This window comes from Macaca mulatta, chromosome 14, assembly GCF_049350105.2.
Source record: "Macaca mulatta isolate MMU2019108-1 chromosome 14, T2T-MMU8v2.0, whole genome shotgun sequence".
Taxonomy (NCBI): domain Eukaryota; kingdom Metazoa; phylum Chordata; class Mammalia; order Primates; family Cercopithecidae; genus Macaca; species Macaca mulatta.
Genome location: NC_133419.1, coordinates 32,309,793 through 32,431,894, shown reverse-complemented (window position 1 = coordinate 32,431,894; position 122,102 = coordinate 32,309,793). Strand labels below are relative to the sequence as shown.

Here is a 122,102-nt window from a genome sequence, read left to right as displayed (position 1 = left end):
TACAGCAAGACTTCCAGCTTAAAAGAAGTAATACAAAGTATCATACACGTAAGTGAACATTGATTATTATTCAGTATTACTTAATGTTAAACATTTAGACTACCTTAAATTTTTTTGGATCTAAATGAGTTGACATAAATGTTAATATTTATACTCCTTAAAATTACTTTTATCAAGAGAATGAGAAGACTTCTCCCAGTCTTCTCATTTGTGATAAGATATTTGCAAAGACATGTATGATAAAATGTGTCCAAAAGTAAACAAAGACCTCTTACAACTCGACAACAAGAAAACAAGTGAGCCAATTTAAAAATGGGCAAAAGACTAAGACACTTCACTGAAGAAGAGATGCAAATGGCAAGAAAGCATATGAAATGATGTTTGACATGATAGGGGATTACAAATGAAAGCAACAGTGAGATGTCACTACACACCTATTAGTATGCCCCAAATCTAAAACACGAACACCACAAAACATCCTGTTGGGGAGGATGTGGAACAACAGGAACTCTTGTTCATTGCTGGTGGGAATGCAAAACGGTATAGCCACTTTGGAAGACAGTGGTAGTTTCTTACAAAATTAAACATATTCTCACCATATCATCCAGCAATCATGCTCCTTACTATTTACCCAATAGAGTTGGAAACTCATGCCCACACAAAAACCTGCACACAGGTGTTTGTAAGCAGTTTTGTTCATAATTGCCAAAACTTGGAAGCAACCAAGATGTTCTTAAGTAGGTGAATGGATAAATAAACTGTGGCACATCCAGACAATGGAACAAAAAAGACTTTTGAATTCTTTTTTAGAGACAAGGTCTCGCTCTGTTGCCCACGCTGGAGTGCAGTGCCGCAGTCATCGCTTACTGAAGCTCACTGCAGCCTCAAACTCCTGGGCTCACGTGATCTGCCCAGCTCAGCCTCTGGAGTCTCTGGGTTTACAGGCTCTAGGAGTATGACTCTTTTAGATTCCACATATAAGTAAGATCATACGGTATTTGTCTTTCTAGGCAATGCGAGTTAGCATGTATTGAACACTATACTAGTTTTCTATTGCTTCATAACAAAATACCACAAATTAGTAGCTTCAAACAACACACATCCCACAGTTTCTATCAGTCAGAGTCCAGGCACAGCTTAGCAGAGTCCTCTACTTAAGTTTTGACAGGGTCGGAATCAAGGTGTCGGCCAGGGTTGGAGTCAAGGTGTTTTCATCCGGAGGCTTTGCTATAGAAACCTCCACTGTGAAAGCTCTTTTGAGTTATTAGCAAAATTCATCCTGATGCATCTGTAAGACTGAAACCCTTTATGGGCAGGACACAGTAAGGCAACCATAGCTCCAAAAGCAGCCTGCGGTTCCTAGAAGCTACCTGTAGTTCCTTGCCACATCAGCTTCCTCCGCATGGCCCTCACTCTGTCAAGCCGGCAAAGAGACCTCTAGAATGTGCCTGCTGCAAAATGAAGCCTTATATAATATGACGTCTTCAAGAGTGACATCTCATCACCTTCTATTAGTTAGAAACAAGCCATGGGTTTTATTAACTCATCGGGAGAAGATTCTACAAAGGAGTAAATACCAGAAGTGAGCAAGCCCTGAGAATCACTTTAGGTTCTGTCCACCAAAGGCCCTATCATGTGCCTGTTTCTAGGCCTTCATGTGCCTTCCATATGGTCTTTTCTTTCATATAAGCATATTTAAAAAGTCTTTCAGGCCAGGCGTGGTGGCTCATGCCTGTAATCCCAGCACTTTGGGAGGCTGAAGTGGTTGAATGACCTGAGGTCAGGAGTTGGAGACCAACCTGGCCAACATGGTGAAATTCCATCTCTACTAAAAATACAAAAATTAGCCGGGCATGGTGGCTTAAGCCTGTGATCCCAGCTACTTGGGAGGCTGAGGTAGGAGAATCACTTGAACCTGAGAGGCAGAGGTTGCAGTGAGCCGAGATTGGGCCACCGCACTCCAGCCTGGGTGACAAAGCAAGATCTTGTCTCAAAAAATAAATAAATAAATAAATAGTCTTTCAACTGTAAAGTGATATAAATATCATATAACACCTAATGCTAATATCTTAATGTTTCTTGAAAACTTTGTGACCTCTCACTATTTACTCATTTCACCTGTTCATTTTTCTACAATTCTTAGCATTAAATAGTCATAAACTGATTAAAGTGCTTATATCAGAGACAATAAACTGAGAGCAGCTTGGGAAACTGGTCCTACTCCTTAGCTGACCAAGGCAGATTCACCTAGATGGAAAGGAGCTGAAGAAGATCTGATCAAACCCACAGTCCTAGCATATCCCTGAATGTCTTCTTTACCCCACATTTGATTTATAATATGGCTGTATATCGTGTTCTAGGTTAATAATCATTTCCTTTGGCATTTTGCAGATATTCCTCTAATATCTTCTAGCGTTTGATTGCAAAAGAATTCTAACAATATTCTGATTTCATGACTTTGCACATGGCCCTTTATCCCACTGGAACTTTTCAAATATTTTCATCCCTGGTGATCTCAAATTCATGATTCTGTCCAGGCATGGTGCCTCATGCTTCTAATTCCAACTCTTTAGGTAGGCTTGAGCCCATGAGTTTGAGACCAGCCTAGGCAACATAGTGAGATCCTGTCTCTACAAAAAAAATTTTTTTTAATTAGCTCGGTGGTACAAACTCCATACTACTCTGGAGGCTGAGGTGGGAGGATCGCTTGAGCCTGGGAGGTTGAGGCTGCAGTGAATCGTGATTGGGTGGCTACACTCCAGAATGAGCAAGAGAGCAAGACAGTGTCTCAAAAAAAAAAACAAAAAAAAAGAAAGAAAAGAAAAAGAAAGCTGGGTGCGATGGCTCATGCCTGTAATCCCAGCACTTTGGGAGGCCAAGGCAGGCGGATCTCTTGAGCTCGAAGTTCAAAATCAGCCTGGGAAACAAAGTGAAACAACATCTCTACCAAAAATACAAAAAAAATTAGCCAGGCGTGATGGTGCCTGCCTGTGGTCCCAGCTACTCGGGAGGCTGAGGCAGAAGGCTCAACTGAGCCTGGGAGGCAGAGGTTGCAGTAAGCCAAGATTGCACCATTACATTCAAGCCTGGATGACGGAGTGAGACCCTGACTCAAAAAAAAAATTATGATTCTGAGGCTTGGGATAAGTTTTCATTTATTGTTCATGGCACCCAATGCCTCCCTTTACTCTAGAGATCTGTGCCTTCCAATTCCAGGAAATATTCTTGTGTAGTTTTTTGCTAGTCTCCTTACCTTTGTTTTCTCTGCTTTTTCTGTGATTCATATTGGCTGAATATTGTACTTCCTGGACTGATCCACTATTTTCCATTTCCTTTCTATTCTACTTTCGGCATAACTGTAACTGAACCCAGCTTCAACTGCTTGCTGCTGAAAAGCCAGACACAAGAGACAAGGGTTGATGGGAGGAAACCACGTTCATTCAGAAAACCAGCAAAACTGACAAGATGGTGAACTAGTGTGCTAAAGCACCATCTTAAATTTTCAGGTTGGCTGGAAAGTTTTTATGGGAGGGGAATAAAGCAAAGAGGAGGAGGTTGGGATCAAAAGGTGAGCAAGGACTGCAGATACCTGGGCACCAGCGAGGGTCAGAGGATATTGGAAACTTCTTTGTCCTTGGTCAGTTCACAAGGCACTCCTGTAAATCTTTAACAAAACATAGTTAGTTGTTTTGACAGTTACCCTTTAATCCCAGACTTAGTTGTAAAAATTACATGATTATGTTTTTGCATATTATTTCAGTGCTCTAAAATTAGCTGGAATGGGGAAAGGCCACTTAAACAAAAATTGACTTAGTTATGTTAGTTCTTTGCTATTTCACTGTTAACAATTCTCCACTGTCAAAGGTTCATTCCACAATCTTGTGGAATTAGGGACAATGGGATGTTGTCTCTCATCTGGCTACTCCCTGTTGAACAGGGCTGATGTGGGGCAACTGTGAAATGAAACCATTTAACCTGGTAGCAAGCTGACGTTCAGGTCCTTGTTCCTTTCAGGTTTTTAGGAGGACCTGATCTCCCAGTTGAGAAGGATGTAGGGCCATGTTTGTGGGATAAGTGATCCTGCTAGAAGCAAACTCATGAATAGAATTCAGTATAGTGCCTAGAGTCTTAACATATTTGGCAATTGCTAAATTATTTATTTCGAGTTTGGTTCATTTTTTTCCAGTTTTTCCCATTGATCATGGTCTCCAAGATGACAATCTAAAGGTTAAAGGAAGGAGCACGTCAAAGTTTTCCCTGACATTTTCATAACCATCAGAGTCTTCTGTGAATCAGGGCATAGATAGGTATTAGCTATAGAATATGTGGCCCCCATATTCATAAGTTAATACACCTATTCCTCACTGTCAATTGTAGCCAGGGGTCCTGTGGGGATACGATGACAGGTTGGCAAAATATACATATTTAGCAGGTTACAGAAGGAACTATAAATATTTATGAAGGTGGTCCTGACACATACATATTGTACAAACATATATGTAACATATGACCCATGTTTTCCTTGGAGTGGAGACTTAACTCTTGCCTGGCATGGCCTTAGGTCTTATTTATACTTTGGTATCTTATTGCCACAAAGAGTTTGTTATGTTTTAATGTTAACTCTGGTCAGTTGCTGTGTCTAAACCACAAAAGGAAAGGGGTATAATAAGGTGTGTCTGACCTCCTGTCCTCTCATGGCTGGGAACTATGTTTTTTTTTTTTTAGTTTTTTTCTTGGGGGTTCACTTGGTCAAGGGGGATCCATTTGATTGGTGGGGTGCTTAGGACTTTATTTTTTAGTTTAAATTTCTGTTTTTTGATCAAGATATGCCAGAGGCAGCATCAATGGCTAAACTTTTATTTTGTCCCATGTTGTTGCCAGGATGGTGTGGCTACCTGTCCCAGGTCCATCATGTCCTTTGGTGGGATCCCTATGGCCAAGGGACTTAGAGTAAAAAACTTATAGCCAATTAATCATTCTAAACCAGGTGGGAATGGAGGTGAGTAGACACTTAACCCTTAACACCCTTTTAAGTAACATAAGAGCCAAAAACCAAAAACCAAAAGGCAAGGTTACAAAATTGACTTATCTAAAAGCTTTACATGTTGAAAGAATTAGCACTGTTTATTTGATTTTGAGGACATTTGTCAAAGAGGTAAAAATCCTCAAAATATTTGATAAAAACAGAATAGTTATTCATTTAACCAAGAATGACAGTCAAAATACTTTAAGAGCAATACAAAAGTGACATGAAGGTACAAATTTTAACCCTTTTATTTATTTTTATTTTTTTGAGATAGGGTCTCACTCTTGCCCAGGCTGGTATGCAGTGGCACAATCTCGGCTCACTGCAAATTCTGCCCCCAGTCTCAAGCCTCCCACCTCAGCCTCCCCTGAGTAGCTGGGACCACGGGCGTGCACCACCACACTCAGCTATTTTTTAATATTTTTTTGTAGAGACAGGGTTTCACCATGTTGCCCAGGCTAGTCTCAAACTCCTAAGCTCAAGCGATCTGCCTGCCTTGGCCTCCCAAAGTGTTGGAATTACAGGCATGAACCACTGTGATTGGCCTTATCTCTTTTAAAGCTCAAGTTTCCTAAGGAAGCAAAAAATTAATACAGACAATATAGGAATTATCTTTTTAATTTTATTTTTATTTTTTTGAGGCAGAGTCTTGCTCTGTTGCTCAGGCTGGAGTGCAGTGGCACTATCCCAGCTCACTGCAACCTCCACCTCCCAGGTTCAAAGGATTTTCCTGCCTCAGCCTCCCAAGTAGCTGAGACTATAGGTACGTGCTACCACACCTGGCTAATTTTTATATTATTAGTAGAGACGGGATTTTGCCATGTTGTCCAGGCTGGTCTCGAACTCCTGACCTCAAGTGATCTGCCCACACTGACCTCCCAAAGTGCTGGGATTACAGGCATAAGCCACTGTGCCAGGCCAGGAATTATCATAATAAAATGCAAAATCTTGTTTCTTAAGCCATTTGCCAGAAAGGCAAAGAAAAACCATCTGCAGTGTGATTGCTTCTCCTTATGAGAAGCTCATTTAGATAACCTAGAAATCAAACCTGAAGAATAAAGTACCTGAACTTAATCAGACACAGGAAGAGTGTTTTCAAAGTTATGAGTATAGCATAGCAAGGGAATACATGACTCTCAGTAATTGCATGAGAAGTTTCCTAATTACATTTAAAAATTTAGACATATCAAGAAAAGTCAAGAGTACAGAATCAAGTTATACTGGAGGAAAGCATTGCTGTTTTAGACCTTCAAGATACCACTTTTCAGCATTAGGCCACAACAACAGTTAGAACCAGAGGAAAAAAGTTACAGAAGCTGATGAAAAAGCAGAAGGAGAGATTTCTCATTTCAGGCCTTCTCAAGAGGAGAATAAGCTGAAAGCACTGACACACAACAAAAGCTGAACTTCTAAGATAAGAATCTGAGAAGTTTTCAAAAGAAATAGGTTTCAGAATTAAAAATCAAAATGTCTTATAATTTCACTAAGATCAGCCAGGCCTGGTGACTCTCGCCTGTAATCCCAGCACTTTGGGAGGCTGAGGCAGGTGCATCACCTGAGGTCAGGACTTCGAGACCAGCCTGGCCAACATAGTGAAACGCCGTCTCTACTAAAAATACAAAAAATTAGCTGGGCTTGGTAGCAGGTGCTTGTAATCCCAGCTACTCAGGAGGCTGAGGCAGGAGAATCGCTTGAACCTTGGAGGCAGAGGTTGCAGTGAGCCGAGATTGCGCCATTGCACTCCAGCCTGGGCAACAAGAGTAAAGCTCCGTCACAAAAAAAAAAAAAAAAAAAAAAAAAAAAAAAAAAAAAAAAAAAAAAATTCACTAAGATCAAATTAATACCATAAGAAAATCTAGTTTTAATATAGAGGACCAATATTACAAGGACTATTATGAATAATTCTTTTTAAATTGTAGTCAACTTAATTACATACAAAATTCCTCTTGTAAATCCCCCTTCACAAACCTTATCACAACTCATACACAACACCCATGACTTGCTTGGACACTCTGATTTGTCCTACATTTTTTTCTTTTTTAAATAATCATATTACTTTAAGACAAAAATGTGCCATACAGAATCCTTTTTTACATACAATCTTTTTTTCTTTATAATCTTTTCTACCAAAAAAAAAAATTTTTTTTTTTTTTTTGAGATAGAGTCTTACTCTGTCACCCAGGCTGGAGTGCAGTGACACAGTCTCGGCTCACTGAAACCTCCACCTCCCAGGTTCAAGTGATTCTCGTGCCTCATCTTCCTGAGTAGCTGGGAGTACAGCACCACCACACATGGCTAATTTTTGTATTTTCAGTAGAGACAGGGTTTCACCATTTTGGCCAGGCTTGTCTTGAACTTCTGGCCTCAATGATCTGCCTGCCTTGGTCTCCCAAAGTGCTGAGATTACAGGTGTGAGCCACCATGTCCAGCCAAAAACAAAATTTTTGTTAATTCATAACTTTTCTTATACTTTCCTCTCTTACTGGTTCCTTTCTACCTTCCTTCATAAATAACTTTTAAATAAGCTCTAAATTATATAGAATTTTTTCTCCATTAGAACATAACTTACAAAATTATGTATTAACTAGAATTTTTATTTTTAGTAACCTTAAATTTTAATGAAAATCTAGGAAGCCAGAAATCCTGAACTATTTATCAGATAATAGCATTTTATAGATGAAACTATGCCACAATTTTTAGAAACATGTTACCCTATACCACAAAACTTTCTTAGTTGGTAGTGAACCAGACATCCAATGAGCATTTGTTATTTAATTTAAAATAATTTTGAGACATTAAATTACATAAAAAGTTCACCTACAAGCACTTGTTACATTTACTTGTATCAATTTTTTCATTTTTAACAGTTTATCTAGATTATTTTATTTCTAAAAACTGAGCTATCACAAAAAGCTAGTCATTATTATTATTATTATTTTTTTTTTTTTTTTTGAGACGGAGTCTCGCTGTCTCGCCCAGGCTGGGGTGCAGTGGCGCAATCTTGGCTCACTGCAAGCTCCGCCTCCCAGGTTCACGCCATTCTCCTGCCTCAGCCTCCCGAGTTGCCGGGACTACAGGCGCCCGCCACCACGCCCAGCCAATTTTCTGTGTTTTTAGTAGAGACGGGGTTTCACCGTGTTAGCCAGGATGGTCTCGATTTCCTGATCTCGTGATCCGCCCGCCTCGGCCTCCCAAAGTGCTGGGATTACAGGCGTGAGCCACTGCGCCCAGCCAAAGCTACTCATTATTTAAAGTTATTTTCCTATTAACCATTTATAAAATCTGTGAACATCAAGTATTCACCTAGGTAAAAATCTTAAAGTGAAACACATGAGCAAGTTGCTAATAACTCAGAAGATTCAGATGTTTTCATTGAACCAACAATCCTAAAATAGTCTTATGTATCAAAACATGCACACACACACACACACAAATATTATTCTCATTTTGACTTGGTTTATACTCTTATAATCTTTGTGTCAAACCCTGACATCTTAATATATCTAGCAGAGACAAATACAAAACTGTTTGGTCAATAAACTCAGATAAAAGTGTATGTTGACAATTCTGAAGACATTTTTATCTTACCAATAATTTTAAAACCAGCTTATTTATTAAAAATTTACTTAAGTCATATGAACATGAAAAACACTTGGACTTACTTACTTAATTTATCAGTGCTCTTTTATTTATAATCCATTTTGGTACCATGTAGACACAACTTATATCATAATACATGTACAAGATACAAACACGCCTAAACATATATATACACACACGTATAAAGATCCTATAGCTTTTACCTTGGTAATCTAGCCATGAGATAGAAAGACAAACTAACCAGTTTACAAAAGATGGCTAGATCCAAATTATTTCTGACAAAATTGGAACCCGTTCACGTGGTTAAACTTTGTTTGCCTCAATTGGGCTGTAGGCCAAATTTTTGGGAAAAGTCATTTTCGTGGCAGTTTATTTTTTTTCATATTTTGTATTTATTATTTATTTTATCTTTTTTTGTATTTTTTATTTATTCTTTCTGGCAGTTTATTTTTAAAACCTCTCTTACCATTTTTTCCTTCAGCTTCAAATGAGTTTCCAATGTTTACATTTTAGCTAGAACTGGCTGAACTGTATAAGAAAAACAAAATTTCCAGGTATCCTTGAATTAGTGAGCTTTATCTCAATAGCAGTAACTTAATAACAGCAGATTCAAAGTAGCCAGGAAAACAGCCAGGCACAGTGGCTTATGCCTGTAATCCTAGCACTTTGGGAGGCTAAGGCAGGTAGATTGCTTGAGCTCAGGAATGTGAAGCCAGCCTGGGCAATAGGGTGAAACCGCTACAGAAAAAAAGCAAAAATTCGCCAGGCATGGTGGCACATGCCGGTAGTCCCAGCTACTCAGGAGGCCGAGGTAGGAAGATCGCTTGAGCCCAGGAGGTCAAGGGTGTAGTGAGCTGAGACGGTGACACTGCACTCCAGCCTGGGCACCAGAGAAAGACCCCATCTCAAAACAAACACACAAACAAACAAAAACCCAAAAACCCAAAGGAGACAGAAAAGAGAGAAATAGAGAAATTTAAAAGACTCTACTTAACTCTATAGTTGCAGGTTAACCATTTGAACTCAGAATTTTCTTGCCATAATTTGCCTATCAGTTTAAAATGTGCACAAAAATGAGCCATAATGTATAACCAGCTGGAGTCCCAGAAAAATCTAGCATGCCTTTGAACTTTTCTGTTTTTAAATAATTTTTAAAAAGAAGAGAGAAGATCCAAATAAACACAATTAGAAATGATGAAGGGGGCTGGGCATGGTGGCTCAGGCCTGTAATCCTAGCGCTTTGGGAAGCCGAGGCGGGTGGATCACAAGATCAGGAGTTCAAGACCAGCCTGTCCAAGATGGTGAAACCCCGTCTCTACTAAAAACACACACACAAAAAATAGCCAGGCCTGGTGGCGGGGACCTGTAATCCTGGCTACTCGGGAAGCTGAAGCAGAGAATTGCTTGAACCTGGGAGGCGGAGGTTTCAGTGAGCTGAGATCACGCCATTACACTCCAGCCTGGGCAACAGAGCAAGACTTGGTCTCAAAAAAAAAAAAAAAAAAAAAAAAAGGCTGGGCACGGTGGATCATGCCTGTAATCCCAGCACTTTGGGAGGCCGAGGTGGGTGGATCACCTGAGGTCAGGAGTTTGAGACCAGCCTGGCCAACATGGTGAAACCCCATCTCTACTAAAAATATAAAAACTAGCTGGGCATGGTGGTGGGCACCTGTAATCCCAGCTACTCAGGAGGCTGAGGCAGGAGAATTGCTTGGACCCAGGAGATGGAGGTTGCAGTGAGCCGACACGGTGCTACTGCACTCCAGCCTGGGCAACAGAGTGAGACTCCGTCTCAAATTAAAAAAAAAAAAAAAAAGAAAGAAAGAAATGATGAAGAAGATGTTACCATTGAGCCCACAGAAATTAAAATAATCATCAGAAACTACCATGAACACTTATGTGCACACAAACTAGAAAACCTAGAAGAGATGGATAAATTCCTGGATATATACACCCTCCCAAGACTGAAACAGGAAGAAATTGATCCCCCGAACAGACCAATAGCAAGCTCCTACATTGAATCAGGAATACCAACCAAAAAAAGCCCAGGACTAGACGGATTTGCAGCCAAATTCTACCAGATGTATAAAGAAGAGCTGGTACCACTCCTACTAAAACTATTCCAAAAAATTGAAAGGGAAGGACTCCTCCCCAACTCTTTCTATGTGGCCAGCATGATTCTGATACCAAAACCTGGCAGAGAAACACGTAAATAAGAAAATTTCAGGCCAATATCCTTGATGAACATAGATTCAAAAATCCTCAACAAAATTCTCGCAAGCCAAATCCAGCAGCACATCAAAAAGCTAATCTATCATGATCTAGTAGGCTTCATCCTCAGGATGCAAATTTGGTTCAACATACACCAATCAGTAAATGTGATTTAGCACATAAACAGAACTAAAGTAAAAAACCACATGATTATCTCAATAGATATAGAAAAGGCTTTTGATAACATTCAACATCCATCATGTTAAAAAACGCTCAATGAACTAGGTATTGAAGGAACATACCTCAAAATAATAAAAGCCATCTATGACAAACCCACAGCTGATATTATACCGAATGGGCAAAAGCTGGAAGTATTCCCCTTGAAGACAAGGATTCCTCTCTCTTACTACTTCTTTTTTTTTTTTTTTTTTTTTGAGACGGAGTCTCACTCTGTCTCCCAGGCTGGAGTGCAGTGGCCGGATCTCAGCTCACTGCAAGCTCCGCCTCCCGGGTTCGGGCCATTCTCCTGTCTCAGCCTCCTGAGTAGCTGGGACTACAGGCGCCCGCCACCTCGCCCGGCTAGTTTTTTGTATTTTTTAGTAGAGACGGGGTTTCACCGTGTTAGCCAGGATGGTCTCGATCTCCTGACCTAGTGATCCGCCCGTCTCGGCCTCCCAAAGTGCTGGGATTACAGGCTTGAGCCACCGCGCCTGGCCTCTCTTACTACTTCTATTCAACATAGTATTGAAAGTCCTAGCCAGAGCAATCAGGGAAGAGAAAGAAATAAAGGGCATCCTAGTAGGAAAAGAGGAAGTTAAACTACCCCTGTTTGCAGATAATGATTCTATAAGCAGAAAGCCCCATAGTCTCAGCCCTAAAGCTCCTTCAGCTGATAAACAAACAACTTCAGCAAAGTTTCAGGATACAAAATCAACATATAAAAATCACTGGCATTCCTATATACCAACAACAGCCAAGCTGAGAGCCAAATGAGGAAGGCAATCCCATTCACAATTGCCACAAAATGAATAAAATACATAGGAATACAGCTAGCCAAGGAGGTGAATGATCTGTACAATGAGAATTACAAAACATGGCTCAAAAGAAATCGAAGAAGACACAAACAAATGGAAAACATCCCATGCTCATGGATAGGAAGATTCAATATCATGAAAATGGCCATACTCCCCAAAGCAATTTACAGATTCAATGCTGTTCCTATCAAATTACCAATGACATTATTCACATAATTAGAAAAAACTATTTAAAAATTCAGGCCGGGCGCCGTGGCTCAAGCCTGTAATCCCAGCACTTTGGGAGGCCGAGACGGGCGGATCACGAGGTCAGGAGATCGAGAGACGATCCCGGCTAACACGGTGAAACCCCGTCTCTACTAAAAAATACAAAAAAAAATAGCCGGGCGAGGTGGTGGGCGCCTGTAGTCCCAGCTACTCGGGAGGCTGAGGCAGGAGAATGGCGTAAACCCGGGAGGCGGAGCTTGCAGTGAGCTGAGATCCGGCCACTGCACTCCAGCCTGGGTGACAGAGCAAGACTCCGTCTCAAAAAAAAAAAAAAAAAAAAAAATTCATACAGAACAAAAAAATCCTAAGCAAAAACAACAAAGCTGGAGGCATCACATTACTCAACTTCAACCTATACTACAGGGCTACAGTAAGCAAAACAGCATGGTACTGGTACAAAAACAGACACATAGACCCAGGGAACAGAATAGAGAGCTCAGAAGCAAGGCTGCACACTTATGACCATAAGGTCTTTGACAAAGCTGACAAAAACAAGAAATGGGAAAAGATTCTCTATTCAATAAATGGTGCTAGGATAACTGGTTAGCCATATGCTGAAGTTTGAAGCTGGACTCCTTCCTTACACCATACACAAAAGTCAACTCAAGATGGATTAAAGACTTAAATGTAAAACCCAAAACTATAAAAATCCTGGAAGGCAACCTAGGTGATACCATCCTGGACATAGGAATGGGAAAAGAGTTCATGACAAAGACACCAAAAGCAATCACAACAAAACCAAAAGTTGACAAATGGGATCTAATTAAATTTAAGAGCTTCTGCACAGCAAAAGAAACTATCAAAGGAGTAAACAGATGACCTACAGAATGGGAGAAAATATCTGCAAACTATGCATCTGACAAAGGTCTAATATCCAGCATCTATAAGGAACTTAAATCTATAATAGAAAAACAATCAGGCCGGGCACAGTGGCTCATGCTTGTAATCCCAGCACTTTGGAAGGCCAAGGCGGAGAGATCACGAGGTCAGGAGTTCGAGACCAGTCTGGCCAATATGGTGGAACGCTGTCTCTACTAAAAATACAAAAAGTAGCTGGGCACAGTGGCATGCACCTGTAGTCCCTGCTACTCGGGAGGCTGAGGTGGAAGAATAGCTTGAACCTGGAAGGCAGAGGTTGCAGTGAGATGAGATTATACCACTGCACTCCAGTCTGGGTGACAGAGCAAGACTTCATCTCAAAAAAAAAAAAAAAAAAAAAGAGAAAAACAATCCCATTAAAAGTGGGCAAAGGACATGAACAGATACTTTTCAAAAGACACATGTGGCCAACAAGCATATAAAAAAAAAAAAAACAGTATCACTGAACATTAGAGAAATGCAAATCAAAACCACAATGAGATACCATCTTGCACAGTCAAAATGGCTATTATTAAAAAGTCAAAAAATAACAGATGCTGGTGAGGTTGCAAAGGAAAGGGAACACTTATACACTGTTGGTAAAAATGTGAATTAGATCAACCATTGTGGAAAGCAGTATGGCGATTCCTCAAAGAACTAAAAACAGAACTACTATTCGACCCAGCAATCTCATTACTGGGTATATACACCCAGAGGAATATAAATCATTCTAACACAAAGACACATGCATGTGAATGTTCATTGCAGCACTATCCACAATAGTAAAGACATGGAATCAACCTAAATGCCCATCAATGATAGACTGGGTAAAGAAAATGTGGTACCTATACACCATGGAACACTATGCAGTCATGAAAAAGAACAAGATTGTGTCTTTTTCAGGAACATGGATAGAGCTGGAGGTTACTATCCTTAGCATACTAATGCAGGAACAGGAAACCAAATCCCACATGTTCTCACTTATAAGTGGAAGCTAAATAACTCATGAGCACAAAGAAGGGAACAACAGACACTAGGGTCTACTTGAGGGTGGAGGGTGGGAGGAGAGAGAAGCAGAAAAAATAACTATTGGGTACTAGGCTTAATACCTGGGTGATGAAATAATCTGTACAACAAACCCCCATGACACAAGTGTACCTATATAACAAGCCTTCACATGTACCTCTGAACCTAAAAGTGAAAAAAAGAGTAAAAAATAAAATAAAATAAAAATAAAATAAAATAATGTGAGTAGAAATAAAGAACTACTTGTGATAAAATAATCCATCAATTTATGGCTCAAAATTAAAGTTTGTTTTAATATAATTTTAAGGTAAGCTATGTCTCAAGACAAACTAACTGAAATTCTTTTTTTTTGTTTGTTTGTTTGTTTTGTTTTCCAGACGGAGTTTCACTGTTGTTGCCAAGGCTGGAGTGCAATGGCGCGTTCTCGGCTCACTGCAACTTCCGCCTTCTGGGTTCGAGCAATTCTCCTGCCTCAACCTCTGGAGTAGCTGGGATTACAGGTGCGAGCCACCACACCCGGCTAATTTTTGTATTTTTAGTAGAGACGGGATTTCACCATGTTGGCCAGGCTGGTCTCAAACTCCTGACCTTGGGTGATCTGCCTGCCTTGGCCTCTCAAAGTGCTGGGATTACAGGTGTGAGCCACTGTGCCAGGCCTGAAATTCTTTTTAAAAATAATAATTAAGGCCAGGCGCAGTGGCTTACGCCTGTAATCCCAGCACTTTGGGAGTCTGAGGCAGGCAGATCATGCGGTCAGGAGATTGAGACCAGCCTGACCAACATGGTGAAACCCCATCTCTACTAAAAATACGAAAATTTGCCAGGCGTGGTGGTGCGCACCTGTAATCCCAGCTACTCAGGAGGCTGAGGCAGGAGAATCGCTTGAACCCAGGAGGTGGAGGTTGCAGTGAGCTGAGATCGCCCCACTGCACTCCAGGCTGGGCAACAGAGCGAGAGTCCATCTCCAAAAATAAAAATAAAATAAAATTTAAAAATAATAATTAAGCCAGGCCCGGTGGCTCATGCTTGTAATCCTAGCACTTTGGGAGGCTGAGGCAGGTGGATCACCTGAGGTCAAGAGTTCAAGACCAGCCTGGCCAACATGGTGAAACACCATCTTTACCAAAAATACAAAAATTTGCTGGGTGTGATAGCTCCTGCCTGTAATCTCAGCTACTTGGGAAGCTGAGACAGGAGAATTGCTTGAACCCAGGAGATGGAGGTTGCAGTGAGCCAAGATCGTGCCACTGCACTCCAGCCTGGGTGACAGAGCAAGACTCCGTCTCAAAAATAAATAAATAAATAATAATAATAATAATAATGTAAAAACTAATAAACACATAGAAACCAAAACAAATGGAGCACTCCCAAACTCATTCCTGAAAAGGGACACTGGAGAATTGTCTTTAAGAATCTTATCTTACACCAAATGGTACACAGGCAACCCATGCTAGGTCCAAATGACACAAAAGCTCAAATAGCATAGACAAAGGATTTCCAGTGTGTGCCTGGTTTGACTTACCCAGTCTTGGGGCCCATCAACTCCCTTGGATACGACTTCTTGCACCACCAAAGTGTTACAGGCTGCTGATTCCATGAAGGGGACAGAAGAGAAGGTCCCAAAAACAAAAGATTTCTCAGTTGCTGCTAGGACACCCCTGGAATCCCAGCCACAGGGGCAGCTAGCCATGAGCAGCAACTGGCACTCATAAGCGGTTGTTGCTCTGCCCGATAACATGAACAGGTAACCCCTGGTGCACTGCTGCCGCCAATTGCTCCATCCATGGAAACCAGGCAGGCTAGACCACCAGAGTGCACACAGCCCCACGTTGGGTGCCAAATTTTGTAACTGAACCTATGTTTGGCTGCTTGCTGCTCAAAAACCAGACACGAGAAATGAGGGTTGGTGGGAGGAAAAGCCAGATTTATTTGGATAGCCAGCAAAACCAATAACATGGTGAACTCATGTTTAAGAAATCATTGTGTACTCAAGGTTGTGAGGATTTTTGTTTGTTTATTTGTTTTTTTGAGACGGAGTCTCACTCTGTCGCCCAGGCTGGAATGCCATGGCATGATCTCGGCTCACTACAACCTCCGCCTCCCGGGTTCAAGCAATTCTCCTGCCTTAGCCTCCCGAATAGCTGGGACTACAGGCACACGCCACCACTCCCGGCTATTTTTTTTTTTTTGTATTTTAGTAGAGACAGGGTTTCACTGTGTTGCCCAGGCTGTTCATGATCGCCTGAGCCCAGGCAATCTGCCAGCTTCAGCCTCCCAAAGTGCTGGGATTACAGATATTGGGACACCGCACCCAGCCAGAAGATTTTTTTTAATGTTTTCTTCTAGTCACTTTATAACTTCAGCTTTTACATGTAAGTCTAATTTTTATGTTTATCAGGTAGGTACTGAAGTGTATTTTCTTCCTTGCAACTATGTAGTTCTTTTAGAAACACATCTTTAGGCCAGGCGCAGTGGCTCAAGCCTGTAATCCCAGCACTTCGGGAGGCCAAGACGGGCGGATCACGAGGTCAGGAGATCGAGACCATCCTGGCTAACACGGTGAAACCCCACCTCTACTAAAAAATACAAAAAACTAGCCGGGCGAGGTGGCGGGCGCCTGTAGTCCCAGCTACTCGGGAGGCTGAGGCAGGAGAATGGACTGAACCCGGGAGGCAGAGCTTGCAGTGAGCTGACATCTGGCCACTGTACTCCAGCCCAGGCGACAGAGCAAGACTCCGTCTCAAAAAAAAAAAAAAAAAAAAAAAAAGAAACACATCTTTAAAAGGCTGTCCTTTCTCCACTGAATTATCGTGGTCCCTTTGCTGAAAATCAATTGATCACACGTATGGGGTTCTGTTTCACTCATCATTGTTTATCCTTATATCAGTATCACATTATCTTGATGACTGTAGCCTTGTCATAAGTCTTCAAAAGAAGTAGTCTAAGTTCTGAAACTTCATTCTTTCCCCAAAATTTTTTGGCTATTTAATACATTTAACATTTGCATACATTTTGGAATTAGCCAGTCAATTTCTAAATCAAAAGACTGCTGAAAATTTGACTAGAATTGCATTTAATTTATAGAAAATCTTACATGTGTTGAATTAAACAATCCATAGTATTTTCTTTTTTTTTAGACAAAGTCTTGCTCTGTCGCCCAAGCTGAGTGCAGTGGTGCGATCTCAGCTCACTGCGACCTCTGCTTCCCAGGTTCAAGTGATTCTCCTACCTCAGCCTCCTGAGCAGCTGGAATTACAAGTGCATGCCACCATGCCCAGATAATTTTTGTACTTTTTGTAGAGACAGGGTTTCACCATGTTGGCCAGGCTGGTCTCAAACTCCTGACCTCAAATGATCTGCCTGCCTCAGCCTCCCAAAATCCTGGGATTACAGGTGTGAGCCACTGTGCCCAGCCCATAGTATGTTTTCTCATGTATTAAAATCTTTTAAATTTGTCTCAGCAATGTTTATAGGTTTCAGTATATAGGTGTTATGTATATTTTGTTAAATTCATCCTTAAGTACTTAATGTCTTTTTATACTGTTCCAGATGACATCTTTAAAATTTAATTTTCCAACTTTCTTTCCAAGAGAATTCCAATTATGTTTCCAAGAGAACTGAAAACGTATGTTCACATAAAAACTTGCACACAAATGTTTATAGCAGCATTATGCATAATAACCAAAAAGTGGAAACACCCAAATGTTCATCAACCTATGAGTGAATAAACAAAAAGTAGTATATACATACAAGGGGATGTTATTCAGTTATAAAAAGGAATGAAGTGCTGACACATGCCACAACATTGGTGAACCTTGAAAGCATTTCAGTAAGTGAAAGAAGCCAGACACAAAAGCCCACATATATTGGGTGATTCCATTTTTATGAAATGTCAGAATAAGCAAATCCATAAAAACAGAAAGTAGATTAGTCATTGACAGGAACTGTGGGGAGGGGTAAATGACGAACAAGTGCCAATAGATAAGAGGTTTCTTTTTAGGATGATGTAAATGCTCTAGAATTAGATACTGGTGATGGTTACACAATTTTATGTACATATTAAAAACCACTGGATGGGCACGATGGCTCATGCCTGTAATCCCAGCACTTTGGGAGGCCGAGGTCAGGAGTTCGAGACCAGCCTGGCCAACATGGTGAAACCCCATCTCTACTAAAAATACGAAAAAACTAGCCCGGCGTGATGGGGCGTGCCTGTAGTCCCAGCTACTCGGGAGGCTGAGGCAGGAGAATTGCTTGAACCCAGGAGGCGGAGGTTGCAGTGAGCCTAGATTGTGCCACTGCACTCCAGCCTGGGCAATAGAAGGAGACTCCGTCTCAAAAAAAAAAAAACCAAAAAAACCCCACTGTATTGTATAATTTTAAATGGTGAGTTTTATGGTACAAGAATTATACCTCGATTTAAAAAAATTATTTTCCAATTGCTTATTGTTAGTATATAAAAATACAATTAATATTTGGTTATTGACGTTGTATCCTACGATCTTGCTAAATTCAACTTTTAATGCTATGGTTTGCATGTATTCCCCCAAAAGCATGTATTGAAAACTTAATCCCCGACGCAGCAGTGTTGGCAGCTAAGGCCTAATGACAGGCAATTAGGCCACGAGGGCTCCACCCTCATACATGGATTAGTGATGTTATCGTGGAAGTGAGTTCATTATTGTAGAAGTGGGTTCATTGTAAAAGGGTGAGTTCAGTGCCCTTTTCTCTTTCTTGCCCTCTTACCTTCTGCCATGAGATCACACAGCAAGAAGTCCCTTGCCAGCCTCTCAGTCTTGGACTTCCCAGCCACCAGAACCATGAGCCAAATAAACTTCTGTTCTTGGGCATCCTGTTACAGTAGCACAAAAGAACAAAAATAGAAAATTGGTACCGGAGAAGTGGGGTATTGTTATAACAAATACCTGAAAATGTGGAAGTGACTTTGAAAGTGGGTAATGGGTAGAGGCTGAAGAATTTGGAGAAGCCTAGGAAAAAAAAAAAAACTGTACAGAGCATTAAGGCTCAGAAGAAGAAAATAGCTGTTAGGAAAGTCTGAAATTGCTTAGAGATTACTTAAAGGGTCGTGACCAGAATGTTGGTGGAAATGTGGACCGTGAAGACTATTCTGATGAGTCTCAGATGAAAATGAGGAACAAGGTACTGGAAACTGGAAAAAGGGTCATCCTTATTAGAAAGTGGCAAAGAAGTTAGCTGAATTGTGTCTGTGCCCAAGGGCTTTATGGAAGACAGAACTTAAGAACCATGAACTAGGATATCTGGCTGAAGTAAAATCTAAGAAGTAAAGCATCATGAAGCTGCGTGGCTTCTCTTAACTATATGTGGTAAATTTAGAGAGGACACACATGATTTAAAGATGGTGATTATCACTTAAAAGGGAAGCAGAATAGAAAGACTTGGAAAATGTCCATTCTGGCCATGTAAAGAGTGAAAAGCCATGTTTAGGAGAGCAAACCAAAGGTGTGGCAAAGCAACTGTTTACTAAAGAGATTAGTAGGGCTGGAAATGAGTCAGGTGCTATCAATCAAGACAATGAGAGGATGAGGCTGCCCCTCCCATCACAAGCGAGAGCAGGGTATTGAGGGTGAGCTTTCCAGAGAAGCACCAGCAGGTGATCAGCATTTACTACCTGCATTCCCTCAAGTCTCTGCTCCCTGCACAGCACTCCTTGGCCACCCCAGCCCTGGCTCAAGTGTGGCCAGGTGCAGCATGTGCTGCTGCTCCAGAGGGCGCAAGCTCTAAATCTTGGCAGTATTCACATGGTGCCAACTCTGCAGATGCCAAAAGGGTGCAAGCTATGGGCCTTCACCTAGATTTCAAGGAATATCTCGGACAGCCTGGGGGCCCAGGCAGAAATGTGGTGTAGGGTCAGAGCCACAGCAGAGAGTATCCTGGAGGCACCAGAGTCCCCGTTAGGACATCGCATAGTGGAACTTGTTTGATTTCACAGGCTCAAGGCTGGAAGAAGTTTGCCTCAGAATGAATTGTGCCATGAGTCTCTCGCATATCTAATGTAGATGAGACACTGCACTTTGGACTTTTGAATTGGTGCAGGAATGATTTAAGACGTGGTGTTATTAGGATGAAATGAATATATTTTTCATGTGAGAAGGATGTGAATTTGAGGGGACAAGGATAGAATACTATGTTTTTAATGTATTCTCCAAAAAGCATATGTTGGAAACTTAATCCTCAATGTAACATTATTGAGAAGTGGAGCCTAATGAGAGGTGATTAGGCCATGAAGCTCCAACTCTATGAATGGATTAAGGCCATCATCACAGGAGCAACTTCATTATTTCAGGAATGGGTTTGTTATAAAAGGGCAGATTCAGGCTGGGCGCGGTGGCTCAAGCCTGTGATCCCAGCACTTTGGGAGACCGAGATGGGCAGATCACGAGGTCAGGAGATCGAGACCATCCTGGCTAACACGGTGAAACCCCGTCTCTACTAAAAAAAAAATACAAAAAACTAGCCGGGCGTAGTGGCGGGCGCCTGTAGTCCCAGCTACTCCGGAGGCTGAGGCAGGAGAATGGCATAAATCCGGGAGGCGGAGCTTGCAGTGAGCTGAGATCTGGCCACTGCACTCCAGCCTGGGCGAGACAGCGAGACTCCATCTCAAAAAAAAAAAAAAAAAAAAAGGGCAGATTCAAGTTTGAACCCCTTCTCTCTCTCTCTCTCTCTCTCTGTTGTCTTTTTGCCTTCTGCCCTGAGATGATGCAGCAAGAAGGCCTTTACAAGATGCCAGCCCCTCAATCTTGGACTTCCCAGTCTCCAGAACCATGACCCAAATAAATTTCTGTTTATTTTAAATTACTCAGCCTTAGATATTCTGTTATAGCAGCACAAAATGAACGAAGACAATCAGTTCTACCTTTCAAATGTAGATTCCTTCAGATTTTTATGACATTCACAAATAAAAAGGGTTTTACTGTTTAATTTTTGTCCTATATATACTTTATTTATTTTTCTCCCCTTATTGCTCTGGCTAGATCTCCAGTACAATGTTGAATAGAATGGTAAGACAGAGAGCGATTGATAGCTAATATAAATGTTGATATTTAGGGAATGTTAATAACGGATACAAGGGAGTTCTTTGTACTATTCTTTAACCTTCTTTATATCAAAATAAATAGTTAAAAAGAAAAAACGTAAGAAACTATGTGCCACACACTGCTCTAAGCATATTTTAAGTTATTTAATTCTTTCAACATCCCTCTGAGGCAGATATTTTTACCCACTTTTACAAAGAAGGAAACTGAGGCATAGAAAGGTTAAGTAGCTTTACCAGGATCACACAGTTTGTAGTTAGCAGAAGCAATATTTGAATCAAGGCAGCCTGGCTCCCGAGTCTTTGCCCTTATCCACTATGCTATTCTGTCTATCCAAAGAGCATATCTTTAGTTTTTATTTATTTTATGAGGACATTCACGGGAACTTTCATAATCTCAGCCCCTCTAACTTACTTTTTCCCATTAGGTTAAGTTCTTCAACTAGAATTTCTCTTGGCCTCAGGTTTTGCTTGTTTGTTTATTCATTTGTTGAGGAACTTAAATGTGATAGCCGGAGAAGAACCACGGAACTTTATTGACTTTGATAGATAAGGGTCTGAAAACGTGGCAGAGTGTTGTCACTCTAAATCAGATGGCACAGAAGGTGAAGATGCTCAGGTCAAGAGGATGTCTGGTGTAGGGCTTGAGGCAAAGGGACTTATATGTAACATTAGCACTATCTAGCACTAACTGTAGAGAAAAAATGGACCAATTATGGTTATGTTTTTTTGTTTTTCTGTTTTTTGGAGACAGGGTCTTATTTTGTTGCCCAGGCTGGAGTGCAGTGGTGTGATCTCAGCTCACTGCAACCTCTGCCTCTTGGGCTCATGTGATCCTCCCGCCTCAGCCTCCCAAGTAGCTGGGCTATGGGCAAGTGCCACCATGTTCGGCTAACTTTTATATTTATTTGGGGGTATTTTTGTAGAGATGGGGTTTTGCCATGTCACACACCCTGTTCTCAAACTCCTGGACTCAAGCAATCTGCCGGCCTCAGCCTCCCAAAGTGCTGGGATTACAGGAGTTAGCCACCAAGCCTGGTCCCCAATTATGATTCTAAGCTTCTCAAAAACGTAAGGCAAACGACACAAATGTGGGTGTTGCAACCTTATTTTCTTCTTTTTTTTCTTTTTTTTTTCTTTTTTTTTTTTTGAGACGGAGTCTCACGCTGTTGCCCAGGCTGGAGTGCAGTGGCGCGATCTCGGCTCACTGCAAGCTCCGCCTCCTGGGTTCAAGAGATTCTCCTGCCTCAGCCTCCTGAGTAGCTGGGACTACAGGCGCCCGCCACCGCGCCCGGCTAAGTTTTTGTATTTTTAGTAGAGTTGTGGTTTCTCCATGTTGGTCAGGCTGGTCTCAAACTCCTGACCTCAGGTGATCCGCCTGCCTCAGCTTCCCAAAGTGCTGGGATTACAGCGTGAGCCACCACGCCTGGCCACCATGCCCGGCCTAGCAACTCTCACATCTGTGTCCTCCTTTGCTCTCCCGCTAGGCTGTAGCTGCTTGTCTAGCACACTAGTTTTCAAACTGTTTGCCTAGGGGCTTCAGAGTTCTATCAGGTGCCTTGGGAGCTGTGGTTGAGGAGCAAGAGAGAGGACGCATACGCCTCAGGATTCCACTTTTGTTTTGTTTTGAGACGGAGTCTCGCTCTGTCGCCCAGGCTGGAGTGCAGTGGCGTGATCTCCATTCACTGCAAGCTCCGCCGCCTCCTGGGTTCACGCCATTCTCCTGCTTTAGCCTCCCTAGAAGCTGGGACTACAGGCGCCCGCCACCACTTTTGTATACTGAAGTAGCATGTAAGTTTTTGTTTAGAAGGATTGCAATGTTTAAAAAAAAAAGATGGTCCTGGTGCAGTGACTCACACCTGTAATCCTAGCACCTTGGGAGGCCAAGTTAGGCGCATCACTTGAGCCTGGGAGTTTGAGACCAGCATGGGTAACATAGGGAGGCTCTGTCTCTACAAAAATAAAACAATTCGCTGGGCGTGGTGGCACATGCTTGTGTCCCAGCTACTTGGGAGGCTGACGTGGGAAGATTGCGTGGGCCCAGGAGGTTGAGGCTGTAGTGAAGTGTGAGGGCACCACTGCACTCCAGACTGGGTGACAGAGTGAGACCCTGTCTCAAAAAAGGAAAGAACAAAAAAGACCAAGTTCACTTATTTCACCCTCTATGTTGATAGCTTCTTTAATATTGTCCTAGTTCTGACCTCTTGAATATTCTTTTAGGATGAAGCTTTGAGCACTTTTAGCAACATTACTTTGCCTTGTCTCTTTATTCAACTCACAGCTGACAGAAGAAGACCCAATAAGTAATTAGACTTGAGGGCAAGCCCCTTACGAAAGGACATCCATAAAAAGTTAAAATACAAAAACTAAGATTATATATCAAACAGTAATACAAGCAATGTTTCCCCAAAAGCAGATCCCAAGACAAGGATTTAGGTGCAGGTAGCTTATTTGGAAGGAAGCAAGGATGACAGAACAGGGAGAGAGACAGTGAAAATGGACAAGCCAGGGGTATATTATTAAAGTGGCTGCTGTAGGCAACAAGCACTCACTTCTATGAGCCTCCTAGAGGTGTAGGTTGCCTCCTAGAGAAGGGTGCAGAATGCCTCCTAGAACAGCCCACCTGGAAGCTGGGAGATTGCTGCAGTTACCCATTGACTTCCTCTATTAATTGAGGATTTATTTTGCTTTGTGGGGTGTGTTGGGAAGGAGATGCACTCAGTGGTGTTAAAGGAGAGCTCAGTGGTGTTAAAAAAAAAAAAAAAGCAGCAGGCTGGGTGCCCTGGCTCACACCTGTAATCCCAGCACATTAGAGGCTCTCTTGAGGCCAGAAAGTTTGAGACCAGCCTGGGGAAAAAAATGGGAGCCATCTTTACCAAATAATTAATTAACCTGGTGCGGGGTGGCATGCACCTATTCTGGAAACTGAGGTGGGAGGACTGAGGTTGCAGTGAGCTGTGATTGTGCCACTGCACTCCAGCCTGGTGACAAAGCAAGACACTGTTTCTTTTCTTTCCCTCTTTTTCTTTTCCTTCCTTCTTTCCTTCCCTCCCTTCCCTCCCACCCTTCCCTCCTCTCTCTCTCTCTCTCTCTCTTTCTTTCTTTCTTTCTCACTCTCTCGCCCAGGCTGGGGTGCTATGGCACAGTCTTGGCTCACTGCAACCTCCACCTCCTGGGTTCAAGTGATTCTCCTACCTCAGCCTCCCAAGTAGTTGGGACTCACAGGCATGCGCCACCATGCCCAGCTAATTTTTGTGGTTTTAGTAGAGATGGGGTTTTACCACGTTGGCCAGGCTGGTCTCAAACTCCCAACCTCAGGTGATCCACCCACCTCGGCTTCCCAAAGTGCTGGGATTACAGGCATGAGCCACTGCACCCGGCCGACACCCACCCTTCCTCTTTCTTCCTTTCTTCCTCTTTCTTTCCTTCTTTTTTTCCTTCCTTCCTTCCTTATTTCTGTTTATTTTTTTTATTGTTTTATTTTTTTGAGGCAGAGTCTCGCTCTGTTGCCCAGCCTGGAGTGCAGTGGTGTGCAGTCTCTGCTCACTGCAACCTCTGCCTCCTGGGTTCAAGCGATTCTCCTACCTCAGCCTCCCAAGTAGCTGGGATTACAGGCGTATGCCATGACACCTGGCTAATTTTTGTATTTTTAGTAGACATGGAGTTTCACCATGTTGGCCAGGCTGGTCTCAAACTCCTGACCTCATGTGATCTGCCCACCTTGGCCTCCCAAAATGCTGGGATTACAGGGGTGAGCCACTGTGCCCAGACCACTGTTTCTTAAAAAAAATTTAAAAATGGGCCAGGTGGTTCATGCCTGTAATCCCAGCACTTTGGGAGGCCAAGGTGGGCAGATCACGAGGTCAGGAGATTGAGACCAGCCTGGCCAACATGGTGAAACCCCATCTCTACTAAAATACAAAAAATTAGCTGGGCGTGGTGGCGTGCACCTGTAGTCCCAGCTACTAAGGAGGCTGAGGCAGAGGAATCGCTTGAATCTGGGAGGCGGAGGTTGCAGTGAGCTAAGATTGCGCCACTGCACTCCAGCCTGGTGACAGAGCGAGACTCTGTCTCAATAATAATAATAATAATAAAATAAATAAATAAATAAAGGCCAGGTACAGTGGCTCAGGCCTTTGGGAGGCTGAGGATGGCAAATTGCTTAAGGCCAGGAGTTCCAGACCAGCCTGGGCAAATAAACGAGACCCTGTCTCTACCAAAAATAATAATATTAAAATAAATTAGCCAAGTGTGGTGATGCACACCTGTAGTCCCATTTACTCCACATGCTGAGACAGGAGGATCACTTGAGCCCAGGAGTTCAAGGCTGCAGTGAGCTATGATCACTGCACTCCAACCTGGACAGCAGAGTGTGACCTTGTCTCTTAAAAAAAAAAAAAAAAAAAAAAAAAAAAAAAAAAAGGCTGGACACCATGGCTCATGCTTGTAATCCCAGAACTTTAGGAAGCAAAGGCAGGAGGATCACTTGAGCGCAGGAGTTAGAGAGCAGCCTGGGCAAGATAGGGAGATCCCTGTTTCTACAGAAAAAAAAAATAGCCAGGCATGGTGGCGTGTGCCTGGAGTAGTCACAGCTACTCAGGAGTCTGAGGTAGGAGGATCCTTCAAGCCCAGGAGGGTAAGGCTGCAGTGAGCTTTGACTGAGCTGCTGCACTCCAGCCTGGGCAACAGGTGATACACTGTCTCAAAAAAATAAAAAAAATGGAGAAAGGGAAAAAGAAAAAGAAAAGAAAAAGCAGAATATAGAAAGACACATGGCAGGATCTTGAGGAAAGATGCTGTGAGTGTGAAGTAGGTTTAGAACTGTCTCAGAATTGAGCCAGGGGATGTGATGTGGGCATTCAAGGGGTCTGTTACAACATGCCATGAGCAATGTTCCTCTGAGTTTTTAAAGTTGTGAGCAAGCAGCCATATTCCATGAGCGGGAGCAAAATGAGTATACATAAATAGACTGATGGTGCAATAACACTAAACAGGTGTAATGAATAGTCCAGTGTTCACTTTGTTAATTTCATAAATGTTCTGTGTGCGTGTATTTTGGTGGAGGGAGGACTATGAAGAGGCTGAATTTCAATTTTTCCACTGAACAGAGAAAGCACTCATGGAAGCAGAAAGTTGAAGACGTATTGGACAAGAGACTGTAAGCCCCTCAAGAATTTGTAGATATTTGGGAGAGGCTTTTGGACTTCCACAAAAGCTTGAGTCTACCTTTTTGAATCTTAAGAAACAGAAAAATCCCTGTGACAAAATTTAACCTGATATCAAGCAATGATATGTTTAGCTAGTGTATTAGTCTGTTTTCACAAAGCTATAAAGAACTACCTGAGATTGAGTAATTTATAAAGAAAAGAGGTGACTGGGTGCGGTGACTCATGCATGTAATCCTAGCATTTTCGGAGGCCGAGGTGGGCAGATCATGAGGTCGGGAGTTTGAGACCAGCCTGACCCTAGTGAAACCCTGTCTCTAATAAAAATACAAAAAATTAGCTGTGTGTGGTGGCACACACCTGTAATCCCAGCTACTCAGGAGGCTGAGGCAGGAGAATCGCTTGAACCCAGGAGGCAGAGGTGGCAGTGAGCCGAGATCGCGCCAGCCTGGGAGAGACTCCATCTAAAAAAAAAAAAAAGAGAGAGGTTAGGAGGCCTCAGGAAAGTTACAATCATGGCAGAAGGGGAATGGGAAGCAAGGCACGTCTCACATGGCAGCAGGAGAGAGAGAGAGAGCAAGTGGGGAAGTGCCACGCTTTTAAACCATCAGATCTCATGAGAACTCACTCACTATCATGAGAACAGCATGGGGGAAATCCACCCCCATGATTCAATCACCTCCCACTAAGTCCCTCCCCTGACACATGGGGAATAAAATTCCACACGAGATTTGGGTGGGGACCTATAGCCAAACTATATCAGTTAGTATACATATACTAAAATTAACATGCAGCCTGGTCAACATGGTGAAATCTAGTGTTTACTAAAAATACAAAAATTAGCCAGGTGTGGTAGTGCATACCTATAATCCCAGCTACTCAGGAGGCTGAGGCATGAGAATTGCTTGAACCTGGGAGGTGGAGGTTGCAGTGAGCCGAGATCATGCCACTGCACCAGCCTGGGCAACAGAGCAAGACTCTGTCTCAAAAAAAAAAATTAACTTACATGATACTTAAGTGAAGTCTAGATCTCTCCCAACAAACTTCCTTTATCACCACCATATCTGGGGCTTTGCAATAAAGGGAACAGAGAAGTACCTAAGGAAAGGGGGAGGATATAACCAGCTGTGCAGAAGGCAGAGTGTGCTTTGGTATCTTAGGCCAGGCTGTAGCAAAGAGAAGCTGAGGCTTGAGAATATATGCTCTACAACCCTTAGTTTGGGGCTCAGTCCTCTGGAGACAAACCCTCTGAAAAATATTTGCCTCAAGCTGTGTTTTCAAACAACTGGGACAACAGGTGTACAATGAGACTGTACTAGGTAATAAAATGTTTTTTTTTTAATTTTCTTTGTGTGTGTGTGTGTGTGTGTGTGTGTGTGTGTAGTATGTGTGTGTAAATCTATGAAGGGTCTATACTTGTCTTGTTGGCATACCAGTTCCAACCAGGCTGAAGATGTAGACTACAGTGGGACATTAGGAAGGGCAAGAGAATGTTTTCCATAGCGTTGATCAAATCACCCTCCTGCTTAAAATGTTCTCCTGGCTCCCTACTGTGAGAAAGTACACTCCCTATTGTGAGAAAGTATACTAAAGTACTTATATGTTTGGATGATGGTCCAAATCTGGGACTATTTGAACATCAAAATAAACAAATGTGGTAATGGATTATAATCCTATGGTTGGGAACCCCTAAGACCACCTTCAATTTCAATGATTTGCTACAAGAACTCAAAGAACTCAGACACATTGTTATACTCATGGTTATGATACATTACGGTAAAAGGATGCAAATTAAAATCAACAATAGGAAAAGGCACATAGTGCAGAGTCCAAGAGAGACCAGATGCAGGCTTCCAGTGTCCCCTTTTAGTGGAGCTGTGCAGACATTAATACTATGTGACAACACACGTGAAGTATTTTCAATCAGAAGCCCAACTAAGCCTTGGTGTCCAGGGTTTTTACTGGGGGTCATTTGCATAGTCATAGTAATTGCTTCTATGGCTGACCTGAACTCTCCAGTCCCTCCAGAGGTCAAGCTGATATTATGTGGCCCAAAGCGCCCACTATAAATTGCATTGTTAGCATGAATGATCTGGTGTGGCTCAAGGCCTTAACTAAACAAAAGTACTCTCTATTAAGAGCCTTGAAACTAGGCAAGGGCCAAACCTTTCTTTGCGATGTACAGGGTTTGAACAACCCACACCTGCTAAGTTAATCCTTTATAAATCTGCTGAATAAAATAAAAATCCATGAGTACACATTGATATGAATAAACAAGGAATGTTAAATTAAGCTTAGCCTAAAGCTGCTGCCTTACATATTTTAACGTCAGCCTAAAAGTTTCTCCGTACATGGTGAACTACAACCTAACAGGATGTGCAAATAGATTGTACCTATTCTTGTGCCAGTAACTGAGTTTTAGCCAACCAAGGGTGGCCAACTGTTCAAACCATGTTCAAATAAGGCAAACACTGAGCTGTAATCAATCAGCTGTTTGTATACTTGTATTAGTCTGTTCTCACACTGCTATAAAGAACTACCTGAGACTGGGTAATTTATCAAGAAAAGAGGTTTAATTGACTTGCAGGCTGTAAAGGAGGCAAAGCTGGAGAGGCCTTAGGAAACTTACAATCGTGGGAGAAGGCAAAGGGGAAACAAGCAATTCTTCACATGGCAGCATGAGAGAGAGAGAGCAAAGGGCGAAGTGCTACACACTTTTAAACAACCAGATCTCGGGAAAACTCACTCACAATCACGAGAACAACAAGGGGGAAACCCACCCCCATGATCCAATCACCTACCACCAGGTCCCTCTCCCAACACTGGGAATTACAATGCAACATGGGATTTGTGTGAGGACGTAGAGCCAAATGATATCAATACTCACTTCCATTTTCTGTATATCACCTTCCTTTTTCTGTCTGTCAATCTTCCACCACCACACAGCTGTGCTGGAGCCTCTCTGAACCTATTCTGGTCTGGGGCTGCCCAATCCAAGTCATTTTTTTTTTTTTTTTTGAGACGGAGTCTCGCTCTGTCGCCCCGGCTGGAGTTCAGTGGCCGGATCTCAGCTCACTGCAAGCTCTGCCTCCCGGGTTCATGCCATTCTCCTGCCTCAGCCTCCCGAGTAGCTGGGACTACAGGCGCCCGCCACCTCGCCCGGCTAGTTTTTCGTATTTTTTAGTAGAGACGGGGTTTCACCGTGTTAGCCAGGATGGTCTCGATCTCCTGACCTCGTGATCCGCCCGTCTCGGCCTCCCAAAGTGCTGGGATTACAGGCTTGAGCCACCGCGCCCGGCCATCCAAGTCATTTTTTGCTCAATTAAACTCTATTAAATTTAATTTGTCTGAGACTTTTCTTTTTAACACGGATAAGGAACAATCATTCTTGGAGAATGATAACTAATGATTGTAGAAGGAATGATGAAGTTAGAAAAATCACTACAGTTGGTCCTCTGTACGTGTATAGCAGAGCCTCCAGAGGAAGCGTGACCCTGCCAATGCCTTGATTTCAGACTTCTAGGCTTTGGAACTATGAGATAATGAATTTCTATTGTCATGTAGTTTGGGGTCATTTGTTGCAGCAGTCATAGGAAACTAATGATATGAACAGGAGACAGGGAGATTGGGAAATTCTGGGTAGAAGAGGGTGGTTCCCTGGCAAAGGCCCCAACTTCAAGCCTGGAGATCATGGCCTTAAATGGAGACAGGCATTCCTATTTTCATGCCCAAAACATTGCCTTTTGGCCCACCATGCCCCCTATCTTTTACCCATATAAACCTGGAACCTCAGGCTCCAGAAGCAGACGAGCAGACAAGCAGATGAGGAGACAAGGAGACAAGCAGATGAGCGGTGGCACGGCACAGCAGGGAAAGAGAGAAGAGGAGGAACGTCTGAATACCAAGAGGAGTTCGGCTGAGGGCAGTCAGAGAGGAGTTTGGCCACTGGAAGGCTAAACTCTAGGGGATCATCTTCTCACTCCATCCTCCCTTACAGCTCCCCATCCATCCCACTGACAGCTACCTCCGCTACTCAATAAAACCCCTCATTCGGCAGGGCGCGGTGGCTCAAGCCTGTAATCCCAGCACTTTGGGAGGTGGAGACGGGCGGATCACGAGGTCAGGAGATCAAGACCATCCTGGCTAACACGGTGAAACCCCGTCTCTACTAAAAAAAATACAAAAAACTAGCGCCTGTAGTCCCAGCTACTTGGGAGGCTGAGGCAGGAGAATGGCGTAAACCCAGGAGGCGGAGCTTGCAGTGAGCTGAGATCCGACCACTGCACTCCAGCCTGGGCGGCAGAGCGAGACTCCGTCTCAAAAAAAAACAAACCCCACATTCATCCTTCAAGCCTGTGTGTGACCTGATTCTTACGGGATGCTAGACAAGAGCTCAGGATACAGAAAGCTGTCACACTGGCCCTCTGCTCTTGCAAAAAGGCAGAGGGTCCGCTGAGCTGGCTAACACTCAAGCTGTCTGCAGACGGCAAGGCTAAAAGGGCACACGGTAACACACACCCCTTGTGCTCCTGTGCCTGCCTGTCCGTGTGCTCCGCCTCCCCTCAGGGGTTTGAGCAGTGGTGGCAACCAAATAGGCAAACCACACCCCTGTCACACATCCTGCCAGGGAGATTAGGGAACACTCTTGTTTCACTAATACATATGCTAAAAGCAGAGGTGAAAGAATGATGCCTTGGGAATTTTTGTTTTTGTTTTTTTTTAGATGAAGTCTCACTCTTATTGCCCAGGCTAGAGTGCAATGGCGTGATCTCAGCTCACTGCAACCTCCGCCTCCCGGGTTCAAGCAATTCTGCTGCTTCAGCCTCCTGAGTAGTTGGGATTACAGGTGCCTGCTACCATGCCCAGCTAATTTTTGTATTTTTAGTAGAGATGGGGTTTCACTATGTTGGCCAGGGTGGTCTCGAACTGCTGACCTCAGGTGATCCACCCGCCTTGGCCTCCCAAAGTGCTGGGGTTACAGGCGTAAACCACTGCACCGGCCTCAGGAATTTACACAATATTCGAGTATCCACAAAATACTTATTGATCACAAAGTAAAATGTAGTAACTCTTTAGAGAAGAAATCTGGCGGTAACTCCTTAACCAAGCTTATTTGGTTTGAAGTCAAACAGCTGCATCATTGTCTTCTTTTTTTTTTTTTTAAGACAGTCTCACTGTTGCCCGGGCAGGAGTGCAATGGCAAGATCACAGCTCACTGTAACCTCTGCCTCCCAGGCTCAGGTAATCCTTCTGCTGCAGCCTCCCAAGTAGCTGGTATACAGGCATGCATCAGCACACCCAGCTACTTTTGTATTTTTTGTAGAGACAGGGTTTCGCCAAGGTTACCTTGGCTGATCTCGAACTCACAGGCTCAATCAATCCGCCCACCTGGGCCTCCCCAAGTGCTGGGACTACACGCGTGAGCCACCAGGCCCTGCCTGCATCACCGTCTTATATTAGCTTGTACAATGTTGGGAAAGTTCCTTAATTTCACTAAGCTTCAATTTCCCGTAAGACAGGATTAATAATAATCCATACCCACATCTTAAGGATCTTATGAGGATTGTGACAATTCCACATCAAGCCCTTAGCACAGGACCTAAGACATACATGGTCAATATGTATCGGTTATTCTTATGAGAATCACTCTCATCTACAGAATAGGTTTAAATCTCCTGTAATCTATTTAGGGAGATAAAATATCCTCTCAGTGGAAGACTTCATGATAAGGCCACAGTCCTGTCTTTCCAGTTTATACTTAAATTGTACTCCTTTCCCAGATCTCCTGGTTTCTAATCATTCAACCTTGCTTATTGCAGGCCCTTGATCAATGAAACCATTCATCAGTGCCCCAAAGTCCCTCCATATCCATAGCTCAGAAAACTACCTCTGCACACATAATTGATGATCAAGTATGTTTCTTGAAGCTTTTTCAGGGACACCCCCTAGTGAGGCTGCAGCTTCCAGAGAAGCAGGATTAAACAGCAGCTTTCCTGATTCCGTTGCTGTCTCCGTAGAGGGGTATGGCAGTCAATAAACAGCAGAGTCAAAGATGACTGATAGGGTCAAGCCTCAGAGACAGAGGAAATTATAGTGGGACTTTGTTTCTTTTTAACTTTTTTTATTTGAATTTTTCTTTAGAGACAGAGTCTTGCTCTGTTGCCCAGGCTGGAGCATAGTGGCATGATCGTTTCTTATGATAACCTCAAAATTCTGGGTTCAAGTGATCCTCCCACCTCAGCCTTTGGAGTAGCTAGGACTACAGGTGCACCACCATGCCTGGCTAATTTTTACTTCATTTCTGATGTTTTAATTTAATTTATGATGTTGACCTAAGAGATGGAAACTAGGGCTGCTCTGGCAAAGACAGGGCTTACAGTTTCCCTCAATGACAGAAGAGAAGGGAAAAATTTTAAACCGTATCTTCTTTCCCTGTTCAAATCACTTCTCACACACATATTCCTTGTATTCTCAGTGAAACTGCAAACTTGACCTTCTTGGATCTTTCTTCTTGATGGTAGGTCTATTTGTAACATAGGAGTGCGTGGACTTAACTGACTACATTTCCAGTTAGGCAACCCCAAATTCTGCATTTCCCAACAAGCTAATGAACAAGGCCACCTCAGTGAAGACAGGGTTTCCTGGGTCTCGCCCCAACTGATTCCCTCCATCACCTTATAAAGCAAGTCACTCAATGCCAGCCCTTAGTTTCCTCAACTACAAAAAGAAGGCAATGAACTATGTACTCAATAGAACTACAGTCTTTTTCTTTTCTTTTTTTTGTTTTCTTTTTTTGAGACAGAATTTTGCTCTTGTCACCCAGGCTGGAGTGCACTGGCGCTATCTCAGCTCACTTTTTTATTTTTATTTTTATTTTTTTTGAGATGGAGTCTTGCTCTGTCGCCCAGGCTGGAGTGCAGTGGCCGGATCTCAGCTCACTGCAAGCTCCGCCTCCCGGGTTCATGCCATTCTCCTGCCTCAGCCTCCCAAGTAGCTCGGACTACAGGTGCTCGCCAACTCGCCCGGCTAGTTTTTTGTATTTTTTTAGTAGAGACGGGGTTTCACCGTGTTAGCCAGGATGGTCTCGATCTCCTGACCTCATGATCCGCCCGTCTCGGCCTCCCAAAGTGCTGGGATTACAGGCTTGAGCCACCGCGCCCGGCCTATCTCAGCTCACTTTAACCTCTGCCTCTTGGGTTCAAGAGATTCTCCTGCCTCAGCCTCCTGAGTAGCTGGGAATACAGGCACACGCCACCACCCCCAGCAAATTTTTGTGTATTTTAGCACAGACGGGGTTTCACCATGTTGGCCAGGCTAGTCTCAAACTCCTGACCTCAGATGATCCGCCTGCCTCAGCCTCCCAAAGTGCTGGGATTACAGGCATGAGTCACCATGCCCTGTGAAATACATATTGATTTTCTAATGGGATGGGAGTTAGGGTGGAAAATGTGGGGGGATTGTTCATGGGCATATTCTAAGGCATGACTAATTCTAAACAATAAACTCAGAAGGAAGTGGGAGATGGAGGTGAGGAAGAAGGAAAGAGCTTTTTTCGTTGTTTTTTTGAGACAGGGTCTTGCTATGGTGTCCAAGGCTGGTCTTGAGCTCCTGGCTTCAAGCAATCCTCCCACCTCAGCCTTCCAAAGTGCTGAAGATTCCTTCTTAAGTGTAGGATTTACTCCAATTCATCTTACAACCAAACTGCCTTTGATTTTCAAATCTTGTCCCGATTTTAGAATTGAGATAGAAATAGTGTCTTTTTTTTTGGGTGGGGGGAAGGAAAGGAATATGTAAATTACTAATTGGAACTTCTGAATGGGCATTTTTTAAGTAGCATGCATATTTATTCATTCAATAAATATGCATTTAGAGCCTAATATAGTGTCAAGCATAATACTAAATGCTGCAAATATTAGAGTAAATTTAATACAACCCCTGTCTTTATGGAACCTAAGACCTTTATGAGGAAGTAAGTAATTTATGAGGAAAAGAGGCAGACACCCAACTAATTGTAATGCAATAGGATAGTGTTAAACGTAATAGAAATTGGAATAAAGCACCAGAGGACAAATGAAAAGGAAGTAATTGATTTTGCCTAAGGCAGTTTGCATAATGTCATGATAGATGTAATACTTTATTTGGATCTTGAAGGATGAGTAGGATCCGGGCAAAGAATAAAATGAACATTTTTATTTAAAACGAGACCACGGCTGGAGGCTGGAGGCTGGAGGCTGAGGCAGGAGAATCGCTTTAATCTGGGAGGCAGAGGTTGCAGTGAGCCGAGATCACACCACTGCACTCATGCCTGAGCGACAGAGCGAGACTATCTCAACAAACAAACAAACAAACAAACAATCAAAAAAACGGGAGACCAACAATGCTCATTCTAGAGTTTGACACTACCTAGATCAGACTTGAAGCAGTTTGGTTATGAATCATTTGAGAGATCCCGAAACGTTCACAGAGCTGGAAGTGTATTTTCAGTAGGAAAGACATTCTTCAGATAGTATCATCAACTGCACAAATTTTTTAAAGATTTATTTACATATATCAAAGCATCACATTGTACCCCATAAATGTATGCAATTATTTGTCAATTAAAAATAGTATAATAAAAAATGTAATCATGTTATTTGTAGACATGTAACATTTGAAAATAAATATAATTGTACTGATTTAGAGTGAACTAAGGAAATTTCATTTAAATGGCAAAGGAACATATGGTGACAGAGTAATATTACTAAAAATACTCACTAGAATTTTTCCTTAATATCTTTCTCTGATTTATGTGACATAAACAAACTACATAATGGTGTGAGGGACTATAAAGGTTTTATTGCCACTTGTTTGGTATTGCCTGCCTAACTCACTCTGAGTGCCAGTTGTGGGTATCTCAAACTAAGTGCCATAAAACATTTATAGCATGCCACTCCATTTCCTATACTTTTCACAGAGACAGAACTTTAGCGCTCACAAAAGTACTTATAAATATAATAGCTAGTTGTGAAAACTTTTGAATTTAGATCCCACATTTCCAGTTTGCAGGAAGAAAAATAAATGTAATGAAGAATTACGGTACTTCTCTGCAGGAACTCAGATTAGTTGGCAAATTCCTTTTCCAAGAAAAACCACTTTTCAAAGATATCCTCGGTAAATGCATTTTGTAATTAACATAAAATTGGCAAAGTCGCTGTGCCTACACGTTTGAATTCATTTGTAAATAACGACTACTCACTTCCTTGCTTACCCACCCGGGGACCAGGCTCCAAGCATCACAGGTGCAGAAAGACTTGCAAAAAGGAATGAATAGGAACAAAAGGATGTAGGCGCCAGGAGGAAAACAGGATCTTCCAGAACAAAATTAATCTCGCAAGGCATAGCAGATCCAACACCAGATATTATAAAAGTTTAAACTTTTTCAATGGTCATCAGAGATAATTTATCAAGTTTATTAGGTCTTTCACTACGGCTGTCTGATTTGCTTAAACCTTTACGTTAGGCTTATCTTGAGGGATAGATTTCTGTGCTAAGCACATAATAGGTGTTAAACCAATATTGATTTTTAAAAGGAGGTGGTCATTAAATCGAAACTTTACTGTTATTTTAACCTTTAAATTTATGGCTCTAGGGCCAAACGATGATTTGTACGATTCCCTAGTTTCACTACTCATGTGTTATTACAAGAAATACAAGTCTGCTATGCAACAGAAGAACCGCAAATAGTCATTAAATTACCGCACACCAAACAGCTTGGAAATCAGATAGGAAATGTTTGGAGAGAGAGTCCTGCTTAAGTTCCAAATCTCAAACAAAACCCCTCAACATCAGAGTGCATAGTGAGTTTAAATTTATTGTAATTAAAGTCATCCAGATGGCAGTTGGATTAATCAATGAAGAGGTGGTTGTCTATCTTGGGATAGAAGATTCTGAAACCCAGAGTGAGAAAAATCCTCAAGGTGGGGGTGGGGACAGTTAATAAGAGCCCTTGGGAAAGGCCCTTTCAGCAAGGATTGGAAAATAATACGTTTGAATTTGAATCTTTTTGAATATAAATCTCCCCTAACAGCAGGAAAAGGCTCCTCTAGCTCAGCAAGCTTTGGGGAGGGAGTAAGCGGAACTGTAAAAGAGCCCGCTCAGCTGTTTCTGGATTGGGGCGCAGAGAAAGAAATCGCGATCAGAGAACTAAGTACTGGAGTCCCTCAAAATAACCCGAAGAGTCAAATAGTGAGCTCCAAGCAAAGCATTGACCCGGCTACCCCTGCGCAGCGCCCTACGCTGGGTTCCGCTCCACTTCCCCTCCCCCGCGCGGGGCGATAGCCAGGCGCGGTCTCTTCCCCCGCGGGACGCGGCGAGTGCGGACACCTCCCTTCGGGGCTGCGAAGGGCGGGAAGTCTGCGGTTCGCGGGCTCCGGCCGGCGGGCGCCTCTCGGAGTCCCTGAAGTCGGCCGGGCCTGCGCCTCCTCGGCCTCAGCTGTCCCTCGCGAAGCGTCCGGCAGCGGCGGAGGCCTCGCGGCCGCCCGCCCGCCCCGCGAGCGGCAAGCGCGGGGCTCAGAGGGGAGGCGGGGCGAGGCCGCGGGGCGGAGGGGGGCGGGAGGTGCATCCTGGGAAATCCACCAACATGGGGCGCAGCGGCCGCCGCCGCCGCCGCCGCCGTCGCCGCGAGTCCCGGCCGCGGGTGCCTCCGCTTCCCTGACGCCCAGCTGGGGTCTCGCCGCCCGCCGCGGCCCGGGTCTTTGCGCCCCAGACTCGACAGCGCGCCCTTCTCCCGCCTGCTCGCCGGGGCCATGTGAGGAGGCAGCTCCCTCCGCCGCCGCCGCCTCCTCTTCCTCCCCCGCCCCCTCTCCCTGCCCGCCCCCCTCACACGGAGCCCTGGAGGATCCCCCGCTGCTGCCCGCCCTCCCTACGCCACCCCCACGATGGACAGGAACTACGCGACCTCGGGCTTCACCGAGCCGCCGCCGCCGCCCGCGCCCCCCGCCGCCCCCGCCCCCGCCAGTGCCGCGGCGCAGCCCCCCGCCCCAGCCTGGGCCTACGAACCCCGAGCCGCCGCCGCCGCCGCCAGCAGCAGCTGCAGCAGCGGCAGCTGTAGCAGCGGCAGCAGCCCCAGCCTCAAGGCCAGGTAGGGAGGGTGGGCGGCGGGGTCGCGGTGGACCAGGAAAGGCCGGGGATGCGTTTGGGGCCTTCGCTCGGTTGCAGCGCCGCCCAGAGGTCTGGGCCGGGCGGGGAGCCCTCCGCTCGCCCTCGCCCAGCTCGGGGGAGGCGGCTGATGACTCCTACGGGGTGGTCGCGGATGGGTGGGGGCACCCGGTGCAGGATTCGTGCCTGGGGACGGCGGGTGAAGGGAGAGCTGGGCGGGAGTCGTGGGGCTCAGTCACCTCTCGGGTCCTGGGCTCTCACATGGTGAAGTTTGGGCTCGTGGCTGAACTCGGGATCTGGGAGACCCAAGATTGGCGCCGGGGGTCCGAAGGGGGCGCCGGAGAGTTTGGGGCAGTGGCGATCCATTGTATTGGAACCTGGGTGGCCGACAATGCAGTCTTGGGGACCCCGGCGTGTGAGGGTTGCGGAGGCGGGAGAGGAGGAGTCGCGGAGCCGCGTCCCGGAGACACTGGGGGACCCAGGAGGGCTGGGCTACGGGAGAACCCCCGGGGCGCAGGGCAGAAGAGGGGGCCCGGCAGGGCGCGAACGCGGCTCCAGGGCCGGGTGACATATGTTTGCGCTGGTGGCCAAGATTTAGGCGATTTCTCTTCCACTCGTTCAAAGTTGCTCTTTGGTTTCCTCCCCTTTTAACAACAGCAGGAAGTAAGGAATCTTTCTGTGCTTCGGGGTGACGGAGAGTTGGGAAGAAATGGGGCGAGGGTTGGGGTGGGGGTAGTGAAGGCCATAAAGGTTGAAGAACGAAAGCATGCTTCTCCATCTCGACCTCTAAAGTCCGGGTGCATTATGTAGCGCGAGGTTCAAGAGTTCATCTTTCCTGCAGCATGACCAAGGGAATCTAAAATGTTGACTCCTACTTGATATTTAAGCTCGCGGGAAATGTGTAGTATAGTAGTGCCACACTGTGAAACGGTCCCATTTGAATGATAACTGGAAGGCGTGGTCTGGTTTGGAGGATTGGTGAGCGGGGTGTTTTAAAGCCACCTCTCCCGAACAATACAGAATCTGGTAGGTGCAGCTTCTGATTACATGGACCAGGGAATCCTGGGTTGCTAATGACTTCATCCTCAGCTACCAACAGGAAGCTTCGTGGCTTTATGATCTCATCAGATTTCTTCATTATTTTTCACGACAGAAGTGAACTTTTGTTTTAAGTTTATACATTACCGTGTTCCAGGTTATCTTCTTTGTTTTTATGAAAGTTCCACGTTCATGATTGAGCATATAAGTGTGAAGAGTAGCTGGTCTTTGTCTTAGATTGTCCATTGGGATGATTGTGAAAGAATGAGAAAAATTTGCTTCAAGAATAGGGATATAAGCTTTCTCAGAAAATTTTAGGCCCTTTGTTTGAAAGACGTGGGAGTTAACAAAAATAATGTGATGTGCCAGTTTGGAGCTAAGTAATTAAATGCTGAAACCTTTCAGAAATAGCCATAATTTTGTGTTATATACAAGTAAGCCATTTTAAGGAGTTTTATGAAAGACGGTTGGCACTTCACCCGTTATTTCTTTTTGATGGTAATTTGACTATCCTTTTTCAAGTAGCTTTTTGCATTGACTAGGATAATTTACAAATTAAAATTACTTTCTCATCATTGAACAGCATGATAGGTATTTGTGCCACATTTTTTATGTTTTAAATGAAAAATATTTTATCAGGTAAATGAAACTGAAATACTACCTAGTTACTTCTGTTGGTAGAATACTTTTGAGGCAAGAAACTAAAATCTACTTGTCATATTTTCCAAATTTATTTATCAGAGTAACACGGAATGACTTCCCAAACACACTTGAAAACAGTGAGTAGATTCACTTGGCATACATAATGTAAAGGAGATTTATTTTCTGTTTACTGGAAGTTATTGAATCTTAAATGTTACCCCCCATGCCCTCTCCCCCTGCTTTTTTAAAAAATAAGGGGGGCGGGAATCAGCTAAAATACAGCATAGAAAATGCAGGTTTACCCCCCTCCCCCGCCAACCTGCTTTGTTAACATCTTGTATTGGGATCAGGCCATCTGTACAGAGTTACACACACTTCTGAATTATACCTCATTTTATTCCTCAAACTGTGCAAATATTCCTCTTTGATTTCAGTTATATCAACAATAGCAAATCTGAAATACGCCCTGTAAGTCTAAATATTCTACATTTCAGAAGCTTATTTATATTTTTATAGCATTTTAAAAAGCTTTTTCATAATGCACGTATCAGTTGAATGTTTTTGTTCCCCTTTGTGGCAGTTTCTTCTGAAGGTGCAAATGAGTACTAGTTGTGATGATGTAATATGGATGCTTATCCGTAAAGAATTAGCCTGTCTGACACCTTGTTTCCTGTAACCTATTCAGAAGCTGACAGATGGTAATGACATTCAGTTGTTGCCGACAGGGGTCTAACATCCTACTTTATGCCTTCTTGGTCTTGAAATACATCATTTTCATCAGTTTATGGGAAAGTACATGATAAAGAGCTTTTCATGAGTTTGAAACAATACTTTTTTTGAATACAACAGCTCTGTTAGTTATTAGGTAATTTTATGGTACTAACAGTTGAAAAATAGAGTGGGAAACTCGAGCATTTTACCTTAATTAGGGCTTACAGAGAGATTTGTGAATATTTCTCAGAGTACTTGCTAGGTACTTGGAAAGTGCAGGAATAAGGACTGGCCATATAAATCTTCATTTATTTGTGCTCTTTTCAGTTAGTTTTAGGAACTAAATGAACAAACGTGTCCTTTGCTGAACACCACGCAGTTGGAAATATCTTTTGGGGTGCAGTTTTGGATGTTGTAAATACCTTTGCGTGGCTTGGGAAGTAAGAAGGTCATCAGGAGTCTGCAGGTCCACTGCCCCATTCTGTACTTGATACTTTATCTTGTTCCCAACAGGAAGAGGCGGGCTGTTTTATGGTGATAATCGATGTGTTTGTATTTGAATATGCACCAGAAAGGGAATGGAAATATTTTGCATTTAAACAGTTTTATTTATTATTTATTTATTTATTTATTTATTTATTTATTTTTGCGATGGAATTTCACTCTTGTTGCCCAGGCTGGAGTGCATTGGCGTGATCTCAGCTCACTGCAGCCTCTGCCTCCTGGGTTCAAGCAATTCTTCTGCTTCAGCCTCCTGAGTAGCTGGGATTACAGGTGCCTGCCACCACGCCTGGCTAATTTTTGTATTTTTAGTAGAGTTGGGGTTTCACCACATTGGCTAGGATGGTAATTTTTGTATTTTTAGTGGAGATGGAGTTTCACTACCTTGGCCAGGCTGGTCTTGAACTCCTGACCTCAGGTATTTTGGCCCCCTAAAGTGCTGGGATTAGGTGTAAGCCACTGTGCCCGGCCTGTTTTTCACCTTTCTAACTTGAAATGATTTTTGGCACCGATTTTTAGAATTCCTAATGCAATTTTTTTTTAGTAGGATGTATAATGAGTATGATAAATACTCCTCTGAAAAACCAAAGTAATGATTAGCTCTTCTAAAACCTGTCAGTTTCTATATGATGGACATTTGTTTGATACATTTCAAATCTAGAGTTTTCCTCAAGGTTTTTGGAAAAAGGCCTTAAAGATCATAATTTGTAAGGAGTAAGAACAATCTCAAGTTAATGAAAGGTTATTTCAGACAAACTTCCACTGTTAGAGTTCAGAAAGTTTTTTCCCATGGAAACCATGTTGTAAGTAATAGTAGCTGTCATTTACCTCATGAGCAACTAATTTGTGCTAGCTGTTTTAAGTCACATATACATACACACATTCATTTATCAAAATTCATTATAAAAATCCTTTGAGGTAGGCATTCTTTTTACCATACTTTTATGGATGAGGAAACTGAGGGATAGAGACATGAAGTAATTTATACCTACAGCTACATAGCTAGTAAATAGTGGAGCTGTGATTGAAAACTGGGCATTGTGGATCTGGAGCCTGCGTGATGGCCAGTGTAACTACACTGCTTTATTGTAAGATGGTGGAATGCTGTAATCCACCTATATGTGAAAAGAGCTTCTGTGAGCTGTCCTGGAAACCTAAGCATCATTAATATCCTTATTTCAGTGTTCTTTGTCACTGTTGACCATTTCCTAGTTGAAATATATTCCTTTTCACTTCCATAGCACTGCACTTGCCTGGTTTTCCTCCTACTTTTCTGGCCCACTGCTTTTTCCTGTTCTTCACTGGTGTTTACTCCTCTTCTGTCTAATCTCTGCGTGTTACTGTTTCCTCAGGGCTTGGGATTGGTAAATTTCTTGTTCATTCCTTGCTTTCTCCTGAGGACTCACATCCATGTCCATGCTTTTAAATACTATCTCAGTGGAGATGCCCATGTTTGAGCAGACTCTTCTGAGGTCCTCAGACTCTTCTGAGAACCTGATCACATAACCAGCTACCTCTTTGACCTTTTACTTGAGCTTAATGATACGCTTTCCCAACCCATCACACCTCTGCTTCTCTAGTGAGGCCCATCTCAGTAAGTCATTAAGTCATACCTCTGTCCACCTAGTTGCCCAGGCCAGATGGTGGGAGTTGTGTGCTTAGTCACTAAAACCTACTGCTTTTGAATCTAATGTCTTGAAACTCTTTTGTATCCACTGCTCCAGCTGATCCAAGCCACCATTATTTTTCACTTGGACAACTGCTGTAGCTTCCTAATTTAGTCATCTTGGACCTTTTCTTTCCTCCCTTCAATTCATTCTTCTTAAACCATCCAGAGTGATTTTTAAAAACACACATCTACAAGTTTGCTCTTGGTCCTTTGCTTAAAGCCTTTCTATGGCTACTCCTACATATTAAGGTCACGTTTTTAAATATCCGTAATATGGTCAGGAGTGGTGTCTCACACCTGTAATCCCAGCACTTTGGGAGGCTGAGGTGGGAGTATTGCTTGAGCCCAGGTGTTTGAGACCAGCCTATGAGATGTGATGAAACCCTAGCTCTACAAAAAAATAAATAGAAAAAATTAGCCAAGCATGGTGGCTTGCGCCTGTGGTCCCAGCTACTCTGGAGGCTAAGGCGGGAGGATCGCTTGAGCCTGGGAGGTGGAAGTTGCAGTGAGCTGTGATGGTGCCACTGCACTTCAGCTTGAGCGACAGAGGGGGAACCTGTCTCTCTCTCTCTCTGTGTCTCACACACACACACACACACACACACACACACACACACACTGTATTGTGCTCTGTATGGCTCTGCATTTACTGACCTATTTTTTTTTAATTTATTTTCTTTTTTATTCTTGAGACACGGTCTAACTCTGCCGCCTAGGTTGGAGTAGAGTGGTATGAACACAGCTTACTGTAGCCTCGACCTCCTGGGCTCAAGTGATCCTCCCAAGTAGCTGGGACTACAGGCATGTGCCACCACACCTGGCCAATTTTAAAATTTTTTCTAGAGATGAGGTCTTGCTATGTTGACCAGGCTGGTCTGGAATTCCTGGCCTCAAGCAGTCTTCCTGCCTTAGCCTCCCAGGAGTGAGCCACCATGCTTAGCACTGGCCCATATTAAATTCTTTGAATCATCCTAAATTCCTTCTTACCTTAAAATTTTCATTCATCGTCTTTACCTTCACCTAGATAACTCTCACCCTATCCCCACCTCACACCCTGACTTCTTAAGGTATCTCATGTGAGAAACCTGCAGTATTTTCAACCCTCACTCCTTGTTGCTTTGTGCAATGGTGTATGTTTTCACAGAATATTTTATTTTACTTTCATATTCTTAGAAATATACCTATGTATTGTCTATGTAATATGTGTCTTCTTCAGAATGGAGGTTATTTGAGGAACCCTATCTGTTTTGCTGTTATATTTGTAGTACTTAGTATTTACTTTAATCCATGGTATATAGTTGGTGCTTAATACATGCTTATATCATGAAAGCCAGAACTCTGCTTCAGTGTGGGAATTAGAAGCCGCTTTCTTCCTGCTGCAGCCTCTACTGCCATTCCCCCTCTACCCTGTAATTGGGACCAAGATGAAGGGTAAGTTTGTGATTATCCTTGGTTAGCAGCGTGGGGATATGGGCTACTACTTGTTTCTTCCTTTCCTTGCTATGTTCTCTGGAACAATGAGTAGTAAAATATGTCTACCAAAACACAGCTTTCTTTCATTCATTAAACAAATATTTGAGTACCTACAATTGTTAAGGCAGTGTTGCCTGTATTTCCTTGAGTTACTATATTTCTGCAGTGAAAGCTTGAGAAATCAAGTGACAAGCATGCAATCACTCATTAAAATGTAGTGACTGTCTCTGAGTTTCTGTTTCTCAGCTAAGTTCTGCAGGGTGCCACAAAAATGAAGAAAACACTGTCTTGCCTCTTAAAGAACTTGTGATCTGGAGGGTGACAGGGCAATGCACTTGCTTCCTCTCCTTGGCTTCTAAATGTTGAAGTGCTCAGAAACTTGGAGTTCTGTCCTTTTTTCTTCTCTCTCCACTGACCCTAGGTGTAGTTGCCGTATATATGAGATGACTTTCAAATTTATATCTCTGGATTCATATCTAGCATCTGACATCTTTATTTGAATATTGAATAGGTGTTTCCAAAATGACACGTCCAAAACATGATTGTCACCCTGTCAACCTGGGCCTCCTCTAGCCTTCCCCACCTCAGTAATTATTATCACCATTTACTCCATTACTTATGTCCAGAAGGTTAGAGCCATCCATGATTCATTTCATTCCTTCCCATATCGAGTCCCTCAGCAAATCCTGTTGGTTCAGTCTCCATATCTTTAATTTCCTGCATGGATTATTGCAGTTGCCTCCTGTTGCTTTTCTTGCTTCCTTTTAGGCCTTCTATAATTTATTAAGTATGCAACAGCTAGAATTAACTTTTCAAAAGTATAAGTCAGGTAATGTCATTACCCTGCTTAGAACCTTCCAGTGTTAATCAGTAACATCCAATGACTTGGTCGGGTGTGGTGACTCATACCTGTAATCCCAGCACTTTGGGAGACTGAGGCAGGCAGATCACTTGAGGCCGGGAGTTTGAAACCAGCCTGGCCAACATGGTGAAACGCTGTCTCTACTAAAAATACAAAAATCAGCTGGGCATGATGGCAGGCGCCTGTAGTCCCAACTACTCGGGAGACTGAGGCAGGAGACTAGCTTGAACCCAGGTGGCGGAGATTGCAGTGAGCCAAGATGGCGCCTCTGCACTCCAGCCTGGGTGACAGAGCAAGACTCCTTCTTAAAAAAAAAAAAAAAGAAAAGAAAAAAGAAAGAAAAATCCAGTGACTTATCGTGGCCTACAAAGCCCTGCATGATCTAAGCCTCAGCTAATTTATCCAACTTCGTGTCATTCCCCTCCCACCACCATCCTTCAGCCATACTGGCTTTACTTCTGTTCCTGAAACATGCTAAGATTATTTCTGTCTTAGGACTTTTGCACTAGCTGTTCTCTTTAACTGAAGTTTTCTTTCCAGGTCTTTGCTTTGCTGCTTCTGCTTTTGCTGATAGTTAGGTCTTTTCCCACATGTTACCTTCTCAGAAAGGCTTTCTCTGACTGCCATGTCTAAAGTAACTGCACATCACTAACACATGATAATTTTACTTCCTCAGAGCATTCTCACTCTCTGGAGTAATTTTGTTGATTTATATGTATCATTTATTACCACCCTTTCCCGATACCACTAACCATCACTGATAGAATGCATGTTCCATGAGAACAGGAACTTCTTTGTCTTGTTCACATCTGTACAAGGCAGGTTAGTATAGTAGTTGATAACATAAGCTCTGGAGTCAGAATGTTTGAATTTATATTTTGACTCCGCCACTTGCAGTATGATCTTAGACAAGTTTCTTAACCTCTCTGTGCCTCAGTTTCCTTGTGTAAAATGACACTTTTCGAATTCTTGAAGATTAAATGGGAAAACTTAGAAAAGTATTTAGAGTGATGTCTAGCATATAGAATAGCATATAGATTATTAACTTTATTGTCAGCACTTAGAACAATGTCTAATGCATTGTGTCATTAAACATGCAATGAATGAATGAAATAACTATGCTATTAATACTTGTCAGACTATTCTTTTTCAAGAGGTACAAAAATACTTCAGGGACTTAGTGGGAAAATTATATTGAGTTCAGGGGGGATCATGGTAGCATTTGTCAGGTAGATTGCATACAAACTGATCTGAATTATTGCTAATGTTGCATAGTGGAATAAGGGATTAGTACAAAGAAGGAACTTCCAAGAACAAGTGTTCCAAGAGGGAGGAAATGGAATCTGCTGGCCAGTTATAGACTGGGCCTTGAACTGGCATAGCATCACTTCTGCAAGTGTGTTGGTCAAAGCAGTTCCTGGTCCATTACAGAATCGTCATGGGAGGGAAACTACACGAAGGTGTGATTCAAGGGGAGCTCAGCAGAGTAACACTGTGTCATAGAGCATTGGTACTAGATTGTAGAGGGCTTCTCATGACAGATCATGGAGTTTAGTCTCTCCACTCTAAAGGATAGGGAGTGGCCAGGTGTGGTGACTTGTGCCCATAATCCCGCACTTTGGGATGCCACGATGGGCTGATGGCTTGAGCTCAGGAGTTTGAGACCAGCCTGGGCAACATGGTGAAACCCCGTCTCTACAAAAATACAAAAATTAGCCTGGCGTGGTGGCATGCGCCTGTGGTCCCAGCTACTCAGGAGGCTGAGGTGGGAGGAGGAGCTACTCAGGAGGCTGAGGCTCAAGCCTGGGAGGTGGAGGCTACAGTCAGCCATGATCGTGCCACTGTTCTTCCGTGTGGGCAAAGGGAGTGAGACCTGTCTCAAAAAAACGACAAAAAAACCCACACAAAATCTCTGTTCTTGTGGAGTTTACATTCTTGGGTGAAGGAGGTGGGCAAGCAAATAATTGAGAAAATTTTCTCCTGGAGGAAGTGCACTTCCCTGTGATCTGAGGAAGCAGCAAGTGCAAATGTCCCGAGGCAAGAACAAGCCTGGCAGTTCCCTTCCCTGGCAGGATCTTACTGTAGCTCAGTGGTACTTCAGAACCACCTGGAGAGCTTGTTGAAACATAGGTTGCTGGGCCCAACTCCAGTTTCTGAATCCATAGGTCTTAGGTGGAGCTTAAGAATTTGCATTTCTAACAAGTTCGTAGGTAATTCTTATGCTGCTCATCCAGTGAGGAGATTTTGAGAACCACTGATCTGGATCTCGTCAGTGTTGGCTTCTTGACATTCTTATCTCTCCTTAAATATTGTCTCTTTACAAAGACCTTCCTTGACCAACAGATCTAAAGTCCCACCAGGTTTCCTTTGTTCTAACACTTCTGTTTTCCCTACAGTATGTGACCTTAGCTGACAAGACCAGAGAGCTGAGTTTAGGAGTCTGACTGGACATTTGTATAAAGACAATGGTGGAATCTCAGAGATAAGGTCTTTGGGGGTGAAGAATGAAAGTCTGAGAACTGAGCCTTTGCCGTTGTAGGTGATAGTGTCTATTACATGCCTACTATGTGCTGAGCACTGGCCTAATAATTTTATAGTGTTATTTCATTTAACTTCTCACAATAATTCTAGAATATAGGTACTATTGTTAGCCCATTTTATAGACAAGGAAACTCAAGCAAAGAGAGATTTATTAATTTGTCCAACATCACTGCTAGTAAGTGGCAGAGGCAAGATTTGAACCCAGGAGGTGTAACTTCAGAAACTGTGCTATTAATCATAAGCTTTCAGGGAAAAATCCTTTTGGGAAGTTGAGGGTATGGGATTAAATAGAATTGGCAAATGAAGTCAGAAAGAGGTTTAATGATAGAATACTTTGAAGAAGGATGTTGGGTCTTTGTGATTTAACATTGATGCTGGGAGGTTATATTTTCCATTTTTAAAAAAATTAGAATCATTTTCCCAGAGCGTACTTTTGCTAAAAGTTTTTGGAGAAAACGTGGGGACATGGGCTTATACCAAATTGAATAGTTGCCATAGGGATGGGTAGTTCAGAGATTTTAACTGACCTGAAGCACCTCTCATATTCTAGACACTGTTCTGGGGGCTTGGGATACATGTGAGAACAAAATCAAGTTCCTGAGGCGAATGGGGTGAGACAGTTGATTAAAAAATGAACATAACTGTACATTATCTAGTATGTTGGGAGGTGATACCAGAAAAAGAAAAGCAGAATAAGGAAGAATGGAATGTGGATGGGGGAGGCGTTTCTGATTTACAAACAAGGTGGACTGGGGAGGCTCATTGAAATGATATTTGAACAATGACTTGAAAGTGCTAACTTTTGAAATGAGAAGAAAAAATGTTACATTGGGAAACAGAGTGCTTCAGTAAGTTTTTTATTTGTTTGTTTGTGAGATACAGTCTTGCTGTGTCGCCCAGGCTGGAGTGCAGTGGCGCGATCTCAGTCCACTGCAACTGCAACCTCCACCCCTGGGATCAGGCAGTTCTCCTGCCTCAGCCTCCTGAGTAGTCGGGATTACAGATGCCCACCACCACACCCAGCTAATTTTTGTATTTTTAGTAGAGATGGTGTTTCACTGTGTTGGGCAGGCTGCTCTGGAACTCCTGACCTCAAGTGATCCACCCGCCTCGGCCTCCCAAAGTGCTGGGATTACGGGGATGAGCCACCATGCCCGGCCCCAATAAGTTTCTTTTGCCCCTAGTTGAAATGAGACTACAAGTTTTGTAAAAAAATTACCTGTTCCTTGGGTTAACTTGCTTACAGGAAATCTTATTTCTTTGTTTAATGTTTATCCCTGTTGCTGCTTCTGGTGGTTTAATTTCAGCCACATGCTAGGTGACTTTCTGTTACTAGGCTGCTACTAACACAGTTTCCTTACATTGACTCAGGCCAATCTAGCCGGGGCTTTCCAGTCTAGGCCTTTCTGCAGTCAAGGCAAGAGTAAGCATTTCTTTTTTTCTTTTTTTTTGGGGGGTGGGGGTGGGAAACAGAGTCTTGCTATGTCACCCAGGCTGGAGTGCAGTGGTGCGATCTCAGTTCACTGCAACCTCCAACTCCCAGGTTCAAGTGATTCTCTTGCCTTGGCCTCCTGTGTAGTTGGGATTACAGGCATGCACCACCACACTCAGCTAATTTTTGTGTTTTTAGTAGAGACGAGGTTTCACCATGCTGGCCAGGCTGGTCTCTAACTCCTGACCTCGTGATCCACCCACCTTGGCCTCCCAAAGTGCTGGGATTACAGGTGTGAGCCACCGCGCCCGGCCAGTAGTAAGCATTTCTTAATGTGCTAGCAGTGAATATGAGTATGTGTATGGATGTTGTATAATATGAAGAGGTAAATGAGAGGATGTGGGCCTGGTTTCAGTATATCCACTCGTTTTGCTTTTTTTTTTTTGCAGAACCATCTTCTCTTTTATCTTTGAATGAAACACACTGTTTTTTCACTGTTCCTTGAATGGTGTTAGGAATGCTCTTATCTACGGCCTTTGTGCTTTTTCCTGTGCCAGGACCACTTTTTCCTGAGATAATCTGCATAAGTTCCTCATGTTGATCAGTGGCCTCTCCTTAGTACCCTCAAAAGAATGGTATGCACTCCCATCACCGTCAACCCTGCTTAAGGTTTCTTCATAACGTTTATCAATCCTTGATATAAATACTTCTCTGTTCTTGTTTATTGTAGTCTCTGTCCTTTAGCTTGGGTGTTTTTTGACAGTAGAACTTCAGCTGTGTTTCCCCCCACTTGCCTGGCATATAATAACTGTTAAGTGAATATTGATTTAATAAAGAATATGTTTAATGGGGAATATTCTGCTTTTACTTGTCTAATATTTCAGAGTTTAAATTTGGCCTCTCTAAGTTAAAGACTCTTACCGTGTAGCTTCTCTATGTTGCTAGGCATGTAGGCATTTATGGGGTGTAACTAAACGTAAAATAATGAAATTTTCATATGGCCTAATGCCATCATTCTCATTACTGTGTGATCACTGATCCTGTTTAAGTAACTTGAGACCAGATTTGTCTGACCCAGTGAAGCAAACACAAATATGTGGATAAGCTAAAATACTTTTGCTTGGATCTGCTTAGATCAGATGGCTTAACATTTTAAAACATTTCTCATATTGAGCAAAACTGCAAGATGAACACTACTCTGGTAAAGCAGCTGGTACTATTTTCACTTAAACAGACATTAAACTACTTCAAGTCAGAGTTTGATTTGGCCAGAGCCACAAGGCACTGGTGGAATGAGGCCAGAGTACAAGTGTGAACCATTTGGAAGGATGGGAATTAAGTAGAACTGTGCCTATGCGGAAAACTCCAACTCCTCAAGAAACCCAAAACTTAGAGATGGTCTTTTGCTATTTGTTAATACCTTTGTATTACTTTTTTTTAAACAGCAGGTTTTTGACTCAAATCTGATCCTCTAACATGGTAATGATTAAAATTGTTTCTAAGACTCCTAAGTTGTGTTTTTTTTGGTTTGTTTGTTTTTTGTTGTTTTTTTTTTTGAGACGGAGTCTCGCCCTGTCGCCCAGGCTGGAATGCAGTGGTGCCATATCGGCTCACTGCAACCTCCGCCTCCCAGGTTCAAGCGATTCTCCGGCCCCAGCCTCCCAAGTAGCTGGGATTACAGGCGCACGCCACTACACCCAGCTAACTTTTGTATTTTCAGTAGAGACGGGGTTTCACTATGTTGGTTAGGCTGGTCTAGAACTCTTGACCTCGTGATCCGCCAGCCTCGGCCTCCCAAAGTGCGGGGATTACAGGTGTGAGCCACCGCGCCCAGCCCTAAGTTGTGTTTTAATAAGGCATAGGAGTTGAAGATTCCAAACTTGCTTTAAAAAGCTAATCTAGTATACCAGCTAATTAACCTTGATCTACTGGGCTGCCTTTTAAGAAGGTCATGTTAGCACCATCCTCATAGATATCAAGCATACTTCACAGTATGTCTACTATTTGCTCTTAATAGATATGCTTATTAGGGGAAATTTAAAAGATAGTAAACTTGTGTGTTATGACATTTGATTAATATGTTATAAAATCTTTTTTAGTGCATAACTTGTATTAAAATATATACGTCTCTAAAATTCATTATAATTTCTTTCTTTAACCTTTGTTGTGAATTCATAGTGCAGAACAAGAATTAGCCACCTTCAAGTTGATTTTCTCTACTATAAAAAAGACTATTTTTTAGTTTTTAGGGTTTTTTTTTTTTTAAGTTAAAAAAAATTGGGGCTGGGCACGGTGGCTCACCTGTAATCCCAGCACTTTGGGAGGTTGAGGTAGGTGGATCACCTGAGGTCAGGAGTTCAAGACCAGCCTGACTAATATGGTGAAACCCTGTCTCTACTAAAAATACAAAATTAGCCAGGTGTGGTGGCGCATGCCTGTAATCCCAGGTACTTGGGAGGCTGAGGCAGGAGAATCACTCGAACCTGGGAGGCAGAGGTTGCAGTGAGCCGAGATCGCACCACTGCACTCCAGCCAGGGCAACAAGAGCAAAACTCCGTTTTTTAAGAGACAGGGTCTTATCCTGTCATCTAGGCTAGAGTGCAGTGGCTCACTGCAACCTGAAGCTTCTGGGCTCAAGCGATCCTCCCACCTCAGCCTCCCAACTAGCTAGGACTACAGGTGTGTGCCACCATGCCTGGCTAAATTCGGGTTTGTTTTTGTTTTTGTTCATTGTAGAGATGGGGTCTTGCTATTTTCTCAGGGTAGTCTCAAACTTCTGGGCTTAAGTGACCCTCCTGCCTGACCCTTCCAAAGTGCTGGGATTATCAACATGAGCCACTGCACCTGGCCAACAACACTTTTATAGAAAATTTCAAACCAAACAAATTTAGAGAGAAAAGTATAATGAACCCCTGAGTATCCATTACCCACCTTCAACAATTTTAGCACATGGTGGGTCTTTCATGTATATCCCTACATACTTTCTCTCCCTACTCCCATGTATCATTTCAAAGCAAATTTCAGGCTATGTACCTCTTTCAACCGTAGTATGAAAGAGAACTCTGAAAGATAAATACTTAATTTTTTTTTTTTTTTTTTTGGAGACGGAGTGTTGCTGTGTCGCCCAGGCTGGAGTGCAATGGCACGATCTCGGCTCACTATAAGCTCCATCTCCTGGGTTCATGCCATTCTCCTGCCTCAGCCTCCTGAGTAGTTGGGACTACAGGCGCACACCACCATGCCTGGCTGATTTTTGTTGTATTTTTTAGTAGAGACAGAGTTTCACCATGTTAGCCAGGATGGTCTCGATCTCCTGACCTCATGATCCGCCCGCCTCGATCCCCCAAAGTGCTGGGATTACAGGCGTGAGCCACTGCGCCCAGCCAGAATTAAATTTTTTTTGACATAACTACAGTAGGTAGGATATTTTAAGGCAATCTGTACATATTTTATTGGTTTTAGTACTTGAAGTCAGTCTTCTAATATTATAGTACAATTGAAATAGTATAAGTAGTATAGTACAGTTACAACAGGATAAAATACTACCGGTTTTATTATTAAGTCTTTGGCTTACAAATTTGTGGAATTTTCTTAGGAAAACAGAAGCATCAAACTTTTTAAGCTTCTAGATGATTTCAGATTACTTTTCTAAAAGTTTGTAAGGAAAGAACAGCACATTGAGTATAAAATGAATAATGCAATTTTGGATTTTGGTTCACCTGAAAATATTCTTTTCTACCCTAAAATGTTATTAAATTCTTGTATTAAACCAAAGATGTGTAAACGTTTGTCTGTAAATCTAGTTCATATCCAGATGTGAATTGTGATAAATATATTTTTAGACAGATTTCCTTTATCTAATGCCAGAAATCATAGACTGTGTTAATAATAATACATAAAATCGTGATGTAGTGAAAAATTGGCTCTACAAGTTTCTCAAACAAGGGAGAAAATTTAATTTGGTAAATGAAAGACTAAGCCACAAACAAAAGGATACATTGAAAAAGCTGAAAAAAACATTTCATAGCACCCATACATTTGAATCATGGAAATATGAACTGTGTTACGTGTTGAGAAGTAACCAGCTATATGTTAGTTCATTTTTATTCATTCCTTTGTAGCCAAAATAAGAGACAACCATCCAGGCAAGGCTCATATAACCACTTTTGTCTATCTCTTAAATAAACATGCCTGGTATTTACAGGTAGTTAGTACATGCAAACACAAAATAATTTGCTTTGATGGATGTATTTCTTTTAAAAGAAAAGCATAGGCTGGGCATGGTGGCTCACGCCTGTAGTCCCAGCGCTTTGGGAGGCCAAGGCAGGCATGGATCTCTTGAGCCCAGGAGTTTGAGACCAGCTTGGGCAACATAGGGAGACCCTCGTCTCTACAAAAAATATATAATTAGCTGAGCATGGTGGCATGCACCTGGAGTCCCAGCTACTCAGGTAGCTGAGGCAGGAGAATCACTTGAGCCCAGGAAGTCAAGGCTCCAGTGAACTATGATCACCACTTTACTGCAGCCTGGGCAGCAAAATGAGACACTTTCTCAAAAGAAAAGAAAAGCATTACAAAAAAATATTGAAATATTGGAAATGGGGAAAACTTGGGACCTAAAAATCTTATCTTTGTTCAGAAGAAAGATTGATAATGCAAATGATGACAGAAATAGAAAAGGAAGATGATGAAATGCAATTTTGGAGTTGTCCAATCCAGGCCTTGGTGGCTGTTATCATGGATATAGCCAAGCATATGCCATATCACCATCACATTTCATTATTTCCCTGTGAAACAGCAGACAGAAATTCTTAGCTGCCTTGACTTTGCCAGTATTTTTCTTGCGCATGTGTTACAAATGCCAACATCTGTCTCTTTTTGTTGTGAATACTGTTTGGAACTGATATATAAGTTTTTTAACATACTCTGCCACCCCACTAGATAGGAAATTCCATACTACTAATTTGACCTTGCTTAGTGAAAACAAACATCTTCTGCTTAACCAAGTTGAGTGTATCATTTGTACAAAATAGGATTTTTGGTAAAGATCATTAATGATGTATATGGCCGAATAATATTTCACTGCATAGACACAGCATATTTTGTTTATCTGAACTCTTTTGATGGACATTTGGGTTGTTTCTACTTTTTGCTTATTGCAAATAATGCTGCTGTGGATATTTGCATGTAAGACTTTGTATGAACATGTTTCCTGGGTAGATATCTGGGAGTGGAACTGTTGCAAATTTATGTTTAACATTTTAAGGAATTGCCAAATTTCTCTCTCCTAAATTGGCTGTACCATTTTATATTCCCATCAGAAATATATGGGCCAGGCGCAGTGTCTCACGCCTGTAATCCCAGCACTTTGGGAGTCTGAGATGGGTGGATCACGTGAGGTCAGAAGTTCAAGACCAACCTGGCCAACAGAGCGAAACCTCATCTCTACAAAAAATATAAGAATTAGCTGGGCGTGGTGGTACACGCCTGTAGTCCCAGCTACTTGGGAGGCTGAGGCAGGGGAATCACTTGAACCCAGGAAGTGGAGGTTGAAGTGAGCTGAGATCGTGCCACTGCACTCCAGCCTGGGCGGCAGAGCAAGACTCCATCTCAAAAAATGAAAAGAAATACGTGGATGTTCCAATTTCCCCATGTCTGTGCCACACTTGTGATTGTCTTTTTTATTATTGCTCATTCATTTCTTGAAAAGTTTAGCATGTTTGACTCATCTGTCTCTTCTACCTCTATTTTCTCTAAAATTGGGTTCAAGGAAGGGAAGTATCTTTTATCAACAGCTTTATCGATTTGATGTTTTCACTGATTTTTTTTTAAACTAAAAGACGATGTGAGATTATTCAGCAGTTGGTAGCCAAGTTCATTGAACTCTAGGTCCTTTTTTTTGAGTCAGAGTTTTGTTCTTGTGGCCCAGGCTGGAGGGCAGTGGCACAGTCTTGGCTCACTGCAACCTCCGCCCCCCGGGTTCAAGCAGTTCTCCTGCCTCAGCATCCCAAGTAGCTGGGACTACAGACACACACCACCATGCCTGGCCAGTTTTTTTGTATTTTTAGTAGAGATGAGGTTGGTCAGGCTGGTCTTGAACTCCTGACCTCAGGTGATCCACCCACCTCGGCCTCCCAAAGTTCTGGGATTACAGGTGTGAGCCACTGCACCTGTCCTAACCTCTAGATCCTTTAACATTTATTTTAAAAGCAATTTCTCTTGAAACTTGGAGCTACTTGGGTAGTCATGTGTATATGGGGGGTGTGGTCATGACATTATAAGGTGTATTTTGATTTTAGGATTCCCTTGGTATTGATTTTAGTTTGGAAACTAAGGTAAGTTGTGTAGCGGGTAGCTATGTTTAAAAAATGTAATTTAGACACTCCCATGCTTAAAAATCCTTTGGTTTTCCATTGCAGTTGGAATGAAATCCAGACTGGTTGTGTCTACAAGGCTTTCCATGTCTGACCCTTAACTACTACCTTTCCACGGATCTCCTACTGCTCACCCACTTCCCTTAGTACACTCACAATATGCTGGTGTTCTTTCAGCTTCTCTGTGTTCCAGACTCTTCCCAATTCAGGCCTTTTCCTAACTGTTATTTCTCTTCCTTTGGTTTGGGGCAGGGCTTGCTTAAGATCCCTTCTTCAGGAGGCATTGCTGATCACTGTGTCCTTTCTCCCATAACGTCTGTATTTAGACTTTTTTCTTCTTTATTCATTTGATAGAGTTTATAATTGTTTTATTAGTTGGTTTCCTTTTATTTACCACCTTGCCTCACAACTAAACTGTAAGCTCTTCAAAGACTTATCCTGTCTTTTATTATATCCCCAGTGCCTTGCTTATTGCCTGGTACATAACATCTAGTATCTGTTGAATAAATTAATTTACCCTGCTCTGCCATATATTTGTTTTATTCTATTTTGTAAAATTGGCTGGACACTTGTATACTGTTTAATCCCCCATAGTTAACAACAGGTCATGATGGCAGGAACTTTGTCATTGTGTATACCTTTCACTCATGCCTTTTGCATGCATATACTCAGTAAAGACATATAGACTTAAGGTGAAATTTTCCCTTGAAAATAACATTGAGCATGTTGAAATGGATATGGTAGAAATGTTCTGCAGCTACACTGCCAATATAATGAGAAATTTTAAACAAAAACTTTAAGATCAAAGGTAAATAGAGTAAAACTCAGAATGGACATTTTAGATCTAGGCCATAAATTAGGATTTACAGGCACTTTCTTCTTCCTGTTCCCTGCCTTTTCCTACCTCCCTCATGCCACTGTTATAACTGCTTTCTTGTTCCAGTTGGCTTTTTCTGTTTTGGTCCTAGCCTTCTGGTCCACAGAACTTCGTAGTGCAAGGGGTTGTGGGAGGAGATAGTACAATGTAATAATTGTACAGGTAATGTATATGTAATATGTGTGTCATAGCTATGCTTGATTTATTATTATTGTCTCCTCAAACAGTTTCTCTAACTGTCTAACCTTATTGCAGCAGTTAGTCCTCCTTTCTTGAAACTTAAGTTCCTTTAATTTTTGGAGACATTCCTGGTTTTCCTCTCAAGTTTTTAGTTAAACTTTCTTATGGTTTCCTCTTCCTCTACCTGTCCCTTAAATCTGCATCTCAGGTAATTGAGTTTAAAAGGACCAAGTTATAACACGGACACAGGGAAGGGAACAACACACACCAGGGCCTGTTGCGGGGGGTGGGGAAAGAGGGGAGGGAACTTAGAGGATGGGTCAGTAGGTGCAGCAAACCACTATGGCATATGTATACCTATGTAACAAGCGTGTACGTTCTGCACATGTATCCCATTATTTTTTAGAAGAAATAAAAAAATTAAAAAGTACCAAGTTATGAATGATTACTCGTTGTCTTTAAATAAGATAGAATTGATCCCTATGATATGGTTTGGCTCTGTGTCCCCACCCAAATCTCATCTCAAATTATAATCCCCATGTGTCAAGGGAGGGACCCGGTAGGAGGTGACTGGCCTATGGGGGTGGGGTTCTCCCATACTGTTCTCATGGTAGTGAGAGAGTTCTCCTGGGATCTGATGGTTTAAAAGTGGCAGTTTCCACTGTACTTGCTCTTTCTCTGCTGCTGCCTTGTGAAGACATGCCTTGTTTCCCCTTCCCCTTCTGCCATGATTTTAAGTTTCCTGAGGCCTCTTCAGCTATGTTGAACTGTGAGTCAGTTAAACCTCTCCTTTACAAATTACCCAGTCTCAGGTCGTTCTTTATAGCAGTGTGAAAATGGACCAACACAGACAGTTGATACCGGGAGTAGGGCACTGCTATAAAGATAACCTGAAAATGTGGAAGTGACTTTGGAATTGGGTACCGGGTAGATGTTGGAACAGTTTGGAGGGCTCAGAAGAAGACAGGAAGATGTGGGAAAGTTTGGAACTTCCTAGAGACTTGTTGAATGGTTTTGACCAAAATGTTGATAGTGATATGGACAATGAAGTCCAGGCTGAGGTGGTCTCAGAGGGAGATGAGAAACTTACTGGGAACTGGAGCCAAGGTCACTATTGCTATACTTTAGCAAAGAGACTGGCAGCATTTTGCCCTGACCTAGAGATCTCTAGAACTTTGAACTTGAGAGCGATGATTTAGGGTATCTGGCGGAAGAAATTTCTAAGCAGCGAAACATTCAAGATGTGACCTGGCTGATCCTGAAGGTGTTCAGTCATTGCATTCACAAAGAGATTATCTGAAACTGGAACTTTTATTTAAAGGGAAGCAGAGCATAAAAGTTTGGAAAATTTGCAGCCTGACTGTGGCAGAAAAGAAAAACCCATTTTCTAAGGAGAAATTCAAGCAAGCTACACAAATTTGCATGAGTAGTGAGGAGCTGAATGTTAATAGCCAAGACAATGGAGGAAAATGTCTCCAGGCCTTTTCAGAGATCTTCACGGCAGCCCCTCCCATCACAAGCCTGGAGGCCTAGGAGGAAAAAATGGTTTTGTGGGACCAGTCTGCTGCCCTGTTCAGCCTCAGGACACAGCACCCTGTGTCCCAGTTGCTCCAGCGCCAACCATGGCTAAAAGAAACCAAGGTACGGCTCAGGCCATTGCTTCAGAGGGTGCAAGCCCAAGCACTGGCAGCTTCCATGTGTCGTTGGGCCTGCGAGTGTTCAGAAGACAAGAGTTGAGGTTTGGGAACCTCCAGCTAGATTTCAGAGGATGTATGGAAATGCCTGGATGTTCAGGCAGAAGTCTGCTGCAGGAGCAGAGCTCTCATAGAGAGAACCTGTGCCAAGGTTGTGCAGAAGGGAAATGTAAGGTTGGAGCCGTGACACAGAGTCCCTACTGGGACACTGCCTAGTGGAGCTGTGAGAAGAGGGTAACCGTCCTCTAGACCCCAGAAAGGTAGATCTTCTGAAAGCTTGCACCACATACTTGGGGAAGCCACAGGCACTTGATGCCAACCTGTGAAAGCTGCAGTGGCTGTACGCCACAGAGCCACAGGGGTGAAGCTGCCCAAGGCTGTAGGAGCCCACCCCTTGCATCATTGTGCCCTGGATGTGAGACATGGAGTCAAAGGAGATTTTGGAGCTTCACTATTTAATGACTGCCCTATTGGGTTTTGAACCTGCATAGGGGCCCTGGCCCCTTTGTTTTGGCTCATTTCTCCCATTTGGAATGGAAGCATTTACCTAATGCCTGTACCCCCATTGTGTCTTGGAAGTAACTAACTAGCTTTGATTTTACAGGCTCGTAGTCAGAAGGGACTTACCTTGTCTCAGATGAGACTTTAGTCTTGGACTTTTGCATTAATGCTGCAATGAGTTAAAACTTTGGGGGACTGTTGGGAAGGCGTGATTAGTTTTGAAATGTGAAAAGGGCATGAGATTTGGGAGGGGCCAGGGGCAGAATGGTATGGTTTGGATCTGTGTCCCACCCCCCAATCTCATCTCAAATTGTAATCCCCATGTGTCAAGGGAGACCTCATGGAAGGTGACTGGCTCGTGGGGTTTCCACCATGCTGTTCTCACGATAGTAAAGGAGTTCTCATGACATCTGACAATTTAAAAGTGGCAGTTTCCCTTGCGCTCACTCTCTCCTGCCACCTTGTGAAGACATGCCTGGCTTCCCCTTCACCTTCTGCCATGATTGTAAGTTTCCTGAGGCCTCTCCAGTCATGCTGAACTGTAAGTCGATTAAACCTCTTTTCTTTATAAATTACCTAGTTTCAGGTCATTCTTTATAGCAGTGTGAAAATGGACTAATACACCCTATATTAGTATTATTACTCATCTATTTCTGTGATATCTTAAGTGGAAGAGGAAAGAGTGGTACTTCAGTTGAGTTGCAAAGAATTTTGAGTTGCAGATAAATAACATCCTTGAGAAGCAGGAAATTAATATTATTGGTCATATGTGTAAAGCAGTGTCCCTATAATTTCTGTCCTTAGCCCACTTCTGATGTGACTCACTTTTGGACATTTTCATTCACTTCCATGACTTCAAAAAACACTCAATTTGTAATGATCCCCAATTTTTTATTTCCAGCTCAGATTTCTCTTCTGAGTCCGAAGTAGGAATATTCATTACCTCTCTTTCAATTATTTCTCACAGTATGTCTCTTTTTAACACCCCAAACTCAGTGCTTTCAAAATTGAAACCGTCTGTTTGTTCAGCCTTATGGGTGGCTCACTGTCATTCATGATTCCTCTTTCTTCCGTGCAAGTCTTCTCAATTGTGTTTTTTAAGAATTCCTAAGTATCTTAACTATTGCCACTGTTTTGCCCTCATAATTTCTGCAATAGGATCTTGGCCTTCTCTCTTTAAGGTTTGCTCTGTTCTGCACAGTATTTATCAGACTAAGATAGTGATTCTTTTGAACTTTTCAGAGTGAACTTATAGGGTCCTATGTCACATGTCAGAACTACTAATCAATAATTTCTGAAAGGGAGATCTGGATGTATATAGTTTGAAAAAACTAACCAGATGATGCTGATGAGCATGCCTGGTTACAAACCATTCTTTAGGCCAGGCAAGGTTTCCCATGCCTGTAATCCCAGCACGTTAGGAAGTGGAGCTGGAAGAATTGCTTGAGCCCAGGAGTTCAAGACCAGCCTGGGCAACACAGGGAGACCTTGTCTCTGTAAAAAGATGTTTAAAAAACTGGCAAGGCATGGTGTCACACGTCTTTGGTCCCAGCTACTCAGGAGGCTGATGTGGGAGAATTGCTTGAGCCTGGAAGGTCACACCTAGGATGAGTTATGATCACACCACTGCACTCCAGCCTGGACAACAGAGCAAGACCCTGTCTCAAAAAAGTATAAATTTAACTCTTACTAAAATTCTTGAGACGCTCTTGATTCCCTTGAAGATAAAATGTGAGATCCTTATTTTGGTATATAATATTCCATTGTTTGATTCCCGTCTACCTCATATCCCTATTCTCCAATACAACCATGCTGAATTACTACAGTTCTAATGTGCCATGTTAGGAATATTTCTAGGTCTTCGTATATGTGATTTTGTCTCCTTGAAACCTTCTTTTTCTTTCCTTGGATAATTTCTCCTCTTCCTTTGTTTTGTTTTGTTTTGAGATGAAGTCTCGCTTTATCCCCCAGGCTGGAGTGCAGTGGCTCCATCTCAGCTCACTGCAAGCTCCGCCTCCCGGGTTCACAGCATTCTCCTGCCTCAGCCTCCTGAGTAGCTGGGACTACAGGGGCCCGCCACCACGCCCAGCTAAGTTTTTGAATTTTTTTTAGTAGAGACGGGGTTTCACCATGTTAGCCAGGATGGTTTCAATCTCCTGACCTTGTGATCTGCCCACCTCAGCCTCCCAAAGCGCTGGGATTACAGGCGTGAGCCACTGCGCCCGGCCTCTCCTCTTCCTTTTAATACTCAGTTGTCATGTCCTAGAGGAAGTCTTCCCAGATTGTGTTATGTTTATTTACTTATGCTGTTTTATTTCTCTAGTCCCTAGCATAACACTTGGCAGTCAATAAATGTCATTTGTATAAATGCAGACCTCACCTTTAGATGCAATAATAATAGCATTGATTCAGCATTCATTATATGCCAGTTGCTGGACTGTGCTAGTTGCTGCTGACCATATATGCTTTATTGTTTATTCTCACAACAACCTGATGAAGGTAGGTGTTACTATTACCCATATTTTACTGTTGAGGAAACGGAGACTTGGTTAAATCTAACTAATTATCTGTGTGGCTAGCCTCTAAGTCACAGAATTTATATAGAACTGGATTTGAATCCTGTAGCTTTGTTTGCAGAGCTGTGCTTTTATACAGCTGTTACACAGTTGTTTCAAAGTTCCCTAGTTTATTTTTTAAAATTCATGATAAATAATTTCTTAATAAGAGCTGATTATTCTTAGGCTACATGTTTTTACTTTTAACTTATCAAACTGGATTAACTAAAACAAAATAAAGATTTAAAAATATTTGGCATTTAGGTATGAATGGGATAGGTATATGCTAGAGTTCCGTGCAGACTTAATTCAGTGGACTTAGTGTTTATTTCTGTTCAGATTTTATACCAAAGAATACTGTGTGCTAAATGAAGTAAAAATATTAATCTTAACTGAGAATATTAGAACTACAAAGAACATTAGGCTTTATAAGTAGGAAAACAAGTATTCTACAAGAGTATGTATTTTGCTCAAAGTCTTGTAGCATTTATTTGCAGAAGCAGGACTGGAATTTGGGGCTCCTAACTTCCAATCCAGAATATTTATCTTTCTCACCTGTGAAAAGCTGATATACCTAAAACTGTAACAATATTTTCAAAGCTTGAAGAGAATTCTATTTTTATTACATTCTAGGCATTAGTGACCAAATTATTTAACACAAAAAGGACAAAGTGATATGACTCCTTAAGGCAAAATCATTTATTCAGTGTTTAAGTAACTTATTACTTGTGTGCAAGTACTGGTTTGTTTTCTCAGATTTAACGTATTTTATGAAACATTTGCTAATTGATTTTTAAACCTGGAATGTGTTTTATTTCTTACGCATCAAGGAGTAGGTTTATGTGTTATTCATATCTGGATATGAACCATAAGAGCACATATTTAAAAGCATTTTATCTTACAGTCATATACTGTCTTCACTGCATGAGTGGACATTTTAGATGAATTTTTTTGCCTTGGCTATATCGGCTTTAGAAATTAATTTTCTTTGTTATAGTGAAGTTGACTAAAAAATGTTCACACTTAAACAGTATAGAAAGTGATAACCAGATAACTAATCTTTGCTGGTTTGTTTTAGTTTTTTGTTGTTGTTTTTGTTTTTGAGATAGTCTCACTCTGTTGCCCAAGCTGAAGTGCAGCAGCCCGATCACAGCTAACTGTAGCCTTGACCTGCTGAGCTCAAGCCATCCTCCCACCCTAGCCCCCTGAGTAGCTGGGACCACAGGTGCCACTATGCCCAGCTAATTATTTTTTGTAGAGATGGAGTCTCACTATGTTGCCCAGGCTGATCTTGAATTACTGGACTCAAACAGTCCTCCAGCCTTGGCCTCCCAAAGTGCTGGGATTATAGGTGTGAGCCACTGCACCTGGCCTGTTTTGGTTTTTTGAGGAAATTATAAATTTTTTAAAAATGTGACAGTGACTGAAAGAAGATGATACTTCCCTTTGCAAAATTCTAACCTTCCTTGTCCTCAATTTCATACCTTATTCATGAGTGTGTGGGGAGGAGATGGAAGATTTGTTTTATGCTAGGCTGGGAATATGAAGATTGAAACTTCGTTCATTTGGTTCATTCTTCTCTAGGCTTTAGCTGAGGTAATACTTGGAGTATGTAAGGTGATGGTAAAAGTTTACTATTCTCTCCCTACCATGACTACCCAGGGCTTGGGGATTAAGAAGGGCTATGCTGGGCCACCATAGGTCCTATCTTACATAAACGTACATATATTCAAAGAAGAGTCTATACTGGTCCAAACGTGGGAATTAGAAATCAAGACCATGTTTTGAGGCATGCTTTTTCCTTTTAGGATTACAAAAAAGAAATTCTGGCTTTTGTTTAAAAAATAAGCAATCTCAACAGACCAGTGACTATCAGGTTATTATTCCTGGGATTAATACCTTCTGAAATGGATTTTAAAACCATAAAGCATACAGATTTTTAAAAAACATTATTATGTGGGATATGGAGATGGGCCAACCGTAAGAGATTGAACACATGCATGACAGCAAGGCTTATCTAGAAACCACCTTCTTATTTGGTAGTGTTGCATAGTTCATGAAAAATTAAAAATGATCACTAAGGTTGGATGAATATAATTTTTTTTTTTGAGATGGAGTTTCACTCTTGTTGCCTAGGCTGGAGTGCAGTGGCATGATCTCTACCTCCCAGGTTCAAGCAGTTCTCCTGCCTCAGCCTCCTGAGTAGCTGGGATTACAGGCATGCGCCACCACACCTGGCTAATTTTGTATTTTCAGTAGAGACAGGGTTTCTCTATGTTGGTCAGGCTGGTCTCCAACTCCCGACCTCAGATGATCCACCCGCCTCAGCCTCCCACAATGCTGGGATTACAGGCATGAGCCACTGCACTCGGCCAGATGAATATAATTTTTATTGATATAATTTACATGGATAAGTGACCATTTTAAAGCATACAATGCCATAATTTTTAGAATATTCACAAGGTTGTACAGCCATCACTATTATCTAATTTCTAGAACATTTTCATTACCTAATAAAGAAACACATACCCAGTAGCAGCCTTTTCTAGTTTCCCCTCTCACCAGTCCTTAGCAAATACAGTAATCTGTCTCCATGAATTTGCTTATTTGGGACATTTCATATATAGCCATGCATCACTTGACAAAAGGGGTATGTTCAGAGAAATGTGTCGTTAGGCAGTTATATGACTGTGCAAACATCTTAGGGTATACTTACACAAACCTAGATGGTGTAGCCTACTACACACCTAGGCTATATGGTATAGTCTGTCAATCCTAGGCTACAAACCTGTACAGCATCTTACTGCACTGAATACTCTAGGCAGTTGTAATACAATGGTAAGTATTTGTGTATCTAAACACACCTAAACATAGAAAAGGCACAGTAAAAATAAGGTATTGTAAGTTGTACATATACTCTATTGATTGAAACATTGTTATGTTGGGCTTGACGCTTTTTTTTTTTTTTTGAGATGGAGTCTCAGAGTCTCGCTCTGTTGCCCAGGCTGGAGTACAGTGGCGTGATCTCTGCTCACTGCAACCTCCGCCTCCCGGGTTCAAGCAATTCTCCTGCCTCAGCCTCCTGAGGAGCTGGCACATGCCATCATGCCTGGCTAATTTTTGTATTTTTAGTAGAGACGAGGTTTTGCCATGCTGGCCAGGTTGGTCTCAAACTCTTGACCTCAGGTGATCTACCACCTTGGCCTCCCAAAGTGCTGGGATTACTGGTGTGAGCCACCATGCCTGGCCAGGCATAACTCTAAATGGAATTATATGTGGTCTTTTGTGTTTGGCTTCTTTCATTTAGCATAGTTCTTTCAGATTCCTCCAGGTTGTAGCCTGTATCGGTATTTCATGCCTCTTCGTGGGTGAAAAATATTCCAGTGTTTGATACATCACATTTTGTTTATTCATTTATTAGTTTTTGCACATTTGGATTGTTTCCACCTTTTGACTATTATGAATAATGTTGCTATGAACATTTATGTACAAGTTTTTGTGTGAACATGTTTCCATTCTCATGGGTATATACCTAGGAGTAGAGTTGCTGGGCCATGTGGTAATGATGTTTAACTGTTTGAGGGAGGCATGAGATTTTATTAATATTTTCTTAATTCAGTTAACTACTATTGCTTTATTCACAGCTAATTTTATGTCAAATGTAATCTTTATCCCATTGCACATAAGATACCAAAAAACCCTATTTTATGGCCAGGCGTGGCGGCTCATGTCTGTAATCCCAGCACTTTGGGAGGCTGAGGCGGACGAATCACTTGAGGTCAGGAGTTCAAGACCAGCCTAGCCAACATGGTGAAACCCCATCTCCACTAAAAATACAAAAATTAACTGAATGTGGTGGCACAGGCCTATAGTCCCACCTACTTGGGAGACTGAGGCAGGAGAAGCACTTGAACCCCAGAGGCGGAGGTTGCAGTGAGCTGAGATCGTGCCACTGCACTCCAGCCTGGGTGACAGTGTAAGACTCTGTCTCCAAAAAAAAAAAAAAAAAAAACCCACCATTTCTCTGTATTGTTCTTTGTGACTTATGATGTAGAGCTCTCTTGATTTGTGCTTCAATAATTAACATCATTAGATGGTAGCTCAAGTAGGTTTTGGCCTTATATGAAATCCTGATATAATGCCTAAAATTAATAATATTAAGTCTCAGATAATTCAGTTTTTAATTAGCATGGACTGACCTACTGGCTTAATCTTTCATTTCTGAGTCCCTAGTCCTTAGCAGAATGCCTGCCTAGTCAAGTAGGCACTCAGTAAAAGTTTGAGAGATGATTCAGCTCTAACTTGAAGGTGATTTCTCTTCCAAAACTGTACATGGGTTGTAATTATTTATGAGTACCTACTGTGTACCACATACTATTCTGGGTGCTTGGGATGTACCAGTGAATAAAGCAAAGGCTCTGTCCTGAAGGAGTTTACCTTTCAGTGCATGCTGGGCAAACTAGCATACTATATATAGTATGTTGAGTATTAATGCATGGAGAAAAATAAAGAGGGTTAGGGCATGTGGAGAGAGAGGACAGAGTAAGGATGTTGTTTTATATGAAGTAGTCAGGGAAATCTTGAGTGAGGTGAAATTTAAGCAGAGACCTAAGGGGAAATGAGGAGTGAGTTTGAGGGATGAGGCAAGAGACCTGTGTGGCTGGAGTAAAAAATAGGAGCTAAAATCAGAAGTGTAAGGGAGCAGCAACTAGATCATGTAGTGCCTTGAGAACTTTGTAAGAAGTTGTGGCTCTTACTTGTGAGGTGGGAAGCCGTTGGAAAGTTTTTCGTGATTTGATTTTACCTTTTTAAGAGAATGACTCAGGCTGAGGAGGAGGGGAAGGAGGGGCAAGAGCAGAGGCAAGGAAACCACTTAGGTGTAATAATTCCTTGCCTGTTCAAGAAGTGACTGGAGTTAGCAAAGATTTGTAAGGAACACCCTCTTCGTCCAGAAAACCCTGATATTTATAAATTAGATCAATAATTATTCTAACTCTTAGGAAGTTGTGTTTAGGTTTAGCATGGCTTACATTTTTTTAAATGTAGACTTCATTTTTGGAAACTGCTTTAGATTTACAGAAAAATCAGGAACATATTATAGAGTTCCCATACACGCCCCTCCCCCCCCAGTTTTCCCTATTATTGCCATCTTATATTGGTAGGGACATTTCTTACAATTAATGAACCAATATTAATACATTATTATTAACTGACACCTATAGTTTATTCAGATTTCCATAGATTTACTTAATGTCTTTTTCTGTCTCCTCTTACCTATAACAGTTTCTCCAGCTTAGTTTGTTGTTTTTGTTGTTGCAGGTTTTTTTTTTTTTTTTTTTGGAGACAGAGTCTTGCTCTTTCATCCAGGCTAGAGTTAAGTGGCATGATCACCTATGAACTCCTGGGCCAAAATGTGTAGCTGGGACTACAGGCAAGCACCACTATGCCTGGCAAATTTTTAAGTTTTTTAGAGACTAAGTATTGCTGTGTTGCTCAGTCTGCTATCAAGTACTCCTCCGGCCTCAACTTCTTTTTTTTTTTTTTTTTGAGACGGAGTCTCGCTATGTCGCCCAGGGTGGAGTGCAGTGGCCGGATCTCAGCTCACTGCAAGCTCCGCCTCCCGGGTTTTTACGCCATTCTCCTGCCTCAGCCTCCCGAGTAGCCGGGACTACAGGCGCCCACCACCTCGCCCGGCTAGTTTTTTGTATTTTTTAGTAGAGACGGGGTTTCACCGTGTTAGCCAGGATGGTCTCGATCTCCTGACCTCGTGATCCGCCCGTCTCGGCCTCCCAAAGTGCTGGGATTACAGGCTTGAGCCACCGCGCCCGGCCTCAACTTCTTTTTACTTTGCTTTTGATAACCATCACAGTTTTCAGAAGTACTGGGCAAGTATTTTGTAGGACACCCCTCTTTTGGAATTTGCCTAAGGTTTTTTCTTTTCGTGTTTAGACTGGTGTTACCGGTTTTGAGGAGGGAGACCACGGGGGCAAAGTGTCACTTTCATCACATCATGTCATTGGTACATACTATCAATGTGATTTATCACTAATGATATAGGCCTTTATCACCTGGTCGATTCTCATCAGGTTTCTACATTGTAAAGTTACTCTTTTTTTTTCCACCTTTCAGTACTATACTCTTTGGAAAGTCATCATTGTGTGCAGTCCACACCTGCGTGGGGAGTAATGGTCTCCCTCCTTTAGGATAGAAAATCTACATAAATTAATTGGGAATTCCTCAAGGGAAATTTGTCTCTTCCTCTCTATTTATTCAATCATTTAATTATCAGTATGGACCCATGGATATATATTTTATACTTTGGGTTACAATCCAGTACTATTTTGTTGCTCAAAATGTTCCTGCTTTGGTCATTGGGAACTCTTTCAATTAGCTTGTGTGTTCCTTTGACATAAATGTCTTTTTTTCTCCCTTCTTTTCTGCCCCCTTTCTTTTTAGCACTTTCTTACTTTCTGGTACTACAAGATGCTCCAGACTCATCTTGTATATTTCCTGCCCCAGTACTAGAATCAGCCATTTCTCCAAGGAGCCTCGATTCCTTTTTCTTGGAGAATGGTGTGAGAAACCCATCTGGGTACTGGGTATGTTCTTTGCTGCTGGAGTGTCATTGCTTCTGGGCTCTGTCCACCAGAGTAAGGAAATACACATGTAGCCTGTTTTAATATAGAGAATGATTGCTATGATCATTTTAAAAGCATATAAAATTGTAAGAGTATTTTGAAAATAACAGTTGGGCATTTGGGTTTTTGTATTAAGGGATTTCTACATTGCGCTTTGAGTAGCAAAAGAGTGAAGCTGGACTCCTACCTCACACCATATAAAATAATTAATTTGAAATGGATCAGTCATCCTAAATGTAAAAGCTAAAACTAAAAAGAGAAAACATGGGCATAAATCTTCATGACCTTGGATTGCAAGTTATTCCTTAGATATGCTATCAAAAGCATGAGTGACAAAGGAAAAAATAAATTGGACTTCAAAATAAAAACTTTTGTGCTGTACCTGATACCATCAGAAAGTGAAAAGATAACCAATGAATGGAAAACAATGTTTAAAATAATAAGATTTTTCAGGGACTTGTATGCAGCATATTTAAAGAACTCTTGTACTTTAATAATAAAAAGATAACCCAGTTAAAATATGAGCAAAGCATGTGAATAGAACCTTGTCCAAAGAAGATGCAAGTGGTCAATAAGCACATGCACAGATGCTCTACATTATTAGTTATCATGAGGTAAATGCAAATCAGAACCACTCCACACCTGTTAGGATGTCTATTATAGATAATGAGAAATATAGATAATAAATATTAGTGAGAATGTTGAGAAATTATAACTTACACTTTGCTGGTGGGAATGTAAAATGGTACAGCCACTTTGGAAAACAGTTTGGCCATTTCTCAAAATGTTAAACATGAAGTTTTCATTTGACCCAGCAAATTCATTCCTGGATATATATACCCAAGAGAAATTAAAAACATACATCTATGCAAAAACTTGTACATGAATATTCATAGCATTGTCATGATAGCCCCAAAGTAGAAACAACCCAAATGTCCATCAGCTGATGAATGGATAAACAAAATGTGGTATATTCATACAACAGAATATTCAGCCCTAAAAAGGAATGAGGTACTGATATATCCATGTTGTAACAAGGTGAACCTTGAAAACATATTTAGTGAAAGAAGCCAGTTATAAAAGGCCACATGTAGTATGATTCAGTTTTTATGAACTGTTTTGAATAGGCAAATCCATAGAGACAGAAGGTAGATCAGTGATTGCCAGAGGCTGAGAAGAGGAGGGAAATAGGACCAAGTGCTCATGGATACATGTTTATTTAGGGGGTGATTAAAATATTCTAAAATTACATTGTGGTGACAGTTGCACAAGTCTGAATATTCTAAAAACCACTGATTAGCATACTTTAAAAGGGTGACCTTTATGGTATGAAAATTGTATTCCAAGTTTGTTTTTTTACAAAAATATTTAGAACAGAATAGCAAAAGATACTTAGGGATAAATTTAACAAAGTACATGTAAGAATTATACACTAAACACTACAAAAGATTGTTGAGAGAAATTAAAGACCAGAAGCAGCTATACTGTATTCATGGCTGAAAAGATTCAGTACTTTTAAGATGGTATAGTTTTTCCCAAATTGGTGTTTAGATTCAATGCAGTTTTTTTGTTGTCATAGAAATTGACAAGCTAACTCAAATGTATGTGGAAATACCTAGCACAGCAAAACAGTTTTGGAAAAAGAACAAATTTGGAAGATTTGTGTTATTGAATTGAAGACACTATAAATACAATTGTATAAAAATATAGTTATTTGTGGATTGATTTATATGAACAGACATTGGTCAGTATAATACTATAGTCAAGAAATAGAAACCCAAATATATGGTTTATTGATTTTTGACAGAGGTGCCAAGACAATTCAATAGGTAAAGAATAATCTTTTCCATATATAGTGTTGGAACCATTGCACATTGAAATTTTTAAAATGAGTATCAACACTTTACACCACATATAAAAAATTAACTCCGAATGGATTATAGCCCTGAATGGAAAAGTTGATAGTATAAAACTTCCAGAAGAAAACACAACAGAAAATCTTTGAGGTCTTAAACTTAGACAAAGATTTCTTAGGTACAGCACCAAAAGTACAGTAGGTAAATTAAAAACTGATCAAAATTAAGAGCTTTTGCCCTTCTAAAGATACTGTTACAAGAATGAAAGCCACTGGGTGGGAGAAAATATTTGCAAAACATAACTGGCCAATAATTTGCTCCAGAATATATAAGCAACTCTCAAAACGCAATAATAGAAAACAACCCAATAAAAATGGGCAGAATATTTCAGTAGTACTTTTACTAAAGATTTCTACATGGCAGATGGTGAGATATTTATTGCACATCAATTAGAATGGCTTTTTTTTTTTTTTTTTTTTCCAGCCAGAGTCTCACTCTGTCGCCCAGGCTGTAGTGCAGTGGTATGATTTCGGCTCATTGCAACCTCTGGCTTCCCAGGTTCAATTGGTTTTCATGCCTCAGCCTCCTGAGTAGCTGGAATTACAGATCTGTGCCACCATGCCTAGCTAATTTTTGGATTTTTAGTAGAGATGGGGTTTTGCAATGTTGGCCAGGCTGGTCTTGAACTCCTGACTTCAAGCAATCCACCCAACCTCAGCCTCCCAAAGTGCTGGGATTGTGAGCCACCACACCCAGCCTAATTTTTTTTTTTTTTTTAAAGTAACAACTTACAAACTAACAATACCTAGGGCCCACATGGATGCAGTTACTAGACATACATTAGTGGTGGGAATGTAATATGTTATAACCACTCTGGAAAACATACAGTTTATCTGAGTTAAACATACATTACTGTATAACTCAGTCATCTCCCTACTCAAGTGAAATTAAAACTTACGTTCACACAAAAACTTATGCACATGGGTATAGCACCTATATTCATGATTGCCCCAGATGTCTCTCAACTGGTGAGAAGGTTTTAGAAAACAAACCAACCAGCCAGGCGTGGTGGCTCACGCCTGTAATCCCACACTTTGGGAGGCTGAGGCGGGCGGATCATGAGGTCAGGAGATCAAGACCATCCTGGCTAACATGGTGAAACCCCGTCTCTACTAAAAATACAAAAAATTAGCCGGGCGTGGTGGCAGGCGCCTGTAGTCCCAGCTACTCGGGAGGCTGAGGCAGGAGAATGGCAGGAACCTGGGAGGCGGAGCTTGCAGTGAGCCAAGATTGCATCACTGCACTCCAGCCTGGGTGACAGAGCGAGACTCCGTCTCAAAGAAAAACAAAAACAAACAAACAAACAAAAAAAACCAACCTTTGGTGCATCCATGCAATGGAATACTGCTCAGCAATAAAAAGGAATGAATCACTGATAGAAATAACACATAGATGAATCTCAGAGGTGTTACACTAAGTGAAAAGTGAGACACAAAGACTACATATTAAAAGATTCCATTTATGTGACATTTTGGAAAAGGCAAAATCACAGAAGCAGAAAACAGATCTGGGGACTTGGTGGTAGGATGGGCTTACTGCAGAGAGACGGGGAATCTTTGTGGTGATGGAGGTGTTCTCTCCCTTGGTTTTTGTGGTTTGTTTATGCAGGTATCAGAACACACACTAGAGGGCCAGGAGCAGTGGCTCACTCCTATAATCCCAGCGCTTTGGGAGGCTGAGGTGGGCAGATCACCTGAGGTCGGGAGTTCAAGACCACCCTGGCCAACATGGCAAAACCCTGTCTCTACTAAAAATACAAAAAAATTAGCCTGGCGCAGTGGTGCGTACCTGTAATCCCAGCTCCTCAGGAGGCTGGGGCAGGAGAATTGCTTAAACCTAGGAGGTGGAGGTTGTGGTGAGCCGAGATCGCACCACTACGCTCCAGCCTGGGCGACAGAGTGAGACTCTTGTCTCAATAAAAAAAGACCAGGCACGGTGGCTCACGCCTGTAATCCCAGCACTTTGGGAGGCCGAGGCGGGCGGATTACGAGATCAGGAGATCAAGACCATCCTGGCCAACATGGTGAAACCCCGTCTCTACTAAAATACAAAAAATTAGCCGGGTGTGATGTGGGTGCCTGTAGTCCCAGCTACTTGGGAGGCTGAGGCAGGGGAATCGCTTGAACCCGGGAAGTGGAGGTTGCAGTGAACTGAGATCGCACCACTGCACTCCAGTCTGGTGACAGAGCAAGAAAAAAAAAAGTCCCAGAAAAGGTGAATTCTACCCATGCAAATTATACCTAATTTTTAAAAAGTGAAAATATGAAAAATTTGAACCCTGAACTTTACCTCACACCATACCCACAAAAAAATCTCAAAATGAGTCACAGACCTAAACATAAAAGCAAAAACATTAAAACTTATAAAACATAAGAGAGTATATTATATGACTTTGGGTTGGTGAAGATTTCTTAGGACACCAAAAGCACAAACTATAAAACAAAATATCTTGATAATTCACATTGAGCAAAAATTAAAACCTCATTATTTAAAGACACTGGAGGCCAGATGTGCTGGCTCACACCTGTAATCCCAGCACTTTGGGAGTCCAAGGTGGGTAGATTGCTTGCTTTAGTCCAGGAGTTCCAGAACAGCCTGGGCAACGTGGACAAGCCTTGTCTCTACAAAAAGTTAGCCGGTGGTGGTGGCGCATGCCTATAGTCCCAGCTACTCAGGAGACTGAGGAGAGAATCACCTGAGCCTAGGAAGTTGAGGCTGCAGTGAGCCATGATCATGCCACTGCACTCCAGGTTGGGCGACTGGAGTGAGACCCTGTCTCAAAAAAAGAGAAGAAAAAAAAAAGGAATAAAGAAATAAAGACACTGGAAAATGAAAGAGAATGAAAAGGCAAGCCAATAGACTGGGAGAAAATACTCCCAATACATATATTTGACAATGAATTTTGATCCAGGATATGTAAAGAACTCTTAAAACCCAATAAGAAGGGAAACAACCCAGGTTTGGTTTTTATTTTAGATTCAGGAGGTACATGTGCAGGTTTGTTACAGTATGATGCTGAAGTTTGTAATACAAATGATCCTGTTACTTGGGTACTCAGCATAGTAGCTGACAGTTTGATTTCCAGTCCTTACCCCACTTCTTCCCTCCTCTAGTAGCCCCCAGTTTCTATTATCGCCATCTTTCTGTCCGAGTACCCAATATTTAGTTCCCACTTATTAGTGAGAACATGTGGTATTTGGTTTTCTGTGCCTGCATTAATTTGATTAGGATTATAGCCTCCAGCAGCATCCATATTGCTTCAAAGGACATGATTTTGTTCTTTTTAATGGTTGTGTGGTATTCTAAGATGTTTGTGTACCACATTTTCTTTATCCAGTCAACTGCTGATGGCATCTGGGTTGACTCCATGTCTTTGCTATTGTGAAAATGCTGCAATGAACATGCGAGTAAATGTCTGTTTGGTAGAATGACTTGTTTCCTTTTGGATGTATACCCAGTAATGAAATTGATGACAACTTAGATCTTTAAAAAGCGCTGAAGATTTGAATAAACTTCACAAGAGAAGCTAAAAGAATAGCCTTACAAACATACAGAAAGATGCACCTCCTCGTATGTTATCAGAGAAATGCAAATTAAGCCACAATGGGGTGAACCCACCTGGAATGGCTAAAATTAAGAAGACTGAAAAGATCAAGTATTGACGGATGTAAAACTACTGGAATGTTGATACTTCACTTTTTTTTTTTTTTCTTGGAGACAGAGTCTTGTTCTGTCACCCAGGCTGGAGTACAATGGTGCAATCTCAGCTCACTGCAACCTCTGCCTCCTGGGTTCAAGCGATTCTCGTGCCTCAACCTCCAGAGTAGCTGGAATTAGAGACCTATGCTAGCATACCCAGCTAATTTTTGTATTTTTAGTAAAGATGGGGTTCTGCCATGTTGGCCAGGCTAGTCTCGAACTGCTGACCTCAAGTGATCCACCTGCCTCACCCTCCCAAAGTGCTGGGATTACAGGCATGAGCCACCACACCAGGCTGTGTTGCAGACGTTAGTAAGGACACATTACCTTAACCACTTCAAGCTCAGAATCATCAGTAATGAGACAAACTGACATCGTGTGCCTTCTCATGTGATGCAATAAGAAGTACACAACAGGCCAGGTGTGGTGGCTCATACCTGTAGTCCCAGCTACTTGGGAGGCTGAGGCAGGAGGATTGCTTGAGCCCAGGAGTTGGAGGCTACAATGAGCTATGATCCTGCTGCTGCACTCTAGCCTGGGCGACAGAGACCCTGTCTCTTAAGACAAATCCAGAATTTGGGACATCTTATAATTTAGTTGCCCTGGATTCTTCAAAAGTTCAAGGGATTAGGGATTAGGGGATGGGTGAAGGCACTGATACTAAGAGAAATAACCAAATGAAATCACTGAATTTTGATTGAATCCTAGTTAAAAAGAGCTTAAAACTTCTAGATGTTTGGCAACAATGGGGGAAACTGGAATATGACCTATATATTATATGATTATTGAATTAATGCTAAATGTGTTTAATAGTGATATCTGGTTATATAAGAATGTCCTTGTTCCTATGAGATGTACCTGATGATATCTCCCAAGTTATTTTCAAGTTGTTTAGCAAAAAAAAAGAAAAGTGTGTGTGTGTGTATACACAAAAATAAATGATGTTACAAAATCTTAATAGTTGTTGAATCTTAAGGGACAGGTATATGGGTGTTCATTGAAGTTTCGATTTTTTCTATGGGTTTAAAATACTCAAAATAAAAACATAATCTTTCCTTTCCAAGGGGAGGGGGTAAAAAAATCTTGTTTTGGACTACTCTGATAATGTTTGAGCTTGAAGTTTTCTCAGTGAGTTATTGGGAAATAGTATTAATTCTTTTTTTGAATTATCTGTTATTCCATAGAATACTATAATTGGGTTATGGAGGTTATTTCATCTGGTCCTTTTTTTATACAGATGAAATTAGTCCAACAATAATTGAGTCACTTATTTAAATTACACAGTAAGCCAGAAGTAGAGCCTATACAATGAATTCAGCTCTCTGTTGTCCAGGATATTGCTTTTTCTGCTGTACCACATTACCTCTCCCAGTAAAAAGACTCTTGTTTGAGGTAGAGTTGAATTAAAGAAAATACTGTATATTATTTTTCTCCTAATGCATCTTAAATATATTTTCTCCATTGTGATAGTATCGTCAGACTGTGTTTGATCCACTAATCTATAGGTCAGGAAGTTGGTCAAAGGTTTCTACTACTTTTATAGTTGCTCTTCTAGAAGTTTTTTTTATCAAATGGTTTGGACTGTATATTTTGTTCACTGATTTTTAATGTCCTCTAGTTTAAGCTATGAAGAAGGACATCCCTCACACTCTGAAACAGATCTCCTTCAGAGACAGAGTTTTGCAGCCTCTCATCAGCTTCCTGGATATGCTCCCACACCTCAACCTACTGGTAACAATTCTCTTGTGAAATATACTATGAGTCTGGGTACATTTAGTGAATAAGAAGGAAAACCAATTTTCATGTGTTGGGTTCTGAATGTGTAGGACATACTCATGCCATGGGAAATGAAATGAGAGTATAAGCTTGTTTTTTGTTTTTGTTTTTGACACTGCTCTGTTGGCCGGGCTGGAGTGCAATGGCGTGATCTTGGCTTACTGCAACCTCCACCTCCGGGGTTCAAGTGATTCTCCTACTTCAGCCTCCCGAGTAGCTGGGACTACAGGCGCCTGCCACCATGCCCGGCTAATTTTTGTACTTTTTAATAGAGATGGAGTTTCACCATATTGGCCAGGCTGGTCTCAAACTCCTGACCTTGTGATCCTTCCACCTCGGCCTCCAGAAGTGCTGGGATTACAGGTGTGAGCTGCCGCACCCGGCCAAAGCTTTGGTTTTTACCAACAGGGAATATTTATATAATTAATAAATTAAAAGATCTTTTTTCATGTATCTTTGGAGATTTTAAATTATAAATATGCTTGGTCAAATTGATATGTTTACTATCAAAATAAAACTATTTGGGGTTGTAGAATGTTTTGGCCTCAATTTTCAGAAATTTTAAAATAGAGTCAGGAATATAATTTTATACAAGTACATATTTTTTTTTTACTTTGGGATATATTTTATCTTCCAATGTAGGTCTTTCTGGAATATTTGATACTAGTGTGAACAGTGCCAGCAGTAACACTAAAGAGTCTTCAGTGATGAATTTTCTGTCTACTGCTGAATCCCGAACTGCTCAGGCTGCTGCTTCAGGAACTACTCTCTTACCACAGTTCAGGGCTCCATCCTGGCAGACAGGTGATTCTCTGTTTTTAGAATTTTTAAGTCCTATAAAAATGCTGATGAAAAATATATATTTGATGGCCTTGTCATTGTAGCTGGGAGTTTTGTTACAATATTGATTTTCCACTGAACTCTAAGACCTGGAATTTTTCAAAATTTTCAGGTGAATAAAATTCAAGAATTTATTACTGGCAGAAATTTCGTTTTAGCATTCGACAAAAACTAATAAGTTGACATTGAGGGGTAGATAATGATTAAAGAAGGTCTGATATAAGGTTTATATCTAGCAATTACTTGTCTACTTGAAACAAGCAAATATTAAAATTTATTTTAGTGACTTCAAAATGGATAGGTGGTATAGTAAAAAAATTCTTGGGACTCATTTCATTGTTAGTGTTATATAAAGTTATCCTTAATTGGATAGATTAAATCATTAATAAGAGCCATTGCAAGTTGATATTATGATGTGCCCATTTTCTAGCAATAATTACAAGGTCTATAATGTGCTTTTCTATTTCATTTTTCTTATTTTACTTTTCAACCGTTTCTCATCAAAAGTTATATTTCTGTTTTTTGTGGTATGACAGGAATTTTTTTTTGGAGTTTTTTTTTGAGTTTTGTTGTCTTAAAGAAGAAATGTTATAGTGTATTTGAGAATATGTTTTTAAGGGATAGCTATAGGAAATAGTATTTTAACATTCTCATGTAAATTCCACTAATAGAAGTTTCTCAGTATACCTTAGTGACATTTTTTTTCCTGCTTCTAAGGAGATAATTAATGATTTGGTGAAATAAAATATTTTAAAACACAGCTTTATTTTTACTGCCTGAAATAATTTTATATTTCATGTATTTTCCTATTAGTATATTAGTTAGATTTTCCTATCTGTATATTAGTGCTGAAACTTGAGAGTTGAAGAAATTTTAAAACAAAAGAAAATCTGTTAATATTTCTGTGAAGTGTTTTTACTCTTGTGTAGTTTGTTTTTAAAGTTTTTTTGGCTTTTTAGGTTTCAATTTTGTTTTGTTTTGTTTTTTGAGACACAGTCTCACTCTGTCGTCCAGGCTGGGGTGCAGTGGCACAATCTTGGCTCACTGCAACCTCTGCGTCCTGGGTTCAAGTGATTCTTGTGCCTCAGCTGCCCGAGTAGCTGGGATTACAGGCATGCACCACCATGCCCAGCTAATTTTTATGTTTTTAGTAGAGATGGGGTTTCACCACATTGGCCAGGCTGGTCTCAAACTCCTGACCTCACGTGATCTGCCTGCCTCGGCCTCCCAAAAGCGCCCGGCCTAGGATTCAATTTTTAACAATTCATTTTTACAATTATTTGTTAAATTGCATTGAACAATTCATTTGTATCTGATCCTATAATTGAATTGCATTCAGAAGGGCTTGGACTCTCAGGTTAGTAGGTAGAAGTTTTTTTATTTTTATTTTTTCAGAGCATGACTGATATTACTATCATATGGACATTTAAAAGAAATTTAATGGATTTTTGAGCACATTAAACTGGACCTAAACTAATGTACTCTAAATGGGAAATAAAAATGAAATTGAGACAAAAACATACACAACATATAAATATACCATTAGTTGGAAGAAGGTATTAGTGTGTTAGCATAAGGAACATCTTCTTTTGACATGTTTGAGATTATAATATGAGCATTAGATGCATTTCAAAATAGCTTCTGTGGGCATACTGTGGTGAATTTGCTAGCCTCTGTGACTCCCTTCTACATTAATCTAATAAATCATGCAAGTAAGTCAAGTAAGAAAGATCTTTTATCACTCTACTGGATAGAAGGATTTCAAGAAATAGAAGCTCCTTACCACCACTTTAAGCCCCAAATATTCTCTGTCCTTTCTAACTAGCCTCTTCCTCATTCTAGGCATAACTGTGATAGTGTCAGTCACCATGTAATTACAATTGGTTCTTTAAATATGATTTGATATATGTGACATAAAACACTTACCTCATAATAACCATTAAAACTGAATCCATTATTTGTAACTTTACATTTACTTAAATGTCAGTTCTTTATTGCTGTTTACTTATTATGTTTTAACGCCCCCCACCCCCACCCCAGCACACACAAAAGAACAATAGGAGTTCTCTGCTAAAGAGCAGTAGAGTCAGTTGGTTGGAGTTTCATGAATATCACTTGACCCTCAGCAAGTTACATCACCAGTCAACCCCCGTTTCCTAATTGCTAGAACAAAGGAGTTGAACTATATTATTTCAAAAGACTACTCTAGTTCCTGTCAGTTTCAGTGTATTATTTTAAACATTTCTAAGTGTTATTTATTCTTTCAAGTGCCACTAGATATTTTCTATCTTTGTAGTAGTAATTCTTTTTGGATATTTAATGGAAAGTAGGAAAATATTTTTCAAAGAGCCAGAGAATTGTTTTCCCCATTTTTCCAAAAATGAAAAAAAAAATTTAATGGAAGTTCACATAAAACATTTAAATAGTAAAAAGGTATATAAAGTGGAAAGTGATAGTTCCTAACTTTTCAAAAAGGAATTAACAGTTTATTTATTTTTATTGGATATCCTTCTGTGTCAAAACATATACATCCACCTTCATCAATGTTTATGGCAATAGTATTATTATTATGATATGCTATAATTTGATCCCTTGTTTATGGACTTTTTGTTGTTTCTACTTACTGTAAACAGTAACTATAATGAACATCTGGTACAAATAATTTTTGTATGCACTTATTTCTATAGAATAAATTTCTATAGAACTTTCAGATCACAAGGGTGTACCCATTTTTACTTTTGCTATATGTGGCTAAAATGCTGTCCTGAAATGTTAACAGTCTCTTTCTGACAGTACTTTATTAATTTCTGATCAACTTTTCATGATAAACATGCATCTGTTGTGATTGGGAAGTTGTTCATAGGAAGTCAAAGCTTGAAATGCAAGAGATTTTTAAAGTGAATATATTGTGGTAAGAGAAACTGCAGTTCAGACTGGTTTTTTATATTTATTTATCATGTTAGATGTAGGCAAGTTAGTGTTTTTTTTTCCATTTTAATGTTATGTACATTTTAGTTTGTCCAGTGGTATTTTGCATTGGGACTTTGGGATAAATTAATCACTAGAGATAAGTACATTTTTACTGATTTCTTCATTTTCCTATGACCTTATCAAACTGCATATAAATTCTCTTATATAACAATTACAGATATGAATTGCTGATATCATTGTAACTTCATTTTTGCTCTATGAAAGCTAGCTAACCCAGGCGTGGTGGCTTGCACCTATAATCCCATCACTTTGGGAGACCAAGATAGGAGGATCACTTGTGCCCAGGAGTTCAAGATAGCCTGAGCAACATTGCAAGACCTCATATCTCTACAAAATTTAAAAATTAGCCAGGTTTGGGGGCATGACCTGTAGTCTCAGCTACTTGGGACACTGCGGCTGCAGTGAGCTATGATCACAACACTGCGCTCTAGCCTGGGCAACAGAGTAAGACCTTGTCTCTTTTTTTTCTTTTTTTTTTTGAGATGGAGTCTCGCTCTGTCGCCCAGGCTGGAGTGCAGTGGCCAGATCTCAGCTCACTGCAAGCTCCGCCTCCCGGGTTTACGCCATTCTCTTGCCTCAGCCTCCCGAGTAACTGGGACTACAGGCGCCCGCCACCTCGCCTGGCTAGTTTTTGTATATTTTAGTAGAGATGGGGTTTCACCGTGAAGACCTTGTCTCTTAAGAAAAAAAAAAAAGAGGATGGGAGTGGGAAGCTAGCTATTTTTAAATGTAATTTCAAAATTTACATGTAGAACTTACTGGTCAAGTTTTTCAGTCTTAAGACATTTTAATGGGTTATGTAAGTCACTACTATGAAAACATATATTAAAGTAATTGTTATCATAATTACATAAAAATCTTTGTGCCTTTTCTTTATAGGCATGCATTCTTCAGCAGCAACTGAGCTGTTTGCTACTGGACCTTTGCCAAGCACTGGAACACTTCCACCATCTCTCTCTGCTTATCAACATCCCACCACCTTCAGCAATAGAAACTTTGCTACCACTTCACCTTTGGTGCTTCAGGATTCAACTTTTAACACTACATCAAATGGAATTTTAAGTCATCATGACCCTTTGCTACAAATCAAGACTTCCCAGGGAACTGTTCCAACTGCTTTGGCATTTGAGCGCCTGGGCAGTTCTGTATTAAGTAACAGCATACCACCTCAGTCTTCAACATACCGCTCAGCTCAAGAGTCTGCACCCCATCTTTTACAACCTCAATTTAGTTTGTTGCCTTCAGCACTTGGGGGAGCCCAGCAGACTCCTCAAGCCTACAGTTCAACTCTCTTTACTAGTTCTACTGCTTCCATTGAAAGAGCTCTTCTTCGAGAATGTAGTGTTATCAAACACCATCAGCGGCCTTCAGGTACCCAGTCAATTCAGGCACAACTGACTGGTTCACAGCACTCCTTACATAGTTATCTATCAAATTCAAGTGTAGTTAATTTTCAGGAAACAACCAGGCAGTCTTTATCCTGTAGCCCAATTGGAGATTCCACTCAGGTGAGCAATGGAGGATTACAACAGAAGACCTCCCAGGTCTCAGTGGAACTTGCTCAGTCTTACTCATCTGCAATTCCATCATCAGGGTATCCTCCTTCTACTACAAAAGTAAAAAGCTGTTCTACAGAACAACCACTAACATCAACCAAGACCCCTAAACCTCAAAGTATAATTCCTCCTGTGCAAACACTAAGCTATTCCAAACCTTTACATAACCAGAGTTCTGTAATATCGGGCCAAGCACAAATTTATTCTACTGCGCAGCTACCAAGCCTTTTATCAGTCAGTCAGTCCCAAAATTATGGTTTAGTACAGCCACATAATGTGCCATCTATTGTTCATTCACAGGTTTATAGGTCCAGCAAGGTTGAAAAATTGCCACCCTTGTATAAAACATTGACTTTTTCTGGGTCATCTCAGACTATAACTCCTGAAAATCAGACGCTTAGTTATTCATCTAATCAGCAAGAGGTATTGTCTTCAGTTACAAATGAGAATTACCCTGCTCAAACAAGAGATCTGTCTTCAGTCAGTCAGTCTCAAAGTTACTCATCTGGTCATTCTCAGGGTTTATCACCAGTTAGCCAGACACAGGTTAGCTATTCATCTCAATCACAAGTTTTGTCAGTTGTTAGTCCTTCAGAAAGCTATGCTTCAGGGGAGTCCCTAACATTAACAGCCCCTTCTCTTTCTTATTCTTCTGCCTCTCGGGCTCAGAATTTGCCAGACTCTAGCCCGACCCAGAATTATATTTCTATGCATTCTTCTCAAAATGTTCAGACTCAAGAGTCATCATCTCCCCAGTCCCAGAAGTTTTTGCCTGGTGTCCAGTCATCATCTTTTGCATCCTCTACTCATTGTCAGACATTACAGAATAACATAACCTCCCCTGACCCAAAGTCTTATGCTGAAAGAAAGCTTGACTCAGATGTGTATACATCTTCAAAGCAAGAAGATGGTTTTCCAATGCAAGAGTTACAGGTATTGCAGCCACAAGCATCTCTTGAGTCGTCAACCCAAAGGCTATCTGATGGGGAAATTAATGCTCAAGAATCAACTTATAAGGTGTCAAAGGCAGATGACAGATATTCTCAGAGTGTAATCAGAAGTAATTCCCGTCTTGAAGATCAAGTTATTGGGGTTGCTCTACAAGCGTCAAAGAAAGAAGAAAGCGTTGTTAGTTCAGTGACACAGCTTAACCAACAAATTGGCCAAGTCAGTAATGCAGCTACCCTTGATCTTAAGAATGCAACTAATTTAATACAGACTCCACAAATAAGGTTGAATACTAAAGACTTAAAGCAGCAGCATCCTCTTGTACTTAAGGTGCATGAATCCAAGGTCCAGGAACAGCACAATCAAATAATTAATGCTTCATCTCAGATTCAAATTCCAAATCATGCTTTAGGGCATGGCCATCAGGCATCTCTTCCTAATACACAGGTCCTTTTAGATTCTGCCTGTGATTTACAGATTCTTCAGCAGTCAATACTGCAGGCAGGTTTAGGTCAAGTAAAGGCATCTTTACAAGCACAGCGTGTTCAAAGCCCTCAACAAATAGTACATCCTTTCCTTCAGATGGAAGGTCATGTTATTCAAAGCAATGGCGATCATTCTCAGCAGCAACTCCATCCTCAAAATTCTGAAGTTATGAAAATGGACCTCTCTGAGTCTTCAAAACCGTTACAACAACATCTAACAACAAAGGGCCATTTTAGTGAAACAAATCAACATGACTCAAAGAATCAGTTTGTTTCTCTTGGATCGATGTGTTTCCCAGAGGCAGTGCTTCTTAGTGATGAAAGAAATATTTTATCAAATGTAGATGATATCTTAGCAGCTACAGCAGCAGCTTGTGGAGTTACACCTTCTGAATTTTCCAAGTCAACTTCAAATGAAACCATGCAGGCTGTTGAAGATGGTGATTCTAAATCTCATTTTCAGCAGTCGTTAGATGTCAGGCATGTGACTTCAGATTTTAACTCTATGACAGCTACAGTAGGAAAGCCACAGAATATAAATGATACTTCCTTAAATGGAAATCAGGTTACTGTGAACCTTTCACCAGTACCTGCCCTTCAGACAAAAATGACTCTTGATCAACAGCACATTGAAACACCTGGTCAAAATATACCAACTAAAGTAACTTCAGCAGCGGTTGGACCAAGTCATGAAGTCCAGGAGCAAAGTTCTGGCCCATTCAAGAAACAGTCTGCTACCAATCTTGAATCTGAAGAAGACAGTGAAATTCCTGTTGATAGTACATTAAATAATAACAGAAACCAAGAGTTTGTTTCTAGTAGTAGAAGTATAAGTGGAGAGAGTGCTACATCAGAGAGTGAATTTACCTTAGGGGGTGAGGACAGTGGTGTGTCAATGAACCCAGCTAGGAGTGCACTTGCACTGTTGGCCATGGCCCAATCTGGGGATGCAGTCAGTGTCAAGATTGAAGAAGAAAACCAAGATTTAATGCATTTTAACCTTCAAAAGAAAAGAACTAAAGGAAAAGGGCAAGTTAAAGAGGAAGACAATAGTAATCAGAAACAGCTGAAAAGACCTGCCCAAGGCAAACGCCAGAATCCAAGGGGAACAGATATATACTTACCATATACTCCTCCTTCCTCAGAAAGCTGCCATGATGGTTATCAGCATCAAGAAAAAATGAGACAGAAGATCAAAGAGGTGGAGGAGAAACAACCAGAAGTCAAAACAGGATTTATTGCGTCTTTCTTAGATTTCCTGAAATCTGGGCCCAAGCAGCAGTTTTCCACTCTTGCTGTACGAATGCCTAACAGGACTAGACGGCCAGGGACCCAGATGGTTCGTACATTTTGTCCCCCACCACTTCCCAAGCCTTCATCTACAACACCCACACCTTCAGTGTCTGAAACTGGCGGTAACAGTCCATCAGATAAAGTTGATAATGAACTTAAAAACTTGGAACATTTATCTTCATTTTCTTCTGATGAAGATGATCCTGGATGTAGTCAAGATGCTTATAAAAGCATCTCTACTCCCTTAACTACTTTGGATGCTACTTCTGATAAAAAGAAGAAAACAGGTAAAGTTTTAAAATTTAGATTCATAATTATTACTTTCTTCTTTTTCGGGCTATAGCTCACATTTTAAGCTTTTTTCACTTAAAGCAGGTCTGCAAGTATATTTTCAGGACAAAATGTATAGGTAGGTATCTTAAGGACTTTTTAAAAAAAATTTTCTTGCCTATAGGAAAGGTCTGGGTTTTAGGTTAAGTAGTTCTGATTTTTCTTGGCTTTTTGCCAAAGGCAGCATAATCTGTACAGTGTGCCATCCAGATTTCTCTAATCTGAGACATTGTGAGGTAATTGAGGCACCGTATCGTGGGTATTGCTGTAGTATAAACCTGATACATTTTCTTAGTTTGCCAATTTTATCTGAAGATTAACATTTTAGTATTAAATATGGTTATGTTTAAATATGTTGCAGTAGTCCAAGTGACAAATGAGACAGATGAGACAACAGGGATGTTACAGAGTTAAAATCTGAACCATTAAATATGGTTATATGCAGCATGCGTATAATAATTAAGATAAAATTTAAAAATTTTGTGCTGGCTCCAGATTATATACCCAAATCTTTGGGTATGTGTTTCACTTGACTCTGTGGCTAAGGGAGCTTTAGAGGAAATATTTTAAGAAGCATTGACTTTATATAAACAATTGGCAGTAAGTATGGAATTTTCTATTGTAAGAAACATGCCAAGGAAAAATTTATTTGTAACAATAATACAACTGCCACCTCTGTGCCAGGAACTAGTAGCAATGTTGTGAGATACACATTGTTATCTCCAATATACAGATGATATAACTGAGAATAAATGAATTATGTGGGCCCATACCCCTAGTAAGTGACAGAGCTGGAATCTGAACCCAGGTTTGTCTGGTTCTAGAGCCCACATTCTTTCTCAGCTCTTTAGGATAAATAGGGTGGTGCTTGAAGACTTAAACTTTGTTTTGTAACATACTTCCCAGCTTCTCTCTGGACTTGACTACCTTTAACTTCTAAAGTGTTACGTGACAACTGGTATCCAAATAATCTGTTAGCATAAATATCTGATAATACATTTCTAAAGAATTCTCATTTCATTACACAGGGAAATTAACATGATAGAAAGTCAGTCTTAGATTCAAAGACATTACTACCATGGATGTGTCTAATCCTAGTACGGTTTTATAACGTCTCCCCCAATTCAGAGTGCTTTGCAATCACTATTCTATTCCCTCTTACATTCCCAGAATAAACCTTTTGTAATCTCGGTTCTAAAACATGAGTCTAAAACTAGTTTCTTCCAGACATATGTTATCTCATTTTTAGTTAAAATCATCACTGTCAACCCAATCCTTACTATTATGTCTTCGAAGTTCTCTTATCACCATCCCTGTTGCCTCATCTGAAAAAAGCTATCATTTGTCATGTGGACTACTGTAACTGACTACTCATTACAAACATTTTTTCTTTTTTTATTATTTTAAGAGACAGAGTCTTGCTCTGTCACCCAGGCTGGAGTACAGTGGTGTGATATTGGCTCACTGAAGCCTCAAATTCCTGGGCCCAGGCAATCTTCCTTCCTCAGCCTCCTGAGCAACTGGGACTACAGGCACATGCCACCATGCCTGGCTAATTTTTTAAAAAATCTCTTGTAAAGATGGGATCTTGCTATGTTGCCCAGGCTGGTCTTGAACTCCTGGCCTCAAGCAGTCCTCCCGCCTTGGCCTCCCAAAGTGCTGGGATTATAGTCATGAACCACTGTGCCTGGCCTAGAATTTTTTCTCACCAGTCTGTATGCCAGTCCATCTTCCACATTATCAACAGATTCATCTTTATGAAAAAGGAAAGCTGATTGTTACTTCTGTTTCAAAATACCTCTATGCTTCATGGGAAAAATAAAGATTATATGTAAAAATTCATTTTTCCGTGTTTTACTCTTCTTTCCACCGTCCCTCTTCTGTGACAATTGAATTTTTCATTGTTTCTTGGATGTCTGTCCCCCTTCCACAGTTGTGAACCTTTGAACACATTTTTCTCTGTGTAGACTACTCTCTTCGCCAGTTTTTAGTCTAGAAGATACTTGCTGATCTTTAAAGACTATTTTCAAAGTCATGTTGTAGACATTTTTCCAGACAGAATTAGTGCTCCTATCCTTTCAATTCCCACAGCCCTTAAATGTCAATGAAAGCATTTACTTTTGTGTTTTAATGTGTTCATTTATATTTGCATATTTCATTAGAAAGTGAATTCCTTCAAGCTAGTGCAGGGTTATGGTTGAGAATTTAGGCTTTAGAGTTAAATCACCTTGGGTTCAACTTCTAGAATCATAGCTCTGTGACTTTAGGGCATGTTCCTCATCTGTAAAATAGGACATGGTGATACAGTCAGTATATATAGATATAGTCAGTATATAGTAACCTCTCGGGTTTTTGAAAGGACTCAGGGACATAAAGAACGTAATGCACAATCTGAGTCATTAGTTGTAGTTATTATACTGTATTCATCTTTGTATTTGAAAGACCTGAAATGTAGCAGGTACTCGAATAATGAGTGAGGCTATGTAAAAGAAAAGTAGAACATTGAGGTGACCGTGAGTTAAAGTAGCCAGGTTTGGGTTTTAATTTTGTGAGTAGAATTCTGCGTTTTGCACATAGGTTGTACAGTCCCAAACAGTTAAAAATGAAGTCACAGAGATACGATGAGCCTGTGGTACTCCACATTTCACAGTTCCATGGTAAATAACTTAAAAGTGAGTATGTCTTCCACTGATGCCAGTTTCCAAATACTTGTAATATTTTCTGTAACATAGGCTTGCTGTTAGTTTTTTTGTGGACTGCTGTAGCCATTCTAAGCATATGAAGATGTCTTAAGTTGCAGCTGTTTCCTCCTGTTTTTTGACTTTTAAATTATTTTTGACTTTAAATTATTCAGATGCCTAAAGGGCACATTCCTTGCTCTAAAATAATAAAGTTTTCTAGTTAAGTTTGTGATAAAATAATTATCTATAAAGTAAGAAATTTACATATTTACTTTCATTATAGGAGTTTGATTAAGAAAAAAAGAAAAAACTAATGGAACTGTATCTTGTATCAACAACATAAACTAAATCCTGGGCTCTTTTAGGCAAGATGGTGCACAGTTGTCTAACACTCTGAATTCTGTATTTGCATTAAAAAGACCAGTGGAATATAAAAACCCACCCCTAGTTTTGAATCCTGAAACGAGGGATGGGTGCTGTTTTCACCATTCCTTACTCCTTTCAGATTGAATTAAAGTTCAGTATAAAACTAGTTTTTGCATTACTAAAATGTTTCTGAACCTGTATCAAGTAATTTACTATTATCAAGTCAGTGGAAGCAGAATGTTAGAGTTACACAGTCTAGTTACAACTTGATTTCACTCAAAGTGACTGGTACATTTTTTCAAAATGAAGGCAAAGCTGACGAACAGCACTCAGCCCCGACTTCTTAGGGAAGCCATGGGTATGCAGAACAAACTGTTAAGGACACAAGTGACAGGCACCCAGATCTCAACAATGTAATGAAACCAAAATTGGTGTTTCCCTTCAGTTTTGTTTGCATCTCTGGATAAAATGGACTTGGCTGAAATGTGTTGAAAGCTTAAAAAAAAAAAATGTGTAATACCACTGTCAGTTTTCTGGGCTTCTTGAAGATCTTTTAAAACTTAAAATTTGGGGCCAGGCACGGTGGCTCACGCCTGTAATCCCAGCATTTTGGGAGGCCAAGGTGGGCGGATCACGAGGTCAGGAGATCGAGACCATCCTAGCTAACGCAGTGAAACCCCGTCTCTACTAAAAATACAAAAAATTAGCCGGGCATGGTGGCAGGCACCTGTGGTCCCAGCTACTCGGGAGGCTGAGGCAGGAGAATGGCGTGAACCCAGGAGGCAGAGCTTGCAGTGAGGGCGAGATTGCGCCACTGCACTCCAGCCTGGGCGACAGAGCAAGACTCTGTCTCAAAAATAAAATAAATAAAATAAAATAAAATTTGGGTTTTAATTTTGTTTTAAAGTCTGTTTTAGTTCTTTGTCTCTGAAATTTATTTGGCATTATGGGATATTCTGGGTCTTTGTATATTGTGTAATTTTGTATTGTATCTTGGACATTTTGAGTGCTGTATTATAAAACTCTAGGTTCTATTAACATCTTCTGGAGCATATTGATTTATTTTGTTCTGTTTTAGCAGGTGGTCAGACCATAAGTTCTGTCTTACTTTGTGTGAATGGTGTTTCCAGTATCAGTTCTGTTTTCAAGACTTTTGCTTTGCTGCTATAGGTCTGTTTCAGCAGTTAGCCTGGAACTTGGGTGTGTGGTAGACTGTGTTGTAGTTCAGATCTCAAAGGCTTTCTTTTGCTAGTTTTGGTCTTACACTTGTGCATCCTAGGTATGAAACTCTGATTTGTGTGGGTCCATACATAGAATGAGAGGATCCCATTCCCCAGCTCCCTTTTCCCTGGGATTTTCCCCACACTGCCCAGATCCCAGAGTCCCCTTTCCTAGTCATTTGCCTAGAAGGCTGGGATTGTTTTTGGGTTTTTTTTTTTTTTTTTTTTTTTTTTTTTGAGATTTATCTGCCCATGCTTAGACATAATTCTCTGCAACTGGGACTGCCCTTGGGGCAATGCAGTGAGAGAAATGAAGGAACAGGGATTCTTCCTATTCTCTTAATGCCTTAGGGGCCTTGTTTCTAGCTTCCTTTTGCCAAAAAGACAAGATTTCTGTTAGGGTTTTAGATTTCTGGTTCCTTATTACTGCATTTCAGCTCTTTGACTTGGGCCCCTCTCTGGACAGAGTTGGCAGTGAAAAAGAGAAAAAAGAAATAGATTTTCCCCTTACTGTTAGCCTTGCATAAGGCTTCTTTACCCATTCCTCATGCCAGAAAGAGGGTTTTTTTGTGAAGTTTCATTGCTTTGGAGTTGTATAGTTTTGCTTAGGGACTATCATGATCCCTGCTTGGTCATGACAGATGATTTTAATCTGTTGAAAGATTTAACTTGCTAGTATTTTATTTGAGAGTTTTACACTTAGATTCATAAGTGAGATTAGCTTATAGTATTTTCTGTCTTAATCTGACTCACTTTTGTATTCAGGATTATGTTGATCTTACAAATTAAACTGGGAAAATTTTTCTGTTCATCTAAGCTTTGAAAGTTTATCATACATAACAGGGATTTGATAAAACTTTCTAAGAATAGATCTAATTAACCATCTTTCCAGTTTTTCTTGAGGTTGCTTGGTCTGTCTAGGTCAATTTAAGAAAGTTACATTTTCTAGGAGAAATCATTCATTTAGATTGTAAACTCTGTGGTTGTAAAGTTATCCATAGTAATCCCTAAGTTTTAGTCTCTTCTGCCTCTGTAGTTATTATACCCTCTTTCTTCCTCTAAATAATTATTTGCATTTTTTCCTTGTCAGTGAAAGGTTTTGCCAAATAAATGGTTTTTTTTAAAGAGCCAAATTATTTTTATTTTTTTGCTCCTGTTATTTTTTACTCTTTTTCTAAAGGTCTGTTTTTATCTTAATTCTTTTGCCCTGTATTCCTTGGGTATAATTTGATAATCTCTTTCTAGCTTCTTGAGTTTAATCCTTAGTTTATTTTTGTATTTTCTGTCTAATGGCATTTAAGCTGTAAGTTTTCTTCTTTGCACCATACTTTGACCATATCTAACGGTTTTGGTTTATAATGGTCTCACTTTCTTTTCAAACTGGTTTATTATTTCAGTTTTGATTTCATTTTTAGCCCAGGAGTTATGAAGAATGGTCAGGGGTTCTTTGTCTGTTTTCTAGTAGTTTTTGTTTTAATTATTAATTTGACTCTTTTGTATTGTGTTCAGGGAATATGTTCACATTTTGAAATTTATGGAAATGTTGTTAGTAGCTTGGTCAATGGTCCATTTTTATAGATAGTCCAATTTTTATAAATACTAAGTATTAATAGATTTTATTAATAGTGTTCAAATCCTTTATATCTTTTTTATTTAATAAATGATATTAGGTTATTTAAGAAAATGTTTACATATGAACCAAAATGTTTGTGCTTGTTACAGCTGGGTTGTAGTAGGGTTTGTATTCTCTACTTTTGTGTAGTCTAAAATTTCATAGTAATAAAAGGTTTTAAAACTCCTCTCTACCCTTATTTGTTTTTAGATTGCTTGATCTGTTGATTCCTGAGAAAGGTGTGTTAAAGTTTCCCATTATGTTATATTATTTTTCTAATACTGTTTACTTGATATTTTGAACCCATGTAATTCAGTGCATAAAATTTTACTACAGTTAAATTTCCTTTTATCATAATCTTTCTTTTTCCCACTTAATGATTTCTGTTTTTAATTTTGTCATACTAATTTTGTTATTAGCATTTTTTAGTATAGTTTCCATATCTATGTTTTCTTTTGGGATATTTTTTCTTGTGAAATACAACCCATATATGAAAATTAAACATGCATAAAGAAAAATACAAAACAAAACTTCCACAGATTTGAAAATGCAGACATTATTCAAGCTATATTCCCTGGGTACAGTGCAGCCATTTCTAGAAAGAAAAAAGAAAGGAACAAAGAAAAACTCACCCTTCTAAATAACTCTTGGCTTAAAAAGGAAACCAAAACTGGAATGACAAACTAATTGGAATGGACAGTGGAGCATTATATACTGAAACTAATAGGATGTGGCTAGAGTTTGGTGTGAAGAAGCAGATTTATAGTGTTAAATGTCATTCATTGGAAAGCAAGAAAGTATCAAAATTAATTGAGTATTAAACCCACTGTTAACCTCTAGAGCAAATCACTAACTGACATGGATGGTAATCACTTCCTTCCTTTTCTTAATATAATTTTACCATGTATGTATGCATCTCTAAAGACTGTATTTTTTAGCTTGGGAAACATAGTGAGATGCTATCTCTACAAAAAAACAAAAAAACAGCTGGGCATGTTGGCATGTGCCTGTCTTCCTAGCTAATGGGGAGCCTGAGGCAGGAGTATCGTATTAGCCCAGGAGTTTGAGGCTGCAGTGAGCTGGAATCACACCACTGCAATCCAGCCTGGGTGACAGAGATAGATGCTATCTCTTAAAAAAAGAAAAGACTATTGTTTGGTTTGTTTTAAAACTTCCTATAAAGGGCATATAAATATAAAGTATTGATGAACTTTCCCTCTACTAGAAGTTATACATTCTTTTAAAAAAAATTTTTTTTTGCTTTTTTCATAGAAATTTTCAAACATATACAAAAGCACAGAGATTGGCATAATGAAACCCAATTCTGGGGGCATCATCCATTTCAATAATCATTATGTGGTCAGTCTTGCTTTATTCATACCTTTATCTAGCTGCCCACCCCCTGATTATTTTGGTGAAATATTTGTTCTTTTCCTGGTTACAATAGAAATTACAACATGCACTTTTAGCTTCTCCAAATCTGTCAGTATCTTCCTTTTTCTGAATAATACAGATTTTTGAACAGTGGAACTCTATGTAATCCCCTCCTGACATAAATGTTATTGTTACACATATTTAATTCTATCATCATTAATAGTCTTTTAAATAGTCATTTGTTTACATTTACTTATACATTTCCCAGTTTACCCTTCATTCATTCTTATACCTCATAGCTTCTCCTTGGGATTATTTTGCATCTGATTAAAGCAAACTAAATACTAAAATACCTTTAGTATTACCTTTTCTCAGAGTCTGCTGCAGCATCTCTGTTTTTGTTCACAGATAGCTAATGTGATTTGTTTTGCCATATAACTTAGAAAGTATTTGCAGAAGTCAGTGACCTTGCTATAACAAAGTCACTTTTATTCCTTAATTTGTCCATTATTTATATGAACATGGTTTCTCAGTTCTTATATCAATAAAAGTGAAGGACAAATAAAATTGGTTGTAAAATTTATCTCAATAAGTACTATCCATGGATCCATGTATGAATAATTTTAAGTGCCATGTCCAACAGAAGCATGATTTTTACATTTAATACTTGTCTAAAATGTGAAAAGATATTAATATGGATCAACTATACAATTGTATAATGTTAGAAATGTGTAATATTTTGAGCCTTCAGTTACAAATCAGTTTCCATTTACACACATATTTTTGTGACAGAAAAGTATGACAGTGTAACTATAGCATTATAGAAATATGTTAGGATAAAATAATATGGGCTCCTAACATGATTAGAATATTCATCTGTATTTCCTCAACAGGCCTTTTCCCTTGAGTGGGAAATGTGTAAATGTATGAGGATAGCTTTAATTTGGGACAGGAACAGGTAGGCTGGCTGGTAGCAATAAGGAGGTCTTTACTCTGTTTGTCAAGCACTTTAGTTCATGGATTTCCCCTGCCAGTCTGCATTTCCATTTTTTCTGTATTGGAAGTCTGGCTTTGCCTCAGGCCCTGCTTTGGTTTTCTCTCAGCTCCTCCACCATTCTAGGCAAGTAGAATTCACTTTCTTCAGAGTACAGCTTTTGCATTTTACCCTGTGGTCAAACACCCCTTCTGCCTATAGCTCAGTACAGTTAAAGGGATCACTGGCCTTCCCTTTTTTTTTCTTTTTTTGAGAGGGAGTCTTGCCCTGTCACCCAGACTGGAGTGCAGTTGTGCAATCTCGGCTCACTGCAACCTCCGCCTCCCAGGTTCAAGCGATTCTCCTGCCTCAGCCTCCCGAGTAGCTGAGATTACAGGCATCTGCCATTATGCCTGGCTAATTTTTGTATTTTAGTAGACATGGTGTTTTACCATGCTGGCCAGGCTGGTCTTGAATGCCTGACCTCAAGTGATCTGCCTGCCTCAGCCTCCCAAAGTGCTGGGATTACAGGCATGAGCCACTGTGCCTGGCCTGGCCTTCCCATTTTTATTTACTTACTGTTGTATATGTGATTATTTTAGTTCATCAGTATTATTCAGACTTAACACTGGAATGCTACATGTTCTTTATATTTGTTCCTCAGCCCAGAGTTCCTCTATCAGCTCTGGTATTTGAAGTATTTTTTAAGTTTTATTGAATTATAATTCATACACAATAACATCCACCCATTTAAAGTATACAATTCAGTGGTTCATAGACTTGTGCAGCATTTCCATCTTTCAAAAAGAAACCCTGTATCCATTAAGGAGTCCATTCCCATACCCACACCCAGCTATAGGCAACCACAAATCTTTCTCTCTCTGTAGATTTGCCTATTTGGGATGTTTCGTGTAAAGGGAATCCTATAATATGTGACCTTCTGTAACTGGCTTCTTTCATTTAGCATAATGTTTTCAGGGTTTATCTATGTTGTAGCATGTTTCAGTATCTAATTCCTTTTTATTCCCTAATATGGATATATCACATTTTGTATATCCAATTATCCATTGATAGAGTTTTTGGCTCTTATGAATAAATCTGTAAACATTAATGTACAAAGGTTTGTATGGATGTTTATTATCTCTAGGGTACACATCCAGAAGTGGAATTCCTCAATCATATATCTGCATGCTTAATAGAGGAATGGCCAAACTATTTTCCAATGTGGTTGTACCATTTTACATTTTCATCAGTGATGTATAAGGACTCCATTCATTCCACTTTCTTGGTAACATTTGTTAATGTCTGTATTTTTAATTATAACCATCATAGTAGGATGGTTAACTATTCTTTCTCTATTGAATGGTTCTGGCACCTTTTTTGAAAATCATTTGCTCATAAGTATAGGAGTTTATTTCTGAACTTTCATTCTATTCCATTGATCTGTACCTATGTATGTCCGTGTCAGTTTCACAGTCTGTATTTCTATAGCTTTATAGTAAGTTTTGAAATTGAGAAATGTCAGTCTTCTAACTTTGTTTTTTCAAGATTGTTTTGGCTATTCTGGGTCCCTTTCATTTCCATATGAATTTAGGAACAATTTGTCAATTTTTGTAAAAAATGAAGCTCAGATTTTTATAGGAAGTGGGTTGATTCCATAGATCAGTTTGGGGAACATTGCCGTCTTAACAGTGTTGTGTCTTCTCATCCATGAACATGGGATGTTTTTCCAGTTATATAGATCTTCTATAATTTCTTTGAACAGTGTTTTTATAGTTTTTACAATGTAAGTTTTGCAGTTCTTTTGTTAAATTTATTCCTAAATGTTACTTTTGATGCTGTTATAAATGGAATTGTGTTCTTAATTTTTTTTTTGGGTTGTTTACTGCAAATGTATAGAAATACATTTGATTTTTATATATTGGTCTTATACCCTACAATCTTGCTGAACTCATTTTTTAGTTCTGATAGTTTTTCAGTATATTCCTTGGGATTTTTTTTTTTCTTTTTTGAGATGGAGTTGTCGCTCTTGTTGCCCAGGATGGAGTGTAGTGGTGAGATCTTGGCTCACTGCAACCTCTGCCTCCCAGGTTCAAGCAGTTCTCCTGCCTCAGCCTCTCAAGTTGCTGGGATTGCAGGTGTGTGCCACCATGCCTGGCTAATTGTTTTGTATTCTTAGTAGAGACGGGATTTCACCATGTTGGCCAGGCTGGTCTCGAACTCCTGACCTCAGGTGATCCGCCCACCACGGCCTCCCAAAGTGCTGGGATTACAGGAGTGAGCCACTGCCCCCAGGCCTTGGGATTTTCTATATACAGGATCATGTAATCTGCAAATATAGCTTTGCTTCTTCAGATATCTTTCTTAGGGAGAAAGTTTACAGTTTTAACCACTAAGTATGATGTTAGTTACTGATTTTTTTCTAAATGTACTCTGTAAAGTTGAGGAAGTTCCCAGGTAGTTGAATGTTTTTTATCATAAAAGGGCATTACATTTTGTCAGATGCTTTTTCTTCACCTATTGAGATGATCCTGTGCTCCTATGCTGTTTTCTATTAACATAGTGTATTACATTGATTTTCAGGTGTTAAACTAACTTTGCATTCCTAAGATAAATCCCATGTGGTCACATTGTATGATTCTTTTTGTATGTTGGTGGATTTGCTAGTATTTCATTGTGGGTTTTTGTATTTATATACTAAGGGATATTAGTCTATAGTTTTCTCATGCTGTTTTTGTCAGGTTTTGGTATTGGCATAATACTAGCTTCACAGAATGAGTTGGGAAGTGTTTCCTCCTATTGTTTAGAGTTTATAAAAGATTGATATCTTCTTTAATTATTGATAGAATCATCCAGTGAAGCCATATGGGCCTGCGCTTTTCTTTGTGGGATGTTTTGAAATTACTTTTATTTTCTTTACTTTGTATTGGGGTGTTCAGATTTTCTATTTCTTCCCGAGTCTTTTTTTTTTTTTTCTTGAGACAGAGTCTCTGTTGCCCAGGCTGGAGTGCAGTGGCACAATCTTGGCTCACTGCAACCTCCGCCTCCCGGGTTCAAGCAATTCTCCTGCCTCACCCTCCTGAGTTGCTGGGATTACAGGCACACAGCACCATGGCTGGCTAATTTTTGTATTTTTATTAGAGACAGGGTTTCACCATGTTGGTCAGGCTGGTCTCCAACTCCTGACCTCGTGATCCGCCCGCTTTGGCCTCTAAAATGGTGGGATTACAGGCATGAGCCACCGCGCCCGGCCCCAATCTTTGTTAGTAGTTTGTGTCTTTCTAGGAATTTGTTCATTTCATCTAACTTATTTAATTTGTTGGCATACAGTTTTTCATAGTACTACTTTATAATCATTTTAATTTTGATAGCCTCTAGTGCTGTTTCAGAATGTTTTGGGTTTTTTTCCCCACATGTATTTGGTTTTTCATCTTCTATGAAGAGTCACAGTTTTGGCTGGCCGACCCTTCCTTATCTTTTATCACTTTCATGTCTTTATTTTATTTTTTTAGGTAGGGTCTTGTTCTGTCACCCACACTGGAGTGCAGTGGCACCATCATAGCTCACTGTAACCCTCAAACTCCTGGGCCCAAGCAATTTTTGCATCTCATCCTCCTGATTAGCTGAGACTACAGGCACACAACACTATGCTCGGCTAATTTTTTTGTTTTTTTTAATAGGGCTGAGACTACAGATGTGAGTCACTACACCCAGCCTCTTTTAAAAATAGTTTTGCTCTACTTACATGGAATTGGCAGCAGGAGGGTAGGTAGATAGTTGCAGGTTTGCAGTCTACTTGTCATTCAGACTCAATTCTCACATCTTTGATTCTTGGAAATTAACATCTATTGTCTAATTTCTTCCTGTGGTTTTGTTTCAACCAATTTTATTACAAAATAATCAAGTCTTTCTTTTTAAGCTGTTTAAGTTTTACACAAAACAAGTAAGTGTTTAAATATTTGTAATACTGATTTCCATTTGCTTGGTTTCGTTTCAGAAGCCTTACAGGTGGCAACTACTAGCCCAACTGCCAATACTACTGGTACAGCTACTACTTCCTCCACCACTGTGGGTGCAGTTAAGCAAGAACCTCTCCACTCTACTTCATATGCAGTAAATATTCTGGAAAATATAAGCTCTTCGGAATCCTCAAAGCCCATTGAACTTGATGGTCTTCCTTCAGACCAGTTTGCAAAAGGACAGGACACTGTTGCCATAGAAGGTTGTACAGATGAGGAGAACACAGAAAGCGGAGGAGAAGGCCAATACAGAGAGCGTGACGAATTTGTGGTAAAGATAGAAGACATAGAGACTTTTAAGGTGATGTCAGTGTTCACCAGTGTGGTCATAGTTTAGCCGGTGTGCCTGTGATAGCCTTCATTATGACTTTAATAGCATGCATCTACTTTGAATTATAGAAAGTTTTATCCTGTTATAAGTGTTTGATAAAATCAAAATATTAAGAGTAGATGTCAGATATCATTGAAAATAATTTTAACTTTAACTTAGTTGTATGTATATCTGTACAAATGTAGTCAGTTGCATTTCAGTATTAGTAATTACAGTAGTTTAAAAATGTTGACTTTTTTCAAGGTTCCCAACTCATTATTAGTAGTTTGGAGAAAATCGTTATTTATATAATTTAAAAGTTTAAACAAAAATAACAGAGGACTATCACATAAAAGTAGAATTAAATTTAATTTCATAATTTCAAGTTGTATAACCATGAAAAGAATGTAATAATTTTATGTAAGAAAGTTGTAGCTGTGTTTAAAATAACATATTTTGGGGTTTCTGTTTGCTTGCTTTGCTTTTGCCTTTTTATGTATTTTTTTAAATAGAGATGGGATCTTGCTATGTTGACCAGGCTGGTCTCAAACTTTTGGCCTCAAACAGTCCTCCCATCTTGGCCTCCCAAAGTGCTGGGATTACAGGTATGAGCCACTGCATCCAGCCACTTTTGCCTTTTTAAAAAATATTGGAATGACATTAAAAAGTGCAGTGAAGGCTGGGCACGGTGGCTCACTCCTGTAATCCTAACACTTTGGGAGGCCAAGGCAGGCGGATCATGAGGTCAGGAGATCGAGACCATCCTGGCTAACACAGTGAAACCCTGTCTCTACTAAAAATACAAAAAATTAGCCAAGTGTGGTGCGGGTGCCTGTAGTCCCAGCTACTCGGGAGGCTGAGGCAGGAGAATGGCGTGAACCCGGGAGGCGGAGCTTGCAGTGAGCTGAGATCACGCCACTGGGCAACACAGCGAGACTCTAGCCTGGGTGACAGAGAGAGACTCCGTCTCAAAAAAAAAAAAAAGAAAAAAGAAAAAAAGTGCAGTGAAGAATATAACATTCTATATTCTCATTATTCACAATTAACTACTTTTAATATTTTAACGTGTTTGTTTAGGGTCTTTTAAGATACGTATATATACATGGTTATAAAATTGCATATGTAACATAGGACAGTGTCATTAGAAGAAAACTTTCCAGTAGTTTAAGCTGCACAAATGGGTAATGGGCTACTTTGTGTGTTAATGAACTCCCTATTTCTGGAATAATTTAAGCAGACACTGAATAACCTAATCAGCTTATAAGAATTATTGCAGAATATCAGATAGCGAGGTAAGATAAAAGGTTGAGCTAGGGTAGGCCTTTCAGATTCTTTTCATCTCTGACATTCTAAGATCTAAAATATGTTGCTGTGTTTTATAAAGTATCATTAATTCTGGTTATTACAGGAGGCTTTAAAAACAGGAAAAGAACCTCCAGCTATTTGGAAAGTACAAAAAGCTTTATTACAGAAATTTGTTCCTGAAATTCGAGATGGTCAAAGAGAATTTGCTGCTACAAATAGTGTAAGTAAAATGCATGTTTATATTAGCCTTATTTTGACAATGGTCCTGAAAAAAACAGAATGATTTAAATTTAGAAGTATTTTATATTGAATATTTTTGATATAAAATAGCATATAATTTGAACTAGAATATTGATGCTCTTTGATAGTCTAATATAAAAATAAAGTCATTTGTTAAATATCAGCTATTTAAAATTAAATGACCTTGTACTATTTAACTTTTTTTTTTAATAAAGGAAAGGGATTAATGTTAGCCTATGAAGAGTTCAGATGAACTCAGAGGCTCCTTTATATTGATTATTCTACTAGTCAAACATCCTGATATACCAGAAGACTGATGGAAGTTATTCTGTCATACTTATGTAACTGGAAGTACGACTATGCCTAATGAGATTGCTTGTACATATGGGCTTGTACATATGAAATCAATAATGAGCCTGGGATCAGTTTTTTAGAGGGTAAAATTAGCCCGGCCAGAGCTGCATTTTAAAAACTTGAAGGTTGGCTATGTGATAGTCAATCAAACCAACAAAGTAGCATTTATATGTAGATTGAACAATTATGTAACTCAAAGTATTTCTTTCCTCAGTATCTTGGATATTTTGGAGATGCAAAGAGTAAATACAAAAGAATATATGTGAAGTTCATTGAAAATGCAAACAAGAAGGAATATGTCAGAGTGTGTTCTAAAAAGCCAAGAAATAAACCTTCACAAGCTATCAGGTATGTGTTTTCTTAGGTGATATATTGTGCATATATATTGGTGTATTATTAATGATACCAATGTACAAAGGAGCATATCAATTAAAGAGATTTTTTTTTTATTATACACAAGTCAAAAAATTTCAGAGCCTGATGAAATAAGTGATTCTTTTGAAGGCATGAGATGGGCACTGCAAAGCTCATGGCTTTCTGTGGTGGGTGGGTGCCCTTTTCTTTTCCCTGAGTCCTTTTGGTGTCACCCTAGTATTGTGAAAAAAAATTGTAGAGGCAAAAAGTTTGAGTCCAGCTTTATGTGACCTAAAGAAGACAACTTCCCTGATGCTCCCTTTTTCATCTATAAAATGTAAATAACAAATAAATTAAATTTAAAATAATTTTTGAGAAAAAAACTATGAGAACTCTACATTACTGGACAAGTGTACACAGTAGAATTATGATTGTGTATTAATGTGACTCTGGGTTGTCTGGAGCATGAATCTGGAAGATAACTGACTTGACCCTGTGGTCTATATGAGAAAGCAGGTATGACCCTAGATATTCTTAATCTAGTGCCAAGTAGGTCCAGTTTCATTAACATTCCCACCTACTGGAAGCAGCTTACCTTATTTTTATGATGGAATTTTATCCACTCAAATCTTCAGACCTGGCAGAGAGCAAATCTTTTTTATTTGAGACAGGGTCTCACCCTGTCACTAAGGCTGCAGTGTGATCACAGCACTGCAGCCGTGACCTCCCAGGCTCAGGTGATCCTCCTGCCTCAACCTCCCAAGTAGCTGGGACTACAGGTGCGCACCACTGTGCCCAGCTAATTTTTGTAGGAATGGGATTTTACCATGTTGCTCAGGTTGGTCTTGAACTCTTGGGCTCAAGCACTTTGCCTGCCTCAGCCTCCCAAAGTGCTGGAATTACAGACGTGAACCACCGTACCCCGATGGCATAGAGCAAATCTTGAGGGACTCTAGGACAGATGCATTTGGGCCCCTCCCCTCCCCTCCCCTCCCCTTCGACGGAGTTTTGCTCTTGTTGCCCAGGCTTGAGTGCCGTGGCGTGATCTTGGCTCACTGCAACCCCCACCTCCCAGGTTCAAGCGATTCTCCTGCCTCAGCCTCCCAAGTAGTTGAGACTACAGGCGCATGCCACCACTCCCAGCCGATTTTTGTATTTTTAGTAGAGATGGGGTTTCACTATGTTGGCCAGGCTGGTCTCGAACTCCCGACCTCAGGTGATCCACCCGCCTCGGCCTCCCAAAGTGCTAGGATTACAGGCATGAGCCACCGGTCCTGGCCACATTTGGGTTTCTACATCAAAACCTGACACCACCAGAGACTGTGAGAGTTTCTTAGGGTCAGAGGTAGATGTGGCAATTATGGTTATATCATTCATTACCTTCCTAAGCCCACTGATCATCTGTTGTACAGCCTCATAGTCTCTGGGAAATAAGTCCATAAATCAAGGAGGGGAATGAGGAAGTAGAAATAAGGACTGAACTAAAAGTCCCTTAGTAACTGAATATTGAATGCTACTGATGAAAAGAATGTATTTTAAGAAAATTTTATGGGAATCACCATTGAGAGGAATAGGACTTGGACTGTATATTTTGGAGGTATTGGTGAGGGTAATTAGATAATCTTCTCCTGTGATTCTTTTGTATTTTTCTATTTTATTTTAGTTTAACAAGATTTCAGTGTGTTAATGAAGTTTGTTTATAACATTGCAGAACTGTTCAAGCTAAGCCAAGTAGTAGTAGTAAAGCTTCTGATCCTCCAGCATCAAAAACTACAACTACAAAAACCCCTTCTGTGAAACCCAAAGTTAAACAGCTAAAAGTAAAGGCTGAGCCACCACCAAAGAAACGGAAAAAATGGAAAGAAGAATTTTCATCATCCCAATCTGACTCATCTCCTGAGATCCATACTAGTAGTAGTGATGATGAGGGTGAGTTTTCCGTGAAATGGCTATCCTGATAACTTTAGATTATCTACATGAGTGGCGAGGAGTGGTGATGCTGACAATTACCAAAATGTATGTATTTTTCAGGGAATTTATCTACCTAATAAATTCTGTTTAGGTTTTTATGAAAGTAAGTTCACATTCCCTGAACATACCAACTGAAGCACAGTTGACCCACACATGCAGCCTTGTAAATAGAAAAGGCAGAACTTACCTTAGTAATGCCAGTTATCTCAACTCTGGATAAGATGGAGGTTAGATCAGATGATTACTAAGAATCACCTACTTCTAAACTTTTTTTTTTGAGACAAGGTTTCATTCTGTCACCCAGGCTGAAGTGCAATGGCATGATCCTAGCTCACTGCAGCGTCGAACACCTGGGCTCAAGTGACTCTCCTACCTCAGCTTCCAAAGTAGCTGGGACTACAGGTGTGCACCACCAAGCCCAGCTAATGTTTTTTTTAAGAGATGGGCTCTTGCTTTGTCACTCAGGACGGTCTCAAACTCCTGGGCTTAAGCAGTCCTTCTGCCTTAACCTCCCAAAGTGCTGGGATTACGGGCATGAGCCTCTACGTCCCGCCTAGTTCTAAACATTTGAGTCTAAGTTTATGCTAGAAGAAAAGAATAATTAAGCCTAGGAAAGAGGAACTCAAATTATAATATAGTAATATATTTAATAACGTATACCACTACATTATTTAATAAATGCTTACTACTGTATATCTGCCACTAGCTAATCATGTACCTGTGACGAAGGTAGGATATCCTCTTAGTTTTTTCTTTTTTTATAAAATGGAAAGGTTGAAATAATCTGTTATCAAACTTCTTGACCTTAGAACCATTTTACATTCTTAAAAATTACTGAAGATCCTAAAATGCATTTATGTAGGTATATCTATTGATATTTACTATATTAGAAATTAAAATGGAGATAGTTGTAATATATAAGCTTATACCAGCACACAAATCATGGTGTGTGATATATGTAAGAAATTTCAAGTGGTTCAGTAGTCTAGTACAGAGGTTGCCAAATGGCTTGCAGACTGAATCTGACCCTCAGCCTGTTTTTATAGTTTTATTGGAACACAGCTGCATACATTCATTTGCGTATTTCCATACAGTTGCTTTCCCACTACAGTGGCAGATTTGAGTAGTTCTACAGAGACCATATGACAAAACCTAAAATATTTACCTATAGCCCTTTACAGAAAAAGGTTGCTGGCCCCTGTTTTTCTAGAACGTAAAATTGAATATAAGAAAAGAGTAAGGGATGATGAAAGACCTTGTATGCCATAATAAAGCTAAGAAGCTTGGGATCTTGTAAACAAATGAGAGTCCTTAGAGGGATTTATAAAGGGGAAACAATATGGTGAAACTGAATTTGAATTACAGGACATAATTCAGGCATAAATTGAGTCTGTACCTAAATAGTGGCAGCAAGGATGGAGATGAGGGGACAGTTTTGAGAAATTCAGGATGTAATCTTGGCAGAACTTGAATGGTGAATTAGTTGTTGGGGCTATGGTTGAAGTTGATGTCCAAGATGGTTTCTGACATTACAAGTATCATTGCTTGAGAGATTATCTTAGAAATTATCTGATTAGAAATAGAACCATAATTTAAAAAATTCTTCAGTGCTGAAGTCTACTTTAAATTTACTGTTTTTATTTTTTATTTTTTTATTTTTTGAGTCAAGGTCTACTCCATTGTCTAGGCTAGACTACAGTGGTTCTGTCATGACTCACTGTAGCCTCAACCTCCCAGGCTCAAGTGATCTTCCCACCTCAGCCTCCCAAGTAGCTGGGACTACAGGTGGGCACCACCACACCCAGCTAATTTTTAAATTTTTATCATTGTAGACACACGGTCTCACTATGTTGCCCAGGCTGATCTCAAATTCCTGGGCTCAAGCAATCCTCCCACTTTGGCCTCCCAAAGTGCTGGGATTATAGGTATAAGCCACTGTGCCCAGTCTAAATGTACTGTTTTTAAATGCTATTTGTGGGCAAGTGCAGTGGTGCACATCTGTACTCCTAGCTACTTGGGAGGCTCAGGAGAAAGGATTACTTGATCCCAGGAGTTTAAGACCAACCTAGACAGACAACATAGTGAGACTCCATCTCTTAAAAAAAAAAATAAAAAAATAAAGCTATTTGTAAATGGTTGTTTAGAAATATATACATCAGGCTGGGCGCAGTGGCTGATGCCTGTAATCCCAGCACATTGGGAGGTCAAGGAGGGTGGATCGCCTGATGTCAGGAGTTCGAGACCAGACTGGCCAACACGGTGAAACCTTGTCTCTACTAAAAATACAAAAAAATTAGCCAGGTGTGGTGGCAGGCACCTGTAATCCCAGCTACTCGCGAGGCTGAGGCAGGAGAATCATTTGAACCCAGGAGGTGGAGGTTGCAGTGAGCCAAGTTTGCGCTATTGCACTCCAGCCTTGGGCAACTAGAGCGAAACTCCATCTCAAAAAAAAAAAAAAAAGAAAGAAAAAAAAAAAGAAAAATATATACATCAGAAAATAAGGAAATTCAATGCCTTGAATATGCAGAGAAGGCATTATACATAATTTTTCCAGTTAGCAGTCTTGCCTACTGCTTAGAATCAAAATGTTTGGTTCTGAATTTGCTCTCAATTATAGTTTCTTCAAATGACAAGATAACATTTTCTTCCCTTGGTAATTTGAGTGACCACTAGGTGTCACTAATAGTTAAGCAAACACTTTTAGTGCCTTTTTTGTTCCTTGTTTTACATTCTCAGGCTAACGAATGGATTTAGTTCTCTTAAGAAGTCAAATATTGATAATAAACATATATTCATAGGCTGGTGATTTTCATTGTTTCAGGACTCCAATGAAGTCTTCGAACAGACTGAGGATTCTAGATACTTTGGTTTATGTGTGCTAAATCTATTGATATTCACTAAATACCAATTCAAAGTTTTAAAATATTTATTTAAAATGAACCCATTACTTATTAATGTGAGGTGTGTTTTTTAAAACAAAATTAACAGTATTTAGTGAGATGAGTACATATCTGCTTCTACATTTAGTTCGTTATTATATGTTATTTTGGCTAAAGTATCAAGAATATCCATACTTAACTGAGAAAGCAATTGAAATATTCCTTCTGTATGTAGTTAGGAAAAGGAGGAGGATTTCAGTTGCCTTCTCAGATACTTATAGATGCTCCTGATACTGACAAGTAGTAGTTTCTTGAGTTTTCATGCTATTACATTAAAATCTATTGGTTTGTCTTAACTTTTATATATCTCTCATCCATGCATGGATTTATAACATTGTTAATTGGTCATGTGAAAATATTAGTTAGCTTGGTGATATAGATTTTCCAATATTTTATTTCACACTTTAAAACACTGGTTAAATATAAATTTGCCTTTTTAACCATTTTTAAGTGTACAGTTTATTAGCATTATTTATATTCAAACTGTTGTATAACCCTCACCTCTATTTCCAAAACTTTTATCATCCCAAACAGAAACTGTAACCATTAAGCAACAACTACTTACTCTCTTTTTCCTCCAGCTACTGGTAACCTCTAATCTATTTTTTGTATATTGATTTTGTCCATTCTAAATGTCTCATATAAGTGGAATTATATAATATTTTTCCGTTTGTGTCTGGCTTCTTTCACTTAGCAGAATATTTTCAAGGTTCATCCATGTAAAAGCATATATTAGAACTTCATTACTTTTTATGGCTAAATAATATTCCATTGTATGTTTATACCACGTTTTATTGATGGACATTTGGTTTATTTCTTCCTTTTGGCTAACTGAATAATTGGTGTAATAAACATTGGCATACAAGTATCTAAGTTCCGATTTTCAATTTTGGAGGCATATACCTGAAGCAGAATTGTTATTGTTGTCACATATAATCCTGTGTTTAGCCTTTAGAGGAACCACCAAACTGTTTTCCACATGGTTACACCATTTTATATTCCCACCAGGAAAGCATGATGGTTCCAGTTTTTCCACATCTTTTGCTAACACTTGTTGTTTTCTGTGTGTGTGTGCATTTTTTAAAAGTCATCCTAGCAAGTGTGAAGTGGTATCTCATTGTGGTTTCAATTTGAATTTTTCTAGTGACTAATGATGTTGAGCATTTTTTCCATGTCCTTATTGGCCATTCGTGTATCTTCTTTGGAGAAATGTCTATTCAGATCCATTGCCCATTTTTAAACTGGGTTATTTGTCTTTTTGTTGTTAAGTTGTAGGAGTTTTTAAATATATTTTGGATATTAAACCGTTAATCAGATATATAATTTGAAAATGTTTCCTCCCATTTCGTAGGTTGTCTTTTTTACTTTCTTGATAATGTCCTTTGATGCACAAAAGTTTTAAATTTAGATGAAGCCCAATTTACTTATTTTTTCTTTTGTTGCTCAGCTTTTGTTCACATAGATCCATTGCCAAATCCAAGGACATAAAGATTTACTCCTACATTTTCTACTAAGAGTTTTATGGTTCTTGCTCTTAAGGTCAGATATTTCATTTTACACTATAAAAAAATAGCACTCATCAATTCTACGAATGATCTCATTAATGAAGTCTTAATTGGGAAGCTCTCAAACTCACAGTAGGGATAGAAGATGTCCAGAATTCTAATTTTCACTTGAAATCTCAAATTTTATCATTGGCAGCAAATACTGTCAGTTGTTTTCCTTGAATGAACAGATTCTCTTAATTTACTTTTAAGAAAATGTCTGCCAAATACCCAAGTCTGGATAGCCATAGTGTACCTGTCAGTCATTCTTTCAAATAAAAATGGTGTTTTGTTGGGGGAAAGAATAGCTAGTTCATCTTGTAACTCACACAACTGTATGGGTGCTCCTCCTGGTCATACCCATTATACTTACACAGAAGGGCTTTATGTGTACCTGCTATTTCATCACACAGAATATTAAAAGACATCTATTCAAGAGTAGAAATTTCATAAAAGTAGTAATTTTTACTCCTTCATCAAGGACTATTATTTTTTATGTTATCTTTTTTTGAGACAAGGTCTCACTCTTACCCAGGCTGGAGTGCAGTGGTGCAATCACGGCTCACTGCAACGTCAATCTCCCAGGCTCAGGTGATCCTCCCACCTCAGCCTCCTGGGTATCTGGGACTACAGGCGCATGTGTGCCACCATAGCTGGCTATTTTTTTGTATTTTTTAGTAGAGACGAGGTTTTTCCATGTTGCCTAGGCTCTTTTTGTTTGTGTTTGTATTTTGTTTGTTTCTGAGATGGAGTCTCGCACTATCATCCAAGCTGGAGTGCAGGGGTGCGATCTTGGCTCACTGCACCACCTCCCAGGTTCAAGCGATTCTCCTGCCTCAGCCTCCTGAGTAGCTGGGACTACAGGCGCCCGCCATCACGCCTGGCTAATTTTTTGTATTCTTAGTAGAGACAGGGTTTCTCTATGTTGGCCAGGCTGGTCTTGAATGCTTGACCTCGTGATCCACCTGCCTCGGCCCCCCAAAATGCTGGGATTACATGCGTGAGCCACCGCATCTGGCCTTGCCCAGGCTCTTTTTTAATTTTGTATTTTTAGAGACAGGTCTCACTCTGTCACCCAGGCTGGAGTGCATGGTGCAATCATAATTCACTGTAACCTCAAACTTCTGGCACAAGCAATCTTCTCACCTCAGTCCCCCAAGTAGCTAGGACTACAGGTATACACCACCACACCCAGCTAATTTTAAAGTTTTTTGTAGAGACTGGGTCTCACTCTGTTGCCCAGGCTAGTCTTAAACTCCTGGCCTCAAGCCATTGTCCTGCTTCAGCCTTCCAGAGTGCTGGGATTACAGGCATGAGTCACCGCACCTGGCCCTAAGACTACTCTGGTTGTTAATTAAGAGATGGGGTCTTATTCTGTCACAGGAGAGGAGTGGTACCTTTTTAGCTCACTGCAGCCTCGAACTCCTGGGCTCAAACAATCCTCCTACCTCAGGCTGCCAAGCAGCTAGTACTACAGGTGCATGCCACCACACCTAGCTAACTTAAAAATTTTTTTGTAGAGATGGTATCTCGCTAGATTGCCTGGGGTGGCCTTGAACTCCTGACCTCAAGCAATCTTCCCGCTCTGGCCTCCCAAAGTGCTGGTATTATAGGTGTGAGCCACCATGCCCAGCCCCTAGGACTGTTCCTAAGTGAAACTGAGTTTTTCCCCCTCCGAATACATGGTAGTGACATGACAAAGTCATGCAAAGTATATTACTACTAGTAGAGTTTGTTGTCATTGCCTTCATTTGTGGTAAGTAAGGCACCATCAATTTTACCCAATATTGGTTTTGCAAATGGCAATGCAGTGAAGAAAGTTCATAATATCTTAATATTATCATGAATACAGTTTTGGTATCAGAGACCACTGAAAGGGTTTTGGGGTCCCCCCTGGGGTCCATGGACTGTACTTTAAGAACTGCTGTTTAAAATACATACACCTACTATAGGCAAGGCACGGTGGCTTACAGCTAATCTCAGCACTTTCAGAGGCTGAGACAGAAGGATCACTTGAGACTGAGAGTTCAAGACCAGCCTGGACAACACAGTGAAACCCCATCTCTAAGAAGAAAAAAAATATATATGTATATATATACACACACACACACATACACATATATGCACACTATATACCCACATTAAAAATATTTTTAAACCTGCTATTTAAGGGTATGACTTTATTATATATTTGAATACAAAAAGTCAAAATTGAAACAAACTTTTTTTTTAGATGGAGTCTTGCTATATTGACCAGGCTGGTCTTGAACTCCCGGGCTCAAACAATCCTCCCACCTCAGCCTTCCAAGTAGCTGGGACTACAGGTGTGCACCAGCGCACCCAACAAGTTAATCTCCTAGTTCTTCCCATTGGATTTGAATGAAATTTCCTCTGTGCACAGGCTGCGTTTACATTAAAACGATTTTTTTCTTTTTTTCTTTTTCTTTATGAGACAGAGTCTTTACTCTGTTTCCCAGGCTTGAGTGCAGTGGTGCAATCACAGCTCTCTGCAGTCTCAACCTCCTAGACTCAAGCAGTCCTCTTGCCTCAGCCTCTTGAATAGCTGGGAATACTGGTACATGCCACCACACGTGGCTAATTTATTATTTTTTAAATTGAAACGATGTCCCACTATGTTGCCCTAGCTGGTCTTGAACTCCTGGGCTCAAGCAGTCCTCCCACCTTGGCCTCCCAAAGTGTTGGGATTACAGGCATGTGCTACTGCACCTGGCATACTTCTAAAAATTTTAATACATCCTAGGCAAGAATTTTATAGCAATATATGTGTAGGAATAAAATGGAAATCTATGTATTACTCATACATTGGATGTCATACGATTTCTTTACTACTAAACATAGAGAAACCATCAAGACTAGAGTAGCACCACCTGGCACCAGATGTCTGTGGTGGGATCCAGCGGAAGACAAATAGTTTCTTACCCAGTCTACTTTTTCTGGTGTTGGGCTTCAGAATCACCTAGGAAGGGCCAGGCATGGTGGCTCACGTGTGTAATCCCAACACTGGGAGGCTGAGGCGGGCGGATCACCTGAGGTCAGGAGTTTAAGACCAGCCTGGCCAACATGGTGAAACCCCGTCTCTACTAAAAATACAAAAAAATTAGCCAGGCATGGTGCTGTGTACCTATAATCCCAGCTACTCCGGAGGTTGAGGTGGAAGAATTGCTTGAACCTGGGAGGCGGAGGTTGCAGTGAGCCAAGATCACGCCATTGCACTCCAGCCTGGGCAACAAGAGCAAAACTCTGTCTTAACACACACACACACACACACACACACACACACACACACACCCCACAAAAGAATCACCTAGGAAGCTTTTTAAGAGCATAATACTTAAGCTTCGTCACCACTACCACGACCACCACCACTACCAAAGATTCTGTTTTAGGAAGTCCAGCAGTCTGGCTTTTTGTTCTATTGTTAACAAAGCTCTGCAGTCATTGTGATGTGCATACCAGCTTTGAGAATCCCAGACCTTTTAAAGGTAAGGTGAGAAGTCTTGAATTTGAAGAAATTGTATCTGCAATCTGCTTCTAGAGTCTCGTTATAGAGAAAAGTGTTTTTTAAATTGTCAGGAAGGAAAATTTAATATTTAACCCTTTCTCCCTCCCAGAATTTGATCCTCCCGCTCCCTTTGTTACTCGCTTTTTGAACACAAGAGCAATGAAGGAAACCTTTAAGAGCTACATGGAATTGCTTGTTAGCATTGCCTTGGACCCTGACACAATGCAAGCCTTAGAGAAGAGCAATGGTACAGTCTTCTAAGCAGTACTTTCTTGGTAGTAATTCCTGGAATTAAAAAAAGAAATCTTGTCCGTTAGTTATATGTTTATATGTAGTTACATGTTTATAGGTGGCTTGTGTAATATATACCTATAAATTGTCAGTTAAATACATAGCATCTTAATTCTATAAAATGGTCATATCTTTTCATGCATTCTCTGAATATTTGAACTTTTATTGCTTTCTACTTGTGGGAAAATTGTATAGCTACTAACCAGTTTCTTCCAACTCTAGAATCTAATCATCTTCATAAATAGTTTACTAAGTTTTGGTATTACATGGAAGGTCTGTATGTCAGTATATTTTATTTTCCAATAATTGAAAAGATGAACCAGATAAAAGTGGCATAAAGATTAAAATCATATACTTGTATATTTAGTAAAAGATACATCATAACAATTATTTTCTGATCAATTAGTATTAAACCAGTAAATGCACTGGGTTATACCAATTAATATTATTCCTTTTAGTTATTTGAGAAATCTCCATACTGTTTTCCATAGCAGTTGTACTAATTTACATTCTCACCAGCAGTCCCACTACTGAGTATCTACATAAAGGAAAATAAATCATACCAAAGAGACACATGCACACGTATGTTTATTGCAGCACAGTTCACAACTGTAAAGATATGGAAAGTGACCATCAGCCGATGAGTGGATAAAGAAAATATAGTGAATTCTATTCAGCCATAAAAAAGAGTGAAATAATGTCTTTTGCAGCAACTTGGGTGGAACTGGAGGTCATTATTCTAACTGAAGTAACTCAGGAATGGAGAACCAAGTATCACATGTTCTCACTTATAAGTGAGAGCTAAGCTATGGGTACACAAAGGCAGTGTGGTATAATGGACATTGGAGACTCAGACGGGGAGAGGGTGAGAAAGGGGTAAGGGATGAAAAACTACCTATGGGGTACAATGTACACTACTTGGGTGATGGATGCACTGAAATCTCAGACTTCACCACTATACAGCTCATCCATGAAACCAAAACCACCTGTACCCCTAAAGCTATTGAAATTTTTTAAAAGTTGTTGTTAAAGAAGAAAATAAAAGGTACAGGAAGAATATGGCATTATAGTCTTATGGAACCACCACTGTATATGTGGTCTGTCATTGCCAAAAATGTCATTATGCAGTGCATGACTATATACTGTTTTATTATGTTCACATACTTAGGCACATATTCTAGTTTAACCTTAAAACAACTTAGCCATTTTGTGGATTAAGACAGGTTCAGAGAGGTTAAGTGACTTGCTTAAGGGCCCACAAACTGGAAAGTGGCAGAGAAAGGATTAAAATAAAAAGTCTTCTAATTTCTGGTCCAGTTCTTCTTACCACGTAATCAGAGACAGTAACCTATATATCAGTCATTTTCGAGTAATGTGGAGCTGGAAGGGACTTTAGATATTAACTAGTCTAAAACATTTATTTTGTAAAGTTCAAAAGAGATTAAAGTTAGATAACAAGTTAGAGGTTGAAGAACCATGATTAGAACTCAGTTAATCCCAGGTCAGCATTTTTGCTATTAAATGTTATATTCCTTGCATCATAAAATATGCTTCTCTTTGTGGTAGTCATTTCTGTGTAGTTGTATTTTGAAAGATTTTTAAAAATTGCTTATCAGTGTTTTCTGATTTTTCTCTAATACAAGGGGAGAAAAATTTTTAAGGTTATTATTTTTAAATCACAAGTGTTTAAAACTTGTTTTTGTAGAATGTAAATACAGTATTAGAACAGATTTAATCACTAACAGAAAGACTATATAAACAATCATTTTACTTAGCTGTGAAACTTGTGACCTGGATTCTGGGGATTTTTTTTTTCCAGAAAGGTTATTAGAAGCAGTTAGTATTATAAAATATAATAAATTACTATGCTGATAAATTAAGAGTCTAATAATCTAAAATGTTTAATGCTACACCAAAACTAATTATATTCTAAAAGTGCTTTTCTTAATGGAACTTAAAGTTCAGAGTGTTGACATTGAAAGCCAAAAGCTTTGAATAGGAATCTTTGTCATAATTTTACTCTCCCCTCTTTTTCTAAAATAACTATTTTGATTCATATTTTTCGTACTGGGTTTTGATCATTTTTCTTCCCCTACTTTTTCTTTGCTTCAAATTAAAGTGACTTAATATCCCTTGGTCATACTCAGTGTTTTGTTAGATCAGTTTGTATTTTGTAATACTACGATTGTTCAGATTGTTCAGAGGGTAAATGAGGTCTGAAGAAATTAGGCAGCTTGCCCATTGGTCACATAGCTGCCACATATCAGTTCTATTCAGTTAAAAGCCAGTTCTAGTTTATCCAGCAGTTCTAGTTCAGCTAAAACTTAGGACTTTGGATCCTCATATAGTGCTCATCCCATCATCATACTGAGCTGCCTCTTTCTCACTTGCTATTATAAACCTACTTTTCAAGTTAACCTTTGTTCAGAAAGCTTCATGTCCAGTTTTTTGCAATCAATATTTTACATATGCCAATGAATTTAGTGTATTTTAATACATGTTTTGAGAAAAAGTTGGAATTTTTATTAAGTATTTATTGATAGTTTATCCTGTTAAATTATAATGTTGTTTCAGATGAGCTACTTTTACCTCATATGAAAAAAATAGATGGCATGCTAAATGATAACCGAAAGAGACTTCTTTTGAATCTTCATTTGGATCAATCATTCAAGGTATTTCCTTCTGATGACTTATTAGCAAAACTCAATGGCAATCATAGTCTTCAGTATAATAGAAAGGACATTTATGAAAATCATTCACTTACAAAATTTTTCACCTAACAAAAATTTGGTTTTTATTCATTGTAAGTCTATTTAGTTTGTCTTTTTTAGTGTTAATCATTTGCTTTTCTCCACTTAAATTTATTTTTTAGGCATTTATAGTTATCTATTTTGTATCTTCTATAAAATAATTTCCAGATGTCTCCGAAAGTATTTCCTTTAAACTACTGTATTCTAATTTTTTCTTTTAACATTTCAAAATTTTTACGTTTTGTCTGTAATTAAAATTAGCTTTTCCTTAGCACAGTTGTCAAAATTCCCCTTACGTGCCTCATTTATTCAATATCAGAGGAAACATTGATTTTTATAAGGGTAGGAAATGTATATAATTCTATCTGTTAATATATCTTGGCAATATAAGTTGGTTTTGGTGTTATCAGAAATATAGAAAAGAGCTAATCTAAACTCAGATAATTTATCATAGAAGCTACTTAGTAATTTAAAAATTTCTAGCTTTTTTTTTTTTTTTTTTTTGAGACGGAGTCTCGCTCTGGTACCCAGGCTGCATTGCAGTGGCACAACCTTGGCTTGCTGCAACCTCTGCCTCCTGAGTTGAAGCGGTTCTTGTGCCTCAGCCTCCTGAGTAGCTGGGATTACAAGTGCCCACCACTACACCCGACCAATTTTGATATTTTTAGTAGAGACAGGATTTCACCATGCTGGCCAGTCTGGTCTTGAACTCCTGACCTCAGATGATCCCCCCACCTTGGCCTCCCAAAGTGTTGGGATTACAGGCGTAAGCCACTGCACCTGGCCGAGCTTTTTATTTCAATTGGAGAAGAGGCACGCAAATTTATTAACGTGCACATGGGAGAGAATCACAGAGTGATTACTCCCTAGCCTTTCTTATTCAAAGTATAATATCACATTGAGAATCATTTGGTTATATCTACTTTGGGGAACATTTTTTAATTGATGGTAACAATATTATACATTTGAATAACTTGTCCACATCCCTATTTATGTGAACTCCATGTAAAAGTGAATATTGACTTCATTTCAATTAGGTGAAAACTGAGGCTATTAGATTGTGTTTAAAACTAAATGACACTAAACTATCATAGTAGTCATGTATTCTTCACTGCCGTGTACTCGCAGCAGGAAAAAAAGTTAGAAGCTAGTAAGAAATCCAGTACTAAGAATTTGGTCTCCTGACTCACAGTCCAGTTTGTGTTTTTTTGGTTTTGTTTTTGAGATGGAGTCTTGTTCTTTTGCCGAGGCTGGAGTCCAGTGGCGTGATCTCAGCTCACTACCATCTCCACCTCCTGAGTTCTAGAGATTCTCCTGCCTCAGCCTCTCCTACTCAGACTGGATGTAGCTGGGACCACAAGCATGCCCCACGACATCCGGCTAATTTTTGTGTTTTCAGTAGAGATGGGATTTCACGATGTTAGTCAGGCTGGTCTCGAACTCCTGACTTCAAGTGATCCACCTGCTTCGGCCTCCCAAAGTGCTGGGATTATAGGCATGAGCCATGGCACTCGGCTCTAGCCCAGTGTTTCCTACTTAACTGCTGCCTTCAAATAAATGAAATATTCTTTTGTGAAATACTATATTTTGTGGAACAAGGGTACATTTTTAGATAGGTGTTTTCTAAAGATTTACTAAATTTTAAAAATTACCAGGTTTGGCTAATCACTGTAGAAACGTCAAACCAGTTCTTTAACAAGATTTCTAATTCTGTTATTAGTTATTAATTTTGATAATTGTCATATAAAGCAATTTGCATTTCTTTTTCTTTTTTTTTTTTTTTTTTTGAGACAGAGTCTCACTCTCTCCCAGGCTGAAGTGCAGTGGCGCTATCTCCGCCCACTGTAACCTCCTCCTCTCCTGCCTCAGTCTCCAGAGTGGCTGGGATTATAGGCACCCACCACCACACCTGGCTAATTTTTGTATTCTTTTTTTTTTTTTTTTTTTTTGAGGCGGAGTCTCGCTCTGTCGCCCAGGCTGGAGTGCAGTGGCGCGATCTCCGCTCACTGCAAGCTCCGCCTCCTGGGTTCCCACCATTCTCCTGCCTCAGCCTCCCGAGTAGCTGGGACTACAGGCGCCCGCCACCACGCCTGGCTAATTTTTTGTATTTTTAGTAGAGACAGGGTTTCACCGTGGTCTCGATCTCCTGACCTTGTGATCCGCCCGCCTCGGCCTCCCAAAGTGCTGGGATTACAGGCGTGAGCCACCGCGCCCGGCAATTTTTGTATTCTTAGTAGAGATGGGGTTTCACCGTGTTGGCCAGGCTGGTCTTGAACTCCGGGCTTCAAGTGATCTGCCCGCCTCCGCCTCCTAAAGTGCTGGGATTACAGGTGTAATCCATGCCCAGCCTTAGCAATTTGCATTTCAAAGCCAAATTACATAATATTAAGAGTTATAATGATTTGAAGTAAAATATTACAAATAGTAGATGAAGAAAGGTTTTTCCGTTCTTTAGAAATAGTTAGTGTGCTTTCCTATGTTGATCTTCGTGATGTTAGGAGTCCTGAAGCCTTTTCAAGGTAATGATGTTCTGCCTTTTTCTGAAATCTGCGTACTTCAGATCATCTTAGGCATCTTGTGGTCATTGGAAAGATTTAAATTTTTTTCTTTCATCTCCACTGACTTAGTGTGTGTTGATTCCAAATTTAGAATGTTTAGACTTTAAATTCTATTTGTTGCAAATAGTAATTCTGGATCCAAAAATTGTCAAGGTGCATGTTTTAAATGGAAAACACCAGAGTACATGATAAGAGCACAAATAATCTGAGAAAGGAACAAAGCTAGAACGTGATGGTAGCTCACTCTGGTAGAAAATGCCAAAAGTGTTATTGTTTCTATCAAATGAAATTGAGTTCCTTAATACACTTATACTAAGAAAAATTTAGGTTGCCTGTTTTTAAAAAGGTACCATTTTCAGGGCCCCAATACCAGGTGCTTGGAAACAATAGATGAGTTTGGAGAAGAGTGGCCTTAAAGGTTGTAACTGTTCATAAAACGTGCTTATCGAATGAGGACTGCATTCTGAATCATAAATATTATAGGAGAACGTCAACATTTTTAGTGTCAAAATAATAAATGATGGTAGGAGCTTGATTTAATTTTTATAAAGTCATAATCGAACTAGTTAAATGTCACTACAAGTATCATTCAGTTATTGTTTGTAGCTTTTCAGTCAGGCAGGATGATTTGCCAAGTAGGTGAGGGCATAAATAGGCCAGTGGCTTATTTATTTATTTATTTAGAGACAGAGTCTCTCTCTGTCACCCTGACTGGAGTGCAGTGACGTGATATTGGCTCATTGCAACCTCTGCCTCCCAAGTTCAAGTGATTCTCTTACCTCAGCCTCCTGAGTAGTTGGGATTACAGGTGTGCACCACCACACCCAGCTAATTTTTGTATTTTTAGTAGAGACAAGGTTTTGCCATGTTGGTCAGGCTGGTCTCGAACTCTTGGCCTCAAGTTATTTGCCCACCTTGGCCTCCCAGAGTGCTGGGATTACAGACATGGGCCACCTTGCCTGGCCACCAGTGCCTTTTAAAGGATGGAGTGGAATTGGTTTTACCACATGACCACTGTCAAAAAACCCATCATACTCTGTTTTAGGATCTTATCTTACAGGTACTTGTCTCGCATTCAAAATAAGCAAGAGAAGAGTGAAGTCAGGGAAGCACTACAGTGCTGCTTCTCCTCTGTCCTCATCTTCACCAGAGGCAGATGACTTCTCTGTAGCAAGGTCCAGCCACATTTCACGGGGCGAGCAGTGGTTTAAGTGGTAGGGCTTTACTAAAACATATATGTGTCTCTTTCTCCTGCCTTGAAGCCAGAGACATTACTAGAAATTAGACATTACTAGGATTCCCAGTGTGGTGTGCTGTTGCTTAAATAAGCAGGTCATAGAGTTGGCTCAGATTCAAGGGATGGGGAAATAGATTACATATCCAATAGGAAGAGCTGCAAAGAACTTGTGACCATGTTTAAACCCCAGCCTGTGTATGTATATGTATGCATATGTGTATATATTTACCACATCCCATCAGTACCCACACATCTCTCTGCAGATAGGTGTTTGTGTGCACACACACTTCTAAATTTTAGATAGCTAGAAGTAGTTTAGGTTAGTTTTCTTCTGGTGTCAGTTATTTTACTTCATTGTTTTCCAGAATGCTTTGGAAAGTTTTCCTGAACTAACAATAATTACTCGAGACTCTAAAGCAAAGAGTGGAGGAACTGCTATTTCTAAAATCAAAATGAATGGCAAAGCTTATAATAAGAAAACTCTAAGGACCTCTAAAACAACCGCTAAATCTGCACAAGTAAGTGTAATTGATTATTAATGCAACTGTACCTTTTCCAATTGTTACTATAATTCCTACTTAAAACATTGAAACAAGCAAATATTTTACTATGTTGTCATTAAGTGTGAAGGTTTTTCAGGTAGAAATAAGCAGCACTGGCCTAAGGAAGAGGGATGCATGGTTGTTTATTTTTTTTCTATAGCACAGTATCAGGCATATAATATGTGCTCACAAATTTCTTAAATTGACTAATATGGAATAAATTATCTCACGTTCGTGTTGATATATTCGTAGGTAGTTTTTTATTTTCTTAATTGCATATATTATGTACAAAATGTTATGTTTTGAAATGTGTATACATTGTGAGATGGCCAATTCGAACTCATTAACATATGCATTACCTGTATTATAGGTATATTTTTAATTGGGTATGCATGCACATAGATAAGTGAGTGTGCACAACACATTCCATAAAAAGATGAAATGTTTATTTCATATCTGCAAAGTCATTAAAATTGGAATTTGCTCATCTTTAAACATAGTATAAATTGTTATAACCTTTTCAGAAAACAGTTTGGCAACATATCAGCTTCACAGCAAAAATGTATTCAGGGCTAAGCACAATGGCTCAAGCCTATAATCCCAGCACTTTGGGAGGCTGAGGCAGGAGGATCACTTGAGTCCAGGTGTTCAAGACCAGCCTTGGCAACAAAGCAAGACTCCATGTACCCTGCGGGGAGAAAAAAAAATTAGCCAGGCATGGTGCCGTGCACCTGTAGTCCTAGCTACTTGAGAAGCTGAGTGGGAAGATCGCTTGAGCTCAGGGAATTGAGACTGCAGTGAGCTGTGATCACATCCCTGCACTCCAGCCTGGGTGACAGAATGAGACACTGTCTCAAAAAAAAAAAAAAAAAAAAAAAAAAAAAGTATTCTGTAGAAACAGATTCAGAAATGCATAAAAATACATACCTTTGCTCATTGTAGAATTGTTTGTAAGAGCAATCCAATTATGTACCACCAGTGTGAAGTTAGATAAATGAAGAGCCACCTAATGTCATACTACGTGCTTTTTATAAAGAGATAGATTTGTTCATTCTTTCAAAAAAATTTTTTTGAGTGCCTATAGCATGCCAAGTACAGTTCTAAGTACTAAAGATACAACAGTGAAAACTGGTTAAAAGTCCTCACCCTCATATAGGGACAGCTATATGTACTAAATGAAAAGATAACCAATTTTTAGTTAGGTCAAAAAACAAGTTGGAAGAAAGAAAAGTTGCTGGACAATATGTATAGTGTGATTCCCTTCTCAATACAGAATTAGTGTTATTAACATACATGTTATACCTAGGGGAAAAACATTAAAAAATATATAACATGCCATCAGCTTTGTTTAGCTCTGAAGCAGGAGATTATAGGGAGCTTTTATTTTATAAATCATCTCATATGTTTATTATTTAAATTTTCCTATAATGCTTAAGTTTTTTCAATAATGCATATTTATATTCAGGATAAAGAATAAGATTTTAAAATATAATTTAAATTCTTATTTTGAATAAGTCTCTCCATATTAACACAACTGAATACCTACCCATATATGTCATTTTCGACATTGCCATTGAGACTTTTGATCCAGTATTTTCCTCAAAGTGTTCTTAGCTCAGATACTCCATGAAATATATCTATAAACTTTTTTCTTTTTATAGGAGTTTGCTGTCGATCCAGAGAAAATACAGTTGTATTCTTTGTATCATTCACTCCATCATTATAAATATCATGTTTATCTGATATGTAAGGATGAGGTAATTTCTTCTCATTTATTTAAAAAAGAAATGTTTTTCAGAACGTTAAGGAGACTCTAGCTATGGTATTTTGGAATGTTTTAAAGAGAATTGTGAAACACCTGTGTGTATATATTTTGCCTATGTGTTCTATAAATAATGATTCGATTTATTGTTCTGAGTCTCTCTGCTATGTTTTGTGCTCAGATTTACCCTAGCCTCACCACCTCTTGTAGCAGCTATAATTGGTAATGTTTTAAAGCTGTCGATGCTTGCTTTACATCGCCATAATAAATGATGTTTTATTGCGTTTTGTTCTCTCACAGTGTATGATGATCTGCTTTAATTCACTTCAGTCACTGCTTTGACATCTCGCTGCTTTACTTATTACTTAGAAAGGCCTTATCCCACTTAATTGCAGAGAAATGGGGTTTTGTGCCTTGGCATGAAAAACTAAAAGTTAAAATTTAATTGTAGCTTTTCAGTTGTTCAGAAATTATACATGACAAAATATTACCTCATGGATGGGATATAAGCATTAATTTCCACAGACAGGTTAAATGGTTGTAGACAATACTACCTATTTAACCAGCACTATCACTTCTGTTAATTAAAAAGGGTTAAGTTGGTCCAAGGCTATATCTAATGTGTTTGACAGTAGTCTGGTATGGAAAGATGCTCATAAATCTAACCTTTATATAGCAAAAGACAAAGCAAAGATGGTGATGCAAAATAGGTTGACTACTTTTACAATGCTTTAAAATGCAGAATCGACTCCAAAATTTGTCATTTGGCTTTTAACGTAATTGGAAGAAATGGAGGAAGTTTGAAGTACGTTTTCTAGCCTTCCTTTCTGCCCCCTTGGAGCCAAAGATGAGAGGATTAGATCTCACCCAAATTTATCTGAAATAATAATTCTCCATGGATAGAATGAAGAAAAAAATTAAATACCAGTACTTGTAGTTGAACTTAAGTATGACGTGATAAGTATAAGCTAATTTGGCAATTTTCTTTTTTTAGATTTCTTCCGTGCAGAAAAAAAATGAAGATTTAGGACAGGAGGAAATTGTTCAACTTTGTATGAAAAATGTAAAATGGGTGGAGGACCTCTTTGAAAAATTTGGAGAACTTCTAAATCATGTACAGCAGAAATGTTCCTAACTTTTCCACAAAAATCCCATCTTTCTGTAGCACTAATGAAATGGCAGATATGGGGCGGTCAAAGATAATCAGATGTCAAGTAGTGGTCTGCAGGCCGGCCGCTTCCATCACGGACCTGTCATCACCACCTCTGCTGAAGGACAGTGGTGCGCCTTTAGGAAGGAAGTTAGTCCTCTGGAAATGGACCTAAATCCCACCACATTTTTACCCTAATGAATGATTTTTCTATTTTGTAAACCATTGGGTAACTTGAGTTATATTTTCAGAAACATTTTTTGACAAATGATGAAGCATGCACTAAGTATAATTTTTCTTTATTGCTAGAGAAATAACACTTAAAGTAACGATTTTTTTTTCTGACTCTGGCTAAACACCAGAATGACAGAGAAGTGGCAGAAACCATACGTTTGTACTCACATCTGGCCACAAAACCAGAAATATTGTACATTATGTAAAGAGGTCTGGTGTGGTGTGACATCCTGTATGAGAATATCATCAATTTAAAATATAAAATTTGGAAACTGTTCTGCTTTACAGACTCCTTTTACTCTTAACATGTTCAGGAAACTGGATGTGGAATTGGTGCAATTCTCTGACTGCTTTTTGTGTCAAATTATATTGTGACAAAAAAACAATGACATACTATTTTCCCTATCACAAAGAAAAGTATTTTCGTTTATACTGTGTTTTTTCCTTTGGAAAATTTTCAATTGTACATTTTATTTCACTAATAGTTGTATTTTTCACAAGGAAAATGTTGTGGTTATAATTATGTTTGATATATCTCTACAACACCTTTTGTTATTTTCAGTAAATCTTATTTAGTTATATGTTGAATTTTTATCGTGAATTCTATCTTGAGGTAACCATTTTTGTTCATACAAATTTGCTTCAGTGTTATCCAGAATATGCATTCAGTACTAGAATTAGTTTAGCTTTATAAATAGGGCTGTGTTAGACACTGCAGTAATTTTCTAATTCATAAAATAAACTTCTTACTAAACTAGCACTTGATTAACTTGTCGAGGTAAAAATCTAACTACATTTACATTTTGAAGAATAAAACTGATAATTAGACTATTTGCAGTGTTAAACACAGCTTCCTTAACTCTTAGAACTGGAAGTTGTAGAGCTCTCCTTTTGGTGCCTTTCCAGCCTTTATACACACTATTGTAGCTTTCTTAGGTTTGATAGGTAGCGTTTCAAGTAGTTTAGCTGAGACAGTGAATGTATTAGGTTCAACATGACCTTGTGTTTTATTTGTGTTTGCCAACAGGATGCCTTATTTGTTTGAGAAAAAGATTTACTAGTGTCATTCTAAACTATCTCCTTTTTTAGGATTCTAAAGAAGTTAATCATCATTCTTTTGTTTATTTTACCACCGTTTAGTGCCTTAAATCCTATCAAGAAAGCAGTGTTACTGCTCAATGCCCAAATAAGACACGTGGATATTGCTATTGTCTTGCTTTTGAGTTAACAGGCCAACTTTTTATACTTAAAACCTCAGTAAACTGGCAAAGAATTGAAGGTAACGTGATTTGATTTGAGAAGAAAACATTGTAGCATTGGGTGAAAAATGAGTATTTGAATTAAGCTTATATATTTATTTCTGATGGTTATCTTATTAAAAGCAATAATCCTTAATACTGTACTTGCCATTAGACTAGGTACTCAGTAATGGAAGTTTCTCTCAAGGGTTAAATGTTCCATTTTTGAAAGTTTTAAAAAACCTGTTTGGGTGGTTTATTTTGAAAACAAAAGTAACCTATTAGATTCATTTTGCCTAACTCATATGAGAGTCACAGAGTATCAACGGTGAGAGCATCATAAAATGAATTTTCCAAGTGGAGAAGAGTAGGAAGCAGCCATATTTCTTTCTGATATTATTGACTCTGGACAGAATTGATGTCTTTCATTTCCAAAATGCAAAGTAGGGAACTACATCTCCTAAAGTAGCATTATAAATATACATCTTTATATTACTCTTCCAGCTTATGTTCCTAAATCATTGATAATTTAAACATTTTTAAAAGCCACCTTAATTTAGGTGGCTCTTGGAGTCGATGTTTGAATTCACTAGCCACATTTTCTTCATGATATGCCTCGTGGCAAACAAAGATGTTTCCTTAAGATGAATTTTATGTTTCCCATAGAAAATAATTCATTTCCTTTGGCACTGCAGTTGCCCTCAAACTGCTTGCAGTTGTATTCATTTTAGCACAACAAAGGTTTTCATAATACGGGAGGCCAAGTCTATGATACTGCCTCAAAGAGACCCTATTGTTTAGATGCATCATCTTCTCTCATTTGATCCATAGAGCATAGGCAAAGACATCAACCTCAGGCCTTAGAGAAAAGTGGAAATGTTATTATGACAACCATCCATGAGTTATCGCTTTTTATGAAGTTAAATACAGTCATGTGTTGCCTAACAGCAGGGATACATTCTGAGAAATGCATTGTTAGGCAATTCCGTTGTGTGAACATCATAGTGTACTTACACAAACCTAGGTGGCACAGCCCACAACATACCCAGGCTATATGGTAAACCTGTACAGCATGTTGCTGTACTGAATATTGTAGGCAGTTGTAACACAATGGTATTTGTGTATCTAGACATAGAAAAGATACAGTAAGAATATGGTATTACAATCTTACGGGACCACTGTCAGATATGCGGTCTGTCTTTGAAAAGTTGTTACGCGGCGCATGACTATAAATACCTAGCTGGTTAGCATTTACATTCCTTGCCAGGGAGTTTGAAATTTATAATATAGAAATAACTTTAGGTTTTAGGTAGAGTTAAAGAGGTAAAGCACATGTTGCCACAACCCAGGAAAGTATTTTTAAGAAAGACTGGATTTTCCTACCTTTAGAGATCTAAAAAAAATTTAATATAAAAAATCAGTTTGTGTTGGTGTTTATTACTAGTTCAGATGAGTGCCTGCTGAAGGGCCCCCTTGTCATTTTCATTATAACCCAGTTTCCACTTACTTGACCTCTCAGTCATAAATGTGTAATGATTTATGAATTAGCACAGTAAGTTGACACTAGAAACTGCCCATTTCTGTATTACACTATCAAATAGGAAGCATTGGAAAGATGGGGGAAAAAGTCTTATTTTAAAATGGCTTAGAAAGTTTTCAGATTACTTTGAAAATTCTAAATTTCTTTGTTTCTAAAACTTGAAAATATGTAGATGGACTCATGCATTAAGATTGTTTTCAAAGCTTTCTTCACATTTTTAAAGTGTAATTTTCCTTTTAATATACATATTTATTTTCTTTAAAGCAGCTATATCCCAACCCATGACTTTGGAGATATACCTGTAAAACCAATATAACAGCAGGGTTATTGAAGCAGCTCTCTCAAATGTTGCTTCAGATGTGCAAGTTGCAAATTTTATTGTATTTGTAGAATACAATTTTTGTTTTAAACTGTATTTCAATCTATTTCTCCAAGATGCTTTTCATATAGAGTAAAATATCCCAGGATGACTGCTTCTGTGTCAGTTGCATTTGACGCATAACTGCACAAATGAACAGTGTGTACTCTTGGTTGTGCGTTAACTTACATGTATAATTTTTGGCATCTGTGTTCACAAATGCATGTGTTAGCAAATCACCTTTATTTATAAGTGACAATATTTGAAGTTAATGATATAAAGAAACCTGCATTTGTAGTCCAGCATTTTCATTTGGTCCATAACACAATGTATGGAAATGTGAAAGACAATTTTGTACATTTGTTTGTTACTAACTCAGATCATTAAAATGAAAACAATTTTTTTAAACAAGAAAATCAAAATGTTTGAGGGTTTTTTGTTGTTTGTTTTTTTAAGAATTGAAAACAGGTATCATATAGCCAAAATCATCATCATGTTACAGATTCCTCACACAAACTAAACAGTTATTAGTTACAAATGGTATAGGGCCCACCCATTATTTTCTCAGATTATTTTAAGTTAGTATTTGATGAACTTTGCATCTTTAGCTAACAATAGCAGACCATATTTAAGAGTTTCTGTTTTAAGATATAACTTTTAGTCCTTTTCCACCTATAAAGAGTTAAAAATCTGCCGGGCACAGTGGCTCACACCTGTAATTCCAGCACTTAGGGAGGCCA

The 122,102-nt window shown here is 40.0% G+C and overlaps 1 protein-coding gene across 2 annotated transcripts; it reads left to right on the top strand.

The window, feature by feature from the left end:
* The first annotated feature begins 36,855 nt into the window (after positions 1-36,855).
* QSER1 (glutamine and serine rich 1) lies at positions 36,856-121,778 on the top strand. 2 transcript variants are annotated; one of them, XM_028832510.2, is made up of 13 exons: positions 36,856-37,378; positions 74,317-74,429; positions 75,117-75,278; positions 79,185-82,874; positions 95,141-95,463; positions 96,881-96,997; positions 97,586-97,719; positions 99,437-99,654; positions 107,812-107,949; positions 110,568-110,665; positions 114,904-115,056; positions 116,742-116,837; positions 117,837-121,778. In XM_028832510.2, exons 1-13 carry the CDS (start codon positions 37,176-37,178, stop codon positions 117,975-117,977), a joined length of 5,586 nt encoding a protein of 1,861 aa, XP_028688343.1. In that variant the 5' UTR covers positions 36,856-37,175; the 3' UTR covers positions 117,978-121,778.
* The last annotated feature ends 324 nt before the right edge of the window (positions 121,779-122,102 follow it).

Bases quoted from the DNA above. Each gene is read 5' to 3' on its own strand.
- QSER1 (XM_028832510.2), top strand. From the start codon at position 37,176: ATGGACAGGAACTACGCGACCTCGGGCTTCACCGAGCCGCCGCCGCCG. The intron at 37,379-74,316 runs GTAGGGAGGGTG...AATGTCCTCTAG, and splicing joins AGCCCCAGCCTCAAGGCCAG to TTTAAGCTATGAAGAAGGAC. The intron at 107,950-110,567 runs GTACAGTCTTCT...ATGTTGTTTCAG, and splicing joins AGCCTTAGAGAAGAGCAATG to ATGAGCTACTTTTACCTCAT.